The 141912-nt window shown below is 45.4% G+C and overlaps 1 protein-coding gene across 3 annotated transcripts; it reads right to left on the reverse strand.

The window, feature by feature from the left end:
• Positions 1-47704: 47704 nt before the first annotated feature.
• On the reverse strand, positions 47705-113977 carry LOC145358447 (gelsolin-like). Of its 3 annotated transcripts, XM_080212541.1 has the most exons (19): positions 113845-113969; positions 105213-105337; positions 90336-90537; positions 86084-86238; positions 84433-84594; positions 81005-81154; positions 79237-79326; positions 78470-78605; positions 76897-76985; positions 75131-75346; positions 74358-74491; positions 71168-71258; positions 66985-67014; positions 57507-57677; positions 54065-54239; positions 53014-53135; positions 50962-51039; positions 49432-49492; positions 47705-48086 (listed from the first exon to the last, which is right to left on the reverse strand). In XM_080212541.1, the coding sequence occupies exons 3-19, from the start codon at positions 90526-90528 to the stop codon at positions 47914-47916; spliced, it is 2226 nt and encodes a 741-aa protein (XP_080068667.1). In that variant the 5' UTR covers positions 90529-90537; positions 105213-105337; positions 113845-113969; the 3' UTR covers positions 47705-47913. The 3 variants fall into 3 exon arrangements, with proteins under 3 accessions (XP_080068667.1, XP_080068666.1, XP_080068668.1); XM_080212540.1 differs by lacking the exon at positions 105213-105337 and having other exon boundaries at positions 113845-113977; XM_080212542.1 differs by lacking the exons at positions 66985-67014; positions 105213-105337 and having other exon boundaries at positions 113845-113977.
• Positions 113978-141912: the final 27935 nt, after the last annotated feature.

Raw genomic sequence — 141912 nt, forward strand, 5'->3', positions numbered from 1 at the left:
GGCGGAGGTAGAACCAAAACATAAACTAGGCTTGTACTCGTTAGAGTTTAGAAGAATGAGGGGGGATCTCATTGAGACGTATAAGATGATGAATGGGATGGATAGGATAGAGGTGGAGAGACTCTTCCCGCTCAAAAAGGATAGTAGGACTAGGGGGCACAGCCTCAAGATAAAGGGGGGGCGGTTTAGAACGGAGTTGAGGAGGAACTTCTTCACTCAAAAGGTGGCGAATCTCTGGAATTCTCTGCCCGTTGAAGTGGTGGAGGCTGCCTCGCTAAATATTTTTAAGACGCGGGTTGATGGGTTTTTGATAAGAGAGGGGATTAAGGGTTATGGGGAGAGGGCGGGAAAGTGGAACTGAGCCACGACAGATCAGCCATGATCTTATTGAATGGCGGGGCAGGCTCGAAGGGCTGGATGGCCTACTCCTGCTCCTATTTCTTATGTTCTTATGTTATGTTCATATTGAGTTCTGAAAGCTGTTATTGGAAAACCTCTCTTTATGTCCTTAAAGAATGTCTTAAATCCTTTTTTTGTCTTTCACACTCTGCTTAATAATAGCTCACCTGAGAAATAGGAATCATAGAATCCCTACAGTGGAGAAGGAGGCCATTTGGCCCATCGAGTCTGCACCAACCACAATCCTACCCAGACACCGTGACCCCACACATTCACCTTACTAATCTCCCTGATAGTAGGGATAATTTAGCATAGCCAATCAACCTGACGCTCGCATCTTTTGACTGTGAGAGGAAACTGGAGCATCAGAAGGAAGTGCGTGCAGGCATGGGGAAAACGTACAAACTCCACACAGACAGTGACCCGAAGCCGGAATTGAACCTGAGTCCCTGGCGCTGTGAGACCGCAGTGCTAACCACTGTGCCACCATTCCACCACAGGGTGCAAGAATAATGCTGGCTTCATAATGCAAACAATACTGCCGGCTCAGTATTGAATGAATGATTTGCTTCTAGACTGAGTAATAATGACATCTCTGATGTCATTAGAGATTTCATTACTAGAGATGTCATTATCACTCAATCTAGAAGCAAATCATTCATAATTCACTGATATTGCAATGAACAGTTGTAGGTAATAGAATAAAACAGCGTTGCAGATTTGAGCTTAGGAGATGAATACTTCCCGGTGTCAATGTAAAGATTCTGGTAGCTTTGGTACTACAGATAGGAACTGGGCCAGAAACTGATCCACACCAGCCTCCCCCTGGTGGACTTCACTTAACTCAGTGGTGGCCAATCTAAGCAAGTGCATGAGTGACCCTCCCTCATCTCAGTGCACTACAAGATTGAAACCAGGCTTGTTCACTAACCACGAATAAGATTAAATACATTTAATACACGCCGAATATCTCACAACGCGTTGTAGGAAATGATTAATCATTTAATAGCCATGTCAACTTCAAATGGTAAAAACTAAAGCTTTGATTGGACACAGGGGGAGCCCATGGTGCTCACAGTCAATGTTGTGAGCAATCAGCGCGCACCTCACTTCACTCACCCTTGCTTTACATGCATGTCACTTTAGTCACACCGATAGGAAGAAGTCGACACGGATGGAAACCAGCAGAATCTGGCATCGGCAATGATCAAACAATGTCCCGCACGCCACCCCCAGAACCCTGATGAGCCACATGAGGCCCACAGGTGGCAGGTTGTCCATCACTGACTTCCATTCCCCTCCCATTCATGTACTTACCTAACTCCCCCTGCTGCTCACCTCAAAGGCTGTATATCGTAGTGAGTTCCACATTCTCAGCACCTGCTGGGTACAAAATGTTTCTCCTGAATGTGCATTTTGATACTATAGCCAACACCAGAAACGTACTTTTAAAATTGGCAAGGATGCACTGTACCATTTAGGTCAGAGAGACGGGCAAAGCTGTTCCTGAATGAGTGAACAGACAGCTGGAATAGGTGTTTATCCATCTGTCTAGCCTCCTCCAATTTTTACCTATATTCCTGAGAGACAGCATGGGTGTTTCTTATTTCAAACAGAATATAAAGTTAAAGTTTATTTATAAGTAGGTTTACATTAACATTGCAATGGAGTTACTGTGAAAATCCCCTTAGTTGCCACATTCTGGCACCTGTTCGGGTACACTGAGAGAAATTTAGCATCGCCTGTACATCTAACCAACACGTTTTTGGACCGTGGGAGGAAACCGGAGCGCCTGGAGGAAACCCACACAGACATGGGGAGAACATGCAGACTCCACATAGACAGTGACCCAAGCAAGGAATCGAACCTGGGTACCTGGTGCTGTGAGGTAACAGTGCTAACCACTGTACAGTAAACAAGGTTCTTTCAGTTTTCACTGCTGACACTGGGCATTATTTGACTCTTGAAGAGTCACACTGGACTCAAAGTGTTAACTGGGGGTGCATGGCCATTCAAACCTTCTATTCTCTCTGTGGACTGCCATTAGCTGCATTTCTCTTTGTTTTTGTGGCTATGACTCATCATTCATTCCTTCACCCTACAGTATAAATATTTCTAGTGAGAAAGACTGTCAAAGCTTTGACAAAGGGTCACCTAGACTCAAAACATCAGGTCTTTTCTCTCCTTACAGATGCTTCCAGACCTGCTAAGATTTTCCAGCATTTTCTCATTTGGTTTCAGATTCCAGCATCCACAATAATTTGCTTTTGTCCCACTTTCCACGCCTTTTAGCTTTTGACAAAGGGTCATCTGGGCTGGAAACATCAGCTCTTTTCTCTCCTTACAGATGCTGCTGGACCTGCTGAGATTTTCCAGCGTTTTCTCTTTTGGGTTCGAAATGTTAACTGTTTCTTTCTCCACGGATAGAATCATAGTGATCTACAGCACCCACACAGGCCCTTCGGCCCAACTCATCTGTGCCGACCAGGTTTCCTAAACTGAACTGGTTTCATCTGCCTGTGTTTGGCCCATATCTAAACCTTTCCCATCCATGTACCTGTCCGAATGTCTTTTAGATGTTGTTACTGTCACAGTTGTTGAGTTTTTTCCCCCCCCCCATCACTTCCTGTTTATATTTCAGATCTCCAGCATCCGCGGTGTTCTGTGTTGGTTTTAATGTTCTGCACCCTGCCATTTCATTGCACGTATCACCAGCAGTTCCTACGGTATTTACATTCTAATTATGTTAACCACAGGGACTGCATTGTCAACTCATAGCGGGCACAACAGTCTAGCCACAAGCTTAGCCGCACTTGCTGCTGATCCTCATTACATGAGGTTTTTCTCTCTCTCCCAGTCTGATTTTGTATGCAGTAAGGCGTTTGAATATGACTCAGTGTGGGATGACAGAACTGTGACTATTTTTACTTCGCAGGCCTGTTCCCTCAGCTCTTCATTAGTGAAGTTGCGATTTGCCAGTAGCTGGATCGCAGGAAGCCAATTGTGGGGGGTGTTTTTATTCGCTATTATTCAGCAGGTGCCTTTTGTCCTTAAGAGTTTTACAGAGTTCCCGTCATGTCAGAGCAACACCAACTTGCAGAGAAGCTTGAAAACTTCTCATTTTAACCACTTTCTGCCCCCCACCGACACAAGCAGTGTGATAAATACTCAGTCTGCCTTCCTGTAATTAACCTAATCCGATAATACGCTTTCCCCCCACCAATTTTGTTGTGTTTTTTCTTAACCCTGTCCTCCAAGCTCCTCCCTTTACCACAAACTACTTCCAGGCTGTGAGCAACCTGGAAGATTTCACCATGTGATTTGTCAAGTAGGATCTTTCAAAAACAGTTCCGTGTAACAAAGTGTTTCGGATTCCTTGAGCCTATTTTTAGTGCCCACTATTTAATATATTCACGCCACATTCATGCGTCCGACGCTTCAGCGGTGTTTTCAAGTTGTTTAAAAATAACTGTGCTCCAAGGAAGAATTTAAACTCGCTGACCTCCCGCCTTCCCTGCCTCCCCTCCCTAATAAGTCGCCTCTGTCTCTCAGCTCCTGCGCTGGGTCTGGTTGGGATAATGGATTCTCCATGTGGGGGACTGAAACTGCACTGTTTCCATACAGCAGCCCCACACTGTGGCAAAGGATTGGAGTGTGTGTTTCCTCCTTTCCGGATAATCTAGAACTAGGGGAGGTCACTGTTTAAAGACAAGGGTTCACTCATTTAAGGTCATTCGCTTGCAGAAGGAGCAGCACTCCAAAAGTTTCAAATAAACCTGTTGGACTTTAACCTAGTGTTGTGAGACTTCTTACTGTGCCCACCCCAGTCCAACGCTGGCATCTCCACATTAATTTAAAACAGAAACTCTTTCTCTCAGAAGTCTCTCGGGACTTCAAAAGGCAGTGGAAACAGAGTCCTGGAATATTTTTAACTGAGCTAGATAGGTTCTTGATTAACAAGGGGATGAAAGGGTGGCACCTCGGCACAATGGTTAGCGCTGCCTCACAGTGCCAGGGACCCGGGTTCAATTCCAGCCTTGGGTCACTGTCTGTGTGGAGTCGGCACATTCTCCCTGTGTCTGCTTCCTCCGGGTGCTCCAGTTTCCTCCCACAATCCAAAGATGTGCAGGTTAGGCGGATTGGCCGTGTTAAATTGCCTTAAAAGCAGTGGGTCCAGATGGGATAAATGCATGGAGGTGTGGGAATAGGGCCTGGATAGCATTGTGATCGGTGCAGACTCGATGGGCTGAGTGGCCTCCTTCTGCACTGTATGATTCTATGAAAGGTAGTTGGGATGAGGCAGGAATCATCGAAACCCTGTAGTGCAAAAGGAGGCCATTCGGCCCACCAACCCTGCGCCGACAACAATCTTTTGTTCGAATCTCCAATGTTGGATGCCCTTTTTTGTCCTCAGTGTAGCCATGAGTGATACAGCTGTGCAACACTGGGGTCGAAGAGGCTTCATCTTCTCAGAACTTCCCCCAGTGTGCTGATGGTGGGGGGTGGGGTGGTGTCGGGGGCGTGCAGAAGATGCCTGAGTGAGTGTGAGTCTGTCCTGTTCGAGAGAGTGCGATGGTTTATATCCTGGAGTTTTCTCTCTGGGATGAGTTTTTATTTCTCAACCTTTACAGTCCACGGCCCCGTTAGCAGCAGGTCTGGAAAGGTCGGCGATATTGTTGTCCTGTCTAGGGAAGAGGAACATCTGGATGGACCCACAATAACCTCCCAGAGACTCAAGAACTGAATCCTTTATTGTAGGAGTGGGATAGATACTGTGACACTGAAGCAGGTTATAAAAGTCTGAACCGTAGAGTAAATAGTTGAAGGAAAGACCTTGACATCATTGTTAAAATGTTGACATTATACCTGGGGGAGGGGTGTAGAGAAATGAGTGCATAGATATGAGGCACGGTGGCACAAGTGGTTAGCACTGCTATCTCATAGCGCCAGGGACTTGGCTTCAATTTCCGGCTCGGGTCACTGACTGTGTGGAAGTTGCACCACAATGGTGTCTGCACATTCTCCCCATGTCTGCATGGGTTTCCTCTGGGTGCTCTGGTTTCCTCCCACAGTGTAAACATGTGTGGGTCAGGTGGTTTGCCCCTTAGTGTCAGGGAGACTAGCTAGGATAAATGCATGGGGCTATGGGGAAAGGCCTGGGTGGGATTGTGGTCAGTGCTGATTCGATGGGCTGAATGGCCTCCTTCTGCATTGTATGATTTTAGAGAGGCTGGAGTTCTCCCGAGTTTCCTGCCAGCGTGGGATAATGTCAGTGGGAATTCCCATTGACAGTGGCGGGATCAGAGAATCCCACTGTAGCAAACAATGTGCCACCTTCCACCCACCAGGAAACACGCAGCTGGGAGGCCGGAGAATCTCACCCACGGTAGTGAGATGGTGACATTATCACGATGGCACAGTAACAGCAGCAGCCGTGTGCTAAAATGGAATAGTCTGCACGCAGGAGAGACGTACTTACCGAGTGGCTTATCATCCACATAGTGCAAATAAAGCAGTTTTGAAGGAACCTCCCTGAGTCTGACCCAAGGCTCTCACGTTCCCGGTGTAGATCAGGCCACAAGATGAACTGCAAAGTAGCACTCAGTGTCGAGATCACCGGGTGTTAGAGTCTGGTAGGTGTGGACCCTCCAGATCATGTGTGGGTGTGTGCACAATGCCAGTCACTGACACACAAGGTTACAGCTGAGGCTGAATGAGTGAGCAGATCAGAACCCTTAGCTTCCACCCACACAACTTGCGTGAAGTCACATAGCTGGCTCTCATGTGTACAGCACTGGTGTTCATCAATAACAACGGTGTTTTATGAGCAAGATTTTGTTTAATTAATAATTGCTTAAATAATGTCTGCTTGTGTTTTCCCCAGATGCTCCAATTTCCTCCCACAGGCCAAAGATGTGTGGGTTAGCTTAATTGGCCATGTTAAATTGCCCCTTAATGTCAGAGGGGCTAGCAGGATAAATGCGTGGGATTATGGGGATTGTGGTCGGTGCAGACTCGATGGACCGAATGGCCTCCTTCTGCACTGTAGGATTCTATGAAATGTAGAGGCTGTGACATTTCCCATCTCAGCTGCAGTCTGCTCTTGTCTCTGGAGAGGCTCTTCTGACCTGGAACCAAGAGTGCAATAGGGTAAGTATGAACCTCTCGAATTATTGTGATGATTTTAGCATTTCCCAATCAGTTTCGAATAAACGAGTTCTTTACGAATATTAACGTTTATAATATGAAAATGTCACCAGGTTTTTAGAACATCACAAGGAATAGGAGGAGGCCATTCAGCCCATTGAGTCTGTCCCACCATTCCATAAGATCATGGCTGATGGGATCTCAGCTCCGTTCTCCTGGCTGTCCCGAACTCTCTTTCTGATCGAGTATATCCCGAAATCAGCCTTGAATCTATTCCACGACCCAGCTTTCTGTTGTAGAGAGTTTCAAAATCCAAAGCCCCTCTGAGGGAAGAAATTCCTCCTCCTCTCAGACTCAGATGGGTGAGCTCTTATTTTTAAATGGTGCCGCCTACTTCCAGATCCCTCCACTTGTCATCAATTAATCACTTAGTTACGATACTGATTCACAATATCAATATATAGTGATGATTACGCTTTGCAGGGAAAAGCAGCCATGTTTTTACAGTCTCCATCAGTTTCCTTTAATCCTGATGAGTTTTTTTTTGCAGCGGCAAGTGAGAGTCACTCTGTGGGCTACGAACGGTAGGGAGATGGTCCATGGGGTCTTTAGTCCCTCAGTGAGTCACAGACAAAAGGGTTTGACAATCACTGTTCTGGATTATTCTGCATAAGATCAGCCCCTCGCACAATCTACCAGAGGCACGTTGCCCCAAAGTGAGTCCCTGCCTTTCACAATGAGGGAACAGGAGGAACAGCACGCCAATATACAAACTAGGAGAGGAATAGGCCACACGGAGCCCCCGCCATTCAATAAGATCATGCCTGATCTGATTCAACCCCACATTTGAAATCTGAGACTTTGGTTCCTAATGCAGCACACGGTGGCACAGTGGTTAGCACTGCTGTCTCACAGCACCAGGGACCCGGGTTCGATTCCCGGCTTGGGTCACTGTCTGTGCAGAGTTTGCACATTCTCCCCATGTCTGTATGGGTTTCCTTCGGATGGTCCGGTTTCCTCCCACTGTCCAAAGATGTGTGGGTTAGGTTGATTGGCTATGCTAAATTGCCCCTTAGTGTCAGGGGGGCTAGCAGGGTAAATGCGTAGGGTTATGGGGATAAGGTCTGGGTGGGATTGCTGTCAGTACTGGCTTGATGGGCTGAATGGCCTCTTTCTGCACTGAAGGGATCCGATGATTCTATGAAATACGGAGGCTGTGACATTTCCCATCTCTGCTCCTGTCATTGGAGCGCCACTTTGAACTCACAAACTTCTAACTCGGAGCTAAGAGTGCTACCAGCTGGTTAAAGCTGACACAACATCGAGAAGTTAATTAAGAAAGGGGAATGTCTCAGTTATAATGGCCCCCACCTCCCTCCTTTCTGTGGTTGGTAGATGTTGACAGAGCAGCAGGAAATTGAACCGAGCTCAGTAGATTAGCAGCGCCTATGGAATTCTTTCCTTTTGTGTCACCGCTTTTAGAACAAGTGAATGGAAACTCGTTATTGCTCCACTGAGAGTCAGCATGGCTTCCTAAATATTTTGAAGAATGCAGTTTCACCAAACATTGGAAAATGGTCATTGATACAGGTTCAGTTGTCACATTCATTCATAGCAGCATGGTAGCACTGTGGTTAGCACTGCTGCCTCACAGCGCCAGGGGCCAGAGCTTGATTCCCAGCCTTAGGTCACTGTCTGTGTGGAGTCTGCACATTCTCGCCATATCTGCGTGGGTTTACTCCAGGCGTTCCAGTTTCCTCCCACAGTCTGAAAGACGTGCTGGTTAGACGGATTGGTTATGCTAGATTCTCCCTCATGTACCCAAACAGGTGCTGGAGTGTGGCAACTAGGGGATTTCACAGTAACTTCATTGCAGTGTCAATATAAGCTTACTTGTGACACTAATAAATAAACTTTAAAACAGCTCACGATTGCGGATGTTGATTGTGCTCCATTGAAAGTTCCAGATGATTCAGAAAAAGTTGCATTTGAATTTTAAGTAGGAAATTTCCACTGTACAATTATCTCACCTCAAGATAAGTTTGCTGCTAAAAAAGGGAACTGAATTATTCGGCCAATATCGGACAATTATTGACTACAACAAACAGTCTGTGGTTAGGTGCTGAAAATCTGAAAATAGTGGGTACCTTCAGACCTTTAGACCAGAATTTTATTGGTGGGGCAGAACGGCATTCTCCATTGGCCTGGGCAGGATTGTATGAAACGCGAGCGGATGTACTGGTAACATTTCCACCCTCAGTCTGTACTTGCGGTTAGAAAGGTTTGTTTGGATGATGCGTCCAGGATGTGGTGCAGCAGTTCACTCAGAAACAGTCCACTGAGTTTGTCACGAACAAACAGGATGGTGGGTGCTTGGTGGGGGAAGAGTTTATCAGCGGAGCTTCTCGCTCGTTTACTACACAATCTCCCATTCCTAAAAGAAGCTATCCCTAAATCAGGAAAACAATTGCAGTTACTGTCAGTCAGGGACAAGGCACGTTTACAACAATTTCACCCATTTAGATTGTGAAGAATCCAGATGATTGTTAGAGGGCAACTATCGATGATCAGAAATTGAATTCTAAATCACCACCCTGCCTTTCCGATGTGTGAGGAATGCCCGCATGTCTGGGTGGCACAGTAGCACAGTGGTTGGCACTGCTGCTTCACAGCTCCAGGGACCCGGCTTTGATTCCCAGCTCAGGTCACTGTCTGTGTGGAGTTTGCATGTTCTCCTCGTGTCTGCGTGGGTTTCCTCCGGGTGCTCCAGTTTCCTCCCACAGTCCAAAGATGTGCGATTTAGGTTGATTGGCCATGCTAAAATTGCCCCTTAGAGTCCTGGGATATGTAGGTTAGAGGGATTAGCGGGTAAATGTGTAGGGATATGGGGATAGGGCCTGGATGGGATTGTGGTCAGTACAGACTCGATGGGCCGAAGGGCCTGTTTCTGTACTGTAGGGTTTCTATGTTCTATTACAGGGTTCTATGTTCTATGTCTCTCACAAATTCCAGTCGGTTCCAAGTATTTCTCTACCAGAAGCATTTCTAATGGATGTTGAAGTATTCTCATTAAAAAGCAAAATCAATACAAATTTGCTTTGACATTTGTAGACCAGAATAACAGTCTACCGCAGGGATTTCCCAATGTCCCTATAATGTTTCACAATATTTCTGGTCACCCTATTATAGAAAGGATATTATTAAACTGGAAAGATTTACTAGGATGCAAGCAGGACTTGATGGTTTGAGTTATAAGGAGAGGCTGGATAGACTGGGACCTTTTTCTCTGGAGCTTAGAAGGCTTAGGGGTGATCTTATAGAAGTCTACTAAATAATGAGGGATATAGATGAGATAGAAAGTCAACATCTTTTCCCAAAGGTGGGGAAGTCTAAAACTAGAGGGCATAGGTTTAAGGGGAGAGGGGAGAGATACAAAAAGGTCCAGAGGGGCAATTTTTTCACACAAAGGGTGGCAAGTGCCTGGAACAAGCTGCCAGAAGTAGTAGTAAAAGCGGGTACAATTTTGTCTTTTAAAAGTAGTTACATTGGGAGGATGGGTATAGAGGGATATGGGCCAAATGCGGGTAATTGGGACAAGCTTAGAGGTAAAAACTGAGCAGCATGGAGAAGTTGGGCCTGTTTCCCTGCTGCCAACCTCTATGATTCTACAACAAGCAGATAGCAACAGTTTGAAAAGACTCCTCTATATCTTTGCAATGAGATGCTTTTAGCTACCAAAATGGAGAAGGAATATTTATTCCTATTGGATGAACTGGTAACGATCCTTACGCAAGCAGGTTTAAAGATTAATCCACGAAAGCCTCAACTTATGACGATAGGTTGGGTAGGCTTGGGTTGTTTTCGTTGGAGCAGAGAAGACTGAGGGGGCAACCTGATAAAGATTATGAGGGATACGGGCAGAATGAATAAAGAGAAGCTTTTCCCCTTAGTTGAAGGATCAGTCAGGAAGGGATATAGGTTCAAAGTAAGGGGCAAAAAATTTAGGGAAGACGTGAGGATAAACCTTTTTATCCAAAGGGTGGTGATGGCCTGGAATGCACTGCCTGAGAGGGTGGTGGAGGAAGGTTGCCCGGATGGGTACTTGGCACGCCGTAACATTCAGGGCTATGCGCCAAGTGCTGGCAAATGGGATTACGTGGGCAGGTCAGGTGTTTCTAATGTGTCGGGGGTGCCGATTGAAGAGCCTCTTCTGTACTGTATGATTTTATGATTCTATGCTTAAAGAACAAGTGACCTAGTTGTAATCACTTCACAATGTATAAGATCTGCCTCTCATAACGTAGAGGACATTCAGAGACTGCCTCTTAGAGAAAAGAGAAAAATAGGAGCTGGAGTGGGCCATTGGGTCCTTCCAACCTGCCCCACCATTCAATATGATCATGGCTGATCCTCCATCTCAACACCAGCACTCTCCCCAAACCCCTTGATAGCTTTAGAGTCTAGAAATTATCTATTTCCTTCTTAAATATATTCAGAGATTATAACCGCCACAGCCTTCTGTGGTAGAGAATCTCACAAGTTCACCACCTTCTGAGTGAAGAAACTCTTCCTTATCTCAGTCCTAAACGGACCGTGACCTCTTGTTCTAGACTCCCAGCCGGAGGAAACACCATCCCTGCACTCAGCCAGTCCAGCCCTGTCAGAATTTTACAAGTTCAGTGAGATCCCCTCTCATTCTTCTAAACTCCTGTGAATAAAGGCCTAGTCCAGCCAACCTCTCCTCATGTGACAATTCTGCCCTCCCAAATGTCAGACTGGTGAACCTTTTCTGCATTCCCTACATGGCAAGTCTATCCTTTCTTAGATATAGAGGCCAAAACTGTACATCATACTCCGGGTGTGGTCTCACCAAGACCCTGTATTGTTGCAGTGAGACATCCTCGCTCCTACACTCAGGTCCTCTCGCATTGAAGGCTGACATACCATTTGCCTTCCCAGATCCTTGCTGTACCTGTGTGTTCGTTCATCAACATCATCCCTGAACTAAAACTGCTCTCTGAATATTGTAGGATCTGGTGAGTTACCAGAGAAACTTTTATTCCAAATATTGCTAAGATGGCAACGCTTTTAAAAATCTCAAGTGAAAGTATTCGGCCTGATTGGAGAGAATGTCGCACTGAAACTGTGAGAAACTTTCAAGCAACAGGAGGATTTTTCTTTATCTTTTCATTTAGAGCTTTGCTTCAACAGAGCAACATCTAACTGCTTTGCCAGGAACACGGAGAACACAGCAATGTTTAACAGGTATCGTGACAGATACAAGGGATCTGTCAGGGAATGGATGGATACAAACCATGCAAAGGTCTTTAGTTTAGAAAGACATCATGTTTGGGTGCAGGCTTGCTGGACTGAAGGGCCTATTCTGTGCGGTACTGCTCCTCATTCTTTGTTCTGATACCTATTCGACAAGTAAGTGATCTACTGACTACGTTTTGGATGTACAAGATTTTACACACGTGATAGGCCTACAACGTGTCCTCTTACACTCAGCACACACACGGATGTGCATTCACACACACACACACACATGCACGTGCACACAGATGTGGGCATGCACATATGCAGACACACGCATGTACACACATGCATGCACACACGCATATACACACACAAACATGCAAACACACACACGCACACACACTTGGGCATTCACACATGCACACACACACGAACAGACATACGCATGCACACACAGACATGCACACACACACATGCACACCGCTGAATTTACTAATAATATCTGGAGATTCTGTAATCTCATCACAATGCTTAAGCAAGTGGACTTCAGAATTATTACACAGAGATTTCATATTACAGCACAAAATACAACATTACTGCCTAATTCTCTGTGTTATGAGGGAGACGCTTATGAAGCAACATAACAAGGACGTGCCAGATATGTTTGTCGATATTTCCTGTTATTAAATCCAGAGAAAGAACAATTTCCTATCACAGACAAATTCAATCTAGCTGTTTACTTTGTGCAGATTGCAAAAGTAAAGCAGGAAATGGTAGTGCATTAATCAGTTTAAAACTGTAGATGAGTAAGTACTGCACTGCACTTTTTACAGATGTACATCATGATCCTCTGCCTAAACTTCTCCCCAAGGATCAACATCTTACAAACAAGGATGAAAACTCCGCAGTGGGAAAAGTCAATAAAAACTGGGAAACCAGAGTACTGCTCCAAACTGGTCTTGTTTACCTTCAACTGGAACAGCAGTTCAGGCCAGTACTCTTGTTTCCCAATCTTTAGTGTTATTTCCAGTTTGTTACTGTCTAAGGGACAATGTGACCAGAACAATTTTGATAAATTTCACTGGCCGTTCTGCTGATACATATAACAAGTGGAATTGGGTCACCAGTGTTGTCATCAGAATAGTTACAGTCAAAATAGATGAAGCACTGACAATTGAATGCGACTGCAAGAGTTTTGGAGATTGGTTTCTCGTCCAGTCACAGTGGGGTGATGGAAAATGGGAATTCCTTATGACATAAATCACTAAACTGCCCCAAGCTAAATAAAATACACCAAGCAACAGTATAACCCTGCCCAAACATCATGAAAACACCACATCTACACTCAAGGTTTATAATCCTTTCTTTTACAAATAAGAACTGTGTTCAGAGTGGATGGGGAGAATGGTCAGATAAAGGAAGATTTGAGCATGACTAGAGAAACTTTGAACTTAGGCAGCACCTCCCAAATCCACAACCTTTACCATCTAGAAGGACAAGGGCAGCAGATACCTGGGAACACCAATGTCTGGAGATTCCCCTCCAAACCAGTCACCGTCCTGATGGAAGTTTTAAGTTTATTTATTATTACATTAACACTGCAATGAAGTTACTGTGAAATTCCCCTAGTCGCCACAGCCTGGCGTTCGGGTCAATGCAGCTAACCAGCACATCTTTCAGAATGTGGGAGGAAACCGGAGCACCCGGAGGAAGCCCACACAGACACAGGGAGAATGTGCAAACTCCACACAGACAGCAACGCAAGGAGGGAATCGGACCCGGGTCTCTGGCACTGTGGGCAGTAGTGCTAACCACTTAGCTACCATGCCGCCCATGGATTTGGATCTATATCGCCATTCCTTCACTGTCACCGGGTCAAAATCCTGGAAATCTCTTCCTAACAGCACTATGGGTGTACCTGCCCCTCAGGGAGTGCAGGGATTCATGAAGGTAGCTCACCACCCCATTCTCAAGGACAACCAGGGATGGGCAACAAATGCTGGCCTAGCCAGTGACACTCACATCCCATTAATGATGTTTTTAAAAACTTAATCATTTTGGGAAAAGTCAGTATTTGGTAATGATTCAGTTTGATGGCTTAGCAAGTTCATAGAATCATTACAATGCAGAAGGAGGCCATTCAGCCCATTGAGTCTGCACTGATCCTGCCCAAGCCCAATCCCTGTTACCCCACGCATTTACCGTGCTATTCTGCCTGACACTAAAGGGCCATTTCGCATGGCCAATCAACCTAACCCACATATCCTTGGACCGTGGGAGGAAGCCGGAGCACCGGGAGGAAACCCGTACAGAGATGGGGAGAACATGCACACACAGTCATCCAAGGCTGGAATTGAACTCAGATCCCTGGCGTTGTGAGGCAGCAGTGCTAATCACTGTGCCACCGTGCCGCCCCAAAAACTGTACTCTTAATACTTCATGCATCTAGTGAAGAAATAATGTAGATGAATGTGTATCTAGCAGCAGGATAACATACTTACGTATGTGCCAGAAGAAACAGATTAATTGACAGCAATTTACTTTGGTCACAAACTGAATAATTTAAGCTAATCAGGAGAATTAACACTGATCATACACAGTTTTAAGTTTATAAGTATTATCTTTTTCTTTTTAAGTTCTACACTCAAGATAGAATAATTTCCTAAAGATCTATAGAAGCTGTAACAAAAAGCTAACATGTTCCTTCTTCCATTTTGTGCTAACATTGAAATTAGAAGACATTTTGGGTGGCATTTTCTCACTTTTTTTGCAGAGTGACAGAGCGGGTGGGAACTATGGTGCGGAAATTCGTGTCTGACAAATTTACTGGAGTTCTATGAGGATGTGTCTAGGGCAGTGGATAGAGGAGAGCCGGTGGATGTGGTCTTTCTGGATTTTCAGAAGGCGTTTGACAAGGTGCCTCACAAGAGGTTATTGCAGAAGGTCAGGGGACATGGAGTTGGGGGTAGGGTGTTAGCATGGATAGAGGATTGGTTGTCAAATAGGAGGCAGAGAGTGGGGGTCAATGGGTGCTATTCGGATTGGCGGTTGGTGACTAGTGGGGTGCCCCAGGGGTCGGTGCTGGGGCCTCAGCTATTTACCATTTATATAGATGATCTGGAGGAGGGAACCGAGTGCAGGGTGTCGAAATTTGCTGATGACACCAAGATTGGGGGAAAGGCAAATTGTGCGGAGGGTGTGGAGAGTCTGCAGAAGGATCTAGATAGGCTGGGCGAATGGGCCAGGAAATGGCAAATGGAATTTAATGTTGGCAAGTGTGAGGTGGTCCACTTTGGTAGGAAGAATGGTAGGAAGGACTATTACTTACGTGGCGAAAAACTGCAGCAGGCGACGGTGCAGAGGGACCTCGGGGTCCTTGTGCATGAGTCGCAAAAACCCAGCTTGCAGGTGCAGCAGGTGGTCAGGAAGGCGAATGGGATGCTGGCCTTCATAGCGAGGGGGATTGAATATAAAAGTAGGGAGGTCTTGCTGCAGCTGTATAGGGCATTGGTGAGGCCGCAGCTGGAGTACTGTGTGCAGTTTTGGGCGCCGCACCTGCGCAAGGATATTTTGGCCCTGGAGGGAGTGCAGAGGAGGTTTACTAGGCTGATACCGGAGTTGAGGGGGTTGAGCTATGAGGAGAGGCTGGATAAACTAGGCTTGTACTCGTTAGAGTTTAGAAGAATGAGGGGAGATCTCATTGAGACGTATAAGATGATGAATGGGATGGATAGGATAGAGGTGGAGAGACTCTTCCCGCTCAAAAAAGACAGTAGGACTAGGGGGCACAGCCTCAAGATAAAGGGGGGGGCGGTTTAGAACGAAGTTGAGGAGGAACTTCTTCACTCAAAGGGTGGTGAATCTCTGGAATTCTCTGCCCGTTGAAGTGGTGGAGGCTGCCTCGCTAAATATTTTTAAGAAGCGGGTTGATGGGTTCTTGATAAGAGAGGGGATTAAGGGTTATGGGGAGAGGGCGGGAAAGTGGAACTGAGCCACAACAGATCAGCCATGATCTTATTGAATGGCGGGGCAGGCTCGAAGGGCTGGATGGCCTACTCCTGCTCCTATTTCTTATGTTCTTATGTTATGTAAATTGCTGGTCCCTAGGGTGGCATCCGCTGCTATATTGATAGAGACTTTGATTTAAAAAAAGGGAAGGGTTGAGTCCCACAACATCACGGAATCTGATTCAGCCTGTTCTCACAATCTGATTTCCTTCACTAAAGGGCGACAACCAATGGTAGTTTCATGGTCCCCACATTACATTATTATTTACTTTTTGGTCACAAGTAGGCTTGTATTAACACTGCAATGAAGTTATTGTGAAAATCCCCTAGTTGCCACACTCCGGCACCTGTTCGGGTACACTGAGGGAGAATTTAGCACTGCCAATCTATCTAACCAGCATGTCTTTTGGACTGTGGGAGGGAACTGGAGCGCCCGGAGGAAACCCATGCGGACATGGGGAGAAGGTACAGACACCACACAGACAGTGACCCAAGCTGGGAATCGAACCCATGTGCCTGGCACTGTGAGGCAGCAGTGCCGACCACTGCGCCACCGTGCCAACCCCAACTTTCAATTGCAGATTTATTCTAAACTGGTGAATGAGGACAGATCCTAAATGTAAAAGAAAAGGTTTTGTTGTCCTGGTCTGTTTAACCACTCAGATGCAGTAACTATTTCTAGTTGCCAGGGCTTTAAACAGCTCTGACTCTGTCCCACTATGACTGAAAGAATTTATTATGAAATTTTACAACAGTCTTTCTCCTGTCTTTCTCAAGAGGGAAAGTGTTTCTCAAATCAGAGGTCAAGTTCCACTATTTGCCTTTTTCCATAATTTATCTCGTGACCGTGATTACCAAAGAAGGTGTGAAATGTAATTTTAAAAGGAACATGCGTTTGCATAATGCTTTTTATGGACTTACTTTGATCCCAAGGTATGTCACAACGATTTCAGTATTTTTGAAATGTGGCCACTTGTAGGAAAAGACAAGCATTGAGATAAATACTCAAAAGATCATTGCTTATCTTGGTGGGGAGACAACTCTTAGCTGAGACACCAAGCAGAATTCCCATATTTTTCTTCTATTTTATATCCACTTCATAGAATTATAGAATCCTGGAGGCGATGGCCTGGTGGTATTATCGCTAGACTATTCATCCAGCTAATGTTCTGGGAATCTGGGTTCAAATCCTGCCATGGCAATGATAGAATTTGAAATATCTGGAATTATGAATCTACTGATGACCATGAAACCAATGTCAGTTGTCGGAAAAACCCATCTAGTTCACTAATGTCCTTTAGGAAAGGAAATCTGCCATCCTTACCTGGTCTGGCCTACATGTGAGACCAGAGCCACAGCAATGTGGTTGACTAGGGATGGTCAATAAGTGCTGACCAGCCAGCGACGCATGAATGATTAAATAAAAATCCCTACAGTGCAAAAGGAGGCTATTTGGCCCATTGAGCCTGCACTGATAACAATCCCACCCAGGCCTATCTCCACAATCTCACATGTTTACCCTGCTAATCCCCCTGACACTAAGGGGCAATTTAGCATGTACAATCCATCTAACCCACACATCTTTGGAGTGTGAATGACACACTCCAAAGATGACGTAAAAATGACACAAAGACATTTCTCATTTTTACGACCAGAACTCCCAGCCACCTGACGAAGGGACAGGCTGTCCCGAAAGCTTGCGGCGTTTGCTGCAAATAAACCTGTTTGGACTTTAAACTGGTGTTGTGGGATTTCTTTGTGTTTTACCTCAGTCCAACGCCGGCATCTCCACATCGTGTGGGAGGAAACCAGAGCACGAGGAGGAAACTCACGCAGACATGGGAAAAACATGCAAACTTCACACAGACGTTCATCCAAGGCTGGAATCGAACCTGGGCCCCTGGTGCTGTGAGGTAGGAACCCCTGCCACCCCAATGTACACAACATTTCAGTCACACAGGGATCTTTCCTAAGGCCTCCATATTATGGCCTACCTACCTATGAGACAGAATGAGTTGTGCTACAAATAAGGATTCAGGATAGGAGAAGTTAACCACTACCATTGACTGGGACACAGGAATTGTCCCGAGGGACTGTTTAATCACTGTCACTGTGCCCGGTGATTCTCTGAATCCTTCTTCCTGGATTGCCAACAGTTCTCAGATTACTCTCTCGGAATGGGAGAATATCCCAGGCACTGCTGTTCACCGTCTGTGGGCAAAACATAAGATAGAATCAGGGAGGTTGTTTCCACTAGCAGGTGAAACCAGAACTAGGGGACATGGCCTCAAAGTAAAGGGGAGTGGATTTAGGACTGAGTTGAGGAGGAACTTCTTCACACAAAGGGCAGTGAATCTGTGGAATTCCCTGTCCAGTGAAACAGTTGAGGCTACCTCATTGAATGTTTTTTAAGGCAAGGATAGATAAATTATTGAGCAGTAAAGGAATTGAGGGTTATGGTGAACGAGTGGGTAAGTGGAGCTGAGTCCATGGAGAGATCAGCCATGATCTTATTGAATGGCAGAGCAGGCTCGAGGGGCCAGATGACCTACTCCTGCTCCGTGTTCTTATGCTCTTATTAAAATAGAGCCTGAAGTCTCACAACACCCGCCTAAAATCCCACAGGTTTATTCGGTAGCATGAGCTTTCAGAGTGTTCGATGGGCCGAATGGCCTCCTTCTGTCCCAGAGGGATTCTATGAGGTTGGGGGAAGGTCTGGAGGGAAAGTGGGGGAGGCTCAGCAGGGTGAGTGAGGGAGGGTCAAAGGGAGAATGAGGCAGGGTCTGAGGGAGAGTGGGGGAGGGTCTGAGGGAGAGTGCAGGAGGTCTGAGGATGAGTGAGGGATGGTCTGAGGGAGAGTGAGGGAGGGTGTGAGAGTGAGTGGGGAGCGTCTGGGTGGATAACTAAATTCCATAACTAGCTGAGAGAATAAGCGAGCAATGTTTCACTGAATACTGTGAATAGTTTCTGTTTATTGATATGATGGACATATAAGAGTGTAAGACCATAAGACATAAGAGCAGAATTAGGCCACTCAGCCCATTAGGTCTGCTCTGCCATTCAATCATGACTGATATTTTTCTCATCCCCATTCTCCTGCCTTTTTCCCATAACCCCTGATCCCCTTATTAATCAAGAACCTATCTCTGTCTCAAATACACTCAATGACCTGGTCTCCACAGCCCTCTGTGGCAAAGAGTTCCACAGATTCGCCACTCTCTGGCTGAAGGAATTCCTTCTCATCTCTGTTTTAAAGTATCATCCCTTTAGCTTGAGGTTGTGCCCTCTGGTTCTAGTTTTTCCTACTAATGGAAACATCTTCTCCACGTCCACTCTATTCAGGCCATGCAGTGTCCTGTAAGTTTCAATAAGATCTCCCCTCATCCTTCTAACCTCCAACGAGTACTGACCCAGAGTCCGCAACTGTCCCTCACACAAGAAGCTCTTCATCCCAGGGATCATTCTTGTGAACTTCCTCTGGACCCTTTCCAAGGCCAGCACATCCTTCCTTAGATATGGGGCCCAAAACTGTTCGCAATACTCCAAATGGAGTTTGACCAGAGCCTGATACAGCCTCAGAAGTACATCCCTGCCCTTGTATTCTAACCCTCTCTACATGAATGCTAACATTGCATTTGAATCATAGAAGAATAGAATCATAGAAACCCTACAGTACAGAGAGAGGCCATTCGGCCCATTGAGTCTGCAGTGACCACAATCTACCCAGGCTCTACCCCATATCCCTACATATTTTATCCACTAATTCTTCTGACCTACACATCTTAGGACATTAAGGGATAAATAAGCATGGCCAATCAACCTAACCCGCACATCTTTGGGCTGTGGGAGGAAACCGGAGCACCCGGAGGAAACCCACGCCTACCTAACTGCTAACTGAACCTGCACGTTAACCTTAAAAGAATCTTGAACAATGATTCCCAAGTCCCTTTGTGTTTCTGACTTGCTAAGCATTTTCCCATTTAGAAAATAGTCTATACCTCCATTCCTCCTTCTAAAGTGTATAACCTCACACTTTTTCACACTGTATTCCATCTGCATTTCTTTGCCCACTCTTCTAATCTGTCCAAATCCTTCTGTAGCCCCCCTGCTTCCTCAATACCAACTGTCCCTCTACATATCTTTGTATCATCTGCAAACTTAGCAACAGTGCCTTCAGTTCCTTCCTCCAAATAGTTAATGTATATTGTGTATACACTGACCCCTGAGGACACCACTACTCACCGGCTGCCATTCTGAGAAAGACCCCTTTATCCCCACTCTCTGCCAGTTGACCAATCCTCTGTCCATGCCAGGATCTTACCCTTAACCCTGGGCACTTAACTTATTTAACAGTATACCGGTATTGTGTAGAAGGGATTTGCTACAAAAATGAGGTGGATGCTGTTGTTAGTCAGTGATTTTTATCACTTTCCATTACATCACGAGAGTGGTATAGAAAGGGTAATACAAAATCATTAAGATTGACTTCATGTTAAAGTTTAGCCAGGCTGTGATAAGCTCAGTACATGATTTAACGCACCCTGTCTCTACAGTGAGATATCTCTACAGACACCAGGGGAATTTATCAATCAACCTTGAAAATCCTAACAGTTAAACACAAGTTATAAATTCTGAGCAAATGTCTCCCTCTCAGAGTGTTTGAATAAGCTGTCATAAAGCTAAATGTATTCTTTAGGTTATGATTCATGGACACTCCAGCTCCAGGGGAAATAAATAGTAATGGGGACTGATACGTAATCTAACGATATGTGAGTGTGAGTCACATTTAATTATATGGATCAATGAAGCTCGAATCTCACTCGATATTGAGTTTGCTCATCTGAGTCAAATTAATGCAACAACAGTTGGCCTCTCTGACTGAATTAGTGGTGACAATCAGGTTGGATTGTCCCATCTTGATTCCTATCCTGCGACGTTAAGGAGGTGCCTCGGTTTGAATGTTGGTTGAGGGAGGGTTGAGTTCAAGCTGGCCTCCCTCAGTGTTATCATAAAATCCCTACAGTGCAGAAGGAGGCCATTCGGCCCATCGACAATCCCACCCAGGCCCCACCCCAACAACCCCATGCATTTACCCTGCTAGCCCCCCGTAAAATAAAGGGGCAATTTAGCATGGCCAATCCACCCATCTTTGGAGTGTGGGAGGAAACAGGAGCACCCGAGGAAATCCACGCAGACACGGCGAGAATGTGCAGACTCCACCCAGGCAGTGACCCAAGCCAGGAATCGAACCCGGGTGCTGTGAGGCAGCAGTACTAACCACTGCGCCACCGTGCCACCCTGAACAGAGGAGATGAGCAGCCGCAGAGATGGGAAAGCCTTGACTGGTCATTGGCTTGCTGATGTTGTGTGGGGTGACAGTGTCAGTTTCTCAATATCTACCACACCCTGAACACCATGTTGGCAGAAGCACATGACTTAAACCTGCATCAGTTCCCTTTGTAACATTATTAAAAGCTGCTTCTCATTCTGGAGTTGTCCTTGTGAGGTTACGTTCTGTACAGGTGAGAGAGGTGATCGGATTCCAAGCCTTTCCAGGATGTAAGATTCAGTTGCTCACTATCGTGATAGTCGTGCTATTGCAAGAGGTCTTGTCCACCCTGGACCACAAAAATGCAGTAAACGAAACTACTGCCATGCCCTCTTCACCCTAAATTGCTTCGAATTATAATTTCAGAGCAAGGGATTGCTCATTTATGTCCAAAGATGTGTGGGTTTATGTTGATTGGCCATGCTAAATTACCCCTTTGTGTTAGAAGGATTAGGAGATCATGGGGATAGGGCCTGGGAAGGATTGTTATCACTGCAGACTTGATGGGCTGAATGGCCTCCTTCTGCAGTGTAGTGTTTCTATGAGTCATAAGAACATAAGAACATAAGAAATAGGAGCAGGAGTAGGCCATCCAGCCCTTCGAGCCTGCCCCGCCATTCAATAAGATCATGGCTGATCTGTCGCTGCTCAGTTCCACTTTCCCGCCCTCTCCCCATAACCCTTAATCCCCTCTCCTGTCAAAAACCCATCAACCCGCGTCTTAAAAATATTTAGCGAGGCAGCCTCCACCACTTCAACGGGCAGAGAATTCCAGAGATTCACCACCCTTTGAGTGAAGAAGTTCCTCCTCAACTCCGTTCTAAACCGCCCCCCCTTTATCTTGAGGCTGTGTCCCCTAGTCCTAATGTCTTTTTTGAGCGGGAAGAGTCTTTCCACCTCTATCCTATCCATCCCATTCATCATCTTATACGTCTCAATGAGATCTCCCCTCATTCTTCTAAACTCCAACGAGTACAAGCCTAGTTTATTCAGCCTCTCCTCATAGCTCAACCCCCTCAACTCCGGTATCAGCCTAGTAAACCTCCTCTGCACTCCCTCCAAGGCCAAAATATCTTTGCGCAGGTGCGGCGCCCAAAAATGCACACAGTAATCCAGTTGCGGCCTCACCAAAGCCCTATACAGCTGCAGCAAGACCTCCCTACTTTTATATTCAATCCCCCTCGCTATGAAGGCCAGCATCCCATTCGCCTTCCTGACCACCTGTTGCACCTGCAAGCTGGGTTTTTGCGACTCATGCACAAGGACCCCGAGTCTATGGTTTAAAACAGAGACGAGGAGGAATTTCTTGTCAGAGGTAATGAATCTGTGGAATTCTTTACCGGGGCAGGGTCGTTAAGTGTGTCCAAGGCTGAGACGGAGAGATTTTTTAATCAGTAAGGGAATCGAGAGTTATGGAGATAAGACAGGAAAGTGGAGTTGAGGATTATCATATCAAAACAGTCACGATGTCATTAAATGGCGGAACAGATTTGATGGGCCGAATGGCCTAGTATTGCTCCTATGGCTCACGGACACCGTGAAAGACACTTCCATTTACAATGTGGCTTTAGGCTTCAGCTTGGCAGTGCAGGTACAGGTGTATGTATGGCACATTGACATTACGCGACAGATCAGCCATGATCTTATTGAATGGCGGGGCAGGCTCGAAGGGCTGGATGGCCTACTCCTGCTCCTATTTCTTATGTTCTTATGTTCTTATACTTACGTATAGATGAGATGTTTAGATATCAGAAACGGGGATGTTAAGTCATGTTCCCAAAGGCACTGCCAAGACAGGAAAACAAATTATCTTGTTTTCAGTAAGTGAATTTATTCATTCAGTTCTTCCATTGTTTGATATGTCAGTGCTTTATATTTCCCTCAATATCCCCTATTGCACATGTGCCCTAGGGATCTGTCCAATTTCTTATCGATATCAATCATTTTTTGGGACAAAATTTCTGGAAAAGTGCCTACTGATATGTGGTTAACATTCATTCTTCTTTTGCCATTTCATTGCCCTGGTGGCCTCATGTATATTTGGCTGTGTCACCTGATCTCCCTGGTGGATTAGTTATAACGTGTTTGTGTCATGTAATCTCCCTGGTGATTCTTTATACATGTCATCTGATTTCTTTGATGAACTAATAGATTACCTGAACCATCCAAGTTGAATGGGAGGTGAGTTATAATATGTCCACGTTGCCTAACTAACATGCAAACAAACCATCCTTAGCAAACTGTGAATTCAGATGATCCACGTACATCAAAATTTATAATCTGATATCAGTATTGGATGACCAAATCCAAGGTTAAGTGAAGAGATGCTCACGTAATTGTTGGATTTATTTGGCATCTGCAGGCTTTTATGAAAAAAGCACTTTAATGTTGGGACTTCAGTCTAGAGTCATAGAATTATAGACTAATAGAGGTTTACAGCATGGAAACAGGCCCTTTGGCCCAACTTGTCCATGCCGCCTTTTTAAACCCCTAAGCTAGTCCCGATTGCCCGCATTTGGCCCATATCCTTCTATACCCATCCACCTTCTGCTGTGACAACTATTACTGAACCACAGTGTGAGAGGCAGACAGAACATTCTGGAAATACCTTCGGTATCAGGAAGGAAGAAAGCATAGGTCTAACATTTCAGATATTCATTGTAAGAAGTCTCATAACACCAGGTTAAAGTCCAACAGGTTTATGTGGAATCACGAGCTTTCGGAGTGCTGCTCCGTCACTCACTTGATGAAGGAACAGTGCTCTGAAAGCTTGTGATTCCAAATAAACCTGTTTGACTTTAACCTGGTGCTGTGAGACTTCTTACTGTGCCTACCCCAGTCCAACACCGGCATCTTGACCCCACAGATATTCTTCAAAACAGGCTTAATGAAGTTATATCGACCCCCATTCATTAACCTGCTCTTTCTACTTTTGGAACTTGCGGATCAGCTGTGTTTCCCTTTTCTTTATTTTCCAATGTCTTCATTTTCCATCTTGAAGAATATCAGGGCAAACTTGATGAAATAATGGCAGATATTGTGGCTTTCCCACATAAAGGCACTGGGATAAGGAAGGACACTGTTTTTAATTCCCTCTTCCCAGATAAACACACACATCAATGTCCCCCCTTCCCAGGTAAACGCCTTCCTTAATACCCCCTCCCCCCAGATAAACACCCACCTCACTATCCCCCCTCCCCAGATAAACACCCTCCTTAATACCCCCTCCCCCCAGATAAACACCCTCCTTAATACCCCCTCCCCCCAGACAAACACCCACCTCACTATCCCCCCTCCCCAGATAAACACTTCCCTTAATACCCCCTCCCCCCAGATAAACACCCTCCTTAATAACCCCTCCCCCCAGATAAACACCCTCCTTAATACCCCCTCCCCCCAGATAAACACCCTCCTTAATATCCCCTCCCCCCAGATAAACACCCACCTCACTATCCCCCCTCCCCAGACAAACACTTCCCTTAATACCCCCTCCCCCCAGACAAACACCCACCTCACTATCCCCCCTCCCCAGATAAACACTTCCCTTAATACCCCCTCCCCCCAGAAAAACACCCTCCTTAACACCCCCTCCCTCCAGACAAACACCCACCTCACTATCCCCCCTCCCTCCAGACAAACACCCACCTCACTATCCCCCCTCCCCAGATAAACACCCTCCTTAATACCCCCTCCCTCCAGACAAACACCCACCTCACTATCCCCCCTCCCCAGATAAACACCCTCCTTAATACCCCCTCCCTCCAGACAAACACCCACCTCACTATCCCCCCTCCCTCCAGACAAACACCCACCTCACTATCCCCCCTCCCCAGATAAACACCCTCCTTAATACCCCCTCCCTCCAGACAAACACCCACCTCACTATCCCCCCTCCCCCCAGACAAACACCCACCTCACTATCCCCCCTCCCCAGATAAACACCCTCCTTAATACCCCCTCCCTCCAGACAAACACCCACCTCACTATCCCCCCTCCCCCCAGACAAACACCCACCTCACTATCCCCCCTCCCCCAGATAAACACCCTCCCCAAAACCCTTCCTGTGATGACTTCAATCAGGCCTTTGAGGTTGGCCCGTTGGAGTATGAACTTCCTGATTAAGGAACCCACTGATGGACCAATTAGGGAGTCTTTTCCTTGTATTTAACCGGGAATGCCGATTCCTCTGTTACCCCAGGAGGTAGACTGCTAGCACTCTGTGTACTGCCAGTGGAATTGGAAAGAAAGGGATTTTGGTGAAGGGACTTATTCCACACACACACACCCCCCCCCGGGATAAACGCCCTCCTCAATATTCCCCCCACCCCGACTGTCCAGATAAACACCTCTCCTGGATTATTTCCCTGCATTACGAAAATAAAACAGGAGGAGATAAATCGACCTTCCAACAGCTGGTTACAGATGTTAACCTTGTGCTCCCACCTCTCCACAGGAAACAAACCGTCCCTTTCCAAAGATGCGGAAACAATCTTCCAGGCTCTCAGCCGGACTCCATTGTGATTCAGGCAGGTCAGATCACACTGTGAACCCAGCGTTATCTCCTTATCCAATTCACTGTAACTCACAACAGAATCATCATGTGGGCCCTGATTTATGGTGCCTCTGATAAACTCGAGCTGCTGGTCTCGAATGACTCTGGGAATTTATTTGAACACCGATGTGAGGACTGATCACAGTTGTGGCATTTAGCTGGGCTCTTGCACTGAGGGCCACAATCCCGTGCTCCTTCTGGGGAAGCTGACCCATTCCGCTTTGAGGATTCAGCTTAGAGGCAAGATCCAACAATGGAGAGAAAGAATTTGCATTTATATAGCACCTTTCCTGACCTCACCACATTCCGAAGAACTTCACCGCCATTGAAGTATTTTCGGAAGTGTGATCGCCGTTCTAAGATGGGGACTTGCTGCAGCTAATTTGTGCACAGCAAGATCCCACAAACAGCAATCAGATAGTGACCAGATAATCTGCTGACGGAGGGATTTTTTACAGAATCGCCATTGAAAAGCAGCCTTTCCAGATGTATCACAGCTTGGTATGGCTCCTGCTGTGACCAAGATTGCAAGAAACTACAAAGGGTCGTGAACAAAGCCCAGACCATCATGCAAACCAATCTTCCACCCATTGGCTCTGTTAACACTTCTCATTGCCTCGGAAAAGCAGCCAGCATAACCAAGGACCCCACGCAGCCCAGGCACCCTCTCTTCCACCTTCTTCTGTCAGGAAAAAGATACAAAAGTCTGAGATCACGTACCAACTAACTCAAGAATAGTTTCTTCCCAGCTGCCATCAGGCTTTTGAATGGACCTACTTCATATTAAGCTGATCTTTCTCTACACCCTAGCTATGATTGTAACACTATATTCTGCACCCTCTCCTTTCCCTCTCCCCTAGGTACTCTATAAACAGTATGCTTTGTTAGGCACACAAGAAACAATACTTTTCACTATATTCCAATACATGTGGCCATAATAAATCGAATCAAATCAGTATTGAGCACACTATTAGAAGGAGGTGAAGCTTTGGAGGGAGTGCAAAAAAGATTCACCAGGATGTTGCCTGGTCTCGAGGGTGCTGGCTATGAGGAGAGGTTGAATAAACTAGGATTGTTTTCACTGGAAAGACCGAGGCTGAGGGGACACCTGATAGAGATCTACAAAATAATGAGAGGCACAGACAGGGTGGATAGTCAGAGGCTTTTTCCCAGAGTGGAAGTGTCAATCACAAGGGGGCACAAGTCCAAGGTGAAACGGGAGGGGAAAGTTTAAGGGAAATGTACGGGGGAAGTTTTTCATGCAGAGAATGGTGAGTGCCTGGAACTCGCTGTCAGAGGAGGTGGTGGAAGCAGGCACATTAGCAACTTTTAAGAGGCATCTGAATGGGTGCATGAATAGAGAGGGAATAGAGGGAGATGGACTGAGTAAGGGCAGGAGGCTTTTTTTAGTTTAGTTTAGTTGGGGCATCATGATCGGCACAGCCTTGAAGGGCTGAAGGGCCTGTTCCTATGCTGTACTTTCCTTTGTTCTCTGTTCAAGTCAAACGAGTATTGCCTAGGACTCTGGCCTCTTCTTTGAAATAACCTCACGGTATCTTACACGTACACCTGAGGGAGAAGACTTGACCCCGAATTAATATCGCAACAGCATGATTATCATAGCTGGTAGGCGATATGAAATGATCAGAGCAGAATTCTACAAACTCCCGCAAAATACCTTGAATAACTCATGGACCTATTTCCATTCTGAGTCACTGCCGCGTGCTCAATTCATTCGTGAAAATGTATCAATTATTTCAGTGGGTCGGGGTTCATAACCTCTGCCCACGATGCGTGTATGCTGCTGCTCCACTTCCTGCCCCCAGCCCAGGTGCCAGCCAAAGCTTAGCACAAACATCACCAAACACAGTGTTGTGGACAGTACAAAACGTCCACCAGAGACTGAAAACAGCCCCAGCAGCTGGGGGCAGCACAGTGGTTAGCATTACTGCCTCACAGCTCTGGTTTCCTCCAAAGATGTGACGGTTAGGTGGATTGGCCATGCTAAATTGACCCTTAGTGTCAGAGGGATTAGCAGGGTCACGGGAATAGGACCTGGCTGGGATTGTGGTCGGTGCAGACTCGATGGGCCGAATGGCGTCCTTCTGTACTGTAGGAATTCTATGAGATGATTGTCTGAAATTTAACAGGCAGGATGTGAGCCCAGCCTGAAACCTCAGAGTGGATCAAATCCCTGTTGATGGATGAGGAGGAACACACAGCACGGGGTGACTGAAGGCAGAGCATTTCAAGCAGCTTGTGGTAGCCTGACTGAAACCCATTTTAATTAAGTGACTATCTGTTGCTGGCGTCGCAACCTCATTCATCAGATTCACACATTAGCAGCATGAAGATACTTGGAGCACAAATAAAACACCATCTGACCTGCACAGATAAAGATGCTTCTCCACAACTTGTTACAAAGGACTGAGAGACCTTAAAACTATCGTCAACCTGAGAGTGAAAAAAAACCCACACTGATAAAGAAGCCTTTAATAAAGATACACACTGAACTCCCAGCTGGATCTTGAACTCCCAGCTTGAATAAATTTCAGTAAAGTGACTGCTTGGGACTCTGTTTAAAATGTGGAGAAATAAAAGTTTATAGAAATATAATTATACACTTGAAAAATTGTGGAGTTTTAGTTGCCAATTTTTTATCTGCTTTCATGGATAGCCTGGACTATCCGTCAGCTAAGAATGAAAGTAAAAATAAAGTTTATTTATTTGTAGGCTTACACTGCAATGAAGTTACTGTGAAAATCCCCTAGTCTCCACACTCTGAAGCCTGATGAGGTACACTGAGAGAGAATTTAGCATGGCCAATGCATCTAACCAGCACAGCTTAGGAGGAAACCAGAGCACCCGCAGGAAACCCACGCAGACACGGGGAGAATGTGCAGACTCTACACAGTCACCCAAGCTGGGAATTGAACCTGGGTCCCCGGGGCTGGGAGGCAGCAGTGCTGCCCCTGATTGTGAGTGGTTCATTCTACGCAGGATTCCAGCAGAACTGGTCTTGGTCAGTGACTGAAGGGTGCACAGAAAAGATCATTCCTTTCTCTTCAAAATCTATTCCATTTTGATTTGATTTGATTTATTATTGTCACATGTATTAGTAAACAGTGTATATTGTTTCTTGCGCGCTATATAGACAAAGCATACCGTTCACAGGGAAGGAAAGGAGAGAGTGCAGAATGTGGTGTTACAGTCATAGCTGGGGTGTAAAGAAAGATCAACTTAGTGCGAGGTAGGTCCATTCAAAGGTCTGATGGCAGCAGGAATATTTTTGGGGAGGTGGTGATCTAACGGTAATGTCACTGCACTAGCAATCCAGAGACCCACGTTAACGGTCTGCAGACATGGGTTCAAATCCCACCGCACTGAGAATTCAAATGAAAATTACCATCGACAGCAGTAAAAACCCATCTGCTTATCCCCACCTAGCCTGACCCAGTATGGTTGGCTCTGAAATGGCCTAGCAAGCCACTCAGTTATATCAAAAAGTTTAAAAGGAATGAACCTGGCATTGACCTAGGAACCAGAAATGATAGCGGCAAACTCAACCCCTTTGACCCAGCAACACCCACCTTATTGATATCTGAGGGCTTGCGTCACAATTGGGAGAGCTGTCTCACAGATTAGACAAGCAACAGCCTGATAGAGTGATACTCAGGGAATCATACCTTACAGATAATGTCCTCAGCACCATCATAGAATCCCTACAGTACAGAAGGAGGACATTTGACCCATTGAGTCTGTACTGACCGTGATTCCACGCAGGCCCCATTTCCTTAACCCTCATCTACCCTGCCAATCTCCCTGATGCTAGGGGCAATTTAGCACAGCCAACCAACCTAACCTGTACACCTTTGGGCTGTGGGAGGAAACCGGAACATCTGGAGGAAACCCACAGAGACATGGGGAGAATGTGCAAATTCCACGCAGACAGTGACCTGAAACTGGAATTGAACCCGAGTCCCTGGCACTGTGAGGCAGCAGTCCTAACCACTGTGCCACTGTGCTGCCCACATTCCTGGGTGTGCCCTGCCCCATTGATAGAACAGACCCAGCCGTGGTGGCGAAAGGCACAGTGGTATACAGTTGGGAGGGAGTTGTCCTGGGAGTCTCAACATCAACCCTGGAGCTCTTGAAGCCTCATGGCACCAGGTCAAATGTGGGCAAGGAAACCTCCTGCTGATTACTATGTATCGTCCCCCCCATCAGCCGATGTATCAATGTTTCTCCATGTTGAACACTACTTGGAGGGAGCACTGAGGATGGGAAGGGCACAGAATATATCCCGGTTAGAGGACTTCGACATCCATCACCAAGAGTGGCTTGGTAGCACCATTACTGACTGAGCTGGCTGACTGGTCCCTAAAGAACATGGCTGCTGGACAGGGTCTGCAGCAGGTGGTGAGAGGACCAAGAGGAGGGAAAAACCTACTTGACCTCATCCTCACCAACCTGCCTGCCGCAGATGCATCGGTAAGAGTGACCACTGCACGGTCCTTGTGGAGACAGTTCTGCTTTCATGTCTGGGATACCCTCCAATGTGCCGTGTGGCACTACCGCCATGTTAAATGGGATAGACTTTGAACAGATCTCAAGACTGGGCATCCATCCATGCATATCTGTGGGCCATCAGCAGCAGTGGAATTGTACCCAGCCACAATCTGTAACCTCATGGCCCAGCATATCCCCCAGTCTACCATTACCAACAAACCAACTTCAAAAAAACTTCAAGTTTTTAGGTGTCCAGATCACCAACAACCTGTCCTGGCCCCCCCATGCTGACACTATAGTTAAGAAAGCCCACCAACGCCTCTACTTTCTCAGAAGACTAAAGAAATTTGGCATGTCAGCTACGACTCTCACCAACTTTTACAGATACACCAAAGAAAGCATTCTTTCTGGTTGTATCACAGCTTGGTATGGGCTCCTGCTCTGCCCAAGACCGCAAGGAACTACAAAATGTTGTGAATGTAGCTCAATTCATCACGCAAACCAGCCTCCCATCCATTGACTCTGCCTACACTCAGCAATAACCGGCTCACTGACATTCCATTTGGATTCCACACGGGTCAATCAGCTCCTGACCACATTACAGCCTTGTGTTCAAACATGGATAAAAGAGCTGGACTCCAGAGGTAAGGTGACAGTGTCTGCCCTTGACATCATTTGGCCCAGTGCGGCATCGAGAACCCCGAGCAAGACTGAAGGCAATGGAAATTGGGGGCAGACTCTTCACAGGTTGCAGTCATTCCCAGCACAAAGGAAGTTGGCCGTGGTGGTTGGAGGTCAAATATCTCAATCCCACAACATGGCTGCAGGAGTTCCTCAGGGTAATGTTCAAGGTCTAACCATCTTCAGCTGCTTCATTAGTGATCTTCCCTTCAATACAAGGTCAAAAATGGAGATTTTCACAGATGATTGCTCAGTGTTAAGCACCTTTCAAGACTCTTCAGATACTGAAGCAGTCTGTGTCCAAATACAGCAAGATTTGGACAAAACTCGGGCTGACAAGTGGCAAGTAAGTAACATTTGCTCCAATCAAGTGCCAGGCAAAGACCATCTCCAGCAAGAGAGAATCTAACCATCTCCCCTTGGTCTTCAGTGGTAACACCATCGCTGCAAACCCCACTACCAACATCCTGGGGGTTACCATCAACCATAAACTGAACTGGACTAGCCATATAGATTCTGTGGCTAAAAGAATAGGTCAGAGGTTGAGAGTTCTGCAGAGAGTAACTCACCTTCTGATTCCCCAAAGCTTGTCCATCATTTACAAGGCACAAGTCAGTAGTTCAGTGGAATACTCTTCGATTGCCTGGACGAGTAAAGTTTCTACAACACAAAAAGCTCAACACCAAGCGAGACAAAGCAGCCCGCTTGACTTGTACCCTATTCACTACCTTCGACATTCACTCCCTCCAGCACCTATGCACAGCGGCAGCAGTGTGCACCAACTGCAAGATGCATTGTAGCAACTCACCAAGGTCCTTTCCACAGCACCTTCCAAACCCACATCCTCTACCAGCTACAGGGTTAAGGGCAGCAGATGCATGCAAACACCAGCACCCTCCAAATTGCACACCATTCTGTCTTGGAACTATATCGTTGTTCCTTCACTGGCACTGGGTGAGAGTCCTAGAACTCCTTATTTTGATTAATTTTGGTTTGATTTGATTTATTACTGTCATGTGTATTGGTATACAGTGCAAAGTATTGTTTCTTGTGCTATACAGATAAAACATGCTGTTCATAGAGTATATAGGGGAGAAGGAAAGGAGAGGGTGCAGACTGCAGTGTTACAGTCATAACTTACACCCTAGCAGCACTGAGGATATACCGACAGCACCTGGACTGCAGCAGTTCAAGAAGGTAGCAAACTACCGCCTTCTTATGGGCAATTAAAGATGGATAATAAACACTGGCCTATCCAGCGATGCCCGTATAATGTTCATTGCCACCTTGTGAGGCATTAGTTTGTCAAGGTGATGTTTGCCAGCAGTCTCCACCCTTAGAACTGTGTTCAAGGCCCACTCCAGAATTTAACACAGAATTCCAGCGTGGCACTCCAGTACAGTACTGAGGGAATGCTGCAATCTTAGGGGTGCTGTGCTTTGGAGGAAGTGTAAAACTGTCTGCTTGCTCGAATGGACGTCCACGGCACTAACTGAGAAAGGAGAACAGGGGAGTCTTGGCCAATATTTACCCTTCAATCAACATCACAAAAACAGATTGTCGATCATCCCATTGCTGTTTGCGGGATCTTATCTTGCACAAATTGGCCATTATGTTTCCTATGTTACAAGTGACCATTCTTCAAAAGTGTTTAATTGGCAGTAGAGTGCTTCAGGGCATCCTGAGGTCACATGTGTATCCGTGTACACATGTTTACATGTATACATGTGAGTGTCTTATCTCATTGTGCCTCACAGTACAACATTGTACACACATGTTGAACAATACCATCCCACACAGACTCCGAGGAAATGGGAGACAAATCGAGAAGCACACAATTTGCAGCTCTCCCTTTATGAAACCTTTTTGAAGGTTTGGTTAAACTCAGTAAAAAGGAAATCTTCGTACGTTATGTAATGGGCAGGATTCTCCGATCTCGCCCATGCCAATCCCAGTGGGGACGGGGAATGTGGCGCTGAGCCAGAACTCCATTCATTGAATCCCTACAATACAGAAGGAGGCCATTCAGCCCATCGAGTCCGCACTGACCACAATCCCACCCAGCTCAATCCCCCTAACCCTATGCATTTATCCTTGTGAGTCCCCCTGACACTCAGGGGCAATTTAGCACGGCCAATCCACCTAAACCGCACATCTTTGGAATGTGAGAGGAAACTGGAGCACCCAGGGGAGAACACAGACATGGGAGAACATGCAGACTCCACACAGACAGTGACCTGAGCTGGGAATCGAACCAGGGTCCCTGGTGCTGTGAGGCAGCAGTGCTAACCACTGTGCCACCGTGCTGCCCCATTCACTGACAACCCAGCCGCGGGTGAGATCAGACATTTTCGGCGAGTGTCTTTACAACTTCAAGATGTTCCAAAACACTTTCCACCCAATGAAATAATTCTGATATATGGTCACTGCTACGAGGACAAAATGTATCCTTGATTTGACAAACATTGACTCAGTGTGAGGTTTGACTGGAACATTATCAGGACACACATGTCATGCTGGAGTTGATAAGGGTTGGATTTGGCAGACAGATTAATTTCCATTTATTTAGTGCCATTCAGGGACATCGGGTGGTCCACAGCCAACGAAGCACTTTTTATTTGGAATGTTGTCAGTGTTGTAATCCAGGAAATGGGCAGCCAATATATGCACAGCAAGATCCCACAAACAGCATCGTGACAATGACCAGATAATCCCTGCTGTTGATTGAGGGATACATATGGACCAAGACACTGGGGTTAACACTCTTATTCTTCTTCAAGAGGGACCGTGGGATCTTTACGAACCACCCGAAAGCCTCATGTCTTATTTAAAAGATGACACCTCTGGCAGTGCAGCACTCCCTCAGTACTGCGCTGGAGTGTCAGCCTTTATCTTTTTTTATGCTTAAATCTTGGAGTGGGACTTGAACCCAGAACCTTCTGACACAGATGTGGGAATACTGTCAACTCAACCACGATCGACACTGAGCAAATATGGGCAGCATGGTGGCACAGTGATTAGCACTGCTGCCTCACAGGACCAGGGACCTGGGTTCAATTCCGGCTTGGGTCACTTTCTATGCAGAGTCTGCACGTTCTCCCTGTGTCTGCATGGGTTTCCTCCTACAGTCTGAAAGACACGTGCTGGTTAGGTATATTGGCCATGCTAAATTCTCCCTCAGTGTACCCAAACAGGCACCAGAGTGTGGCAATTAGGGGATTTTCACAGTAACTTCATTGCAGTGTTAAAGAGGCACCTGGATAGATACATGAATAGACAGAGGGTAGAGGGATATGGACCACATAGGGTCAAGAAAATATTAGATTAGAGAGGCATCTGTGTCAGCACAGAGTTGATGGGCTGAAGGGCTTATTCTTTGTTCTTAATGTGAGCCTACTTGTGACACTAATGAATAGATACTCATCACTAGAGCATGAACATACAGATTAAAGCTTTAGCTTCAGGGTAGATTTTTAACCACATCTTTTCAGTTTTATTTATCGTCCCTTTCATCTACAATCTGTCAAGTTGCTGCATCGCTCTCCGTTCAGCTTAGCTGTCCATTCTGACTAGGGTTCATTAAAAAAAAGGTTTATTTATTAGTCACAAGTAGGCTTACATTAACTGCAATGAAGTTACTGTGAAATTCCTCTAGTCGCCACACTCCTGTTCGGGTACGCTGAGGGAGAATTTAGCATGGCCAATGCATCTAACCAGCACGTCTTTCAGACTGTGGGGGGAAACCGGAGCACCCAGAGGAAACCCACTCAGACACAGGGAGAATGTGCAAACTCCACACAGGCAGTGAGCCAAACCAGGAATTGAACTCAAGTCCCTGGAGCTGTGAGACAGCAGTGCTAACCACTGTGCTACCCTGATCGTACACTAATACAGCAAAAGAGATCATTCAGCCCATCTTGTCTCCCTGTGGGAAACCAACCAGTTCCTCCCACTCCCCATTTCTCTGTAAATTCTATCTCTCCAAGTATTTATCCAATTGATTCCCCTTTCAAAAGTTATCATGGAATCTGCGCCCATTACCCTGTCAGTCCGTGCATTGCGGATCATCAGAACTTGCTGCGTAAAAGTATTTATGTTTCTAGGTTCTTATTCCAATCAGCTTCAATCCACTTCTAAGGTCTTTTCCCCTGCAAACACTTTCACCCCATTAACAAAACGCCTCATGATTCTGACCACCTCCAAAACAAAAATAACTGCTGAACTTCCCGGTTCACAGACAATCAGCTCCTCTTGTCTCTTCTCATCATCTGAAGTTTTCATTCCTCGTGCCTTCCTGCGGACATTCGCAAATGCTTTAAAATCCTTTCTGAAGTCTGGTCCATTGTCCACAGTACTGCAACTGGTATTTAACCTGTATTTTCTACAGGTTGAGAATTTTTCGCACACGATGCCTCTATTTAAAAAGTCAAGGATCCCGAATGCCTTTCTACAGGCTTCTCAACTTACTCTGCCATCTTCAAAAGATCTGGGTACATCCCTCTCCCCACCCCCCCTCCCCACCATGGTCTCTCCATCCCTCTGACTGCCCATTACATCGGTCTGTCTGTATCGCCACTGTTTAGTGCATTTCTGAGCTTCACGTTATCCACAAACTGTGAAATTAGGCCCAAGGAACCCAAGTCAAAGTCATAGAATCCCTACAGTGCAGAACGAGGCCATTCGGCCCATTGAGTCCGCACCGATTTTCTATCAGAACATCCCACTATCCCAGTAATCCCACACATTTACCCCACTAATTCTCCTAAATTGTACAGCTCTGGACACTAAGGGGCAATTTAGCATGGCCAATTCACCTAACCTGCATATCTTTGAAGCGTGGGAGGGAACTGGGGCAGCCAGAGGAAACCCACGCAGATATGGGGAGAATGTGCTAACTCCACACAGACAGTGACCCAAGGCTGGAGTAGAACTGGGGTCCCTGGTGCTATAAGGCAGCAGTGCTAACCACTGTGCCCATTAATGTGTAAGGAAAAGAATGATTCCAAAACCCATTCCCTGTGACACCACGTGCACACTCCCCTTCATCCAAAAGAACAAGAATTTACGCTCTACTCTCTGCTTTCTGTCCCTTACTGATTTTGCATTCATGCATCCACTGTTCCTTCAGTGCAAGTCATTTGAATTTTTCTAACACCAAATTCCCCTTCACCCCAATCATCGCACCCCCTCCATCGTAACCCCTCCATCGTACCCCCTCCATCGCACCCCCTCCATCGCACCCCTTCCATTGTAACCCCTCCATCGTAACCCCTCCATCGTAACCCCTCCATCGTAACCCCTCCATCGCAACCCCTCCATCGTAACTCCTCCATCGCACCCCTTCCATTGTAACCCCTTCCATTGTAACCCCTCCATCGTAACCCCTCCATCGTAACCCCTTCCATTGTAACCCCTCCATCGTACCCCCTCCATCGTAACTCCTCCATCGCACTCCCTCCATCGTAACCCCTCCATCGTAACCCCTCCATCGCACCCCCTCCATCGCACCCCCTCCATCGTAACCCCTCCATCGCACCCCCTCCATCATAACCCCTCCATCGTAACTCCTCCATCGCACCCCCTCCATCGTAACCCCTCCATCGCACCCCTTCCATTGTAACCCCTCCATTGTAACCCCTCCATCGCACCCCCTCCATCGTAACCCCTCCATCGCACCCCCTCCATCGTAACCCTTCCATTGTAACCCCTCCATCGCACCCCCTCCATCGTAACTCCTCCATCGCACCCCCTCCATCGTAACCCCACCATCGCACCCCTTCCATCGTAACCCCTCCATCGCACCCCTTCCATCGTAACCCCTCCATCGTAACCCCTCCATCGCAACCCCTCCATCGTAACCCCTCCATCGCACCCCTTCCATCGTAACCCCTCCATCGCACCCCCTCCATCGTAACCCCTCCATCGCACCCCCTCCATTGCACCCCCTCCATCGTAACCCCTCCATCGTAACCCCTCCATCGCACCCCCTCCATCGTAACCCCTCCATCGTAACCCCTCCATCGTAACCCCTCCATCGCACCCCCTCCATCGTAACCCCTCCATCGCACCCCCTCCATCGTAACCCCTCCATCGTAACCCCTCCATCGCACCCCCTCCATCGTAACCCCTCCATCGTAACCCCTCCATCGCACCCCCTCCATCGCACCCCCTCCATCGTAACCCCTCCATCGTAACCCCTCCATCGCACCCCCTCCATCGTAACCCCTCCATCGTAACCCCTCCATCGCACCCCCTCCATCGCACCCCCTCCATCGCACCCCCTCCATCGTAACCCCTCCATCGCACCCCCTCCATCGTAACCCCTCCATCTCACCCCCTCCATCGTAACCCCTCCATCGTAACCCCTCCATCGTAACCCCTCCATCGCACCCCTTCCATCGTAACTCCTCCATCGTAACCCCTCCATCGTAACCCCTCCATCGCACCCCTTCCATCGTAACCCCTCCATCGTAACCCCTCCATCGCACCCCCTCCATCGTAACCCCTCCATCGTAACCCCTCCATCGCACCCCCTCCATCTCACCACCTCCATCGTAACCCCTCCATCGTAACCCCTCCATCGCACCCCCTCCATCGCACCCCCTCCATCGTAACCCCTCCATCGTAACCCCTCCATCGCACCCCTTCCATCGTAACTCCTCCATCGTAACCCCTCCATCATAACCCCTCCATCGCACCCCTTCCATCGTAACCCCTCCATCGTAACCCCTCCATCGCACCCCCTCCATCATAACCCCTCCATCGTAACCCCTCCATCGCACCCCCTCCATCGTAACTCTTCCATCGCACCCCCTCCATCGTAACCCCTCCATCATAACCCCTCCATCGTAACCCCTCCATCGCACCCCCTCCATCGTAACCCCTCCATCGTAACCCCTCCATCGCACCCCCTCCATCGTAACCCCTCCATCGTAACCCCTCCATCGCACCCCCTCCATCGTAACCCCTCCATCGCACCCCCTCCATCGTAACCCCTCCATCGTAACCCCTCCATCGCACCCCCTCCATCGTAACCCCTCCATCGTAACCCCTCCATCGTAACCCCTCCATCGCACCCCTTCCATCGTAACCCCTCCATCGTAACCCCTCCATCGCACCCCCTCCATCGCACCCCCTCCATCGTAACCCCTCCATCGTAACCCCTCCATCGCACCCCTTCCATCGTAACCCCTCCATCGTAACCCCTCCATCGCACCCCCTCCATCGCACCCCCTCCATCGTAACCCCTCCATCGCACCCCCTCCATCGTAACCCCTCCATCGTAACCCCTCCATCGCACCCCCTCCATCGTAACTCCTCCATCGCACCCCCTCCATCGTAACCCCTCCATCGTAACCCCTCCATCGTAACCCCTCCATCGTAACCCCTCCATCGCACCCCCTCCATCGCACCCCCTCCATCGCACCCCCTCCATCGCACCCCCTCCATCGTAACCCCTCCATCGTAACCCCTCCATCGTAACCCCTCCATCGTAACCCCTCCATCGTAACCCCTCCATCGCACCCCTTCCATCGTAACCCCTCCATCGTAACCCCTCCATCGCACCCCCTCCATCGCACCCCCTCCATCGTAACCCCTCCATCGTAACCCCTCCATCGCACCCCTTCCATCGTAACCCCTCCATCGTAACCCCTCCATCGCACCCCCTCCATCGTAACCCCTCCATCGCACCCCCTCCATCGCACCCCCTCCATCGTAACCCCTCCATCGCACCCCCTCCATCGTAACCCCTCCATCGTAACCCCTCCATCGCACCCCCTCCATCGTAACTCCTCCATCGCACCCCCTCCATCGTAACCCCTCCATCGTAACCCCTCCATCGTAACCCCTCCATCGTAACCCCTCCATCGCACCCCCCCATCGTAACCCCTCCATCGTAACCCCTCCATCGCACCCCCTCCATCGTAACTCCTCCATCGCACCCCCTCCATCGTAACCCCTCCATCGTAACCCCTCCATCGTAACCCCTCCATCGCACCCCCTCCATCGTAACCCCTCCATCGCACCCCCTCCATTGTAACCCCTCCATCGCACCCCCTCCATCGTAACCCCTCCATCGCACCCCCTCCATCGCACCCCCTCCACTGCACCCCCTCCATCGTAACCCCTCCATCATAACCCCTCCATCGTAACCCCTCCACCGCACCCCCTCCATTGTAACCCCTTCATCGCACCCCCTCCATTGTAACCCCTCCATCGCACCCCCTCCATCGTAACCCCTCCATCGCACCCCCTCCATTGTAACCCCTCCACTGCACCCCCTCCATCGTAACCCCTCCATCATAACCCCTCCACCGCACCCCCTCCATCATAACCCCTCCACTGCACCCCCTCCATCGTAACCCCTCCATCGTAACCCCTCCACCGCACCCCCTCCATCATAACCCCTCCACTGCACCCCCTCCATCGCACCCCCTCCATCATAACCCCTCCACCGCACCCCCTCCATTGTAACCCCTTCATCGCACCCCCTCCATTGTAACCCCTCCATCGCACCCCCTCCATCGTAACCCCTCCATCGCACCCCCTCCATTGTAACCCCTCCACTGCACCCCCTCCATCGTAACCCCTCCATCATAACCCCTCCACCGCACCCCCTCCATCATAACCCCTCCACTGCACCCCCTCCATCGTAACCCCTCCATCGTAACCCCTCCACCGCACCCCCTCCATCGTAACCCCTCCATCGCAGATTGTGGAGCTTTGGAAATATTTTACAATGCGTTTTAGCCAGGGTTAACCCTGAGAAATATCATAAAGAAAGCACAGTAGAATAAATAAGTTCAATGTACAAGCACAGAATTGATTTGCTGAAGATTAGATTACACGAGGTTTATATTTGGGCAGGGAAGCACTTTTGGTAATGGAATAAGAAAATCCATAATCCAGCTTCAGTGATGGGTCTCCCCCCAACCGGCAACTCCCGCCCACTGCTGGTCATTTATAATCCCCCAGACATCAAGATTTCAAGTGGGGTAACATGGAATTTTACCCGAAATTTAAACTGCGAAAGATGAGTCCAGGGAAGTTTGAATTTTAAAGGAGAGTAATTCTCCAATTTACAGCAATGAATCAATAACAATGATTTACCTTTTTGTTTTGTACAGAATGTCAGTGTCAGGGAGATTAGCAGGTAAATATGTGGGGTTATGGGGATAGAGGCTGGGTGGGATTGTTGTCAGTGTAGGCAGAGGGGGAGGCGATGGCCTAGTGCCATTACTGCTAGTCTATTAATCCAGAAACTCAGCTAATATTCCAGGACCTGGGTTCAAATCCCGCTACAGCAGATGGTGGAATTTGAATCCAATTAAAAATAAATCTGGAATTAAGAATCTACTGATGAGCGTGAAACCATTGTTGGAAAAATCCATCTGGGTCACTAATATTCTTTAGGAAAGGAAATCTGCCGTCCTTTACCTGGCCTGGTCTACACATGTCTCCAGAGCCACAGCAATGTGGTTGACTCTCAATTGTCCTCTTAAATGGCCTAGCAAATCATTCAGTTCAAGGGATGGGCCAAATAGCCTCCTTTTGCACTATAGGGATTCCATAATTCTATCATATTGTCAAATGTGGGCCGAAGCAAAATAGTTCTGATATTTGATAGCAAATAAATAGACTATGAGTCTGTAAAGTGGGGTCAACCTCGTTCTGTGAATATGGGTTATCATATAGTTACTCAATCAGTTGCTGGCTACACTGCACATATTACAACCTGTGAGTGTATCACACCCAGGCTGTACGCAGCAGTGAATGTTACAGTCTATATAACCTGTCACTGTAAGTTGAAAAGTTTATTTGTGTCACAAGTAGGCTGACGTTAACACTGCAATGAAGCTACTGTGAAAATCCCCTGGTTGCCACGCTCAGGTGCCTGTTCGGGTACAATGAGGGAGAATTTAGCATGGCCAATGCAGCGAACCGGCACGTCTTTCGGACTGTGGGAGGAAACCGGAGCACCCGGAGAAAACCGGAGCACTCAGAGGAAAGCCACGCTGACACGGGGAGAACACGCAGACTCTGCATAGACAGTGACCCAGGCCAGGATCTCTGGTGCTGTGAGGCAGCAGTGCTAACCACTGTTAGGCAGCAAAAGTGAAGTGTATCGCATTGAAAGAAATTGAACTGTATTATGTTTTATCTGGTCAAATTTGCTCCCTTACCTAATGTCATTTAATGTATATTTCCTGAAGAAACATTAATGCTTAGAGCCGCCCACTGACCTTGAGCTTATTAAGCAAGATTGGCACGTTCAGATTGCATTACAACGCAATACAATTATTTTCCGTAATGAAAGAGTTTAGCTCCAACATTGTAAAACTATTTGAACGTGGCTAACACATTACCAGTGCCACACTGCCGGCTGGACCAGTAGGCACTCAGTATTTTTCCATCATCTGCGATAGATGTTGACAAGACTGGAAACATGATAATATTTCGCAATCTGAAACCCATGGCCAGGTACCAACAAGTTACATCATGACCACAATTGCCCCTGGCTTCACACCACACCCATTGCTACAATTTTAACACCTGCTTTCCACTCATTTGTTTTCTCTTCCGAAGGCAATCGGGCCAGTTGTAACCCCCTCTCCCATTCATAAAAAACAGACCTGGGCACTTAACCCTTTGTTTATGCAGCCAGTCTGACCCATGCCATCTTCTGTAAGCTCCTGAGATGGACAGTCCAGTAGCCCCCTGCTGGGCTCAGGCTGGCAACATGCAAGATCACAGTACAAACACACAGTGTTTTTGCTGTTTAATTCACTTAGGGGACAAGGGCATCACTAGTTAGCCAGTGTTTATTGCCCCTGAGGTAGTCCAGGTGAGCCACTTGCCGGAACTGCCGCAGTCCACTTGGAATAGGTACACCTGCATCCCTGCTGAGGGAGGGAGTGATGTGGAGGTGCCGGCGTTGGACTGGGGTAAACACAGTAAGAAGTCTCACAACACCAGGTTAAAGTCCAACAGGTTTATTTGATAGTAAACCCACTAGCTTTCGGGGTCTGCCCCTTCGTCAAGTGAGTGGACCTGACCTCCACTCCCAGAGTGGACCTCCACTCACCTGACGAAGGGGCAAACCCCGAAAGCTAGTGGGTTTACTATCAAATAAACCTGTTGGACTTTAACCCGGTGTTGTGAGACTTCTTACTGAGGGAGGGAGTGCCAGGATTGGGTGGCACAGTGGTTCGCACTGCTGCCTCACAGCTCCGGGGACCCAGATTCAATTCCAGCCTCGGGTAACTGACTGTGTGGAGATTGCACATTCTCCCCGTGTCTGCATGGGTTTCCTCCAGGTGCTCTGGCTTCCTCCCACACTGCAAAGACGTGCAGGTTAACTGACTGGGCCATGCCCCTTTGCATCCCAAGATGTGTAGGTTAGGGAGGATCAGCCATGCTAAATGTGCAGGGTTTGGGGATAGGGCAGTGGGGGGGGGGGAGGATATTTCACACAGTGATCGGATTAGTCTGGAATACACTGCCTGGAAACGTGGTGGAGGCAGATTCAATTGAGAAATTCAGGAGGGCAGTAGAAGATTACTTGAATAGAAACAAATGTGCAGGGGTATGGGGAAAAAGACAGGGGACTGGCATCCAGTCACAATACTTATTTGGAGAGGCAGTGCAGACATGAAGGGCCAGATGGCCACCTTCTGCACCTGTCAATTCTGTGATAGCGTGACACTTGGAGGAGAGCTCGCAGGTGGTAGCACCTTCATGCCCCCATTGGTCTCTTATTCTTCTGGGTGGCAGTCATCATGGGTTTTTGCGATGCTTTGGAAGATGCCTTGTTGTGTCCAGCTGCATTGGATGGTGAGCAGACGATTACTTGCTCTTAGAGTGATTCCCAAAGCTTGCTGTCAAAATGAGGCAGGGAAAGGTCATTATTTATGTTATTTAGCACCAGGCTTGGGAAACCCAACACTAGAAGCCCCAAAATTCCCTCATGGGCCTTCACAGCTGGGCCCGTGAGGAAATTTTGGACCCTCTTGTGGTCACTAGGATCACTTTATTCATGTACCTGGTACTTCCCACACGTACGCCCACCCCCCCTCCCCCAAATAACTAAAACCTCCTCCATCTGTTAGCTGAGAGTCAAATTCTTAGAATCCCTACAGTGCAGAAGAGACCATTTGACCCATCGAGTCTGCAGCGATTCTCTGACAGAATACCTTACCCAGGCCCTCTCCCCCACCCTATTCCTGTAACATTTCCCATGACTAATCCCCCTAATTTCCACATCTTTGGACACTAAGGGTCAACTTAGCACGGCCAATCCCCCTAACCTGCACCTCTTTTGGAGTGTGGAAGGAATCCCATGCAGACGTAGGGAGAATAACAGACTCACCGAGTCCCTGGTGCTACGAGGCAGCAGTGTTAACCATTGTGCTACATTCATAGATCTAAAGAGCTGCAGTGCAATAACGTACTTGGCACTGAGCTGCTGAAACACAATTAACAAGCTGTGGCTCAATGGTTTTGAGCTGCTCACCAGCCAGAAATAGGGAGGGGCTTCTGGTGGGAGGGTCTCTCCCATTTCACATCAATTAAAAATTGACCCTATTCACTCTGAGTCCAGATACCCCAACCCTGCTTCCCCCTTTAGTGGGTATTCTTTGTGCCAGTATTAACAAGCAATTTAAACACTGGAGCCAAAATATATCTTGCCCTGACTGGTATGGCTGTCAACGTGGAGGCCAAGTGTAAGGTAATCCTGGCTCACATCAGCTAACTCAGCACAGGCTGGAGAGAGACAGGCTCTTCCCAAACTGAAACAGGCTGGTGTCCATTTATCTTGCTGAGCCAACGGGGGGGGGGGGGAAAGCTCAGGTGGTTTAATTGGCACTTTTTGACCAATCTCCCCACACAATGAATCCACAAGAGGGAAGATTCAACACAATTCGTTGGCAGAATTTCAGAGACTGCAGCTGTCATGACGGAGATCTGTAACTTCATTATTATTCAGCTAGATATTGCTCCTTTTTGACTTGGTCACTGTTGGCTCAGCAAGATAAATCGACACCAGTCTGAGTTTGGGAAGAACCTGTCTCTCCAGCCTGTGTTGAGACAGCTGATGTGAGCCAGGATTGCCTGGGTAAGATGCTCTTTGAGGGTCAGTGGGCTGAGTGGCTTCCTTCTCCAAGAAAGGCCAAGAAAAATAATAGGTCTGAGGATTTGGAGCAGTTTAGAATTCAGCAAAGAAAGACCAAGGGATTGATTAAGTAGGGGAGAATACAGTATGAAAGTAAGCTTGCGGAGAACTGACACTAAGAGTTTCTATCGGCTATGAGAAGAGAAACAGAGGTCCCCTTTTGACAGAAGCAGGGTAATGTATAATAGAGGACAAAGAAATGGCCGAGCAACTGAATACATACTGTGTCTCTGTCTTCACAAAACAGGACAAATCAGATGCCAGAAATGTTGGAAATGCAAGATTTAGTGGGGGAAATCACTATTAGTCAAGAAATAGTGCTGGGAATGTTGATGGGATTGAAGGCAAATAAACCCCCAGAACCTGATAATCTACATCCCAGAGTACTTAATGAAGTGGCTCCAGAAATAGTGGGTGCATTGTTGGTCATCTTCCAGGATTCTATAAACTCTGGAAGTCACTGCAGATTGGAGGGTAGCTAATTAAATAATCTTATTTCAAACACTACTCTCCCCAGCTAGCATTCACTTACAGTCAGAAGTATACAGCATGGAAACAGGCCCTTTGGCCCAACTTGTCTATGCCACCTTCTTTTTAAAACCCCTAAGCTAGTCCTAATTGCCCACATTTGGCCCATATCCCTCTATACCCACCTTACCCATGTAACTAAATGAAGACAAAATTGTACCCACCTCTGGCAGCTTGTTCCAGACACTCACCACCTTCTGAAAAAATTGCCTCTCTGGACACTTTTGTATCTCTCCCCTCTCACTTTAAACCTATGCCCTCTAGTTTTAGAATCTCCTACCTTTGGGAAAAGATATTGACTATCGAGCTGATCTGTAGCCCCCATTTCATATATAGATCTCTATAAGATCACCCCTCTGCCTCCAACGCTTCAGAGAAAAAAGTCCCAGTCTATCCAACCTCTCCTTATAACTCAATCCATCAAGTCCCAGTAGCATCCTAGTAAATCTTTCCTGCATTCTTTCTAGTTTAATAATATCCTTCCTATAATAGGGTGACCAGAATTGCACACAGTATTCCAAGTGTGGCCTTACCAATGTCTTATACAACTTCAAGAAGACATTCCAACTCCTGTATTCAATGTTCTGACAAATGAAACCAAGCATGCCAAATGCCTTCTTCACCACTCTGTCCACCTGTGACTCCACTTTCAAGGAGCTATGAACATGTACCCCTAAATCTCTGTTCTGTAACTCTCCCCAACGCCCTACTGTTAACCAAGCAAGTCCTGCCCTGGTTCAATCTACCAGAATGCATCACCTCACATTTGTCCAAATTTAACTCCATCTGCCATTCATCAGCCCACTGGCCCAATTGATCAAGATCCCGTTGCAATTGGAGATAACTTTCTTCACTGTCCACTGTGCCACAAATCTTAGTATCATCTGCAAACTTACTAACCATGCCTCCTAGATTCTCATCCAAATCATTAATATAAATGACAAATAAGTGGGCCCAGCACTGATCCCTGAAGCACACCGCTGGTCACAGGCCTCCAGTTTGAAAACAGAGGGTTGTGTCACTGCACCTGGAATTGAACCTGGTAATTAACTGCCAAACGAAGGCTAATGCATGAGATACAGGGTGATCTGACAAGGTGGATATGTAATTGGTTTAGCAGCAGGAGACAGAGGGTGGTAACAGACAGCTGCTTTAGTGACAGGGGACCAGGGATCTGTGCGGAGTCCCCTATTGTTCGTCATTTGTATAAATGACATTGACAACTACGTGGGGGAAGGGTCAGTAAATTTGCCGATGACACGAAGATCGGCCGGGTGGCTAACAGTGAGGTTAAGTGTCTCGGGTTAGCAAGATATAGACGAGATGGTCCAATAGGTAGATAAGTGACAGATGGAATTTAACCCTGAAAAAAAAGAGGTGATGCACTTTGGAAGGAGCAATTTGACAGGGAAGTATATTATGAAAGATCTGACACTGGGAGATTCTATAGAAGGGACCTTGGTGTGTTTGTCCATAGATCTCTGAAGGCAGAAAGGCCAGTTAATAGGGTGGTGAAAAAGGCATATAGGACACTTGCCTTTATCAATCGGGGTATAGATTACAAAAGCAGAGAGTCATGATGGTGTTGTATAGAACTTTGGAAAGGCCACACCTGGAGTACTGTGTACAGTTCTGGTCGCCTCATTATAGGAAGGATGTAAACTTACTGGAGGGGGTGCAGTGGAGATTCACCAGCATGCTGCCTGGGATAGAACATTTAAATGATAAAGAGAAGCTTGTGTTGTTTTTGTTGGAACAGAGAAGACTGAAGGGTGACCTGATTGAGGTGTTCAGGATGATGAGGAGCATGGACAGGGTGGGTAAGGAGCAGTTATTACCTTTAGCTGAAGGGTCAGTTACAAAGGGACACAAGTTATAACTGAGGGGTGAGAGGTTTGGGGGGCAGGATTTGAGGAAAAACCTTTTTACTCAGGGTGGTGACAGTCTGGAATGCACTGTCTGGGAGAGTGGTGGAGGTAGGGTGTCTCTCATCCTTTAAAGTAGTACCTGGATGAGTACTTGACACCCCATAACATGTAGGGCTATTGGCCAAGTGGGATTAGGTGGGCAGGTCAGGGAATTTCACGTGTCGGTGCAGACTCGATGGGCTGAAGGGCCTCTTTTACACTAATATTCTGTGGAACTGTGTACTTCCTGAGGCACTGAATATGACACCATCACAGCTGCCATATTTCCAAATGGGAGGTGGCAGAGGTTAGCATTGCTGCCTCAGTGCCAGGGATTCAGGTTCAATTCCAGCATTGGGTGATTGGAGTTTGCACGTTCTCCATGTATTGTGTGGGTTTCCTCCAGGTGCTCTAGTTTTCTCCCATAGTCCAAAGATACGCAGGTTAGATGAATTAGCCATGCCATATTGTCCTTTAGTGTCCAAAAGGTGTAGGTTAGGGGGATTAGTGGGCTAAATGCATGGAGTTATGAGGACAGGGTGGGCCTAGAACAATTGATGCAGACTCGATGGGCCGAATGGCTTCTTTCTGCACTGTAGGGATTGTGGTTCTCTGATTATAGATCAATCATACAGCACAGAAAGTGGCCATTTGGTCCATCGAGTCTGTACTGACCACAATCCCATCCAGGCCCTATCCCTATAACCCATACATTTACCCTACCTAATCTCCCTGACACTGAGGGGCATTTCAGCATGGCCAATCCACACAGATAGTGACCCGGGGCTGGAATCGAACCCGAATCCGAATCCCTGGCACTGAGGCAGCAGTGCTAACCAGTGTGCCACCCTAAATTCTGAGACATGAAACCAATGTTCCATCTGCTCTCGATAACAACAATGCCAGGGCAGTGTTTAAAGATCTAGGGAGGTCTCCCCAGTATCCTGGCCACTGTTTATCCTTCAACTGACATCAGAGACAGAGCGAGGTGGCCAAACCATGATCGGATTAGATTGTGGGATCGGACTGTGCCTATTTTGCAGCTGCATTTCCGACGCAAACTTTAGAATGTCCCAAAGCAATTTTTAAAGAAAGGTACCTCCCCAAAAAGAAAAGGCAAGTTCTTTCCTTTTGCGAAATGAAAAGCGATGTGACAGGATGCGTGCGAGTCAAAATTGGGCATTAAATTCAACTTCCTAAAGCGAAACAAGATGCTGTCAAAATGTCAATCTTTATTATAGAAAGCTTCAGAAAGCACAGGGTATCATAGGCTGTGCGCTGGCACCTGCACTAAATATTGCACAGAAATATTGCAGGGGGCGAAGTGTCGGTGCCCATAGCTGGCAGGACTTTAACATCTTCAAAAGCTCCTTGAAGTGAGACCAAGCGTGCAGACATCAGCGGGAACCACACCCAGGGATTTAAGAGACTGAAAGTTCATCCATGGCCCTCTGGAAGGGGTCAACACTCCAGTAATCGTAATCCCATCCCAGGAACCAGCCAGTGAATGAGGGCGGCTCGAAGCCTTGCTTGACGATCACTATTGGAGTCCTCTTATCCCTGTTGGAAGGGTCAGTCGCAATGTACTCTTTAGCTAGATTGAAGACAAAAAGAAAATTAATATTTAAAGTTTATTAGTGTCACAAAGAGACTTAAATTAACACTGAAATGAAGTCACTGTCAAAATCCCCTAGTCGCCCGTTTGGGTACATGGAGGGAGAATTTAGCAAGGCCAATGCACATCTTTCAGACTGTGGGAGGAGACCTACGCAGACACTGGGACAATGTGCGGAGTCTGCACAGTCACCCAAGGCTGGAATCGAACCCGTGTACACGGCACTGAGACAGTGTTTATCACTGTGCCGCTTTATGAGCCTGCGTGTTACTGGCGAGTTCTCACATTAAAGCTGATGAATGATAGCTGTTGCTCTAAAGAGATTTAGGGGAAATGTGGCAATTGTTAACAGATCTTCACTTCTGATATGTGCATCATCCTACATATCAGCTTGAATGGGAAGTGTAGGCAGCAATGCCCATTCCACACGATGTGTACACACGCATGTGTGCCGACACTTCCGGCAAGGGTCGGCCTGGTCTGTAAGCAGGATTGGAAATCCCCTCACTTCCCCTTTGTGAGGAACACAACTCCCAGCACAGCTACTTGTTGTGGCCAGATATGGCCCCGGGGACTTTCCAAACTGTGAGACTCCATATCACAGCACACGCTGGATTGAGTCAGAGGGAGGAGTTAGAATATTATTTTTGAACGTGGACACATTCCTTCCAGGGTGACAGAGTGGTGCACACAGTTCTCTTTGTCCGTGGCTCCTGAATCTTACCTTGTGTGATAATGTTCTCTCAGGAGAACTCGGATTAGAAAAAAATTCAAGAACTACAAAACTTTCAACAATAGGCATCACTTGGACCTCATTGCTATCCTTGCCAAGTTAATTTACACAAGATTCATTCCAATATCAGATGATTAGTTTATAATTACACAGAGACCTATAATTATCTATTCAAATATCTGGATTCACCGCAGGAAAACACAAGAAATTTCTGTAATTAAACACCCGCTTTGAATTCCCTCCTTCACCGCTTATACCACTCTTCCCCAACCCACACCTTCACAATCCCGTCAACTCTGCACCCACCCACCCCACTGCCAATTCACAAGAGGGAAAATTAGGTGATAATTCCTCAGAGAAACACAATTTGCCATTGCCTGATCACCTCAGCAGTTGAAAGGAAAGCCGACAGCAAGCTGTAGGCACCCGGCTTGATCTCCAAAATCGATGGGCCAAATGGCCACCTCCTGCATGGTAATGATTCTGTGAATGGCCCCCTCTCGCCACCATCCCAAAATCATTGGCAAAGGGTAAAAGCTGCGGGAGAATTAATTAGATACGAGATGAACCAGTCTAGTGTCTCGCTCTTACCAGACTTGCAGACCTCTGCTTTTTCCTCCTCTTGTGCTTCATTCCCGATCCAGACAAACACCTAGAGAACAAAGACCAAAATCCGTCAGCTGGAGTCAAAGGACACACAGCAGCTTGGAACTCTGCAACCCTTCTGGGCTAATGACACATTCTGGAGACAGAACATACAAACCCCAAATAAAATTGCAAGTTGAAGATTTGGTGCAGAGAGAAGCACATTCATTTGATCTTCTCAAACTGCTCTTCACGAGACAAGGAATAAACTGACCTATAGTATTTTACAGCACTCCCTCATTTCTCAGTACTGACAATAACTTGCTAATCTCCAGCCTTGATACAATATTGCCCCACCATTGGTTAAGAACCCCTCGACTGCAACAGGAACATGATTGCTCGACCATGGGTGTGTGTGTGTGTGTGTGTGTGTGCGCGTGTGCGTGCGGTAACACTGACTGTAGGCCATTGCAAAACAGGGGAGATTGGATAACCTGTGATACATCTTACCAAGCTCTCTCTGATCAATGGAAATATAACTATTTCAATCAGGAAATTGAGGTTGGCCTGCATGAATATGAACTCCCTGATTAAGAGCCTTCAAAATAAAAGGAGTACTAAAAACTCAACTTCCTGATTAAGGGCCAAATTGATGGTCCAATCAGGAAACCCTATGCTTACACAGGTGTGTCAGTTCCTCTGGCACTCCAGATGTAGACTGTGTTGACAGCACTCTATAGTGTAGCTGGATCTTGTAAATAAAGGGATTTTGGTGAAGGGACTTGTGCCGAGGACTTATTACAAGAATCTACAACAGAAATGGATGAACACCAGAGAGATCTGATATCCCTCATTTCATTCTATACCCAAAGTCAAAATTAGACTCAACATGTATTTGCTTTGCTATATTAATGAAAAAGATGTGTTTGAGTGTGTCGAATGATGCGACTGCTCCATAAATACACTGTCAACCAGCTAGTGACGCCCATATCCCACAAATGAATACAAAAAGTCAATGAAATTTAATAGACAATGTTGTGGATCCCCACCAGGGGCAGGTCACATGTTGGGCGTCTGATTCTCTCCACATGTTGAGTGCAAATCTCTATACCACCCAGGATGAAACAGCCCATGTGACTGACACCCTATCCACCACCATCAGCACACAGTGGTAGCAGTGTGTACTATCTACTAGATGCACTCACCAAGGTTCCTCTGACAGCATCTTCCAAACCCATAGCCTCAACCACTATAGAGGAAAAGAGCAGCAGATACTCAAGAAACCCAATACCTGCAAGTTCCCCTCCAAGCCACACGTGATCAAAAATTGGATAACCGTTCCTTCATTGTCACTGGATCAAAAGCTTACTCTTCAGGGGCTGCAAGGCAGCAGCTCACAGCTACCTTGAGGGCAATGATGGGTGGGTAATAAATGCTGGTCTTGCCAGCTGCTACCCACAATCTAATTTAAAGCTGATGGAGTTACAGCCTCCTTGTAGTATGAGCAGATATTATTCAACAAGTTGGCAACCTCACCTGGTCCCAGGTATCAAGAATCATAACATCATCAGTGGCGAGATCATCCTGGGTCTGTTCACCTGGCACTTCTTCAATCTGTTGAGGGAACCCAGTTCAGTCAGTTTACAGGCAAGGAACATGTCAGGATCTTTCACACTCAGTGGAAAGGTGCACGATACTGGAATATTTTGGAATTTCCTTTGGACGTATAACCTGGGGGTTTAGTCAGCGAGCGTTCAACATAAAGCTCCAATCCTGCCTCACTGACTCAGTATCCCTTGGCTGAAGCAATTATATTTTTCCCCAAACAGGCCAAGGAGGGAGGTTAAGTTTATTTATTAGTGTCACTAGTAAGCTTACATTAACACTGCAATTAAGTTACTGTGAAGATCCCCAAGCTGCCACACTTGGCACCTGTTCAGGTACACTGTGGGAGAAATTAGCATGGCCCATGCGCCTAACCAGCATGTTTTTCAGACTGTGGGAGAAAACAGAGAACCCGGAGGAAACCCACAGGGAGAACATGTACACCCCACACAGACAGTGACCCAAGCCAGGAATCAAACTCAGGGCCCTGGCGCTGTGAGGCAGCAGTGCCAATTAATCTGGCACAGATTTGTCAGCGTTCAAAGTCACTTCCCTTCAGACACAGAAGATCCAGTCACTCCAAGCTGAACCACGGAGTATCTTACACAAGGAAAGGGGAGAGGTAGAGGAGAAACTCAAGAGTCTAGCCGTGCCACCGATGGGGGAGTAAAATTGAGGTCGATGAAGAGGGCTGACTGGGGGAGAGCTATAGGCTCATCTAAAGGGGCACTGAGCCCAAGCTTGGGGGAGGTTAACTGAGCCCAGACTGGTAGTTCCACAAGATGGGAGATCTTTGTGATATTGCAACAAGGTTAAAGACATAATCCAAATCGTTATGCTAGGTTGAGGTGTGCTTGTGTCTTTGAGCAGACGGTCTTGATGTGTTCTGCCCATTATATTACTGATGTAGAACAATAATTTCACACTGTTTCATATAGCACCAACAGTTTCAGGGCAGTCACAACACGACGACAAAAGGATCGTCTGGACTCAAAACATCAGCTCTTTTCTCCTTATAGATGCTGCCAGACCTGCTGAGATTTTCCAGCATTTTCTCTTTTGGAGTCACTACACTACCTGGATGATGAGGGATTCTCATATTGTGGAAAGAATGTACCTGAGAATTAAATTGCTTCACACAGTTCCTTTCCCCCACGTTGGTATTTTAAAATTTTAGCACAGCACGTTCTTGACTGGTTGGACAGGTTTCACTCATCACAATTTCAGATCAGGGTGATTTGGCAACACGCAAACCGAGTGTCATGTGGCTGTAACCTTGTGCCAGTCAACCAAACCAAGCCAGGCACGTTCTTGCTCCACCCCCACATCCATTGAGTCTTCTTCCTTTAATAGCTTAGGAATTTATTTTTTTTAAAAACAACTTCCTCCCCTTCTCTCTCACATTAGGCAGCACGGTAGCACAGTGGTTAGCACTGCCGCTTCACAGCTCCAGGGACCTGGGTTCGAGTCCCGGCTCGGGTCACTGTCTGTGTGGAGTTTGCACATTCTCCCAGTGTCTGTGTGGGTTTCCTCTGGGTGCTCCGGTTTCCTCCCACAGTCCAAAGATGTGCGGGTTAGGTTGATTGGCCGTGGTAAAATTACCCCTTAGTGTCCTGAGGTGCACAGGTTAGAGGGATTAGCGGGTAAATACGTAGGAGTATGGGGGTAGGGCCTGGGTGGGATTGTGTTCGGAACAGACTCAATGGGCCAAATGGCCTCTTTCTGCATTGTAGGCTATGATTCTCCCTCCCTTGACTCCCGAAACTCAATCCTGGTCAGGAGAATGGCTTGTGACCACACAGACACACGACCACACTTGCTCCATCTTCAGTTCTACATCTGGAAATCAGAGACATCCAAACAAGACTGAACCCTGATGACATCCAAAATGTCCGTGTTATTGTACAGAAATATTTACCATTGCAGCACACAGCCAGCAATTCCTGCAAATCTGAAAGGTGCAGTAACTGATGATAAACTCACAATGAAGTTTCCAGTCTTGTTAGAGCATGCAAAGAGGCGAGGTGGATGCACATCCATTTTGTCCTTCAATCTTGGCGATGTGCGATAATCTGTCTTTCCGCCCAAAATATCCCAGAATTCATCTGTCATCAAAACAGTAAGAGTGGGAGATAAATAATCAGACACTCAGACGCACACACTGATAACACTATGAAAGGTTCGTGTAACATATTCAAAGTGGAATATGCACAAAGTGGAAAGTGCAAAAAGAAAAAAGTGGAACTGATCAGGCTCGAAGGGCTAGATGGCCTACTCCTGCTCCTATTTCTTATGTTCTTACATTCATTCATGGCTGCCCCAGTGGTTAGCACTGCTGCCTCTCAGCGCCAGAGTTCAGTTCTGTCCTCGGGTGAGTTTGTCTGTGAGGGTTTCCTCCGGGTGCTCTGGTTTCCACTCAGTCCAGTGATGTGTGGGTTGGGTTGATTGGCCATGATAAATTGCCCCTTATTGCCAGGGGGACTAGTAGGGCAAAATATGTGGGGTTACAGGAACAGGGCCTGGGAGTGACTGTTGTCAGTGCAGGCTCGATGGGCCGAATGGTTTATTTCTGCACTGCAGGGATTCGGTGAATCACATGAAGACTATAATAAGCCAGAAGAAAAGGTTGGGAAGATTAGGTTTGTATCCACTTGAGTTTGAGTGTTAAAAGCAATTTGATCAAAATCTTTAAGATTTTTTTGACAGGGTGGATGTGGTGAGAATGTTTCTTCTTGAACAATCTAGTACTTGGAGTTTTTTTTTTAAAAAAAAGAGTAATTCATTTAATGCAGTGAGGAGGAAATCTCAAGAGGGTTGAGTGTCTTTGGAACACTCTTGCTCAGAAGGCAATGGAAGCAAAGTGGTTGAATATTTTTAAGGCAGAGCGAGATAGATTCTTGATGAACAAGGTGGGGCGGGGGGGTGAAAGGTTATTGGGGGTCAGGGGTCGAGTTCCAGTCAGCCCAGCCATGATCTTATTGAAATGGTGAAGGAGGCTCGAGTGGCCTGCTCCATAGTCACTCATGGTTCTTACCTGGTTCACCACCCTCAGCTATTTCAGAGGCATCGACTCCCAGAATGCTGAGGAGTTGCTGGGCCCCGTGCTTCTCAGTGTCACTCGCTCCTTGGCCAATCCAGACAAAGGAAGACCCGGGAGTCTTCAGAACAAAGACATCGTTTGAATTCAGGTTGGAAGCGACGGCTTCGACCTGCAGGGAGGAGGAGGGCGAGAGAGAGTGTTAACGGCATCAACAGGTCCAGCAGAAAGTCGCTCCCCCCGCCCCTCACACACCCAGGGGCTCCAGCACATTCCATAATATCAGACACATGATGTCACCCTCTCCAAACAAATTCATAAGTTATTTAACATCCCCATTTCATATTTTAACACTCGTAAACTTCAGGCTGAACACGAATTGGTTTAGAAAGAAAGATTCACGTTTATATAGCACTCTGCACAACCAGCGGACATCTCAACAAGCACTTTACAGCCAATTCCAGTGCGGTGACTGCTGTAACACAGGAAATGAGGCAATGTACACAGCAAGCTCCCACAAGCAGCAATGAGATAATGACCAGGTCTCTCAAACAGGATAACCACAGGCTCATTCCATACAGTCACACCAACAGGATAATGTAGAAATAGAAACCCTACAGTACAGAGAGAGGCCTTTCAGCCCATCGAGTCTGCACTGACCACAATCCCACCCAGGTCCTAGCCCCAATCTGTAAATATTTTGCCCACTAATCCCCTCTAACCTATGCATCTACAGTCAATTTAGCATGGCCAAATCAGCCTAACCCGCACATCTTTGGACTGTGGGAAGAAACCAGAGCACCCGAGGAGACCCATGCAGACATGAGGAGAATGTGCAAACTCCACACAGACAGTGACCCAAGCTGGGAATCGAACCTAGGTCCCTGGAGCTGTGAAGCAGCAGTGCTAACCACTGTGCTACCCAATGTGATGCTTGTGTGCCTTTAAGAAATGTATTTTTTTTAAATCATGTTCTCTGCAGTTATAAGCAGCTTTGGTTTACTTTGAGCTATATGCTTACAGGTCCTTTTATTGCTGCTTTAATGGTTTAAATGGGGTTTTGTTTATTTTTACTCTGGGCTTCATGCAGTGTCTGGGATTTCACAATTGTTAGGGGGAAGAACGATTGACAGAGGTAATGGGAGTTCTTGCCAGTTTTGGGCTGCTGTTATAGTTTAGGTGGTGTTTGGACAACAGACTGAGGAGCAGTGTTTTTCCCCCTCCCTGGGTTTGTAAATTTGACTGCCTAGCTGGAAGCAAGTCTTCCTGGAGTGAGAATTGTCTCTTGCAGTGGTTCACAGGCTGAAAGCTAGAGGCCGATTGTGATACTATCTCTAGCTCGAGGGCTGATGGAAGTTACAAGCTAGGTCAGAGTTTCAATTCTCCAAAGGACTAAGTTCCAGCATCATGTGAACATTTGTATTTTCTGTGCCAAACCTATGGCAAGGGAATGTTTTAAGGTTTGCTTCGTTGGAACATTTCATATAGTTATGGTCTATACAATATCATGGTTTTCTTTCTTGCTTGTAATTGGCAAAAGTTAGAATGTGTAAACTGTATTTTTAAATAAATTTGGTTTGGTAAAAGCTCCCCAGTGGGTCATGTGAATCATACCCAAAGTGAAACATCTCATGTTTACCCTGGTCAAATTCATGATCCAGCCAGACTTCATAAAACACTTGGAATTTTTGACTTGAATTATAACAGTGACCACAGGCCCGTTCTGGCCATTGTCACACTAAGCAACAGCTACAGGCCTGCTCTGGTTCCAGGGACGAGGGGAGATCAGCGGTTCTCCTTTCACCCAAGTTGCTCACAATGTAGCCGGGATTCTCCTTTGATCCACTCCCGCTGTGCAGGACTTTAATCGGAATGGCAGTGAAAAGCCCATTTGGGCTTCATATGTTTGACAAATTAATACAGCAAAGTGGGAAGTAATGGACAAATTTCCCAGTGTACATGACTGAACTTTGTAAGGCGGCCCAAAGAGTGGGAGGGATTAATATTACTGGCGCAGCTTTCTGGGAGGAAATTCCAGCTATTTGTGCAACATTAATTTATACAAAAGAGGGGGAGGAATGTGGCTGTGTGTTTGGGACAGGAATCAGGAGCGTGAGGGGCCACACTCTCAGCGACATTCATCAGAACCTGGAGGTGCTTGGCTACAAGAGACGGGGTTGGTGGGGGTGGGGGTGGCACTGGGACTCGAACCCCCATCAGGAGTTGCTGTTTTCAGGGTCACTGCCTCCAACCTGCTTTGTAAAAATGAGTGCAGCAGCGACATCTGCTGGCAGCACACCCTTCCTGCAGGCAGTCAAGGATCATTGAGAGAGAAAAAAAAGGAGTTTACATGCTGAATCTGCATAATCTTCACAATTCTGGTTTTATGATGCAGTCAACAATCTCCCCAGGCAATAACCTAGTGGTATTAAATCGCTGGATCATTAGTCCAGAAACTCAGCGAACATTCTGGGCAAACAGGTTTGGATCCCACCACAGCACATCTTCAAAAAACCACCTCTGGAATTAAGAATCTGACCATGAAACTATTATCGATTGTTGGGCAAACCCATCTGGGTTCGTCCTTTAGGGAAGGAAATCTGCCATCCTTATCTGGTCTGGCTTACATGCCATCTACAGCATCATGGTGACTCTGAACTGCCCTCCAAGGGCAAATAGGGATGGGCAATAAATGCTGGCCAACCAGTGACAGCCATGTCTCACGAATGAAAAAAAGTCTTTGGAAACCACCCCCAAGTCTCCAATAAAAAAAAAAATAAGGATCTTCCTTCTGGTCTTTTAATGGGATTTACTCATTTTTCATAAAAAGATGTTAGGCCACACTTGGAATATAATAGTTCAATTCTGGTCACCACACTATCAGAAGGATGTGAAGCTTTGGAGAGGGTACAGAAAAGATTTACTGGGATGTTGCCTGATATGGAGGATATTAGCTGTAAGGAGAGGTTGGAGAAACTTGGTTTGTTCTCACTGGAGTGAGAGGTTGAAGGGAGACCTGATAGAAGTCTACAAGATTACAAGAGGCATGGACAGAGTGGATAGTTAGAAGCTTTTTCCCAGGGTGGAAATACTGGGGTGGCGCAGATTTAAGGTGCGAGGGGCAAGGCTTAAAGGAGATGTACGAGGCAGATTTTTTTTAACCACAGAGACTAGTGGATGCCTGGAACTCGTTGCCAGGAGAGGTAGTGGAAGTGGATATGGTAGGTGACTTTTAAGAGGTGTCTTGACAAGTCCATGAATAGGATGGGAATAGAGGGATACGATCCCCGGAAGGCTAGGAAGTTTTAGTTACATCAGGTAGCATGATTGGTGCAGGCTTGGAGGGCCTGTTCCTGTGCTGTAATTTTCCTTGTTCTTTGATTCAAGATGGCTCTTGGTGAAGGAGGCAAAGGGGAAAGCTCGCATCAGCCCAACTCACCTCCACTGCTCGGGTGGATCCGGAGGTACTGGCCCGCACTTGGAACAAGCGGTTGTCTGCAGGTGCAGTCTGGCCACCTTCCCTGGAGGTCCCTCCTCTATAAACAACCATTGGCTGTCCTCCAAACATGCTCATCAAATGGGCCGGCTCCTTCCCCTGCATCACACGCACCTGGGCAGGTGAGAAAAAAAAAAGCAGTTACTGTTAGTGACACACACGCCTTGTACACACTTTATCCAGTGTGAATCCAGCCTCGCTGACAAAGTGACCAAATACACACCAGCAAATCCAATTTGTGCTAACTGCTCCCCACAAGCATACTGTAATACCAAGCATCACATCTACACACACACTGACACGCAGCAGAATGCAGGGCTCATTATAACCTGCAGAAGTGGCCAGAGTTGGAGGTGAAGACATCACCTCAATGTCCCCTCTCTCTGTGTCTCCTCATTCTGGACAACAAGGTGGGATGGAGTCTGATCTAACTTCACTGTCACTAATCCCTTTTCCTCAGGCATGGTGGCGGTGGTTGGCACTGCTGCCTCACAGCACCAGGGACCCGGGTTCAATTCCAGCCTTGGGCGACTCTCTGTGCAAAGTCTACACTTTCTCCATGGGCTTCCTCCCACACTTCCCAAAGAGGTGTGGGTTCAGTGGATTGGCCATGCTAAATTGACCTTAGTGTCAGGGCATTTCAGGTAGGGAGTAGAGGTGGGATGTTCTGTCAGAGAATCAGTGCAGACTTGGATGGGCCAAATGGCCACCTCCTCCACTGTAACGGGCTGGGCTCGAGAGCAGTTAGGATCTGTTCTCTTGCAAAGCGAAGAGCGTGACCCCTTAAAAACTGCTCATTTTAGCAGGAGTGACTTACACATGGTGTCCAGGCCACAGCTGGCTTCCTGCTTGAAGCTGCAAGTGTAAAGTAGCATGTGACTACTGGCTCCCTCTTATGGAACAATCTCAAACAAGGCGGGGGGGGTCATTATTTTCTTAAGAGACCACCCACTTAAGAGAAAACTTTTTTGCTTTCAAGTGGGGTTTGGGCGTCTTGCCCTCTTCCTCAAAGTCTTGCAATATTTTTGAGGCAGAGCTGGATAGATCGTTGATAGGCCAGAGGGTGAAAGGTTGAAATCAGGGGGAGGTTTGAGGGGACAAATCAGATCAGCCATGAACCGACTGAATGGTGGAGCAGGTTTGAGGGACCTCTGTTCCTAATTCATACATTGCACAAGGAGGGTCTGCCCCCCTCAGGCCTGGCGACAATGAGCATTGAGAGGAAGGGTAAGTTGAGGCCAAAATGTCTGATTTCAAGAAGAAATCAGATATCGCTCTTGGGGTGAAAGGGACGAAGGAATATGAGGGAAGAGGCGGGGGTGATGGAAGATAGATCAGAATATTGAATTCAATGATCAAGTTCGAGTGCCCGAATGGCCTACTCCTGCTTCGAGTTTCTATGTTTAAAACATTGATGCACCAATTAAAGCTTTCCACTGGCTCTTCCTCCTAAACAACTGCAAGTGGATTAGAGTTGGATTTGCTAATGGATTGTGCCCAGGTCACAGCAGTGATGCTGCCAGAGGAATAAGCTGGAGCCTAGCCATTTGCTAATCAGTGCTAAGCCACCCAAGGGGACTGGAAGTAGGAGGCTCTCCCGATGTGGGGGAAGGGAGGGAGGGTGGGTGGTGGTGGAGGAGTTTACCACACAACCTCTCCCTACACTTCTGTCAACTGCCTACGAAGGAGGCATGTTACCAAGACAACCCACTGGCGGCCAACCAGGGGAGAAGGGTCACAGATCAATAGGCCGACTGTTCACAGATCCCTTCAGAATTCCCAGAGAGGGTGTGTAACTGAGAAAGGGCAAAAATAAGATCAGGCACGTGGGGCAGTGCAGGAGTAAAGTGGTAGAGATACAACTAATGGGAAGAATTCAATTAAAAAGTCAAATAAAAGTGGAATCTCAACATAGTGACTAGGAGGCAGCTGTGTGGGGTTAGGACTGAACACCACAAAGTGAAAAAGCAGCACAGACGGTGATGTTAAAGCTCACACACTTGTTCACATGCTTCACCGAAAGCAGGTGTGGGATTCAACTATGGTTCGCCCAGTTAAGATGCTTCATTTTAAAAGGTATCTCTGCCTAATGTAATGAATCGTGCTATGCTTTAAGCTAACTTGGCCACATCAGCTTGGAATTCTGGGTCCAGCCTTAGAAACTTGGCCACATTCTCTGAAGGTATAAATGGAAGATCAACAGAAACTTTCACAGGCCACAGATACCAATTGTTAAATGCAGCTAGAGACTGCTTGTAATCTGCTCTTTAATAACACAATATATTCAGTTACACTGCAGACACAGAACAATGTTTAGTTAGTGCAATTCAGACTATGTTTTTTTTTGACCAGCACAATGCTGGCTGACTTTTGCTGCTTTCTCTCTCTCCAAGTAATCCTTATTATTTCATTATCTGTAAATTCTTAATTATAAAAGGACACAAAGAAGTTTCCACTGCAAACCAGCCTTGCTCAAGTTTATTCTGAAGAAGAAAGTAGATCCTACACCAGGCACTTTTCCACTGACAGAATGGAGTGGGCCTCCATCACCCCTCATTACAGTAGACGTCCATCATTGCCGGGGTTTTTCTGGCATTGACAGGTACCAGGCAGAGTGTGGCTCTGATATCGCTGATGAAGCCCCCCCCCCCACCACCCAAATAGAGGGGGAGAATGGGACAGCGAACATGGAGTGGCATTGCGATAGAGTTAGAGACACCTCGAAACATCAGCCCCTTCTCACTCTCTCTCTCTCCGCCTCCACTGCCAGGCCAGCTGAGCATTTCCAGAATTTTGTGTCATGTTTGCTGCATATGCAGTATTTTGCTTTTACGCGAGATGCCATGTTTGGAACAGTGCTACAGTCACAGTCAGTCAATATTAAAGCACCCAAATAGCAGTACAATGAGGGGGCACAGGCAGGGGTCCCAGACAGATTGTGTCCCAGCCAAGTACGCAAGGACCTTTGGTGACACCACTCGAGGCCTGTTCACATCGGGGATGCACATGTCGTGCAATTCAAGGTCTAATAGGAAGCCCCTGAAAAGCGTTAGCACCGAGGAATCACAGGGTGAATGTTAACAATGGTACACTGCTGGCATGGTGCTGCCTACTGTCACTCATGCTACAGGGAGAAGCCAGCATAGACCACATCTTTGACCAAATATCACATATACGCAGCAAGAGGATACCAAAACCCCTTGGGGCAAGAGAACAGGCACCAAGAGGGTACCCAGACTGCTTTTACTGTTACAGTGGCACAGTGGTTAGCACTGCTGCCTCAACACCAGGGACACAGGTTCGATTCCCAGCTTGGGTCACTGCCTGTGCGGAGTCTGCACATTTTCTCCACATCTGTGCGGGTTTCCTCCAATTTCCTCCCACAGTCCGAAAGACGTGCTGGTTAGGTGCACTGACTATGCTAAATTCCCCCTCAGTGTACCCACTCATGGATTTTTCACAGTAACTTCATTGTAGTGTTAACGTAACCATACTTGTGGCTAATAAATAAACTTTAGCATTGCGCTTTGGGAAGGGTATTCTAAGAGTTTAATTTACTGACAATTTATTCCCCCCCTCCCAATACAAGTTGACAGACTCAGAACACTTGGTCTCACATTTGATTTGAAAAGGCACCAATTTGCAAACAGCTCAGTTCATCTTCCTTACTCTACTTCAGAGAAAAGCATGCAAAATTAAAAAGTTCTTAAGCTTTTCAAATCTGTGGCTGAAAATAGGATTTCCTGGACTATGTGAAGTGCTTCCCTTTAATCCACATCAGATCAGAGTCAGGCCCTGATGAAGCCAACAACACGTTCACTCTTACATTCAGAGAAATCAGTTTCTATTTCCCCACCTGTCAGTGAGAAAGTTGTTGCTATCGCCGTTTCTGTTCATCCTTCTTCTTGGATTAAAGTTCAATTCCTGTCTCACAGTTTGGACCCAAAAAGGTACAGATCGGCCGTGCTATCTCAGCGAATGGCTGAGCAGGCTACAGGGGCTGAATGGCCCCTTCCTCTCCCATCACACTAAATAGCTACTTATTTCTCCCTTATCCTATTACACAACTGGCCTGAGCAGATTGAAATCGTCACCGTCCATTACATCCCTCACGATCCAATTATTATTATTGGGGGTTTTATTCCACTGTTCCTGCCTGAGTGTAAACAACTATTTTTTTTAGTCCATTTTGGATGTCAGCCAATCCAGCTGAAACCAAGAAAGCTCGACTCCCACACTGAACCACCGATGGAAATGGGCGCTGACCTGTTTCCCCCGTTAGAAAGTAAACATCCTGAAATGGTGTTTTTATTAATTATCTCTGCCTGGAAAACAAGTAGAAGCTAATTTAAAATCAGCAGATTGGTGAGGGAGAGACACAGAGACAGCTTTGAAGTGCCATCTAGTGGAAAGATCATGTGATTACCAGTGTGCCTGCAGCAATGGCGGTGCCCAAATAAGGACTGCTCGACATACAAGGCAGATTTAAATATAAATATAATACAGCAGCTAAATAATGGCATGGGCTGGCAATCTCCCTCAGCCATGGGAAGGAAATACTCAGAACCCTACAGTGCAGAAAGAGGCCCTTCAGCCCATCAAGTCTGCACCCAACACAATCCCATCCAGGCCCTGCCCCCATATCCCTACATATTATACCCACTAATCCCTCTAACCTACACATCCTTGGACACTAAGGGACAATTTCTTAGCATGGCCAATCAACCTAACCCACACATCTTTGGACTATGGGAGGAAACCCACACAGACACGAGGAGAATGTACAAACTCCACACAGTGATCCGAGCTGGGAATTGAACCCAGCCTTGATGAAATGCAACATATCCTGACTTTGTTGGCTATTGACCAATTGAAATGCTAGTCTTCCATCCCACCCCCTAGGAACTCAGGGAAAAGTAGGCCATTCAGCCCCTCAAGCCTGTTTTGCTGTTCCCTTAGACTCTGGCTGACCTTCTAGTTTGGAGATCAATCTCCACAGCGACCCTGGAGAAAAATCACCGCAACATTGAAGAAGATTCTTCCATTCTCTTGGAACGTTCTGTCTTCGCCAGGTATTAAAATATTGGAAATTGGGCAGGCATTGTTTGATTGACAACACTGTCCAATCGAACAGAGTCTTCTTGCTTTCCAATTGGTGTAGGAAGGCAGTGGGTCATAAAGATGAATGTGTGACTGAAATGGATGGAGAGAGTGGCAGCAAGTCACATAATGAAAACTCAAAAAAAATATAAATCGCTGTCGGCAACTTTCTCACCACAGCCCTTTGAGGCAGAGAATTCTAAACTTACACCACCCTCCGAGTGAAGAAACTGGTCCTGATCTCAGCCCTAAATGGCCTCTTATTTGGAGACCTTGTCCTCGTTCTAGACCCCACCCCCAGCTGGGGGGGGCAGGGGAGGGAGGGAGGGAGGGAGGGATGGTGAAAAACATGCTTCCTACATCTATCCTGTTGAACCCTGCAAGAACTTCTGTATATTTCAACATCACCATCTCCGATTCTTCTAACCCCTAGAAAATACAGACCTAATCTCCTCAATCTCTCAAGGTACGGTCCTGCCATCCCAGGAATCAGTCTGGTGACCCTTCTGTGCTTCCCCTCTGTGGCAAATACATCCTTACTTAGGTTAGGAGACCAAAACTGTACACAATACTCCTGATGTGGGTATGCCGGCGTTGGACTGGTGTAAACACAGTAAAAAGTCTGACACCAGGTTTTAGTCCAACCTATTTATTTGATAATATACTCACTAGCTTTCGGGGTTACCCCCTTCGTCAGGTGAATGGAGAGTTCTGGCCTCTGTCTGAGGCCAGAACTCTCCATTCACCTGACGAAGGGGGTAACCCCGAAAGCTAGTGAGTATATTATCAAATAAATAGGTTGGACTAAAACCTGGTGTTGTCAGACTTTTTACTGTGCTCACAATACTCCTGACAGGACTCTGTACAAATCACAGCAAGACATCTTTACTCCAATCCCCTTGTGACAAAGGCCAACATAATCTTTTACCTTCTTTATTGCTTGCTGCACCTGCCTTTTTGTTTTCAGTGACTGTGAACAAGGACACCCAGGTTCATTTGGACATCAACACTTAACATAGAATCTCTACAGGACACATTTGGCCCATCGAGTCTGCACTGATCACAATCCCACATCAAGGAAATACTCTGCCTTTCTGTTTTTCCTATCAAAGTGGATAACTCCACACTTGCTTTCACATTATATTTCACTTGCCATGTTCTTGCCCACACACTGCCTGTTTGCATCCTCCTCACAACTCATTCCCATCTCATTTTGTCTCATCAGTTTTAGTCCCCACATCCAAATTGAAGCAGTTTGTGAATAACTGAGTGCCAAGCACTGATCTTTGCAGTATCCCACTTCTAACAATCTGCCAACCCAAGAATGACGGGCCCATTCCTACTGTCTGCCTGTTGTTAACCAATTCTCAATTCATACTAGTAGATTACCACCCATTCCCATGCATGCTCATTTCCCAACCATTCCTCTACAGGGCCTTCTCAAAAACTTAGAAGATCCTAATGTATCACATCCACTTGCTCCCTCATCTGTTCTACTAGTTACACCTTCAAGATGAATAGATTGGTCAAATATTTTTCTTTCATAAATCCACATTGGTCAAACTGAACAAGGTCATTATTTTCTAAGTGTGCTGCTATCACATCCTTTACAGATTCTAGCATTCTTCCTACTGCTGGTGCCAGATTAACAGGTCTGTAGCTTCCAATTCTCTATCTCCCTCCTTTCTTAAACAGTGGGATTACATTTGCCACTTTTCAATCTACAGGAACCATTCCAGAGGCCCCTCAATTTTGGAAAATGACCATATTTGCATCTACTATCTCTGCAGCCACTCTCTAGAGTGTAGATAATCAGCTCCAGTGGATCATCAATGCACAGGTACAACAGGCAGTAAAGGAGGAAAATGCTATGTTGGTCTTTATAGCGAGGGGATTTGAAAACAGGGATAGGGATGCTTTGTTGCAATTGTATAGGGTGTTGGTGAAGCCACGCCTGAAGTATTGTGTGCATTTTGTCAGAGGAATAAGTCTGGTAAACCTTTGCTGTGCTATAGAAAGAGCACAAAGATTTACCAGGCTGACTCCTGGCATAGCAGATCTGTCATATGAGGAGAGATTAAGTTGGTTAGGATTATATAGTCACTGGAGCTTAGAAGAGTGAGGGTGGGGGAATCTCCTAGAAACCTCTAAATTTGTACCAGGATTAGATGGGGTAGCTTCAGAAAGAATGTTCCAGATTGGAAGAAGGGTGGGGGAGAAAAAAATGGAGTCCAGAACTAGGGGTTATTGGGTCGAGGATAAGAAGGGGTCAACCTTTTAGAACCGAGGTGTGGAGAAATGTAGAATATACCATCACAGAAGAAAAAAAATTGAGGCGAAAACATTGAGAAGAAATTCAATGTGGGGGGGGCGCGGGAATGGGAGGCAGGATCAGGATATTGAATTTGATGACAAACTATGATCAAAGCGAACAGCAGAGCAGGCTCAATGGGCTGAATAGCCTACTCCTGCTTCTAGTTTCCAGTCCCTGTCTCATTAATTTCACCAGCAATGTTTTACTGATACTAATTTTTTTTGCAGTTTCTCACTTCTGCTAGTTCTCTGGGGAGGGTTTTTTTAAAAAAAAAAACCATCTTCCTCCATGGAGAGACAATTTTGAGATTAGTTTCTGTACCATTATTCTAATTATAAATTCTCCTGCCTGCCTGTAATGGTCCCACATTTGTCTTTACTAATCTTTTCCTTTTTAGATATCTCTAGAAGGTTCACTTCTGTTTCCTGCTAGCTTGCACTCATGGCAACTTGTAGACAATGTGGGAAAATGGAAAACTGCCCATTTTTTGCAGGAAGAATTTGAAAAGCACATCATCCAAATGGAGAGGTTACAGAGTTCTGAGATTCAGAATAATAAATCAAATTAAAACCCTGTGACTGCAAGTCTATATTCTGCACCCTCTCCTTTCCTTCTCCCTTATATACTCTATGCTTTGTCTCTGTAGCACACAAGAAACAATATTTTTCATTGTATACTAATACATATGACAAGAAATTAAATCAAATGATCGTTTATTGTTGGGATTTTGTTCATCAAATTAACGTACGTTCATTGTAAGTCATCTATTAAATCTTTCAAAGCTAACCACTGTGTCTGCCTTCATAGAAGTGTAGCTTCCCAATCTGCCAGCTTAGATTTAAGACCCTAGTTATGGATGGATGGGCAGAGACTGGCATTAAACCTCAAAGCACAAATGCTAGATTTAAGCCAGTGAGTGGATTGGCATTTAAACACATTCTTACAAAATTCCTCTGGCATCGCAACAGATGTGGGGTTAACATTTATAACAAATGGGATAGTGTTCCTGAGTTAGCACAGAAACAGTTAATGAGCAATGTGGCTCATTACCAACAACCCAGTCAATAAAAGTCTAGCCCTCGGTGAACAAGACCTGGGAATCGTTAAGTGTCCCTTCTCTGGCTGGGAGGCGAATTCAGGACAGCTTCACATTGTACTGAACCACTGCTGGATTTTAACCAGAAGCTCCCAGTGCCAAAAACTGAATGCCAAAATTAGAAAGTGCTTTAAATTCTCCAACAGTGATATCATGTTCCTTTTCTGTATCCCAAAGCATGTTAATATTCAAGGAGAACTGTGTACAGACACAAATAAACACGATAGGTACATGGGTATGAGGGGGATCAGCGACATGTCCCGTTTGAGAGTTATGAATGTAGCACAGTGCATCACGCAAACCAACCTCCCATCCACTGACTCAGTCTACACTTCCCGCTGCCTTGGAAAAGCAGCCAACATAAATCAAGGACCCTACACACTCTTCCACCTTCTTCCATCAGGAAAAAGATGCAAAAGTCTGAGGTTATGTACCAACCAACTCAAGAACAGCTTCTTCCCTGTTGCCAGACTTTTGAACAGACTTACCTCGCATTAAGTTGATCTTTCTCTACCCCCCAGCTATGACTGTAACATTACATTCTGCACCCCCTCCTTCCCTTCTCTATGAACAGTATGTTTTATGAGTAGCATGCATGAAACAATATTTTTCACTGTATCCCAATACGTGACAATAATAAAACCAAATCTTGAGGACAGTCAGATGTTAATAAATGTAAAGGAGAAGCATTCCATCTGCAGCTGTTAAGTTTACACGTTTCTACTTTCTGGTGAACACAAGTTCATACCAAGAGCAGCAGGCCAGTCTCAACACAAAACTACACAAAAAAAAGGCAGCAACGTTAGGAAAACTCGACATGCATAACATCTCATGCTTCCATGGCTATGAACACATTCCAGTTTACTCCAAGTTCTGGGGCACTAACAGCCACAGTCAGCAGGTGTCGATACCTGGTTAATGATTCGGGAACCATCAGCTCCCTGCGGAGAATTAAGGAATTTAGAGGCAGTCAGCAATTAAATCCTGCTTCCGGAACACAATTAAACTGTTGTCATTGGTCTGAGCATAAACCTGCAATACTGAACAGTGCGCTGTAAAAAAAATCCTACATCTGCTTTCATCACCACCGCTGACATGATCACCTTCGATACAAGTTCTGCCCAGTCCAGCTGAGAGTGAGGAACTGGGAATTTAGCCACTGCTTAGAAGGTGCAAGAATTCACCTGTTCACCATATCCCTGTCAAACTGCTAGGCCTTTATTCTGTGTATGAAGAATGAGCGTGTGTTTGTTCAGCTCTAAACTTAATGATTTCAGTGCTCAAGAGTCTAAACCATTTACCAGGAGTAAAATCCTGGAAGTTCCCATCCAACAGCACTGCCAACGCAACAGATCATCTTCGAGCGCAACTAGAGATGTGTAACTAAACACTGGCCTTGCCAGTAAGAGCAATATCCCAAAATAACCTTAGCTTGTTTTTTTTTTGCTAGACTTCAGATGCTGACCAGTCTGCTATTTCACGCCAAGCTTTTTAAACTAATATTTCCATTTGATTATTTTATTTTTTTAAAAACAGGGGCTGTGTGACACGAGCCTGCAATAGAAGGAAAGCAAAACTTTGGGGATCCAATCAGGAAATTATTCTTCATTTCAAATTGTTTGTGATCAGGATGACCCAGCTATTCAACAAGCAAGTGATACCCCCAGCAGTTTGGAGAACTATCCGTTTGTATAATGGATGGTGCAAAACATTTTGCACAACAGTCAGATGACAAATCTTGAGATGTTGTTTGTGTGAAGTCTCTGGTTGCCGAATGAAAGGACTGATTTAAACCTCCCCCTGAACAGGACAAAGGCTGGAGGCATCAGCAAAAGTTTAACACGCCCCACAGCACATTGGCACAATGGTTAAAGCTGCTGCCTCACAGCGCCAGGGACCTGAGTTCAATTCCAGCCTCGGGTCACACTGTGCAAACTCCACACATTCTCCCAGTGTCTGTGTGGGTTTCCTCCCACAACTCCAAAGATATGCAGGACAGGTGGACTGGCCACACTAAATTGTCCCAAGATTAGGGGGATGGTAAATTGCTCCTTCACGTCCCAAGATGTGCAGGTCGGGGGGGGGGGGGGGGGGGGGGGAGGTGGATTAGCAGGATAAATAAGTGGGGTTACAGGGATAGGGCCTGGGGAAGATGCTCTGATGGAGAGTCAGTGCAGGCTTGATGGGCCAAATTGCCTCTTTAGATAAATTTAATAGTCAGGGAATCACCCTTCAATAAAAAGCATCAACAAGTGACACACTCTCCTTACTCCCTCATATTGAACTCTCTCCGTGTTTTTCTGAAACAGACTTTAAATGGGGAATTGGTCATGCTTGAAAGGTGATGCGACAGTGTGGAGGGAAGATGTGGCACTGCTACGCTCAGGCTGAGTGTGATGTAGAGATCCACAGACTACAAGAGGAGCCACAGTAAAATCTTGGTAGAACTCACTGCAGCTGGGGAGATGTGCAAAGTGGATCTGTTCACCTGCAGGAATGGATGGAAACCTGCTTCAATTACTACTCTTATTCTATCAAGGTGTCTTTTTACATGTTTGATTCCCAGTCTGCAGAACCTGAGTTTCTGGTAGCACGCAGACCAGAGAGAATTATATTCCAAATTATGGAAAACGCACGGAATTTAATAGCTGAAGTCCGCCGTACTTACATGTATACACACACACACGTGGAGCTGGCTGGCAAAGAGACAAATTTAATTCAGTTTATAGATAGGCTGGAAAATGGCAATGGAATTTAATCCAGATAAATGCCAAGTGATGCATTTTGATAGATCTGATGCAGGAGGGAGCTATACAATAAATGGCAGAACCATCAGGAGTATAGGGGGACCTGGGTGCGCAAGTCTACAGATCCTTAAGGTAGGAACACAGGTGGAAAAGGTGAAGGCAGCATATGGCTTGCTTGCCTTTCTTGGACAGGGCATAGAGTATAAAAGTTGGCATATGATGTTCTGTATAAGTGCAACATTGGTTAGGCCACATTTGGAATACTGCATCAATTCTGGTCGCCACACTACCAGAAGGGCGGGGAGGCTTTGGAGAGAGTGCGGAAAAGGTTTACTAGGATGTTGCCTGGTACGGACGGTATTAGGTATTAGTGTCCTGGTATTGAGGTGAGATTGAGTAAACTCGGGTTGTTCTTTCTGGAAAGACGGAAGTTGAGGGGCAACCAAATAGAAGCTTATAAAATTATGAAGGGCACTGATAGGGTGAACAGTTGGAAGCTTTTTCCCCAGGTCAGAAATGACAAACACAAGGGGTCACAAGTTCAAGGTAAGGGGGGGGTGGGGGGGCATGCGCGGAGATGGTGGGGCAAGATTCAATACAGATACGCAGGGACGTATTTTACACAGAGAGTGGTGGGGGCCTGGAATGCACCACTGAGCAAGGTGGTTGAGGCAGACACACTAGGATCATGTAAGACTTATTTAGATAGCCACATGAACAGACTGGGAATAGAGGGATACAGATGGATGGTCTAGTTAGGGACACATGATCAGTGCAGGCTTGGAGGGCCGAAGGGCCTGTTCCTGTGCTGTATTGTTCTTTGTTAATTAAAGCAGTATCACTGAGTGACCTGTTACACTCGCCTACTGGGCCCGATCATGGGACTACAATACTCTGCATAAACAGGCTGCCAGCACACAGCTATACCGTTGTTTCAGTTGGATTCGAGGATGTTTGATACTTCCACGTGCACCAGAAATTTAAATTAATTATAGAATCCCTACAGTCCAGGAGGAGGCCATCCAGTCCATCAAACCTGCACCCTAATCCCACCCAGGTCCTATCCCTTTAACCCCATGTATTTCCCCTGCTAATTCCCCCGACACTTGAGTCAATTTAGCACAGCCTGTCAACCTAATGCACACATCTTTGGAGTGTGGGAGGAGAACCACACAGATACGGGGAGAATGTCTGTGCAGTTTGCACAGTCAGCCAAGGCCGGATTCGAACTCTGGTCCTGGGTGCTGTGAGGTAATAACGCTAACCATGGAGCCACCCCAGACACTTACTTTTGTCATTCTTTTATATAAACTGATGACAGCTGTTTTTAGGTTTCCAGACCATCAATAACCTGTCCTGGCACCCCCCCCCCCCCCCCCATGCCATCACTATAGTTAAGAAAGCCCATCAATGCCTCTACTTTCTCAGAAGACTGAAAAAATTTGGCATGTCAGCTATGACTCTCATCAACCTTTACAGATGCACCATAGAAAGCATCCTTTCTGGTTGTGTCATAGCCTGGTATGGATCCTGCTCGGCCCAAAACTGCAAGAAACTATAAAAGGTCATGAATGTAGCCCAATCCATCTCATAAACCAGCCTCCCATCCACTGGCTGTCTACAGTTCATAGAAGCATAGAAACCCTACAATGCAGAAAGAGGCCATTTGGCCCATTGAGTCTGCACCGACCACAATCCCACCCAGACCCTCCCCCCATATCCCTACATTTACCCGCTAATCCCTCTAACCTACGCGTCTCAGGACACTAAGGGGCAACTTTAGCATGGCCAATCAACCTAACCCACATATCTTTGTATTGTGGGAGGAAACCCATGCAAACACAAGGAGAATGTGCAAATGCCACACAGACAGAGTGACCCAAGCCAGGAATCGAACCCAGGTCCCTGACGCCGAGAAGCAGCAGTGCTAACCACTGTGCTATCATGCCGCCCATGGTTCCCACTGCCTGAGCAAAGCAGCCAGCATAATTAAGAACTCCACACATCCTGGACATTCTTTCACTTTCTTCCGTCAGGGAAGAGATACAAAAGCCTGAGGTCACGTACGATCCAACTCATCAACAGCTTCTTCCCTGGTGTCAGACTTTTGAATGGACCAACCTCACATTAAGTTGATCTTTCTCTACACCCCTCGCTAACACTACATTCTGCACTCTCTCCTTTCCTTCCCTATGAACGGTATGCTTTGTACAGCGCGCAAGAAACAATACTTATCACCGTAGGTTAATACGTGACGGTGATAAAACAAATCAAACTTATTCATTCTCTGATATCAGTTACGGCGATTTGCTGACTGCACTTTGCTTTGGAAAGGTGTTGTTTTTACCTGGACGGGGCCACCTCCCAGTTCCTCGTCCAGCTGGGCAGTCAGGATGGCAGCAGCACCCATTTCATCCTGGGATGAATCAGCTCCTAACCTGTAATACAGCCAACCAACACACATTAACTAGTAGATCAGACTCAAACTAGCACTACTGACACTGCAGCGATTAAATGCGTCATCTTGTTTATTACTGAAGACAATTCTTTTTTTAAAAAGGATGACATTGAGCCAATCTTTACTCAAAAATTTGCAGAGTGAAACATTACAAGCATAAACCTCCAAACTCAAATTGTACTGCAGTTCCAGCAAGTCTCCATAAGCTCAAATAGAACCCCAATTCATGTCCATCAATTGAATGTAATTAAGGTGTTAATATTCTATTAACACTAATAATACAGCACCAAGTCACAATCCTGGAAGCCCAAGTTAGTTTGACTGGCCATACTAAATTGACCCTAGTGTCAGGGATTATCAGGGTAAGTCTGTGGGGTTACTGGAATAGGGTTGGGTGAGATCATGGTTGGTGGAGGCTCGATGGGCCAAATGGCCTCCTTCTGCACCGTAGGGACTCGATGTTCCCTCCCTAATGGCATTGGAGATCAACTCACGGAACATGGACTGCAGCGATTCAAAACAGCGCTCACCACCACCACCTTCTTGAGGGCAATTGCGGATGGACAACAAACACTAGCCAGCCAGTGACACCCATGTCCCAAGATTAAATAGAAAATGACTAAAGGCAGCATCCCACCCTCCCACCCCCCAAATTCCTGGTTTGGTCTCAGTTTGAATGCAGGTGATGCTCGCTGGGGTGGGGGAGGGAAGAGTCAGGACCACACACAGGGCTGGTACTGATGCATGTTTCCAGGGAGGCAAAAGACAGCAAAAAGGCTCTTTAGATTACAAATTTTAAAAAAAGGTGGCACAGTGGTTGGCACTGCCACCTTTCAGCACCAGGGATCTGGATTTGATTCCCAGCTTGGGTCACTGTCTGTGTAGGGTTTGCATGTTCTCCCCATGTCTGCGTGGGTTTCCTCCCACAGTCCAAAGACACACTGGTTAGGTGGACTGGCCATGCTAAATTGCCCTTTAGTTTCAGGGGGAGTAGCTAGGGTAAATATATGGGGATAGGGCCTGGATGGGATTGTGGTCAGTGCAGACTCGATGGGCTGAATGGCCTACTTCTGCACTGTAGGATTCTATAATTCTACAAAGTTCGGTTTTTCAAATCAGCAACCAGTTACTGTGGTAGGTGGCAGGGTGGTGTGACACTCTCCATCGGGAACACGCCTAAGTGCAAGGAACCTGCTTAGGCTGGTGATCAAAATGCTCTTTCCTCAAGAACTGAATAGATGCAGATGCCACACGTACCACTGGGTGGCAATGCTGAGTAAAGCTTGAGGAGACCAAGTGTGAAAACTGTCCCTTCATAGAAACAAAATGAGCTCCATTCGGAATCTGAAGAAAATACATCCCTTCTCCCCCCATATCCAAATGGAGGGCAACTTCATTTAAAAAGCATCTTCTCAGTTGACAAGAGGCAGCAGCAAGTAGGTTCAAAAGTTCCAGAGAATTCTCCAATTTAACATATTCATTATAAAAGGGAACAAGCTAAGAAAAATAATGACTGCAGTTTTGTGATATTTAGGCCCCAGCACTCCATGTCCCAGTCAGAGGAGATGCAGTAGTTAGTTAAAGAATCATAGAATCCTACAGTGCAGGAGGCCCTTCAGCCCATCGAGTCTACACCGACCACAATCCCTCCCAGGCCCCATCTCCATAACCTCATGCATTTACCCTAGCTACTCCCCCTGACACTGAGGGGAATTTAGCATGGCCAATCCACCTAATCAGCACATCTTTTAGACTATGGGAGGAAACCCAAACAGACACAGGGAGAACGTGCAAACTCCGCACAGTCACCCAGGAATCAAACCCAGGCCCCTGGCACTGTGAAGCAGCAATTCTAACCACTGTACCACCCTAACGATAAGGCATTTTCTATAGCTCATTGTAGAATACGGCATTAAATGTATTTAATCTTATTCATAGTACCCTGTTTAGTGAACAAACTTGATTTCAATTATGCAGCCCACTCACCAGCCTAGATTACCCATCAGGTTTTAAAAGAACCTGCATTTCTAACGTTGCAATGTTCTGCTCTCATGAATAATATTGATTCCAAATAAGGATGGATTCTTCCTTTGACATCCTCAAGCACACTGACAATTCTAGCTACTAAATCACTTTTAGAAACGGTTTCATGGTTAGTTTTATGTTGACAGTAAGATTGCACAAATAGTGTGACGAGAATGGTCAGTAAATTTTTTTTTGGTAATGGTTGATGAATTAGTTTTCCATTCCTTCTCACACAATAAAGGCAGAAGAATCTTATAACCAGCTGAACTCACGCAGGGCTGAACTGTTTAAAACTCCCTGGGTGTACGCTTGACTGAGCATGTACCCATTGATGCACAAGGGATGCCTCAGAGGTTTCCTTTCAAAACAATTAACTGTGATGATACTGCGCTGTTAATATATTTTATACTTAAGGAGAATTGCATTAAGATGCAGTGTTTTGTTACAGGGACATCAGATGCTGAGAAAGCAGAATAATTACATTCCTAGCTAAAATTAGTTGAGTCGATACATTTGGTTTACTTAAGTTATCCAGGGATTTCAGATTGGAGTGGCTGACAGTCATGTGGTTAAAGGTTAATGGGAGGAGTAGGCTTGTAGCAAGAAAAACTGCTCCATTTTCATTTTTAGAGTTACTGACTGGAGCTGTTAAAAAGAGGCTCTGTGTCTCTCAAAACTCTAAAGTTGTTACCCAAGTCAGGGCAAGTATATCTGTATTTTGCTAACTATTAAGGAATATTGCTTAATTGGAAAGGAAATAGTGAGAAGTTAAGATTTGATTCTTGTCAAGTTTAAAGATTGTTGAACATTTAAGAGTTACACTGTTTCATTTTATTAGCGTTATTCCTAAACTGTGATAAAAATGAAGCTTGTTTTGATAAAAGATCCCTAGTTTTATCACTGGAGTTACTTTGAGGGGAGGCATCCTATCTGCACATTTATGTCGACAGTAACAAAATTGTGGAGGTCTAGTCTAACTTGATATTATACCTTAGGGATTGGGTCCAGCATCCTAACAAATGCAAAAATATCTAAAGACTTTTCAGCAGCTTACCAGTAATAGATGATGTGACCCTGCCGTCCAGAAAAGGTGTAATTGTACAGGATAATGTAGCAGTCTCCCCCATAGAACTGGCCGTGAGTGCTCGGGTCGACAAGTACTTTGTCACTGCCTTCAATGCGCCAGATCTGAAAGTTTCAATTCAATTTGTTAGTACTGGTAAGCTCGCATTTTTCTCCCTTGCCAAGGGCAGGGACACCCTCCTCTCCACCTTGCCAGGGGCAGGGACACCCTCCTCTCCACCTTGCCAGGGGCAGGGACACCCATTTACACCCCCACCCCATCAGGGGCAGGAACACATTGGGAGCAATCAAGACCTCAGCTTCTTTCCAGTGTGTTGACCAACTAGCCATTTTTCATATTACTAGCAAACAGTGAGTAACTCCACGAGCTACATTAATCTTCACCCAGCAGATACACAGAGTGCTGAACAGGGGGTCGGCACTAAAATTGCAGCCGTTTTCCTCCCCGGACTAGGAGCACATTATCAACCCTACCCCCCAGTGCCATCATTCCTGGCTCAGATCAGCACGGAACAAGTGCTGGAGACCCTTAACTTGTAGGCCCAGTCCTGCCCCAGGTCAACAGCATTGGTCTGATACTATTCCCAGTCCCACTTGTCTATCAGATTTCATTTCCACAGTGTAGCAATCCACTCCAAAATCTTACTGCTGCCCATGGATCACAGTATAGCTTTACTCTGAACAGGCTCTCGCTGAGAATAATCTTGGCAACGTTGCTGTTAGCAACATGCGTTGTGTTTTTACCGTTTTGTCTCCGGACCCATCATCCACCATTCCGTGCTGGGCAGCCATGGCAGGAGAATCATGCAAAGTCGAAACGTCAAAAGGCACTTTTTCAATTTTGGCAATCTGTCCAGAGATGTAGCAGGTTCCCATTCCCTCAGTCTGGTACAGGTCAACCCAATTCTTAAAGAACTGCTTGAACAGTGGGGTTTCCCCAGTCTCTGGCAGAATCTGAACCTAAGAAACAGAACATTGGGAGCTTTATTACAATGCTTTAGTTTGAAATGTTAATTTTAACCACACACTGAAAACCACACACTGATTCTTAATTCCAGATTTTTATTGAATTCAAATTCCACCATCTGCTGCGCTGGGATTCGAACCTGGATCCCCAGAACATTTGCTGATTTTCTCTATTAAAACCAGAAAACTAGCCATCGCCTGTTCGAGATACATGGGATTATGGGTTGTTAGAGGACTTCAAAATACTCTGTTTTAATAGTCTTTATTAGTGTTTTAAATCCCAGAGTGGATTAGCTTAGGGTAAGAATCACAGACGATATAAATAAAATATCTTATACATATGGTACTGTCAGCATAAAAGCACAACCGCAGTTGAAGAATTTAAACATATTTCTGAAAAGGGTGTTACAGTTTGGCTAATGGCAGAGTTCTAAGGCTTCATGGGAAAAGGTCAGAAAAACGAACCACATTCTTTATAACAATACACCCAAAGAAACTCGTACTGCTATGAATTCTAGACAGTCCTTATCAATAAAAAATTCATTAGACCATCTGAGTTTGCTAGCTTTGCCCTTGTTTAATGAATAGACAAAACCTTCATCTGGGTAAGAGAGTCATGGCCTAAAGAGAAAATGCTGGAAAATCTCAGCAGGTCTGGCAACATCTGCAAGGAGAGAAGAGAGCTGGCATTTCCAGTCCAGATGACCCTTTTGACAAAGCTTTGTTAGAGGGGCACGTGGACTCAAAACGTCAGCTCTTTTCTTTCCTTCTAGATACTGCCAGACCTGCTGAGATTTTCCAGCACTTTTTCTTTTGGTTTTAGATTCCAGCATCTGCAGTAATTTGCTTTAAGAGCATCACAGCAACAGGCAGCCATGAGAAAGTCAGGCAGAAACCGTGAGCACTTATTATTCCCACGGTGCCAGAGAATCTCCGTAATTGGCCAAGATATATGACATTTATTAATAATAATTGACCTGTAGTAATGATGATTGGTTCATTTCCGATTGGGATGAGTCAGAGGGTTAAATGTCTTTTGGAAATTGTACAATTGTATTACTATGGTGATGCAAGTTTAGAGAAGCCCAACCCTTTCTCTCCCAGCCTACGTTGGTCAATAAAGAATGACTTTCACCAGGATACTGTGGCTGCGAGTCTTTGTATTAGCTGAAGCTGAGCTCAATCCCTAGCCTCTGAAAAAAGCCCCCTACACAGGGGTATGGCAGGTGGGAGACCTGAGCAAGATGCTTTATCAGAGAGTTGGTGCAGAATCGATGGGTCGAATGGCCACCTCTTGCACTGCAATGATTTTATCTCAGATTCCCTAAACGGACGAACGATACAAAGTACCCTGTGGTGAACCCTTCGAAATGAAGCGCAAACAGGTTAATCTTGGGGTTTCTTGCATAAATTCCAAGTCATTCCTCAGCAGTGAGCACCATCATTCTTAACATTTTCCCAGCCCACTCCAACCATTCGCCAAGGTGGCCTCACTACCATGCTGAAGGGATCGCTGCGTTCATTCGACACAAAGCACTCCTCACCTGAGTGTGTTTGGGGTATTCCATTTTGGTAATGAAGTCCTCAGCAGCTTTCAGGGCAGCTTTCCGTTCCTCTGGGTTTGCATTCTTACCTTGGAATTTCACAGGGAAAAAAAAGGAAATTAGGGAACGCCCATCTATCCCACTCTCAGAACTTCAGCAATAATTGAACAACAGATTACAGTTACACAACTGGAGCTGAAGAGCAAAATGCCTTCGGTTAAAGATATTTTAGTCTTGGGCAAGATGATTGGTTAGGCAGCTGCACTGCTAATCCAGAAACCTAGACCAATGATCCAAAGATCGTGTACAAATCCCACACAGAAAAAACTGGAATGAAGCTGATATCATTAAAAAAAATTAAATAAATGGTGACTACACACCTTGGATTATTGCCAAAATCTATTTGGTTCTCAACTATCCTTTTTAGGGAAGGAAGCTGCCCTCACTTGGCTATGGGTCCTGTCTCTGTGACTTCACACCCAAACTAAGTTAATCAGTTGTATTAAATACTTAAGGACTGTCATAGTTCCCAAGCTCATAACTATCCTCACAGAGCAGTGCCAGTTAGAATATAAATGCGCACACACATCATAAGAGAATGATGCATCATCGTTAACCAGATTCAAACAGGTCTCAAAAATATGAAAACTTCTGCCACCAACTCATCTACTGCTCTCCCCATTTCTCCCTCTCCAAACTACACAGCCGCCAATATGGACTGGATTCAACTCCTGCTGCACGTGCACTGACCGTACATCTCAGAACTTGATAGCTTCTGAACAGCCTCCACAATTCCTCCAAATCCAGACATCAATGACTTGTTGTCCCTCCCAAAAACTGCTTGATAGAGCTGCAATAAGTGTTTTCCCATTTTCACACCATTGTAAGGTCTCAGGATCCACATCCCTATCATTTGACTTGAAGCCAAAATAATCCAAGTGATATTGGGCATGCGAGTTTGCGGACAGACTACACACAACTCAAGATGATTTTTGATGCAACGTTTGTGAGCAGCACTGCACAAAATTTTAAATCTTCATTTCCTGTCTGCCCAAGACTGGTGACCCTCTACCCCCACCTTTCCACGGTTTCTTTCCGCATTTTCAAAACACCCTTTCATATCTCACTGGTTCAGGTAACTCCACAGAACGGGAGCCCCTTGCAGTCAATGGCACAACCAAAATCAGTCCAACTGACCACACTGAGCCAGTAGCTTTGAATGTGGAAGTTTAACCAGAATTCTCAAACCTGCGCCAACAGTGATTCCCAGCCACGGTCTTGTAAATCCACGGAGCAGATGCAAAAGATGTTTGCCCACTCATGTTCCAGATACACATGGTCCACTGACCCCTCTGACAGGTCTTGGGACACATTCCAATAGATATCGAAAAGATGGAGTTTTCACTCACTGGGGGTGAGGGGGGTGACAGGGAAGTGAGGAACAATGGGACACAAAGGCAAATTTGATACTATTCTCCAAATATTCTCCTAGGTAAACAGAGGAAAAGCGAACATGTACCTTCAACCCATCCTCAATCCCTCCCAACAACTGGGCAGCTTGCCCCTGTCTAACCTTTCCACACAAAGATCTGCCCATTGGATCCATTGTCCAGGATGAAGCTGTCTTCAGAGTCCAGCATGCTCTGTTTAAATGGATTCTCTGCAGACACCAGGGTGATCTGAACATTACCACCAGCAGCATTCGAAACCTGGAGGGGGTGGAAGAGACAGACAAGGAGAACATTTTAAAATCAGCTTGTTCCATCCCAGAGGGGAAACAATGGAATTTGGCCTTTTTTGGAAACTTGTCCTCACTGACTATATTCAAAATGGATTCCACACAGCTCTCCAAAATTGCACATTCTTATCAACAGTTTACACATTCCTGGCATTGTGTGGGGATAGAACCAAAGGCTTTTTACAGTGAAACTAATTTCCATAGAAGAGCTCCTTTGTTATGAGTGCTGCAACAGCCTATGACACACCCATCTTTATTACTCGCAGGACGTGGGCGTTGGTGGCTGGTTTAGCATTTATTGCCCATATCCAAATTACCCTTCGACAGATTTTCATGGCTGTTGCAGAGGATTTTGTTTTAAAAAGAGTCAGCCACATTGTTGTGGATCTGGGAGGCCAGAACAGATAAGGGCAACAGATTCCCTTAAAAGGGCACAAATGAAACATGAGATGGGTTTTACGACCATGGACAATTGATCTTAATGCTCATCATTAGACTTTTAATTCCAGATTTTTATTCAATTTAAATTCCATCACCTGCCACTTGATCAAAATCTACTTCCCATCTCTAAAACCGCCTATTGTTGGAATGGTTAGCAGCACCTTGTATAGCTTAGCCAGTTTCCTGTTGGACACATCAGCTACTAAATCGTCAGCAGTTCCTTCTGGCAGATCCGGTTTTGGTCCAAGAACCTAAAGAGGTGAAGCAGCAATATTGTTATTAACCAGCCAGTAACCCCACAAAACACACAGCTAGTAATAGGTAGCACAGTTGTTAGCACCACTGCCTCACAGCACCAGGCAGCCTGGTTCAATTCCAGCATTGGGGTCACTGTCTGTGTGCATATTCCCCCCATGTCTGTATGGGTTTCCTCCAGGTGCTCCAGCTTCCTCCCAGCGTCCAAAGATGTGTCAGTGGATTGGCCATGCTAAATTGCCCATGATTATCCCAGTGTGCGCAGGTTGGGTAAATTGGCCATGCTAAATTGTCTCTGAAGGGTCCAAAGATGTGTAGGTTAGCTGGATTAGCCATGGTAGGTGCGCAGAGTTACAGGAATAGGGTCTGTGCAAGAGGTCCTTTTTGGTGAGTTGGTACAGACTTGATGGGCCGGATGGCCTCTTTTTCCACTGTAGGAATTCTATGGTACTAAATAGCCACTAACACCTTTACAACACATCAATGTAGAGAAACACTATAGAAACGGATAAGTTGAAGGATTCTTCCCTCATCCCTCCAAAACAAGCTCCTTCAGTCAGTCATTACAGCATGGAAACAGGCCCTTCAGCCCAACTTGTCCATGCTGCCCTTTTTTTTTAAGAAAGCACCTAAGCTAGTCCCAGTTGCCTGCATTTGGTCCATATCCCTCTATACCCATCTTACCCATTTCTCTGTCCAAGTGCTTTTTAAAAGGCAAAATTGTACCCACCTCTACCCTACAACCTCTGGCAGCTTGTTCCAGTCACTCACCACCCTCTGGGCTCTTTTGTATCTCTCCCCTCACCTTAAAAGTCGTCAGAGAAAAAGCTCCGAAGGTCCAATTCTGTATAGTTGTACCCTTGGGTGGTGAAAGTTCTTGGTCTTTAGGGCATTGTGTGGGGTCACCAAATAACCACTAACATAACCAAGATGGCACTAAGCATCGTGCAGCAAATACCATTTGTTACTGCTCTCAGCTAACTAGCTACCTTGTCCAATAGGCCTCAACCACCGTAGAGTTGAAAGGCAGCCGGGGATAGAGGGAGAGAGACAGGGCCAGTAGTAATTGGCATCAGTATCTGATTTCTACCCAGTGACAGCTGCTGGGAATGAATTGCCTACCGATACTCAGGCTTGTCTGCGATGCCCCAGTGTCAGATGGGTCACTGACACCCTGGGCTCCTCCCCCACAATGACTAGGGACTGGAAGTGGTGTCTAAGTAACTAGTGCTCAACACCCAGGAAAGGAGACCCAACGGACTGCGCTCTCTCCGAAGGAGGCCGTGACCCTTCAGCGACAAGTCTTGGCACTCCCTCAGGACACAAGAGGGACTTTATGGTCAAGTCCAGCTATAGTCAAACACAACAGACTGACTTGCATTGAGCTGACTAAATGCTGCTAATGTTACAAATGCCTCTTGCACTGGAGTTGCCAGTCCCTGTAATGAGGAGAGTTGCACAAATGGACAATTTGCCGCTTGGCTTCCATCAAATCAGAATGAAAACAAAATGATTAGACCCCACCCCACACACCCTCACTTTCCCCACCGTGGGGTAACAAAAGCTCACCATTGGACACTGGATCAAACATCCAATCTCCCAATTCCTGCAAATGGCTTGAGGAAATACAAGTTCATCTTTTCCAATGGTTAATTTGTGGAAATGTCACCTCACCTCCAGCAGTTTTTCCGACTCCCTCCCTTCCTCCATCACACGCACGGTGGCACGGCCACTCCTCTCGTTGTCACGGATACCCTTGGCCATGTAGGTGGCCTTTAGCCGCTCGTATCGATTGCACTTGGAGCCACACCACTGAAAGATTTCCTGAAAGAGAAGATGGCGAGGGAGAGCTCACATGACCACAGGCACAGCTGAAGCTCAGCCATTAAATAAATAATCTACACGTTCTCAATACAGGACACACCTCACTGTCAATCTCATTACACCTGCTATTGGCTGAAACACACTTCTGGGAGCTCCTGAAGCAGGAATAGCAATCAAGAAAATTTCAGGTTTGTGATTGTGTAGAATCTATAGCACGGAGACAGGCCCTTCAGCCCAAACTAGTCCACGGTGACCAAAACACCTAAGTTTATTCCATTTACCTACATTTGGCCCATATCTCTCTAGACCTTTCCCATCCACGTATCTGACAACAGTTGAAAGGCATTTGGACAGTGTCCCTGCCTCAGACACTTCCTTTGGAGCCCATTCCACTTGTTTAAGGTCCCTTCCTAACGAGAGCATGTCAGAGACGACAAAAGTGAAATTTATCCAGGACACAATAATCCCATCATAGAATCCTGCCATATTTTACGTAGGAAATAGGAACAGGCCATTTGGCCCTTCAAGCTAGTACCACCATTCAATGTGATCACAGCTGATCTTCTATCTCTCAGCCATATTCCCACACTCTCAAGGGCAATTAGGGATGGGCACTAAACACTGCTCTGGTCAGTGATGCCCACATTCTACACATGAATAAAAACAATATATAATCTTAAGTGTGTCATAGGCATCTGCAAGCAGTGTGGGCGTGGGTCAAATGGCATGGTACTAATTTATGAAATAATGCAGTTGGATCAGCTATCTAACTACCCCACTGCACACAAACCCAGGTCTACAGCATGGTGGTACAATGGGTAGCACTGCTGCCTCTCAGTGCCAGGGACCTAGGTTCAATTCCCAACTTGGGTGACTGTAGAGTTTGCATATTCTCCCTGTGTCGTGTGGATTTCTTCTGGGTGCTCCAATTTCCTCCCACAGTGCAAAAACATGCGGGTTAGGTGAATTGGCCACGCTAAATTGCCCTTTAGTGTCAGAGGGACTAGCTCAGGTAAATGCATGGGGTTGTGGGGATAGAGCTCGGGTGGGGTTGTGCCAATGGCCTCCTTCTACACTGTAGGGATTCTATGATAAAGTACAACAGGAATGCCACTTGGGAGAATGTTAACGGTTGTTAGGGGTGTGCTGGGCAACGACAGAGGCAATAACTGCATAGAGTGAAACAGAACAGACAACTTGGGTCTGTGGTCACTGCAGGGGAGGATGGTATCCAGGTGTAAGTAGAGCTGGAATGCTGTGTGTTTAAGGTGTGTCCGGAGCTTTTGTGACAAAGCAGTTTGATATCAATGCATTGGAAGAAAGTCAATGCGAAATGTAGAGTGACCCTTGACCTGCTTCATCTGACGAAGGGGATGGAGTCTGCCTCTAAACACAACACTGCTGAATGTTAGCATCATCGGTAACGTGATGGCTGGTATCTCACATTCTGGGTTTGGGACCGAATTATCCTTTTTCCCCTATTAGGTCAGTTTGCAAGTGGAGAGGATGGAGGGTAATATTAACAGGCCTGGGGTCTCATTCCATTGAAGAATGAAAATTGCCACAATGACTGGGTCAGAATACTCAATGGCACGGCTGACTTTTCAATGGTATTGTGAGTGGTGACAAATATACAAAGAAAAACTTCCTGCTTCCACATTGCAAGCCCAACCAGCTGTTTAACAACATAGGAACAGAAGCAAGTCCACAAATTCCCTAACTGAACCAAATTTGATGTTTGCTTCTGTGGGCATTGCAGGCAGGACCAGTATTTGTTACCCATCCCTAAATGCCCCTCTGAGCACAGTTAAGAGTCAACCACATTGCTGCAGGCCAGACAGGGTCTGGAAAGCAGATTTCCTTCCAGAAAGGACATGAGTGAAACAGGTGGGTTTTTAAACAACATTTACATTTATGTGGGCATGATTACAGTCACAGCAGGTTTTAATTAAATGAATTTAAACTCAACCAACTGCTCTGGTGGGATTTGAACTCATTTCCCCAGACATTATCTTGGGCCTCTGGATTACTAGTCCCATGATATTATCACCAGCCCACCTTCTCTCCCTAGAATTCTATTTATTGACTACAGCTCACCCTTCAAAGCTCATCTCCAAACTCTGTGGCCATGGGCTTGGTCCCTCCCTCTGCAACTGGATTCTAGACTTCTGGACCCAGAGACTAATCAGTAAGGATAGGCAACAACACCACCTCCACAATCATCTTTAACACCAGTGCCCCACAAGGCGGTGTCCTCTGCCCCTTACTGTACTTCTCAAATACTGATGACCGTGCGGCCAAATTCCTCTCCAACGCGATTTTCAAGTTTGCTGATGACATCACCGTAATGGGTCAGATCTCAAACAATGATGAGAGTATATACAGGAATGAGAGAGAATCTGGTGAAGCAACAATAGTCTCTCCCCCAATGTCAACAAAACAAAGGAGAGTCATTGACTTCAGGAAGCATAGTGGAGATCATGCCTGTCTACGTTAACAGGGATAAAGTGGAAAAGATCGAGAGCTTGAGGTTTTTAAGTGCCCACATCACCACAAGTTGTCCTGGTCCCCCCATGCCAACACTATAGTTAGAGGAAGTCCACCAAAACCTCTACTTCAGAGAGTTAAGGAAAGTTGGCATGTCTGCTATGACCCATGCCAACCTTTCACAGATGCACCATAGGAAGCATCCTTCCTGCTTGTATCACAGCTTAGTATGGCTCCTGCTCTGCCCAAAACCGCAAGGATCTACAAAAGGGTCATGAATAAAGCCCAGGCCAACCTCCCATCCATTGGCTCTGTCTACATTTCCTGCTGCCTCAGAAAAGCATAATCATGGACCCCACACACACCAAAAACATTCTTCCATTGGGAAAAAGATATTGAGTGACTCAAGAACAGCTTCTTTCCTGCTGCCAGACTTTTGAATGGACCTATCTTATATTAAGCTGATCTTTCTCTACACCCTAGTTGTGACTGTAACACTACATTCTGCACCATATCCTTTCCTTCTCTATGCACAGTATACTTTGTATAGCACACAAGAAACAATACTTTTTGCAGTATACTAATATGTGCGACAATAATCAAATAGATAGTATCACAAACGTTCCTTTGAAGGTAACATTGTTAAACACCACAATATGGTCAGTATTCAACACTTGGTGATTTGTAACAGTCCTGCCACCTTGCCACCAACAAAATATGCACCTTGATATCAAAGAATGCAAGGTCTGGCTACATTGGTGATTTAAAGTGAAACCTATTAAATGACTCACATTTCCCAGGTCAACGATGAAACAGTCCCCCGAGTTGAAACTGTCCCAAGACAAGGGGACTTCCAATGCTCGCACCGCTCTGCGACCCTTTAGATGAAGCAAGCGTTGAACGGTGACCTCGTTGGGCACCACATGGGAGAAACCTGATGCCACCCCACCAGCCTGCAGTGAAACATTCAGAATAAAACACGCTCGATCATTCAGACAAGCTATCAGATCAAAACACTTAAAGTCGTCCCTTTTAATATCTGAAAACCTCTTGCCTTCTCTTCATTCCAGTCGTGGTTGACTGGATTCTAGTTAGTGCGTACAAACTTTTCATTTCTGAACTAGCGCATCCTCACCGGGCAAGTTCTGCTCATCACGTACAGCAAAGTGGTCTTTTGTTCCAGTGACGAGAATAAATGGGTGAGACCAATGCTGTTCCTAATGGACACTGAAAGCTGATACAAGAACACTATTTTCCAACACACAAACTATCCCAAGAGTTTAGGAAGAGTTTTGGAGGGGAGGTATGTCCATTGGAGGTGGAGGAGGGGGATCCACTTCAGAAAGGGGCTTCTGATGGAGTTTGTCCCCTCCGCTGCGACCCGAGATTGAATTGTGTTGATTTTCAGGTGTCCCACACACAGGCTCAATCCTCTCCCTCCCATCAGCCTAAAGATGGAAGCTGGGTTAAGAGCCTCAAGTGGGGTTTCCCATCCAGGGCCTTTACCATCCCAGCATAAAAGGACAGCAGAGTGGTTAGCACCATTGCCTCACAGCACCAGGGACCCAGGTTACTGACTGTGTGGAGTCTGCATGTTCTCCCCGTGTCTGCATGGGTTTCCTCCCACAGTGGATTGGGTTGACTGGCTGTGCTAAATTGACCCTTAGTGTCCGGGGATTAGCAGGATGAATAAGTACTAGGGCCTGGTGGGATTGTGGCTGGTGCAGACTCAATGGGCTGAATGGCCTCCTTCTGCACTGTAGGGATTCTATAATTCTATTCTGTGAAAATCATTGCAGGGTTGGGGCAGGCAGGAACCAGAAGGAGACTCATTCATTCAATCCTGCAATTCCCCCACCACACTAAAAACCCACTGATCCGGGAGAGTGAATTTACAGCCTACGCTAACAGAAAATCAGAGGGCCTCAGGTCACACACTTGCTCCTCCTTAGCCTTCCTCCTCTTTAAAATGGACTTGGTGCCATTCATTTAGTAGCTGGTCCCAGCAGCTCAGAATCCAACAATCACTGGACTGCGTAAACTCGATCTCTCCAGTGTGGAACAAAGACTCTCCAGAACTTGATCATCTGGGGGACAGCCTTCATTCTCAACAGCCCCAGTCTGGGGGAAATCTCAGCCCACACTGCGAATGGAGTTTAACATTTGGCTCCTACTGTCTAGTGTCGAACTGTTTGGGACTCAGCTCATGGACCCAGGCTTGTTGCTTCTTACATTATGAACTTAGGAAATTTTCAAACAAGCTGCTTTTATAAAAAGGACAAACACGATCAACAGTTTCAGGGATTTATCAAGATGGCATTTGAAGTCTTGTGTTGATTAAGGAAATACGCAAAGCCAAAATACAGAACCTTGGCCTCACTGACTGGCAAGTGTTGAATTAAGTTACTGTTTCTTAAATCACTGGCAATTTTTTTTTTTAACCTTGTACTTGATGCCAGACTTGAAGTTGCCAAGAAAGACGTTCGACTCGTAGCCCTGCACCTCCCTGTACTGGACCGGCTTGCCGCCAAGATAGTCATCCATCTGCACGGTGAACACAGCAGCCGCTCCCTTCTCATCCTGTGAACATGCATCACCTGCACATCAGGAGGGAAACAAAAATGATCAGGTTTGTAAATACACACCAGCAGAGAATGTTCCCCTAAGTGACAGGAACTCCCACCTTTCACACACCAAAGTTTCAGGACTTCTGTCAAATATCTCAGATTGCAGCTTTGTGAAACAGAATGAAAAACAACTAATGACAACGATAATGTTCCTTTCCAGCTCCTCAACAAGATATTCCTTCTTGCACCTTCCAAATCTACCAGCACTACCATCTAGAAGGACAAGGGAACACCAATTGGAAGTTCTCCCCAACCCTCTTCAAGCTACTCACCACCCTGACATGGAACTATATCATGGTTCCTTCAATGTCATTGGGTCAAATCCCAGAACACCCTCCCTAACAGCATTATGGGTGTACCTACACAGCACAGACTGCAGGGATTCAAGGCAGCAGCTCACCTTCACCAGGTGAATTAGGGAAGGGCAATAAATGCTGGCTGAGCCAGTGACACCCACATCCCTTGAATGAATAACAAAATTGAGTTTGAGTCACAATGTGCTGCCTGGAAAGCAAATGCCATTGGAACTTTCAAAAGGATACATTTCTCTCAGGGGCAAGCAGGGGTGGGGGAAATGGGACCAAAGGGATTGTACTGCTTAATTGGATTGCACTTTCAAAGGGCTAGCACAGACAGTGGGTCGAATGGCTTCTTTTGGTGCCGTACAATGCCATTACTGTAAGTCCTGGGACACTGGGAAGGTTTGTTAGGGCTGAATGGTCTCAAATATGCAACTGAGATTGGTAACATTGGAGCAAATTACTAAAACCGTGAGCACCATCAACCAATCAGCATGTAAAATAAAATGGGATATAGGCAAAAACATTGTAATGGCATGAAAAAGTCACGTACATACATTACTGTCAAATAGCAGCTGTAAAACAAAACTGTCAAGAATGTAGCAAGATATTAGGAATGAAAATAGCACAATTAAAGGAAGTTTAAATACACATTCCACATTTGAAGAGACGCAGACTGAACGTATTGCTGGAAACAATTTCCATGGATCTAATCACCAGGTTTTTAAAACCACAAAAACTGGGACATACTTGGAATAGTTTTGAATCCCAGCTTGCAAAATAAAAGCAGGACTGGGTGGATGGGAGAGGTTGGAAAGCATTTTATCCCTAAAGACCGACATGTGACAGAGACAGCACCTTAAAGGGCAGGAGGAAAATTAAGCCCAGGAAACAAGAAGAGTTCGCATCCACTTGCTTCAAAAGAGGATGGGCCTCTTCATTTAGTCAATGTCCCACACTGTTCAATATCTTACACTGGTTTTTATTCTTTTGTGGGATGTGGGTATCACTGGCAAGACTGCATTTGCTGCCCAAGTCTCATCAACGCAATGGGTTGTCATTTGAGAGCAGTTACAAGTCACCATGTGACCCAGCCCATGGTAACATGTAGACCAGACCAGGTAAGGGTGGCAGATTTCCTTCCCTAAAAAAGGATGTTAGAGAGCCAGGTCACAATTTACAATGGTCATCATCTGACTTGTAACTCCAGATTTTTAAAATTGAGTAACCACTATCTGCTGCGGTGGGATTGGGACCTGGATCCTCAGGATATTATCCTGGGTTACCAGCCTAGTGAATGCCACTAAACCACCACTGCCCTGCTTGGCACAATGTCAGATCAGTGTGTCTGCATGCAATAGTTACACTCAACCATGACAACGTGTAAAGACATGAATTCCCCAAGAGCGAGGGTGCTTATTCACAAACTACCATCCGCTCTCTTCACTGAGAATACAATCATCTTTCACCCACATCACCACCTACTGAAGTACCTGTAATCCCCAGTACACAGAGATATACATTGTAGGAAGGGGGAGAAATCACAGCCCATGATAAGAATCACAGGGTGAGGAAGTGCAAGCAGTGATGGATGAAGTCTGACATTGGTTGGAGGTCTATCATTTGGAGGAGCTCCATTCAGAGTGGGGTTGCTAATCTTAAGCCTGCTTCTAAATAGGGGCCAGTATGAAAATAGATCATACTGCTCAAGTCCTTGTACAGGGCAATGGAAGGTGGCCATAAACTGGGCCCTCAGGACCTCTGAAAGCCAAGGACACTGAATACTCCCACTCATGTAACAGTGGAGATGCCAACAAGCATTGGACTGGGGTGGGCATGGTCAGAAGTCTTACAACACCAGGTTAAAGTTCAACAGGTTTATTTGGAATCACAAGCTTCATCAGGTAACTCACCTATGAAGGAGCAGTGCTCCAAAAGCTCATGATACCAAATCAACCTTTTGGACTTTAATCTGATATTGAGAGACTTCTTACAGATGCAAGAGCACCCTGGAAAAAGGACAATACAGTCGCATGGTAGTTAGTACTGCTACCTCACGGCATCTGGGACCCAGGTTCAATTCCAGCCTCAGGTCACCGACTATGTGGCATTTGCATGTTCTCCCTGTATCTGCATGGGTTTCTTCCAGGTTTCCTCCCACAGTCCAAAGATGCGCAGTTTGATTGGCCAAGCTAAATTGCCCTCTAGTGTTCCAAGATGTGTAGGTTAGGGGGACTAGCAGGATAAGTACATGGGGACAGGATCTGGGTAAGATTCAAAAAGAGATGGGTCAGTGCAGACATGACAAGCCGAATGGCCTTCTTTCTGCATGATAGGGATTCTATGATATCCAAGATGCAGTTGGCCACAATTTACTTGGAGAATGATAATAGAAAAAGATTCAAGCCTTAAATGCTCATGTATCTACGTGGGAACAGAGGACAGACTGGAGATACACTCTGTACAGGGGCAGCTGGTTTTACATTCATAGCAGTTGCTTTTCTAGGTCATTACATTAGGTGGGGAAGAGTGATCCCTCTCAAAAGCATTGAAACCACAGCAAGTTCCAGACAGGAAAACCTTGAATACTGTCCTGCCCCACAGCAATCAGCTCAGAATCTCTCGAGACAAAAACACAAACAAAATGCTAATATGTACATGTGGCAAAAATATTCCCTCCTATTGTTTCCTCTGGTGTCTGTGATTCATTACGTTTTTATTTTTGCACAAATTTCCAAAAGACAACAGAGAAGTAGTGTCCAACTCTCAGGACCTGGCTCGTTGCCTCTGCGACACCCAGGACAGTGGCAGCCTTCATTAAACAAGCAGTGCACTGCATCTGGCCAGCTGCTCCTGCGCACTTCAATGGTCAGGTTCTAGATGAAAACACAAATACTGGAAATAGACACCAGTCAACATCTGGAAGAGGGAATCACTTCTCAGGTGGGATCTTTCATCAAGTTATTTGCTCCGAGCTTTTCCTCCACTTCCAAATGTTGATTGCTCATTTCCAGAGTGTTACATTTTTGTACAATAGCTTGTGGTCTTTGTAGAAATATAGAAGGAGAAGGAGCAGGCCATTTAACCCTTAAAACCTGCTCCACTGTTCATTATGATCGTGGCCGATCATCCAACTCATGACCCTAATCCTGCTTTGTCCCCCATAACCTTAGATCCCATTCACCCAAAATGCTATCCAGCTGCCTCTTGAACATTCAATGTTTTGGTTTTAATGACAGAGACAATGGAGAGGATGATGAGCTCTGGAAAACACAAGTCAGCAGCCCCTTGAGGAGCACACATCTTTGAAAAGATTTTTGTATTCTGAAATTGAAGCATGAGACAGACAAGCTATTAACATGTTGAAATCACCATACTTCACTTAAATGTGAAATATCACATTCAGGTGCCGATTTATACACTGAATTCCGTGCACGTTAAAAAGATGCATTTGACTTTCTTAAATCAGAATTTGATACAATGCATTAACCAGTGGGATTGGATCCACAAATTACTCCCAACTCACATCGTTGACGCAGTTATTTCAGAGTTGACTTCAGACGTGTGTGAAAGTCCTGCAACTGGTTTAATTCCTTGGCTAGTCTCAACTGGAATTCCACCAGCTGCGTTGTTATCGAAAATACATTCTACACAGCAGCCTTTCAATCAGTCGCAGTTGGCAACTTCACCGGAGTGACATTTCTAAAGAGTGAAGTGTTGACTGTAATATAAATATAGCAGCAGAAGGCTTCAAAAGCAAGCACTCACCCAGCCAGAAATGCAGATCGTACTGCAAGCCTCCAGACCGCTGTTTAATGGTGCGCATTACGAGATAGGCATCGCCGGTGAAGAAGTCGCCATAAAGGTTTTTGGGCACTGCGACAAGATCCAACTTTTCCACTCTCCAGATCTGCAGACCCGGCTCTTTTCCAGCTTTTTCAAACTCGGGATGGTAAACCATGGTGGGAACCTAAACAAAAAAAAGGGAATCGATCAAATCAGCAAGTGCAAAAACAGACCTTCCCTTATCATAGGATTCCTACAGTGCAGAAGACCATTTGGCCCATCGAGCCTGCACCAACAACAATCCCACCCAGGCCCTATCCCCGTAACCCCATGTATTTACCCTGCTAATCTCCCTGACGCTAAGGGGCAGTTTAGCACGGCCTGTCCACCTAACCCACACATCTTTAGACTTGTGGGAGGAAATCAGAGCACCCAAAAGAAACCCACGCAGACACGGGGAGAAGGTGCAAACTCCACACAAAGTCAGCCAAGCCGGGAAGCGGACCTGGGTCCCTGGCGCTGTTAGGCAGCCGTGCTAACCACTGTGCGCCTTCTTTGTAGCTCTCCCTGGTACAAGATTTTTAAATAGACAAGACCAATATTTGAACAATAAGAGCCCTTGTTCTTGGCAAAAAACATGTTCAAGTGCAATCCAAATAGGAAAGAAAAACAGTTTGGAGCAGTACGCTTACATCCCAGTTTTTACTAGTGGTCCATTTTAAAAGGTATACAAGCCTAGTTTGGACCAGTATTCTTACCTTCCCGATTTTCTGGCTTATACTTTTGTACCAGGATGTTCAGGGGACCAGCTTGTCCTGTTCAGAGATTCACTCCACAGAATAATTCCTGTTATTAGAGACAGTGGGGGTCTAATCCTATTCAAACATCCCAGGCATCCAAAAATATTCCAAATCTCTGGCTCAAGGGAAGCCTTTTCCATGCGAGTCGATAATAAACAGCAAGGGCTGAAGAATGAAGCATTGGCTTAGTGGAAAACATTAGATACGCACCCTTTATGCGTGTGCAAGAGTGTAAAAGGCAAACTCGAGGAACATAAAGTACAGGCTAAGCAAAACCAAATGCCTTTGTTTAACCCACCAGTCAAATAAAAAGTGCACATCATTGCATTTTAGTGGTATTAAACCCACTTAGTATGTGGGGCAGCGATAGCCTAGTGGTATTATCACTAGACTATTAATCCAGAAAACTCAGCTAATGTTCTGGGGAGCCAGGTTCAAATCCCACCACGGCAGGTGGTGGAATTTGAATTAAGAACATAAGAACATAAGAAATAGGAGCAGGAGTAGGCCATCTGGCCCTTCGAGCCTGCCCCGCCATTCAATAAGATCATGGCTGATCTGTCGTGGCTCAGTTCCATTTTCCCGCCCTCTCCCCATAACCCTTAATCCCCTCTCTTATCAAAAACCCATCAACCCGCTTCTTAAAAATATTTAGCGAGGCAGCCTCCACCACTTCAACGGGCAGAGAATTCCAGAGATTCACCACCCTTTGAGTGAAGAAGTTCCTCCTCAACTCCGTTCTAAACCGCCCCCCCTTTATCTTGAGGCTGTGCCCCCTAGTCCTACTGTCTTTTTTGAGCGGGAAGAGTCTCTCCACCTCTATCCTATCCATCCCATTCATCATCTTATATGTCTCAATGAGATCTCCCCTCATTCTTCTAAACTCTAACGAGTACAAGCCTAGTTTATTCAGCCTCTCCTCATAGCTCAACCCCCTCAACTCCGGTATCAGCCTAGTAAACCTCCTCTGCACTCCCTCCAAGGCCAAAATATCCTTGCGCAGGTGCGGCACCCAAAACTGCACACAGTACTCCAGCTGCGGCCTCACCAATGCCCTATACAGCTGCAGCAAGACCTCCCTACTTTTATATTCAATCCCCCTCGCTATGAAGGCCAGCATCCCATTCGCCTTCCTGACCACCTGCTGCACCTGCAGGCTGGGTTTTTGCGACTCATGCACAAGGACCCCGAGGTCCCTCTGCACCGTCGCCTGCTGCAGTTTTTCGCCACGTAAGTAATAGTCCTTCCTACCATTCTTCCTACCAAAGTGGACCACCTCACACTTGCCAACATTAAATTCCATTTGCCATTTCCTGGCCCATTCGCCCAGCCTATCTAGATCCTTCTGCAGACTCTCCACACCCTCCGCACAATCTGCCTTTCCACCAATCTTGGTGTCATCAGCAAATTTCGACACCCTACACTCGGTTCCCTCCTCCAGATCATCTATATAAATGGTAAATAGCTGAGGCCCCAGCACCGACCCCTGGGGCACTCCACTAGTCACCAACCGCCAATCCGAATAGCACCCATTGACCCCCACTCTCTGCCTCCTATTTGACAACCAATCCTCTATCCACACTAACACCCTACCCCCAACTCCATGTCCCTCGACCTTCTGCAATAACCTCTTGTGTTCAGTAATTCTTGAATTCAGTAATCTTCAGTAATCAGTAATCTGAATTCTTGAATTCAGTAATCAACGTCTGGAATTACGAATCTATCGATGACCGTTTTGTCAGAAAAACCCATCTGGTTCCGCAATGTCCTTTAGGGAAAGGGAATCTGCCATCCTTACCTGGCCTGACCCACTCCAGAACCACAGCAATGTGGTTGGCTCTCAACTGCCCTTGGGCAATGGTGGATGGGCAATAAATATTGGCCAACCAGCGATGCCCACGTCCCACAAACAAATAAAATTAACACAAATATCATGCATTTATATAGCGCCTTTCAAGATCCAAGTACATACAGAGGGAGTACATTATTCTGCCCATGGATTTCTGTGGAACATTCCGTTAAGGAGCCAAAATTGCCAATATTCCCAAATTCCTCCTTGTCACTGGGTAGCACTTTGGCAAACAAAGGCACAGCAATTTAATGCTCAACAACATGGATGTTTTTTTTGCTCAAACAAGTGCCTGCCCTACCCAAAATGTCAGATATCAACAATACCAGCGGAAGGATATAAAGAAAGATTTGAATTTCAACACCAGACTTCCTATTTCAATTTGCCACATTCCTTGGAGTGGGAGACTATCTTCTTTCCATCTGGCTTGGAGCCGATTAGCAATGCAGACAGCACACGGGCGTGTCCTACACTTTATAATTTCAAACAAAAGCTATGTCTCATCTCCCTTCAGAGAGATTACTTTTCCCACACCTTCCCTGCCCACAGGACACAGATATGGGAGCTTGGGGACCAGTTAGTTTCTGCTTTCAAAAAAAAGGACAAAACTTCATTGTCAAATAATATTTCCAAGGTGTTGAATACCTTTAACACCATAAATACAGATTGGAAAAAGAGAGAGAATTATAGAATCCCCACAGGGGGGGGGTGGCCATTCGGCCTATCAAGTCTGTACCGACCACAACCTCACCTAGGCCCTATTCTCGTAACCTGACATATTTAACCTGTTAATCCCTGACACTAGGATCAATTTAGCATGGCCAATTAACCTAACCCACACTTTGGGCTGTGGGTGGAAACCCACACAGACAAGGGGAGAACGCGCAGGCTCCATATAGCCAGAGATCGGAATTGAACTCAGGTCCTTGGCTCTGGTGAGGCAGCAGTGCTAACCACTGTGCCACACCTCAGTTTAAAAAAAGTCAGTAAAATAAACCAAGTACAATTTGCTGCATTATTGGGTTGCCTCAGTTACGAGGATTGCTTCTCAAGATGGAGCTCAGGCATGTATGGTTGCAATGAGAATTATATTTGCAGTTACACTTCCAATGTTTTGGAAAGACTCCAGTTTCAGAGTGGTAGAGAAAGCTGTAAACCCCTGTGCCTTCTATTGGGAGGTGGCTGCACTGTGCTCTCATCGTTCAGCTGAGAGCTCAAAACCCGTGGTCAGCAGTCAGAGCTGCAGATATCCCAGAGTGCAAATATCATCATGTTCAGGTTAAGACAAAACTATCTCTGAGATGAAATTAAATGAGTTTATTAGCTAATCAAGCTGAAAGTAATGGTTAACTAGGGGGCTCAGCCTCAAAAGTAAGGGGGAAGCAGATTTAGGACTGAGTTGAGGAGGAACTTCTTCACATAAAAGAACTGTGAATCTGTGGAATTCCCCGCCCAGTGAAGCAGTTGAGGCTACCTCATTGAAATGTTTAAGGCAAGGATAGATAAATTTTTGAACAGCGAGGGTTATGGCAAGTGGGTGGGTAAGTGGAGCTGAGTCCACAAAAAGATCAGTCATGATCTTGAGTGGCAGAACAAGCTTAAGGGGCCAAATGGCCTACTCCTGCTCCTAGTTCTTATGTTCTGATTTATTATTGTCACGTGTACTGGGATGCAGCAAAAAAAAAAAAAATTTTGTGCGCACTCGACAAAGCATACTGCTCATAAAGTACGTGGAGAAGGAAAGGAGATGGTACAGAATATACTCTTACAATCATAGCTAGGGTAAGAAAGAAAGAAAGAAAGAAAGAAAAGAAAGAAAGAAAGAAAGAAAGAAAGAAAGAAAGAAAGAAAGAAAGAAAGAAAGAAAGAAAGAAAGAAAGAAAGAAAGAAAGAAAGAAAGAAAGAAAGAAAGAAAGAAAGAAAGAAAGAAAGAAAGAAAGAAAGAAAGAAAGAAAGAAAGAAAGAAAGAAAGAAAGAAAGAAAGAAAGAAAGAAAGAAAGAAAGAAAGAAGAAAGAAAGAAAGAAAGAAAGAAAGAAAGAAAGAAAGAAAGAAAGAAAGAAAGAAAGAAAGAAAGAAAGAAAGAAAGAAAGAAAGAAAGAAAGAAAGAAAGAAAGAAAGAAAGAAAGAAAGAAAGAAAGAAAGAAAGAAAGAAAGAAAGAAAGAAAGAAAGAAAGAAAGAAAGAAAGAAAGAAAGAAAGAAAGAAAGAAAGAAAGAAAGAAAGAAAGAAAGAAAGAAAGAAAGAAAGAAAGAAAGAAAGAAAGAAAGAAAGAAAGAAAGAAAGATCGACTTAATACAAAAAAGGCCCATTCAAAAGTCTGATGGCAACAGGGAAGGAGCTACTGAGTCAGTTGGTACGTGACCTCAGATTTGTTTCCAAAAGGAAGAGGATTCCAGGGTGTGTGGGGTCCTCAATTATGTTGGCAGCCTTTCTAAGGCAGCGGCAAGTATAGACTGAGTCAATGGATGGAAGCTAGATTGGGATTCATTCACAACACTTTGTAGTTTATTTTGCAATCTTGGACAAAGCAGGAGCCGCACTAAGCTGAGATACATCTGGAAAGGATGCTCTCTATGGTGCATCTGTAAAAGTTGGTGAGAATCGTAGCTGATATGCCAAATTTCCTTAGCATTCTAAGAAAGTAGAGGCATGGGGGTGGTGGTGGTGGTGGGAGGGGGGTGGCCAGGACAAGTTGGTGGTAACCTGGACATCAGAAAATTGAAGGTCTCGTTTCTATTTAAATTTACCCTGGTTGAAAAGTACAGACTGTGTAGAGGCGCACGAACACAGTGTTCTGGTGCATAAATTCCACAGCCTCTCTATGCTGTCATCTCTCAGCCAACTCCCTACATTATTGACTTACCATTAAAGATTATTTAAACACACCTATTGAAATTTTAACATAGTTCCAGGGATAGTTTAATATAGGCTGTTTAATTGAAAGCAGCTACTTTTCTCACTCACGGTTCATGTTAGTTCAGCTGTGATAAAGTCCCATTTAATCTTTGGGTGTTTTCCCCCCTTCAGATGGCTTCTATTTAGAATCCCTACGGTGGGGAAGGAGGCCATTTGGCCCATCATGCCCATACTGACCACAGGGCCTATGTAACCCCACATATTTACCTGCTAATCCCCCTGACACTGATGGGCAATTGAGCATGGCCAATCCACCCAACCCACACATCTTTGGACTGTGGGAGGAAACTTGAGCACTCAGAAAACTCATGCAGACATGGGGAGAATGTGCAAACTCCACACAGAGTGATCCAAGCTGGAAATCAAACCCAGGGCCCTGGCACTGAGAGACAGCAGTGCTAAACACTGTGCCACTATACATGTCAAATACATTAAATTACATTTCCCCACCCACCCCATCAATTTTAAACATTACTTATTCTAATACTTCTCCTTTGGCTCTTGGAGCATTTTGGCAAAAACATCTCAAAACTTCACCCCTCAAACATTCCCAAGGCCACTCCAACATTCTTCCCATCATCAACTGCTGCTTTGAGACTATCTTCATCCTTCCTAACCTTCATGAAGTCAGTTCGAAACTCAAACACATTGATGTAAAGCCTAAGGCAGACAGCAGCTTCTGCTTCTAAAGGCTGCAGACCTGTGAATAGGCCAGAGCTAACTTTGGAAATGGATTAGGGGCAGTGGGTAGGGGTGGTGTTTATACTGTACCCTGCCAGGCAATCCACCAAGTCAGCTGTTAGCTTGCATATCTCGACAGAAAGTAAAACTTGCACACATGCTCTTTGACTGGGAAAACACCTGTGGCTACACCGTTGGCTCCTAATTTGGAAAATTGCCTGTTCAAATGGACAGTTTACTACACCTGTTTTCCATTAAGTGGAATATTATGGAGCACACACACCAGCCTTCAGCTGAGAGACAAAGAGTCTCAGTAACACATGCGCCACAGCATTAAAGGGAGAGTCCAAACTATAAATGCAAAGTGCGATTGTATAAAGTCACAATTACGAGGATTAATATTTTGACTAGCAAATGGTACAGATTAGGTACCCTTTAGATCCCAGCAACTGCACATGCAAGAGATCGAGTGTCACCCACACATGTTAAAAAGCCTTTTGCCGCTGAAAGGGATTAATACTTTATCTCAGATTTCCATTTCCTCTCGTCTGGCTGTAGGCAGCATAACATTCTCAACCAGCACGAGGTGGGAAACTCGACCAACATGATTGCCTTTTGAGAGATTCTACTATATAGCCAAGTTTAAACAGTTAAAAATATCAGATTTGTAAAAAGATTCTTACTGTTGCTGGTTCAGCTATGCAAAAATATGCTTCATGAAGATACAATTTAAGTCTTTTTCAGCCGGATTTAAAAATCTATGGAAAACCACTGAGGTTGCTGCATTCCACTGCATGAGATAAAGACAGACATACAACCCCACTCCCAAGAGCATTTAAACATTTCAATTCCTATCAATTCACATCAAGGCATTTCAATGTTTGAGACAAGAAATCAGAATTAGCTGTTCTGAAACAATAACTGCAGCACTGAACTGATTATTTCTCTGGAATATACAACCAGTGACATATTCTTACCATGAGAAGGGGGATGGTGGGAGGTGGTTGGGGGAGAAGAAAAAGCCAACACTGCACTAAACACAGGCTGATTGATGTGCTGTCTCAGATGTTGTACCTCGTTTGCAAAGTAACCATCTTGAGGGGAAGAACCTGCACAACCACACAAGGACAACTGTAGGGTCCATTCATTTCTCAGAATAGACAGCACTGGACACGAAGTTTATTGAGCAGCATTTAAAATTGCCACATTACAGAAGCAAAAAGCACTTAGTTATTGGGAAGAAGAGAACGAGAGCAGCCAAAGCTAGTTCTGACAGACTCTTTCCAAACCTTACACTACCCACGTACAGCTTATATAGAGAGCATTCTAACCTTTTGGTTATCTGTGTTATGAAATTACTTGGTACAAGCATTGTCTAACTTTCAAAAACAAGTTTCAGCTGTGGCCATGAAGGCATGTTTTGCCTTTGAAAAAGTCTTACCTGCATTGTACTTTCAAAGAATGAAGTCATTTTCTAAGCTAATCCCAACATCCCGGCTAAGTTTTAAAACGTGGCCAAGTTGGCTTTAGAGCTTAGCATACATAGAAATATCTACTTTCTCAGAAGACTAAGGATATTTGGCATGTCTGCAATGACTCTAACCAACTTTTACTGATGCAGAGAAAGCATTCTTTCTCATTGTATCACAGCTTGGTGTGGCTCCTGCTCTGCCCAAGACTGCAAGAAACCACAAAAAGATCACGAATGTAGCCTAATCCACCACACAAACCAGCCTCCCATCCATTAACTGTCTACACTTCCCACTGCCTCAGCAAAGCAGCCAGCATAACCAAGGACCCCATGCACCCCAGACATTCTCTCTTCCACCTTCTTCTGTTGAGGGAAAAAAATACAAAAGAGTCTGAAAACCTGAACTAGCCGACTCAAGAACAGCTTCTTCCCTGCTGCTATCAGACTTTTGAATGGACCTACCTCACACTAAATTGATCTTTCTCTACACCCTAGCATTGACTGTAACACTAAATTCTGTGCACTCTCCTTTCCTTTTCTATGAACAGTATGCAAGAAACAATACTTGTCACTGTATGCTAATACACATGACAATAATACATCAAATGAAGTCTTTTGCATAAATGAAGCAAGCCACACAGGCTCAACAGTGACCGAACAGAAACAACCACACCAAGAATCTGCTGAAGTTATACTCCTGTTTTATCATTTGTGAATTGTAAAAAAGAAACCCTATAAGGCTATCTTATTCTTCTTTTTCTACTGGTGCGAGTGTGTGGGCCCCAGGCCAATGTGTGAGATTGCATGCATGGTGGTTGCCTTTGAAAATGGAGAAATAGTTTCAATGGACTTTTGCATCTTATTTAACTTCAAAAACCTGAATAAATCTTTTCAAAGTGTGAACAGTGAGAGACACAGACACACACACACACACACACACACACACACACACACACACACACACACCCCCCCCCTTGGCATAATTAACCAATTCCCCTAGTTTATGTTTCCATTTCAGAAGGTAGACAACTGGCAATTGTTTTGTCCCAACAGCTCTTCTGTGCATTAGATGCTGTCTAATCATTCAGATAAGCAATCAGCTTTACTCACTGATTTCAAATGCCTAAAAGAGTCCAAAAGGCGTGCTGGTTAGGTGCACCGGCCATGCTAAATTCTCCCTCAGGTGTACCGGAATAGTGCCAGAGCGTGGCGACTAGCAGATTTTCACAGTATCTTCATTGCAGTGTTGATGTAAGCCTTACTTGTGACACTGGTAAATTAAATTTTAAAAACTTTAAAACTGTAGATACTGCACTGATAGGGTTAGGGATAACTGCACTGAACAGGACAGGGAGAGTTGAGGCTTATCCACTCAGTCAGCTTGATCCACGATCCCCTATGGAGGATGTTTGTTTAATCTTCTTAACAGCCACAAGAAGTAATGCAAAAGCCCACAGAAAGTCTGTAGGAGTAGTGTCAGGAATAGCTGACCACAAAACCCACAACAACCAGGACAATTAAAAACTGTGTCAATTACATTTCACACTGAAATTTGTTACTGTACACTTGGAGGATATCAAGTGTTCAGGTTGTGGGTTAATGGGAAAAAATAGTTTCATTGGTCCAAACACACTGTAAAGCATTGCTTTGCTAGTGTGCATCTAGAATGAGCAGGGGAACTAGGTAAAAGTGACCTTAAGCCATCCATTAAAATATATTATTATTCAAAGTATGTCAATGAATTTTAAAGTGCTCATGACCTTGAGAAGAGACTAGTATAGACCGGGATGAGGGACTTGTGACTAAACAAGCTTGGACTGTTCAGTTTAAAAACAGATAAAGACTTGCATTTACATAGCACCATTCATGACATGATGCCTTAAAGTGCTTTGCAGCCAATTAAGTGCTTGCGAGGTATAGTCACTGAAGTAGAAAATGTCATCTTTGTTGTGGGCCATCCAATTATCAATGCTACTGGAGACAAGGTAGCCAAACACAACCCTGTGCTGAACGTTCGACCAACCATGTACAGTGCAGGTTTAGCATGAAGCTCTACATAAAACTCTCTGCATGCCCCAAGTTTACATCGCTGATCATGTAGATGATTCACATTTCTAACAGTATCTGTTTAGACATAATAGTCACAAGTAGGCTTACATTAACACCACAATGAAGTTACTGTGAAAATCCCCTAGTCGCCACACTCCGGCACCTGTTCAGGTACACGGAGGGAGAATTTAGCATGGCCAATCCACCTAACTAGCATGTCTTTGGACCGTGGGAGGAAACCCATGCAGACACAGGAAAAACGTGCAGACTTCACACATAGACAGTGACCCAAGTGGGGATCGAACCCAGGTCCCTGGTGCTGTGAGGCAGCAGTGCAAACCACCGTGCTGTCATAAGTCTCTTAAATGTTATCTTATCCAAAAGAAACAGCAGCCAATTTGCCATGACCACTTTTTTTTTTGCAATGCTAATTGAGCCAAGACAGAGTGCCATGATATCTTTACATCAATCTTAAGGAGAGCTTGGGTTTAAACACACTCAAAAATACTACACCCTCAATATTGCAGCATTCCTCGCAATACTGCAATGGAACATTAGCTTTGTACCCAGAACTTTGAGAGTTAGGGATAAGAGTGCTCCCAATTGTGCCTCAAGTAACAAAACCTGCTGCCATCTGAGAGGAAGGGACAGCCAACCTACAGATTGGGACCGACATTTTGGAGATCAATAAGAGGTTCATTTATTCTGCATTTGCAGCATGCAAGGCTGACATTTATTGCCCATCCACAATTGTCCTTGGAGAAAAAAGGTGTCCCAAATCAAGGTCTGATGCAACAAATGTGGGAAAACTGCTTCCATGTATAGGGCATTGGTGAGGCCGCAGCTGGAGTACTGTGTGCAGTTTTGGGCGCCGCACCTGCGCAAGGATATTTTGGCCCTGGAGGGAGTGCAGAGGAGGTTTACTAGGCTGATACCGGAGTTGAGGGGATTGAGCTATGAGGAGAGGCTGAATAAACTAGGCTTGTACTCGTTAGAGTTTAGAAGAATGAGGGGAGATCTCATTGAGACGTATATGATGATGAATGGGATGGATAGGATAGAGGTGGAGAGACTCTTCCTGCTCAAAAAAAGACAGTAGGACTAGGGGGCACAGCCTCAAGATAAAGGGGAGGCGGTTTAGAACGGAGTTGAGGAGGAACTTCTTCACTCAAAGGGTGGTGAATCTCTGGAATTCTCTGCCCGTTGAAGTGGTGGAGGCTGCCTCGCTAAATATTTTTAAGAAGCGGGTTGATGGGTTCTTGATAAGAGAGGGGATTAAGGGTTATGGGGAGAGGGCGGGAAAGTGGAACTGAGCCACAACAGATCAGCCATGATCTTATTGAATGGCGGGGCAGGCTCAAAGGGCTAGATGGCCTACTCCTGCTCCTATTTCTTATGTTCTTATGTTCTAAAATTGACAATCAGACAACAGATGTACGAAGAGGTTTTACTCCCCCCCCAACCTTATCCCCTGAAGTTAAGGAGTGAAATGCAGTATTTTAACAGCTGCTGGAAGGCAATCCGATAAAATTAAGTACTCGAGAAGGGGAAAAATTGCAAGACAAAGGGAAAGAACAGGAATGTGGAATTGAATGGATACCTCCACCTAGGAATAAGCACAAATAGGTCAAATGGCCTCCTCCCCAGCTGTGCAGTTCCATATAATTTTACTCAGCTCTTTAAATCCCCTCCCAGCCCTCAGGATGCCTGGAGCTTGGTTCAGAGATCAATAGGTATCACTTAGAAGTCCAAAACAATGACATGTCTTTAGTTCTGTCCTGCAGAAAAACAATTACATCACCAGAAAAAACAAAGTTACATTTCAGATGTTACTATCTACACTTCATTATAGTGACTTAGTGTAATGAATGTGTCACCAATATCACAAAAGGTTAACATAGGGATATCCAACTTCTTAAATCTTTTATGAATCACATGGAGTATTTAAAACTATAGCTAAACAATTCTGTTCATTAATCTCATTAGTAACACATTTTCAAGTCTCAGTTTAGGATTTGCAATAAAACCACATCAAAGCCTTTGGTCCAACCCCACTCCCCTCAATAAACCAGTAACACTCAGCAAAAGCCACAGCATGTTACCCAGGCTTTTTGGGCTTGTGTCCAGGGACACAACATAATGCATTGTTTGCAGTTTGAGTACCCGGAGTCCTCAACAACACCAATTTAAACATTACAAATGGCATCTCTTTTCATTGTGTCCTTGTCCAAACACAGGATACAAATTAAGTGCCCCGTGTGACTGACACACCCCTCTCGAGTTGCTGACATGCACTGTCCTACTACACATTGACCTGGATAGGAACGTGGAGATTGACCGACATGCTACCGTGTAATTCAACATTTCTAATTTGATTCTCAACCCAATAAAAGCAACTCTTGAGGCAGTGGATTTTGAGCTCCCGTTCATCAGAATGACTAAGTATGACTTAGCAGATGAGTAACTGAAGCAGCTGCTCCAGTCCTGTCTCCAAAGACTGATGTAATCTGAAACAGCAGGAAAGCAGCAGCAGACACCACCACAAACAGGAAAACTATTGTAACATTTCCCAATCTATCAGACGTCCCCTTACTGCCACTGTTAACCAAGTTCCACAGCTATTCAGCTGCAACAGGAGTCCTGCGCTCAAGATAAGCCACAGGATGAGGGCAGTGAAATTTTTCCCCTTATTAATGTACAGGATGTGGGCTGTCACTGGCTAGGCTGACATCTCCTATCCTTAGCTGCCTGTGAGGTGGTGGTGGTGGTGAGCTGCCTTCTTGAACCGCTGCAATCCAAGGTGTAGGTACAAGCATTGTGCTGTTGAAAGGATTCTAGGGTTTTGACCCAGTGACAGTGAGGAAACATACATATCCAAGTCAGGGTGCTGAGTGATGCAAGGAACTTCCAGATGATGGCATTCCCAGGCTTCCCTACTCCTTCTGGATGGGTTTGGAAAGTGCCGTCTAAGGAACCTTGGTGAATTCCTCCAGTGCATCTTGAATGTCTGTAGCGTGGCAGCCAAGTGAGCTGCTTTGACCCAATGGTGTTGACTGAATGTTGGAGCTGCACTCGTCCAGGCAAACAGACTATTCCATCATACTCCTGACTTGTGCCTTGTAGATGGAGGACAGGCTCTGGGGAGTCAGGTTAGTTATTTGCTGCAGGATTCCTAGCTTCTGACTTGCTCTTGATTAACCAGATAAATACTGTGGCTACAAGTTCAAGTAAAGTTTCTTTTTAGTTATAAGTAAGGCTTACATTAACACCACAACAAAGTTACTGTGAAATTTCCCTAGTCGCCAACTCCGGCACCTGTTTGGGTCAATGCACCTAATCAGCACATCTATCAGAATGTGGGAGGAAACCCATGGAGACATGGGGAGAACATACAAACTCCACTCAGACAGTGACCAAAGTCCCTGGCACTGAGGCAGCAGCGCTAACCACTGTGCCAGTTCCTTGTTTATGGTAAATTCCAGGATGTTGACAGTGGAGGGATTCAACAATGGCAATGCCATTCAATATCAAGGGACAATGGTTAACTTCTTTCTTGGAAATGGTCATTGCCTAACACTCAAGTGGCACACTTAGTTGCCAGCTCAAGCCTTGATATTGTATAGATCTTGCTGCATTTGGACATGGACTACTTCAGTATCCGAGGAAATGCGAATTGTACTGAACATTGTTCAGTTATCAGCAAATATCCCACTTCATCTTATGAAGAAAGGAAGATCACTGATGAAGCAAGTAAAGATGGTCAGGCCTAGGACACTACCCTGAGGAACTCTTGCTGTGATGTCTTGGGAATTGAGATGATTGACCGCCAACTAACCACCATCCTTCCTGCCACATATGACTCCAGCTGAAGGCTTTCCCCAGCCTCCTTGATGCCACACTTGGACAAAGCTGCCCTGATGTAAAGGGACTCACCACTGAAGTTCAATTCTTGTCCATGTTTGAACCAAGGCTGTAATAAGACCAATAACAGAGTGACCCTGGCAGAACCTAAACTGAGCATCCATGAGCAGGTTATTGCTAAGCAAGTGCAGCTATCGCACTGTTAATGATCCCTTCCATCACTTGACTGATGATCAACAATAGACTGACGGGGTGTTAATAGTCCGGGTTGGATTTGTCCTGCTGAGTGCGTACAGGACATGCCTGGGTAATATTCCAGAATGCTGGATAGGTGTTAGTGTTATAGCTGAACTGGAGCAGATTGGCTAGTAGCACAAGGCTTCAGTACAATTGCAGAATATCGTGAGGTTCCATGGGCTTTGCAATATCCAGTGAATTGATTTGACTCAAGATTGATATTTGTGACGCTGGGGGTCTCTGTAGGCGGCCGGTGTGGATCATCCACTCGGCACTTCTGGCTAAAGAACGTTGCAAGTGTTTCAGCCTTATCTTTTGCACAGATGTGCGGGGCTCTGCCATCATTTTAAATGGGGATACCTGTGGAGCCTCCTCCAGCGAGTTGTTTAATTGTTCACCACCATTCAGAACAGGATGTGGAGCTTAGATCTGATCCACTGGTTCTGGATTGCTTAGCTGTCTATTACTTGCTGCTTATGCTGTCTGGTGTTGCTCCTGACATGCCCTCCTGCACTCTTGATTGATCCCCTGGTTCGGTGGGAATAAATGGGGGATATGCCAGGCCATGAGGTTACAGATTGTATTTAAGTACAATTCTGCTGCTGATGGCCCACAGCACCTCATAGATAACCACTTCCAAGTTGCTTGATCTGCTTAAAGTCTATCCCATTTAGCACACACAATGAGGGTATCCTCAATATGAAGACGGGACTTTGTCCCTTGAGAATTTCCTATGTTTCACTGAGATCACTTTCTAAATTCTAGAAAATGCAAGCCTCGTTTACTCCCGACCCCTCTTTCAGAGGACAGTCCCCTCATCTGGTTAAGCTTTGTTGCATCCTCTGAGGGAAGGATGCATGTTCTTATAAGAAGGGGAGATTAAAACTGTGCACCTTCTCCAGGTGTGGTCTCACCAATGCTCTACAAAACAGCTGCAATGTTTCTATACTCCAAACCTTTGTTGTAAAGGCCAAAAAGGTTATACAGATACCTACACAAGTGTGTAGTCTCCATTTAAAGAATGTCTTGATTCAGTCTGCAAGGAATGACGTGTGTCACATTCTGCGTTCAGTAACAAGTGTCGAGTTCAGTAATACTTGTTGCGAGTCTTCAAGTCTTTCTATTTAAAACAGGTACAGATAAAGCACAAGTACAGAAAGGCTGAGAGAATTATAAGGAGAACTATATTTCCATCATTTTAAGACCAGGTGGAAACTCAGATAAACATACTTCCCTGTTCAGGAAACGACAGCCAGATTCCCCTTTTCTAAAAAAAACCGCTGGTTCTTTACTTTGAGCTGATTTTCCTCCCTACTTATTCCATATACCACTAATAATTTAAAAAGAATTTTATTTTATTGGAAAGTCGCAGATTGCAGTCATTATGTTTGCAAGATCTATCCACACCCACTCCACGAGTGCACTATAAGCAGACTCTTGTAATGTTAAACCTTATGGATTTAAATCATGATGAATGTAAACTGCAAGTTTTACAATAAACATAAAAAGATGACAGATTCCAGCATTGATGACTAAATACTAATTAATCCTGCAATAAGCCTTGAAAATTAAAATAGAACTCACCCACTGAGGTTTTAGTACAGTAAATAACAGCTGTGAGCGGGAACAAAATTATTTCGAGTTTTTGTTTTGAAAAGAGCATATTTACTTTAACACAAACCTGCTTTAAAACGACTCAATATTAAGCCGTGCATCATATTCAAGAAAAAAATTCTCAGATCAACTGGGTTTAAGTCATTGAAGAAATATAGTTACGTGCTTTGAAATCACCTTGCGGATTATATTCCAACCGCACCACATTGCTTTTTGTGGGTTTAGTTTATGTTTCCTTAGCATGGACCAGATGGCCACAGCCGAAGTAACAATTCAGCTTCCTCAGTATTCCATCAATTTCCCTTTTAACTTCCTCTTGTGTGTGTTATGTTCAGGATCCGATATACCACACAAGGACAAACAGTTAATGATGTGGCCACGTCACTATGCATAGTCTCAACAGCAGATTAAAGTCCAACCGGTTTATTTGATAGTACAAGCTTTCAGAATGTTGCTCCTTCATCAGGTGAGTGAAGGAGCAGCCCTCCAAAAGCTTACACTACCAAATAAACCTGTTGGACTTTAACCTGGTATTGAGAGACTTCTTACTGTGCCTATCCCAGTCCAACGCCAGCAACTCCACATCACAGCACAATATACTGTTTTGCTATCGCCAAATGCACTTGCCGTAACAGTCTTGGCCAAGATAGATGTTGAAATTATTACTTGCAGGAAGGGATGACTGACTGCCCAATGATTTTGGAATTTTCTTCCAAAAGAAGATACAACATCAACAGTGTTTGAGCCTATTACTTTATCAGATTGTTCAATCTTAACTGATTCGTCTGTGTTTAATATGAAAAAAAGGACTAAAACACTGCAGTTGTCTATCTTGGAATGCTTTTTATAAAGCAATTTTTATAATCTATTGAGAATGGCTTTAAACAACATTATGTTTTTAAAAAATTGAAACATTAATGCACTTATTGCATTGAAGGAAGTTACAGACTTACAACTTTGAAACATTATACAACATCATGACCATTCTTTTAAGAAAAGCTGAGTGAAAGCAGAAGTGAAGAAAGGAACTAATGGATACTGAGGAAGCAATGATTACTTTGGAAAAAATTGCCACAGCTAAATGTGCAGCTGAACAGTGAAAAGTCTGACAACACCAGGTTTTAGTCTTACGCCAGTCCAACACCGGCATACCCACAGCTGAACAGTAACAGGAACTTATAGAATTTACACAATAGAAATTCAAATGAGTTTAAATGTTAAATCGCAAAGCTTTTGGAAGTGTGCAAGATATCATCTTTGCCCACACCTAGCTCCTCATTCTGCAATGTGGATCACTGATCCAAAATAATTATACACAGCTGAAGGAAAGGAAAAATATCAGTGTTTACAAAATATTTAAGCGATTTCCCTCAGTGATCCAGCAAGCTTATCCAGGGAATACCTGCCGTGCACAAATGAAAGCAGACCAGCCTGACTGCTGATCTGAAAGGTATAATTCAGAAATGCAAGAGGCCTCGATGGCTCAAGTATAGGGAGGCAGAGAAGAATTGGACATTCAAGTCTTTCTGGAATTGAGAATACCCTCACTGTAGTGAATACATGGACATCAGTGATATCATAAATTTTACAGCACAGAACAAGGCCATTGGGCCCATCATGTCTGTGCTGGCCAAGAAACAAGCCACTGAGCCGAATCCCAGCATTTGGTCTATAGCACTGGAAGTTCACACCCACACACCTGAGTGGAGGTTTGCTGCCTCTATCCTTTCATGACGTGGGAATGCTGGTGTTGTCAGACTTTTTACTGTTCTATCCTTTCAGGCAGCAAGTTCCAGACTCCGAGTGAAAAGAATTTTCCTCACCCTTCCTAATCATTCTACCAAGATCTTTGAAAATCTGTGTTCTCCAGTCACTGAGCTCTCTGCTAAGGTAAATAGCACTTTCCTATCCACTCATCCAGCCCCCTGACAATTTTGTGCATTGCAATCACTCGACAGACTGGAGGGGCTGATTGTGGACAAGTCCCCAGGACCGGATGGAATGCATCCGAGGGTTCTGAAAGAAATGGCGGAGGTGATAGTGGATGCCTTGGTGGTTATTTTCCAGACGTCGCTGGATTCCGGGGAAGTGCCGGAAGATTGGAAAACGGCTAATGTTACGCCGTTGTTTAAGAAGGGTGCCAGGCAAAAGGCAGGGAATTATAGGCCGGTTAGTTTAACGTCTGTGGTAGGTAAAATGTTAGAATCCGTCATTAAGGAGGAAATTGCGAGGCATCTTGAAGGGAATTGCTTGATAGGGCAGACGCAACACGGTTTCATTAAAGGGAAGTCGTGTCTGACAAATTTACTGGAGTTCTATGAGGATGTGTCTAGGGCAGTGGATAGAGGAGAGCTGGTGGATGTGGTCTTTCTGGATTTTCAGAAGGCGTTTGACAAGGTACCTCACAAGAGGTTATTGCAGAAGGTCAGGGGACATGGAGTTGGGGGTAGGGTGTTAGCGTGGATAGAGGATTGGTTGTCAAATAGGAGGCAGAGAGTGGGGGTCAGTGGGTGCTATTCGGATTGGTGGTTGGTGACTAGTGGGGTGCCCCAGGGGTCGGTGCTGGGGCCTCAGCTATTTACCATTTATATAGATGATCTGGAGGAGGGAACCGAGTGCAGGGTGTCGAAATTTGCTGATGACACCAAGATTGGGGGAAAGGCAAATTGTGCGGAGGGTGTGGAGAGTCTGCAGAAGGATCTAGATAGGCTGGGCGAATGGGCCAGGAAATGGCAAATGGAATTTAATGTTGGCAAGTGTGAGGTGGTCCACTTTGGTAGGAAGGACTATTACTTACGTGGCGAAAAACTGCAGCAGGCGACGGTGCAGAGGGACCTCGGGGTCCTTGTGCATGAGTCGCAAAAACCCAGCTTGCAGGTGCAGCAGGTGGTCAGGAAGGCGAATGGGATGCTGGCCTTCATAGCGAGGGGGATTGAATATAAAAGTAGGGAGGTCTTGCTGCAGCTGTATAGGGCATTGGTGAGGCCGCAGCTGGAGTACTGTGTGCAGTTTTGGGCACCGCATCTGCGCAAGGATATTTTGGCCCTGGAGGGAGTGCAGAGGAGGTTTACTAGGCTGATACCGGAGTTGAGGGGATTGAGCTATGAGGAGAGGCTGAATAAACTAGGCTTGTACTCGTTACAGTTTAGAAGAATGAGGGGAGATCTCATTGAGACGTATAAGATGATGAATGGGATGGATAGGATAGAGGTGGAGAGACTCTTCCCGCTCAAAAAAGACAGTAGGACTAGGGGACACAGCCTCAAGATAAAGGGGAGGCGGTTTAGAACGGAGTTGAGGAGGAACTTCTTCACTCAAAGGGTGGTGAATCTCTGGAATTCTCTGCCCGTTGAAGTGGTGGAGGCTGCCTCGCTAAATATTTTTAAGAAGCGGGTTGATGGGTTCTTGATAAGAGAGGGGATTAAGGGTTATGGGGAGAGGGCGGGAAAGTGGAACTGAGCCACGACAGATCAGCCATGATCTTATTGAATGGCGGGGCAGGCTCGAAGGGCTAGATGGCCTACTCCTGCTCCTATTTCTTATGTTCTTATGTTCTCTCTTCAGCCTCCTCTGAAGAGGATGAGCCCAATCTATCCAATCCTTCCTTACTGCTGCACTTTTCCAATTCTGGCAACATTTGCATACATCTCCTCTGAACCCTCTAGAGCAATTACATCCTTTCTGTAATATGAGGTAACCAGGGCTGTAAAAAGTTGTGATCCCATAAATATTTTATACAGTTCCAGCATAACCTCCCTGCTCTTACATTCTATACCTTGGCCAATGGGTTCCATCTGTCTTAACCATTACCTTCTGGAATCTGTGGGTATTAACTCCCAAGGTTCCTCACTTCCTCTACACCTCTGTATTCTCCCTAGTAATTGGGCATCCATTGCCCTTGTTTGACCTCCCCAAACACATCACCTCATACTTTTCCATTGAATTCCATTTGCCACTTTGTTTACCTGAGCAGACCATTGATATTTCTGCAAATCCTCCTCAACAACTACATGGCCAATTTTTGCATGGTCTGCAAACTTCAATTGTTACTATTAACCACAAAATGCAAGAGACCTAGTACCGAGCCCTGCAAAACCCCACTGGAAACAGCCTTCCATTCACAAAAACTCCCATGAACCATTCTCCCATTCTTTGTGCACTGCCAAAGTCCCAATTTTGTATGCAGCTTTCATACCCCCAGATCCCAAAACCAGTCTGCCCTGTGGAACCTTGTCAAAATTCTTGCTAAAGCCCACATCAACTATCCTCTTCAATGCTCATGTTCGAATTTCAGAAACCTTGTATGCGGTTACAGCAGGTAATTAGGAAGCAAATTAATCCTTGGCATTTATTGCTAAAAGAATAGAATACAATACAAAAGTAGTGACGTGTTGCTGCTACTGAACAAAGCATTACTGAGACCACACTTAGATTATTGCGTACAATTTTGGCCCCCTTACTCAAGGAGAAATGTTGTTGTATTGGAGGTAGTTCCATCTGGAGATGAGGGATTTGACTTATGGAGAAAGAATGGGCAGTTCAGATGATACTCCCCAGAGTAAAGAAGAATGAGAGAAGATCTAATTCGAGGTGTACAAGATGATAAGGGGATTTAACAAAGTAGGCGTGGCAAGGGTAATTTAGAACAAGAGGTCATAGCTTTAAGATGATGGGTAGCAGATTTGCATCTGAAAGGATCAGGAGTCTGGGAAACTTACTACCCCAGAGCATGGTGGATGCCAGAACATTGAGTAAATTTAAGGATGAAGTAATTAGTAAGGGTTTGAAGGGTTACGAAGAACAGGCAGGAAAGTGGAGTTGAGGCAGAGATGAGAGCCATGATCATACTCAATGGCAGAGCAGACTCATGGGGCTGAACTGCCGACTCCCGCTCCTAATTCTTATCATTCCTCTCACACTAAAACAGTCCCAGTTAATATTGGGATAATCAGAATGTCAACAGTGTAAGGAGGTCATGTGGTCCATCAAGCATGAACTGACTCAGCATCTTACCCAGGTCCACCTGCCCAATCCCTGTAACCTCTAATCCGCCTTATCTGCACAACTTGGGACACTGAGGGGCAATGTAACATCACCAATCTACCTAACCCGCACCGGGACTGAGAGAGGAAAGACGAGCACCCAGAGGAAACCCACACAGACACAGATTACACAAGGCCAGAATTGAACCCAGCTTCTTGGCACTGAGAGGCAGCAGCAGCATTAACCAATGTGCCATCCCTAAAGGACCAGTGAACCAGATCGGTTTTTATAACAATCAATGGCTTCATTTTTGAATTCAAATTTCATTATGTGCCGGGGTGAGATTCCAACTTGGGTTTCCATAGCACTCATGGATCATTAGTCCAGTGACATTAACACTACTCCAGTGCCTTCCCTTCATCCGTGGTGATGGACCCTTTAAAAAAAAAAGGGGAAACATAGCTGAGGAAGGGTAACCTTGGCCAGGATGGCCGATGGGTAATCAGCCCAAGGACTGGCACCCTCTCAGGCAGGAGATTTACAGGGGACTTGGTGCAGCTACTACTGTACAATTCTGTACTCACTTGCCCGTGACACTGGCAAAAATCCACAGATAGCTACTTTTTGAAGTTCTGCTTGCTAATTTTCAGCCAACTTCCCTGAACCTTTGGACTGCAGGATTGCATCAGTCTATCCGTCTCATTGGTCAGCATTGACAGTCCACATCAGAGCCATTCATCCCCCCCACCCATCAGTTTGCCCTGCTGCCCCTCAGTGACAGTCTGGATGCTGGGGTCAACAGGCAAGCACAGCAGCCTGGATTCATGTCTGTGGGAATGCCTATCTGCTCCCTCAATGGTCAAATCATGCATTATGGCTCTTCCCCCCCCACCCACCCTGTCCCAATGAGCCACCTGCCTTGCTATGGAGTTGGCTCTGGCTGCAACCTCACCAGAACAGAATACTGGTGGAGAGAGGGTTTCACTTGGGGATCTCTGTACTACCCGCCTGGACCTTTCTGACTGCATGGTGGACTTCCATTCCTCTCTCTCCCCGTATCCTCTTCATTGGCAATGACCATAACACCCCCAGCTCCCCCCTCCAGCCCCAAGCACACCCTGCGCCCCAGCTCCCCCCATTTCTGAGGCACCATATGATGCCAGTTTGCAAGTGGCTGTAACTGTCAGCACTGCCCACTCAAACAGTTATAGTGGGGGAGGGGAAGTTATCATGATGGGTGTCCAACTCTGATTTTTCCTCCTCCCAGCTTCATGGTCAACATTTGCCAAGGACTAAACAATGCCACCCCCTAACAATACGACAGGAACATTTCTTCCATATCTGATCTATGGTCTGCCCTGGACCTTTTATTCTGGGGTGGGCACTGCAGCCTCATTGATTCCAAATCAGTGATTTTACACAACAAAGAGTAACAAAAACCAAGCTATAACTTCTAAAAATCTGAATGTGATTAGTTTTAAATAATTAAGCTGATCTCTCTCCTCACCCTGTATTAACTGCAAATCTCACATCCTATCCTTTACTCCCCACTCACCCCATGCACTCTATGAGCGAGTATGTTTTATCTGTATAGTGCACAGGAAACAATATTTTCACTGTATCCCAATACAGGTGGCAATAAATAAAGCAAATCAATAATCTCACACACGGGATCAGGGAAACTTTGACAGGTTTCAATGTGAAGTTCCTATGGTTGAATAGCCAAACAGATACATAGGAAAGAATGACCAATTGGACAAGAACTACAGCCCAGCTACTTTTTCCAAAATAAAGGGGCAAACTTGGGGAAATATTTAATGCAAAATAATTTCATCACCAACCCATTTACATCTGTGGCTGTTGTTGCTCTAACGCTGCAGGCAAAGGATTAACAGAACTGCTACTGAAAAAGGGTTCTCTCATTGAGATCAATTCATAAACTGTCTGGAAAACCACTGGTGAAATCCAATCCACCTCAAGACGTGGCAACAATTTTATTTCCACGCATTACTTGGGCTACTGCACCTACAAATATTATACTGTTACCCTCTTCAAAAGTCCAATTAATCTCGTTTATTAACTTATGGAAGATTACTCATTCCACAAAATTCTAAACTCAGTCCAAAGGTCGCTCTTTAAAAATGGCGAGGAAAGTGCCACACAGCGAGGCACACCTCAGAAACTAAATGGGCAAAAATCCTGCGATTTAGCACAAAAAGACAAACCAAAAGTTACCCCCCGCCCCGCCCCGAGCAATGGAAAAAATGTCCTTGTATAATCAGCGCGTTAGTCATTAACAATTCTTTCTAATGACTCATTCTCCCTGCAGACCATCAATAGCTCCAGCAACCCTGTAAACTTCCTAAAGTTTGCACGTAATCAGGACTTCTACATTTCGTAAAACTCGGTGTTTAAAAGAAAAATGAAATTTCCACTTTGTAAAAAGGCCGGTGAGAACAAATTTGGAATTGGATGAGTAGTGAGCCCAGGTTAACGCCCCATGCATTTCAGAGGCAACACCCAGGAGCTGGGGGCGGGGGGTGGTGAAGAAAGAAATTAACGCAAATTTAAATCGACACTAGTAATAGAGATACTGAAATTAAAAATCATCTCCAGGCAACTCCGAATATTGACGCTGTGTTTAATTTTTTTTGGATTCTGATAGCTAGACATGTCCATATTTGGTTAAACATTCCAGTTTTCCAATGGAAAGCAAAGCGAGCAAATCTGTAAGCGATTCCTAACTCTGTCCTGCATACTTTAGAGGGATTCACAATTACTCTGCCCAAAGCAGAGAGCGGGACCAGTAACTGATCACTAAAAGACTCGCCCTCATTGTTGGCAACTGATCCCTTAAGTTCAAGGGGAGGCGGTGGGGTGGGGGGGGGGGGGTTGGTGTTTAAAAGAAGATTAAAGTGCGTTCTGGGATCATAACTCCCCCATTCATTGCGGCCCCAGCTCACTCAGCGTATTGTTCAGAGCAGTCAGCGAGGGGGAAGCAAAAACTGAATCCAAGCTAATATTCCTTACCTCAGTGTCTCACACAAGCAACTGGCTCAAGGATACCCAACACCCCCGCTGATCAGAGGTCTGAATGAGCTGATGCACCGGGAGAAATTAAGCAGAACAAGGGAGGGTCCGCCCTCTAATTCCACATGCACACAACCCAATATCGACAGAGATCCACCCCAGAGGCGGCGCTGGGGAGCGAATTGAAATGACAGATGTAGCCTAGTCAGATCTCAGGCATAACCTTCTCGTATCATTCTCCATCAAAACACGTCCATCCTTTAATGTGACTTTATTGTAACGAATTAATGCCTATCAAATTGCAATTGTGGACAAAATATCTAAGATCGAGAACTGGCGAAGCAATGGGGCATTTACACTAATTTGTGAAAAATGTTGCAATTTTCTTACCCAGTATTAGTTGAGTAAATATTGATATTGAATATTAATATAACGCGACATAAAGCTGAAATACTCAGGAACAATAGATGGTATTTGGTACTACTGTTTCTCAGGCACCCCTATTTTAAGTGCAATTTAGTACAGTCTCGAAGCTGAATGTCAATCAGTTTAAGTGACCGTCCATACATTATTAGGATTTAAGCGGAATCAATGTCGGATGTTCGCCCCCCCCCCCCCCAGAACAAATTCAATGTCAATTTTACAGAACTTCCATCCTCTGTCAATCAGGACATCTCTCAGTTGGCAGCCAATCGGTTTGGGATGCTGCTCATTTAGGGAGTTCTTGTGAGCTAAACGAGTAAAAACAAACTCAAATTAACTTAGGGACAAATTAAGAGGGGCAGCCCCCCAAAAAGGAAGCAGGGGGGGGGAACGGCCCAAACAGAAACCAAAGTCCAAAGGAAACTTAAAACATTAAATCAAAATGTGATTGTCAGGGTCTATAATGCACCCCTGCCCCTGTGATGTCCAATGGGTGCAGAAGGTATCAACTGTGCCCAGGGACACTGCACGCTCCCTCTCCAGGGACACCTGGCCATGAACGTAGCCATGGTAGAGGGGCAGACAGTCAGGATGGACGGCTCCCTCGATCGCCCGCTGCCTGGACCTATTGATGGTGTGTCTTGCCAGGCCCAGGAGCAGGTCCATGAGGAGATGCTGCTCATTTACGGATAGCTGCTGATGTCACGATAAACTGAACAGCCTGGCAAAGAGAAATGGCTCCAATTGTAGCTGGACTTTTTCCTGAATGAGAAGCCAGTGATTGGGTTGCTAGAAGGGATCAGTGCACTTGGCGATGTGGCCAATCTTACCACTGCGCCAGGCATCTGATCAGCAAATAGACCGAGTTTTAATGATGCCAGTCTCTTTAATGAAGATTATTGGCTCTTAATTCTATTGGCTATCGCCACCTTCTCAATGGCAATAAATGCTGGTTTAAGTAGTGATGCCCATAGGGTGGAGGGTAGTGCACGAGGCAGTCCAACATAGGTTGCACTGAATCACAGAATAATAGTGTAGAAGAGGCCCTTTGGCCCATCGAGTCTGCACCTGACCTGCCCGCCTAATCCCACTTTCCAGCACTTGGCGCACAGCCCTGAATGTTATGATGTGCCAAGTACTCATCCAGGTATTTTGTAAAGGATGTGAGGCATCCCAAACTCCACCATCCTCCCAGGCAGTGCACTTCAGACCGTCACCACCCTCTGGGTAAAAAGGTTTTTCCTGAAATCCCCCAAACCTCCCACTCCTCATGTTTAACTTGTGTCCCCTCATACCTGACCTTTCAACTAAAAGGAACAGCTGCTCATATCCACTCTGTCCATGCCCCTCATAACCCTGTACACCTCGATCAGGTCGCCCCTCAGTCTTCCCTGCTCCATCTCCTCACACATTTCAGGGCTAAATTCCACCTGCCACTATCTGTCCATTTGGCCATCTCATCTATATCTTCCTGTAACCCAAGACATTCAACCTCACTGCTAACCACTCAGCCTATCTTTGTGTCATCTGCACACTTACTGATCCTACCCGCCCCCCTGCCACATAGTCATCTATGTCATTTATATAAATGACAAGCAATAGGGGGCCCAGCACGGATCCCAGTGGTACCCCACTAGTCACTGGCTTCCAGTCACTAAAGCCATCTGTCACCACCCTCTGTCTCCTGCCGCTAAGCCAATTATGTATCCACCTTGTCAGATCACCCTGTATCCCATGTGCATTAGCCTTCTTAATAAATCTCCCAGGTGGGACATTGTCAAAGGCTTTGCTGAAATCCATGTAAACTATATCAACTACACTAACCTTTGTTACACGCTCAAAAAATTCAATCAAATTTGTTAGGTATGACCTCCCTCTGACAAAACCATGCTGACTATCCCTGACCAAAGCTTGCCTCTCCTTCAGAATCTTCTCCAGTAGTTTCCCAACCACAGAGGTGAGATTCACTGGTCTGTAGTTCCCTGGCTTGTCTCTACAACCTTTCTTGAGTAGTGGGACCACATTAGCTGTTCTCCAGTCATCTGGCATTTCCCCGGTGGCCAGGTTTCTTTTAGGTCAAACCAAGTAAACAAACTCAAATTAAGTTAGGACAAAGTCAAAGGGAGCAGCTCCCCAAAAGGAGGGGGAACGGCCCGAACAAAAATAAAAGTACAAAGGAAACTTAAGACACGTCAACCCGGTGGCCAGGGAGGAATTAAAAATTTTGGTCAGAGTCCCTGCAATTTCCTTCCTTGCCTCCCATATCAGCCTGGGACACAAATCTGGACCTGGAGACTTGTCCACTTTTAAGCCCACCAATATCTCCAATACCTTGTCACTCCCTATGATGTGACTGGTTCCCAAAAAAATCTGTGTAGAGTCTGGATAATCTCAATGCTAATTGTTTTAGGTTGCAATCCCTTTTTTGTTACCTCAAAAACCTTTTATTAATGTTTTGTTTGCGCTTCAAAGAACAAAGAACAGTACAGCACAGGAACAGACCCTTCAACCCATCACGTCTGTGCCGACACAGACGCCTCTCTAATCTAATATTTTCTTGCCTCTATGTGGTCCATATCCCTCTATTCCCTGCCTACTCATTTATCTATTCAGATGCCTGATGCATGTTATTATAGAATCTGCACCACCACCTCCTCTGGCAGTGAGTCCCTGGCATTTACCACCCTCTGGGTGGGTGCCTGGGATGTGGTGGCAGAGGAGGTGGTGGAAGTAGGCACATTAGCAACATTTAAGAGGCCTGTGGATGGCTACATGGATGGGCGGGGGTGAAATGTAGGGATATGATCTGAGTAAGGGCAGCAGGTTTACTTTTAGTTTAGTTAGGGCATCATGATCGGCAGAGACTTGGAGGGTTGAAGGGCCTATTCCTGCACTGTACTGTTCTTTGTTCTTTGTATTAGAGAATGTTATTGCAGTTTGTGTGACGGCCACTTTGAAATATTTGTAATGTTCTTTCAGATATTTTACAAAATAAAGTATAATTTGGCAAAAAAAAATCTCCTGGGACGTATTCAAGCCTGTGGCAGCCACACTGAGACGTAATGGGGAAAGGCCACTGTGTAAGACCTTTCAGCCAATATACACTGAGGGGATAGTAACAGTGTAAAACCCCTCAGACTATAAGCTTAATCCTGACTGTATATCGTAATGTAAGTGTGTTGAAGCACTCAGTGTGATATGACTGATTTAATTACAATTTAAACAGCAATTGTACTCTGTAACGAAAATATTGGAATGTTTGTAATGCTCTCATTACTGATTGAAACACCTCCGAGTGCAGCTTGATCTCTGTAGAGAATGTGAATATCATTGCACTTTCCTGTAATGCCAATTTGAAATATTTTGTAATGTTTCTTTCAGATATTTTATGAATGAACTGCATTCTTGCAAACAAAATCCTAGATACATCTGGTCAAATGACTCATCTGTGAGGCAACACCTCCAATGTCGTAGTATTCCCTCGGTAATGCTCCCAACTCTCAGCATCCATCTTATTGTGCTGAAGTCCTGGAGTTGGACTTGAACCAACAACCATTTGACTGAGAATCAAGTGCTGCCAGCACTGAGCCACGACTGACCTCTTGTGCCAGACCCAGTCAATTGGCTTTTTTTCAAAGGCTGACAAGATACGTGCTTGGTTCATGCACTCACTTTCTGTCCAATCGCCTGCAAATGGCCACTTTCCAAATATGATCCTTATCCTCAGACGTTTTTCCTGTAAAATACTGAGCTGATTGTAGACATACAGACACCGGTTATCTCCAGTAAAGGAATACTTCAGAGTAAATATGTTCTTAAGATGTAAGATGGATGATATATAATATTTTTTGCAACTAAAACGCTGGAGAGTCCAGCTAATTGGCATTCAGGTTTTGCAAAAGGAAGTCACATTCTAGGCCCAAAGCTTGAAAATATATAACAACATTGCAGCTCCCTTTGGGAGGTTTCCCTCCATTCCCTAACCATGCCCAAATTCATAAATGCCTGAATAAAGTTTGTATTTATTATTTTGTGATAAATAACAGGCAAGAGGATTCTACAAAATAAATATACACTTCAGCCAGTAGACCATCTCCTGGCTATTTTTTATTTTTATTATAAATCACTACACATTTTGGTACTCTCAAAGGGCAAATACTGAAAGATCAAGCCAATGTACAGGCTGATTTTGAAAGGATTTCCTTTATTTAATGCTCTCTCAGGGCTTGGTCTCTGACTGAGGAAGATGTTCAAACGTTACATCCTATTCTAGCGCCATCTAGGGGCTATGCATATTTATCCATAAGGGAGACAGGAACAGGAACTCTGTTTGAACCAGAACAATAACATACATTTAGAATAGAATCCCTATAATGCAGAGAGAAGCCATTCAGCCCATCGACCTGCAACAACACCAACAATCTCACTCAGACCTTATCTCCATAATCCCACATATTTATCCTGCTAATCTCCCTGACACTAAGGGGCAATTTAGCACAGCCAATTCACCTAACCCGCACATCTTTGGATTTTGTGCGAGGAAACTGGAGCACGCAGAGGAAACCCACGCAGAGACAAGGAGAATGTGCAAGCTCCACACAGACAGCGACCCGAGGCTGGAAACAAATCCTGGACGCTGGAGCTGTGAGGCAGCAGCACAAAACACCATGCCACCTGACAGAATGTTGCAAAAATGTCCCAAGGTGCTTCACAGAAATGTTAACAAACATAATTTGAAACTGAGTCATATAACGAGGATTGGGACAGGTGACCAAGGGCTTGGTCAAAGAAGTAGGCTTTAAAAAGCACCTAAAGGTGGGAATCAGTGGCACAGATTCGATTCCAGGCTTGGATCACTGTCTATGCAGAGTCTGCGTCTTCTCCCCATGTCTGCATGGGTTTCCTCCAGGTGCTCCAGTTTCCTCCCAGGGTCGGAGAGACGTGCTGGTTAGGTATAATGGCCGTGCTAAATTCTACCTCAGTGCAGCGAACAAGTGCTGGAGTGCGGTGACTAGGGGATTTTTCACAGTAACTTCAGTGCATTGTTAATGTAAGCCTACTTGTGACACCCATAAATAAACTTTAAAAAATCGAAAGGAGAGGCAGAGAAAACATTTAGGGAGGGAATTTCAAAGCTAAGAGCCAAGGTACTTGAAGGGACAGCAGCCAGTGTTGAGGGATTACAAACAGGGGTGTACAGGAACACAGATATCCCAGAGGGTTGTGGGGAGATTACAGAAGTAGGGAGGGGTGACACCATGGGAAGATTTCAAGACAAGGGCGGGAACGTTAAAACTGAGGTGTTGCCGGGACCGGAGACATTGTAGGATCAGCGAGCACAGGCGTGAAAGGTGAACTGGACATTTTGAAAGTTTATTTATTAGTGTCACAAGTAGGTTTACATTAACACTGCAATGAAGTTACTGTAATCATAGAATCCCTACAGTGCAGGAGGCCATTCAACTCATCAAGTCTGCACCAATCACAATCCCATCCAACCCCTATCCCTGTAGCCCCATGCTACCCTGCTAGTCCCCCTGACATAAGGGATAATTTAACATGGCTAATCAACCTGACCTACACGTCTTTCAGGCTGTGGGAGGAAATCCGGGCACCCAGAGGAAACTCACACAGACCCGGGAGAACATGCAGACTCCATACAACAGACAATGATCCAAGTTGGGAATCGAACCTGGGTCCCTGGCGCTATGAAGCAGCAGTGCCACCGTGCTGCCAGGCATTGATCTGAGTTGGAATTTGGGCAACAGTGTTTTGGATGATCTTAGCCTTGGATAAGGTGGAAAACGGGAGGCTGGCCAAGAGGGAATTGGAATAGCAAATTAGGGAGGTGACAATGGCACGGATAAGGTGCCAGCAGCAGATGAGCTGAGGAAGGGGTAGAGTCAGGCGATACTATCAAGATGGAAATAGCTGCGGTTGGTGTTGGGGAGATACATGTTTTGAAACTTACTTTGGGAGTCAAATGTGACACCAGTGTTGGAATCAGTCTGGCTCGGCTCCAGAAGGCTTTCAGGAAGGATGGAGTTGGCAGCATTATGGTCACAGGTTTTATCAACAGTTCAGCTCTGGAGGATGGTTATGGCTTTACTAGAAAGTTCCAATGTGATGATTGGCACAGAACAGATGGAATGACACTTGCAGAGAAATAGCCATATTTCAGGAGGAAGTATTTTCTCTGAAATACCATGAGCCGGATTCTCGGATCTCGCCCACAGCTACGGTTCTCTGGCCACACAGCAGTGAATGGAGATTTGGCTAAGTGACGAATTGTCCCATCTCACTGGCAGTGGAAGAAGCGAGGCATGAACTTACGGAGAATTCCGGCCCATAATTGTTTCTGAAACTTCTAACTTTTAAAGGGGACGTGGTTGTGGTATTGTCACTGGACTAATAATCCTGAGACTCTGAGGACCTGGGTTCAAAACCTGTCATGGCAGATGGGGAAATCCGACAAAAGATCTGAATTGGAAAGTCTAATGAATCAGTTGTTGCAAAAACCCATCTGTAATCTCCTTTAGGGAAGGAAATTTGCCATCATTACCCACGTGCCAATACAGTTCTCTCTTAACTGCCTTCTGAAGTGGCTTAGTTCAAGGACAATTAGAGATTGGCAACAAATGCTGGCCTTGCCAACAATACCCACATCCCAACAGTGAATAGAAGATAAATGAATGAGGCTCTTGCTCCTTCCATACTAATGTATTTCTAAATCCCCTCTTCCTCACTGTGCTCACCAGTCTTATCTTGGAGTCAAATTTTGTTTGGGAATGGCTTCTGTGAAACCACCCTGAGGTGTTAGACAAGAGGTGGTGCTATCTGATATAAGGAGGTGCTATATAATTGCAAATCGTTTTTATTGACTCTCTCAGTCAACATCTGAAAAATACTCAGACAAACGGCACAGTAGCGCAGTGGTTAGCACTGCTGCTTCACAGCTCCAGGGATCTGGGTTCGATTCCCAGCTTGGGTCAGTGTCTGTGTGGAGTTTGCACATACTCCTCGTGTCTGCGTGGGTTTCCTCCCACAGTCCAAAGATACGCAGGTTAGGTTGATTGGCCATGCTAAAATTGCTCCTTAGAGTCCTGAGATGTGTAAGTTGGAGGGATTAGTGGGTAAATGTGTAGGAATATGGGGGGTAGAGCCTGGTTGGGATTGTGGTTGGTGCAGACTTGATGGGCTGAATGGCCTCTTTCTGCACTGTAGGGTTTCTATGATTCTATGAAATGTACCATTCATCTCCAACATCATTTGTGTGCAAAGTAGCTGCTTGATTTTACCCCAAATATTCACTTCTCAAAAATACTCCATGGGATGTGAAGAGCTTTGGGGATTCAAGAGTTTGACGGGCGCGTCATATTTCGGGATTTCTGACTGTTTTGCCATGGAAATTCCTTAATATGATTGAGAAGAAAAAGAAAGACGTACTTTAACACAGGGTTTCTCACAACCTCAGGTCATCATCCAAAGCACTCGATAGCCAAGGGGATATTTCAGAAATCAGCAGACAAATGAGTGGGTGCTCGAGAAGGTTGGTGTTAGGAGGAACTTGTTTGAGGCAGTGATATCAAGGAACTCTCAGAGTCTGGACATGTGAGGCAAACAGGAAGGGAATGTTTAGAAAAAGAGGCAAAACACTGCGGAAACCTGCTCAAGGAAGAGGATCGTATGATTCAGAACAAGGACTGGCCTCTCTCATGGAAAAAACAATGAGACAGTGGAGAATAGAAATTAAAAGTTTAAAGTTGGCAGCATCAAGAGAACAGTTTTAACAATACCCTTCATCCAGAGCTCACTCCAAACCTCAAAGAACAACTGGCAAATGGGACCCATTCCGTCTGCCCATCCGCACTCCCAATCCCCCCAATTAAAATGGCACATCACATTCAATACAAAATGAAATATTAAAATAAATGACTGGAGAGAGAAAAAGCGGGAGAAGCAGGGACAGGAAAATAGCTGCACCCTGAGTGTCCGCCTGCTGTGGGACCCGGGAAGCATGGAATTATTTGAAATTTCAGACTAGCCATTTAATTAGTTCAGAAGGATGTTCCATCTGGTTGTGGTTTTTTTTTAGTATAAATCACTTACGAGACGTATTGGCAATGAAATAAGATTCATTATTGGAAGTTTGAAGATAGCCTAAAAGGAATTGTCACAGTTATGAAGGTGGATTTGTCCCTCCAAATAACATAATTGGATTCCGTGGGCCTGATTTTACCATCACGTTTGCCCATTTTCAGATACAAAAGTTTGGTAAAGTCGGGTGTGAGACAAGTAGCGCAATCCACGCCCAGCTCGGCGCTGGTTCCCCTTTTACCAAGGCCCAAGAAAGGCTACAATCAGAGCCACCCCCGAAACAGGAGCGAACGCCTTTTAAATGCACTCACATACATTTAAATTGACTCAATGGGCTGCACGCACAACCTTACCAGCATTTGCCCCTTTACCACCACGTTCGCCCACCCAGAATCGGCGTGGTACAGACATCCTCCACAAAAGTCCAATTTGGGCGCTCCATCAGCGAGGAGATAAGTGCCTCGCGTCTCTTTGCTTGAGATCGGTGGGTGGAAGGGGGGAGGGTGAGTCCACTGCCACTCTGTCTGAGATCAGTGGGGGTAAATGGGTGGAGGATGGATCACTCTGCCTGACATCAGTGGGGGAGAGAGGCCTACGATGGATCTAGGTGACAGAGGGGGTGGGAGGATAAGGGAATCAGTAATGCTGTGGGTTAGTGCAATTTCTGTGGGGGCCAGGGGGAGGCAGTATCTGGCCCGGGAGGGGTGTGACAGGGGAGTAGTATTCTATCATTTTTATTCTGCACGTGTGTAGTTAGAGGCACCGATCGGAACTGTAGGATTTCAGGCGTGTTATGCCCTGCCCACAGGCTTGTACTGCACGATTCGGAATCACTGATATTTTTTCAGGCAGAGTGCATATGGGTGCGCCTGAGAACAGGTCTAAAGTCAGATCTGAAACACTCCCAGTTTCAAGCTCACCCAGCACTTAGAATGAAAATGGTAAAATAGAGCCCAGTGTGTATGTATATATACATATATATATATACATATTTATATATATACAAGGGTATCTGCACATATCTTGCTCAGCTGTCTTACATTGTCAGGAGATACAGTGCTTGCCATTCAATCATTCCTCTCTTCCATCTTTTCAAAGGCCTTCCCTCTTGTCCTTTCCTTCCTTTCCCCATTTCCCTGCCTCTGTACTTTTAATTTATTCTTTCATAGGGTGTGATTAAGCATCGCTGGCAAGGCCAATTTCTGCCAGTCCCGAGTCGCCCTTGGGAAGGTGATGGGTGAGGCAGCTTCATGTACTGCTGCAGTCCATCTGCTGTCGGTGCACCCACAGTGGTGTTAGGAAGGGAGTTCCAGGTTTTAGACCCTGTGAAAGAACGGCAATGAAACTCCAAGTCAGGATGGTGAGTGGCTTGGAGGTGGTGTTGGCCTGCTGGCCTTTTCCTTTGAGCTGGTAGAGATTATGGTTTGGAACCTGCCATTGAAGGAGACTTGCAGCTGTGTGGAGCTTGTCGATGGTTCACACTATTATCACTGTGCACCAAAGGTGGAGAGAGAGAGAATGTTTATTGTAGTGGATGGGATGCCAATCAAAGTGGGTTTTGTCCTTGATGGTATTGAGCTTCCTGGCCGTTACTGAAGCTGCCATCCAGGTATGTGGAGAGTATTCCCACACACTCCTGATTTGTGCCTTGTGAATGGTGGATTGGCTTTGGGGATTCCCAGCCTCTAACCCCACTGTGAGCAGAGTATGGCTGATCCAATCCCACGCTCCCGCCATGCCCCTAACCCTGACCCCTCGTGATCAGAGTATTTATATGGCTGTATGACTGATCCAATCCCACCCTTTCGCAAACCGCACTACCCCCCCCCCCCCCCACCCCACCCCAGTACTTGTGTGGTGGCGAATGTTACTTTGTTTAAATCCTATTGTATCTGTAACTTTATGCATTTCCGATAAAGGTTATCATTGTGAAATGTTAACTTGGTTTTTCCTCTCCACAGATGCTGGCAGACTGGCTGAGTATTTCCAGCAATTTCTGGTTTTATTTCAGATTTCCAGCATCCACAGAATTTTTTTTGCACTATTTTGCACTATTCTCTCCAAATTGAAATTTGGATGGCTGCAGTTTCCATTTTACAGGAAATGGGATTCTCAGATTAACTATCTTTAAAGTTTATTTATTAGTGTGACAAGTAGTCTTACATTAACACTGCAATGAAATTACTGTGAAAATCCCCTAGTTGTCACACTTTGGTGCCTGTTTGGGTACCCTGAGGGCAAATTTAGCATGACCAATGCACCTAACCGCATTCTTTCAGACTGTGGGAAGAAGCCGGAACACCTGGAGGAAACCCTTGCAGACACAGGGAGAAGGTGCAGACCTCAGATAGACAGTGACCCAAGCCGGGAATTGAACCAGGCGCTGTGTGTTTGGTGAAAGTTAAATTCCCTCTTCTTTCATTTTCTTCTCTGTTCCACATTAGTTATTCTGATTTATTGCAATGTTGGTTGAGGAACAACTATTGTACAGGCACCATGGTGACTCACTGCTGTTTTCTCCATAGTGTCACTGGCTTTCCAGCACCAATCCAGCCAAAGCCTTGGTTTAATATTTCATCTGAAGAGTAGCATTACCTGCAGAGTGCTGGCCAACAGGCTGAAGGGATGGAGCTTTAGCCGGCAACATTCACATAAAGAGGCGAGGGCACTGTGAACTGAATCAAGCTGACACAATATTTGACTTCCAAAATTTCACTGTATGTGTATTCAAATCTTTTGGGGTGTGAACATTGCTGGCAATTTATTGCCCATTCTCAACTTCCCTTGAGAAGGTGGGATTGAGCTGCTTCTTGAACCATTGCAGTCCATGTGGTGTAGGTCCATCCACAGTGCTGTTAGGAAGGGAGTTCCAGAATTTTCACCCAGTCACAGTGAAGGGACGGCTAGATAGTTCCAAGTCAATATGGTGCATGGTTTGGAGGGGAGCTTGTTCCCCTGTATTCTCCTGTCCTTCTACATGGTGTATGTTTGGAAGAGGCTGTCAAAAGAGCCTTGGTTGCGTTGGTGCAATACAGCTCGTACATGGTACACACTGCTCCCACTGTGAATCGGTGGTGGAGGGAATGAATGTTTAAGGCTGATCATATGGGCTGCATTGTCTCAGATAGTGTCAAGCTTTTTAAATAAATATAATTATTTGATTGAATTTTATGTACATTTCTTGCTTGATAGTGCATTTCAGGCCCCCACCACCCTCTGTGTAAAATACGTCCCCGCATATCTGTATTGAGCCTTGTCCCCCTTATCTTGAACTTGTGATCCCTTGTGTTCGTCATTTCTGACCTGGGAAAAAGCTTCCAACTGTTCACCCTATCAATGCCCTTCATAATTTTATAAGCTTCTATTCAGTTGCACCTCAACCTCCGTCTTTCCAGGGAGAACAACCCCAGTTTACTCAATCTCACCTCATAGCTAATACCCTCCACACCCAGCAACATTCTGGTAAACGTTTTCTGCACTCTCTCCAAAGCCTCCATATCCTTCTGGTAGTGTGGCGAGCAGAATTGGACGCTGTATTCCAAATATGGCCTAACCAACGTTCTAAATAACTGCAACATCATATGCCAACCTTTATACTCTACGCCCCATCCAATAAAGGCAAGCATGCCATATGCCTTCTTCACCACCATTTCCACCTGTGCTGCCACCTTTAAGGATCTGTGGACTTACACACCCAGATCCCCCTCTGCGTCAATACTCCTGATGGTTCTGCCGTTTATTGTATAGCTCCCTCCTGCATTAGGTCAACCAAAATGAATCACTTTGCATTTATCTGGATTAAATTCCATCTGCCATTTCTCTGCCCAATTTTCCAGCCTGTCCATATCCTGCTGTAAACTCTGACAATGTTCATCACGATGTGCAACCCCAACGATCTTTGTGTCGTCCACAAACTTATTAATCTGGCCAGCTACATCTTCTTCCAAATCATTTATATATATCACAAACAGCAGAGGTCCCAGTACAGAGCCCTGTGGAACACCACTAGTCGTGAAGTAGAGATGCTGGTGTTGGACTGGGGTAAACACAGTAAGAAGTCTCACAACACCAGGTTAAAGTCCAACCAGTTTATTTGGTAGTTTATTTGATAGTCAAATAAACTGGTTGGACTCTAACCTGGTGTTGTGAGACTTCTTACTGTGAACACCATGAGTCACAGGCCTCTAATCAGAAAAAGCCTCCTCCACTTCTACCCTCTGTCTTCTATGGCCAAGCCAGTTCTGTACCCATCTAGCTGGTTCACCTTTATCCCATGAGATTTAACCTTTTGCACCAGCCTGCCATGAGGGACCTTGTCAAACGCTTTACTAAAATCCATGTAGACAACATCCACGGCCCTTCCCTTGTCAATCACTTCCGTCACCTCCTCAAAAAACACAACCAAATTTGTGAGGCATGATCTCCCTCGTACAAAACCATGTTGTCTATCACTAATGAGACTAGTCAGTCTCTAAGAATATTCTCCAACAATTTCCCTACCATGGACGTCAAGCTCACTGGCCTATAATTATCTGAGTTATATTTGCTACCCTTCTTAAATAATGGGACCACATTTTCTATCCTCCAATCCTCCAGGACCTCACCTGTGTCCAATGAAGAAGCAAAGATTTCTGTTAGAGGCCCAACAATTTCATCTCTTGCCTCTCTCAGTAATCTAGGACAGATACCGTCTGGCCCAGGGGCAATTTCAGCAATGGTTTGTTTCTAGGGATTTATGTTTCTCATGAGCCATTGCAGGGACTATTTTTATGAGGATTGCTGACTCAGTCTTGGTCATTGGGCAGTGCACAGTATATTCCCTGGCACCAGCAGTGAAACCACTAGTGCAGAGAGTCATAATTCTCCGACAGGGAGTGCAAGAGAAAGGAATACAGCTGTGCAACAAACAGAATTGCTGACACAGACGTATTTCCTAGTGGAATATCTTAGGGGGTGCTTTGCATCCACAGTTCACAGTATGGTTTTCATAACATGAATTTACTCTTTAATTTGTTAATCTTCCAGAAAAAATTAAATTTCGGCTTTCAGGATAGACCCAATTTTACATTTTATGTTTATGATAGAAGGATGAATTGCAAAACCCGTACGTATTTATACATATATTTAATTCTTTCATGGGATATAGGCATCCATGGAAAGGCCAACATATATTGCCAACACTGATTACCCTGGAACTGAATGGCTTGCTAGGCTATTCCAGAGGGCAGTTAAGGGCGTGAGGAAGCAGTAGTGAGCACAGCTTCCTCACAGTGCCAGGGATCCAGGTTCAATTCCAGCCTTGGGTCTCTGTCTCTGTGGAGTTCTCCCCATGCCTGTGTGGGTTTTCTCAGGGTGCTCCGGTTTCCCCCCACAGTACAAAGATGTACGAGTTAGGGTGATTGGTCATGCTAAATTGACCTGAGTGTCAGGGGGATTAGCAGGGTTGATGCATGGGGTTATGGGATAGGGCCTGGTTGGGATTGTGGTTGGTGCAGACTTGATGGGCTGAATGTCCTCCTTCTGCACCGTAGGGATTCTACAGTCAACACATTGCTGTGGATCCGGAGTCATGTGTAGGCCAAACCAGGTAACTACAGCAGATTTTCTTCCCTAAAGGGCCATTAGTGAACCAGATGGGTTTTATGACAATCGATGATAGTTTAATGGTCACCATGATTCAGACTAACTTTCAGTTCAGGTTTAGTAATTGAATTTAAGTTCCACCAGCTGCAGTTGTGGGATTTGAACCTATGTCCCAGAACATTGTGATGACAAGAGGACGAGTCAGTGACATTACCAATACGCCACCATTGAGCCTATCAACATAACCTTCTATTCCTTTCTCCCTTATGTATTGATCTAGCTTCCTCTTGGATGCATCCATTAAGCATCTATGAAGAAAGCATTATTACTTTGTCATGTAATGCAGTCAAGCTAATGGGAAATGTTGGGCGGTGCCTTGAGCCTGTGTTCGCCGTCTGCGAGGTTCCTGGCGAGGCCTCAAGATCTAGAAGTTGCTGTAATTGCATCATCAATGTTTGTTCCATTCCCACGTCATTAATGTTTGTCATCTCCCTGAGTAAGATGACCAATTTTCTATCAAGTTGGAGGCGGTTTTATAAATAAGGTCTTTGCCCACTTGAAGCTAGATGTAGACATGCCTCTTGTCAGTCCAAGCCTGAGTATAGTCCAGGTCTTGCTGCATTTGGATCTGGACTGCTTCAGTATTTGAGGAGGTATGAATGGTGCTGAACATTGTGCAATCATCAGTGAACATCCCTACTTCTGACTCTATAATGGAAGGAAGATCATTGATGAAGTAGCTAAAGAGGTTTCTGGCCTAAGGAATCCCTGGAATGATGTCCTGGAGCTGAGATGACTGACCAACTATCTCCCTTTGTACCAGATCTGGGAATTTTCCCTCTGATTTCAATTGACTTCAATTCATATATATATTATAAATGAAAATAAGGTTGCATTCTTTGTAAAGCGAAAAGCATGTAGGCAGTAAGCACTGAATGGAGCAACTACACTTCTGGGTGGTGGTGATTCAGCAGTGCAGTGCAAGAATTTGTTTTCACTTTAGAAGGTTCTATTGTTTGCTAAACTTTGTCTTTATCTGCATTCCGTAAAGTGCATCATGATTTTTTTTAAAAAGATATTTAATATAATGTTAAGCCCATTAAACATAGGAGCCAAAGCTGTCCGTTCAGTCCATCAAGACTGCCCCACCATTCAATGTGATCGTGACTGATATGGGTTAATCCTCAACTCCTTTTGGCTCCGTATCTAAGGAAAGCTCTTGGAAAGGCTCCAGAGGAGGTTCACAAGAGTGATCCCTGGTACGAGGAACGGTTGAGCACTCTGGGTCTGTACTCTTTGGCATTTAGAAGGATGACGGAGGATCTTATTGAAACTTACAGGATACTGTGAGGCCTGGATAGAGTGGATGTGGAGAGGATGTTTCCAATAGTAGGAGAAACTAGAACCAGACGGCACAACCTCAGGCTGAAGGGACGATCCTTAACACAGCAATGAGGAGGAATTTCTTCAGCCAGAGAGTGGTGAATCTGTGGAACTCTTTGCTGCAGAAAGCTGTGGAGGCCAGATTATTGAGTGTCTTTGAGACAGAGATAGATAGATTCTTGATTGATAAAGAGGTCAGGGATTTTGGGGAAAAGGCAGGGGAATGAGAAAAATATCAGCCATGTTTGAGTGGCGGAACAGACTCAATGGGCTGACAGGCCTAATTCTGCTCTTATGTTTTATGGTCTTACTGTCTAACTCTACTTTCTGCCTTATCCCCATAACCCTTAATTCCTTTATTGATTGAGAATCTGTCTATCTCAGCCTTGAACATACTTAACGACCAGTCTCTACAGCCCTCTGCAGAAACAAATTCCACAGATTCACTATCCTCTGGGGGAAGAAATTCTTCTTCATCTTTATCTTAAATGAGTGACCCCTTACTCCAAGAATAGAAGCAGGAGTAGGCCATTGGGCCTTTTGAGCCTGCTCCACCATTCATTTTGATCATGGCTGATCATCGAATTCAATGTCCGGATCCCCCTTAGCCCCCCATTTCCCTTGATCCCTTCAGCCCCTAGAGCAATATCTAATTTTTTCTTGAAATCGGACAAAGGTAGGGGAGTATAAAACAAGAGGGCATAGGTTTAAGTGAGAGGGAGAGATACAAATATGGTACAGAGGGGCAATTTTTTCGTACAAAGGGCAGTGAGTGTCTGGGACGAGATGTCAGAGTTAGTAGTAGAGGCAGGCATAATTTTGTCTTTTAAGAAACATTTAGACAGTTATATGGGTAAGATTGATGTGGAGATGTTGGCATTGGACTGGGGTAGGCACAGCAAGAAGTCTCACAACACCAGGTTAAAGTCCAACAGGTTTATTTGGAATCACGAGCTTTTGGAGTGTTGCTCCTTCATCGGGTGAATCACCTGAAGAAGCAGTGACACTCCGAAAGCTCGTGCTACCAAATAAACCTGTTGGATTTTAACCTGGTGTTGTGAGACTTCTTACTATGGGTAAGATGGGTATAGAGGGATATGGGCCAAACGTGGGCAATTGAGACTAGCTTAATGGTAAAAATTGGTGAGAATGGACAAGTTGGGCCAAAGGGCTTGTTTCCCTGCTGTAAACCTCTATGACTCTAGACAAACTAAAAAATAAACTACAGGGTATTTTTGAAAGCAACAGGAAAAAATGAACATTTTTTCAACCCCCGAATATTCCTGGTTGGATTTGAACCAAACTCCTTGAGGTGAAAATATTCACCCTACAACCTGATCTCCCCTGCATGAACCCCCAGCACCCTCACTCCAGCCCAAATACACAATGCATGCAATATTAAGAGTTCTGGTTGTTTATATGGAATCTTCCTGCTTTTATTGACTGTAAACCATTCAAAAAGACACTCCTAAAAGTGCCCGAACCTTACATAGACAAACTGTTTTCACAATAAGTATGTTTTAAAAGAAGAAGATGATAAGAATGTTTTGTATCTTTCCATGATTTACAAACTGTGCAATTTTGTTTTTTTAACAAAAGATTACAGTATCAAGAATACGTATTAAACTCTTCCATCTCTTTTGGAAGGGGGAAGTGATTGTGAGTAATGGTCCCCATAATCTCCTTGCTTTTATTATTCAATAACCTTACTCAAAGAGAGCTTTAATACACCCCCCCTCTCTGTAATTCTTGCAATTGAGGAAAATAGAACAAATAGGTCTAAGTTTGACATTTGCAATAGTCACACTAGATAGAAAATGTGAAACTGCTTCAGTTATTTGCTCAGGGAGATTGGTAATCCCTTACTTAGGGCTGTCTAACTAAAACCAATCTCATGAACATAATGGCTCAGTGAATGTCTAAAGTTTATTTATTAGTCATATGTAGGCTTACATTAATACTGCAGTGAAGTTAGCGTGAAAATCCCCTAGTTGCCACACTCTGGCACTTGTTTGGGCACACTGAGGGAGAATTTAGCATGGCAGCAATGCTAACCACTGTGTCACAGTGCCGCCTCATCTACAATATAGCAACTAGGAAGATCCCAGTTGTATTTGACTCTGTGGGTCTGGATTGGCCCAGATCTGTATGAGACTTCGGGCTGGCAACATGTTGGAATCCATAAGGAAAGGCATTACCACCCTCAATGACAAGCGATAGTCCAAAGAGGTGCAGGTTAGCTGGATTGGCGAAGTTAAATTGCCCCTTAGTGTCCCAAGACGTGAAGGTTAGGGGGATTAGCGAGGAATATATGTAGGTTTACGAGAAAGGGCCTGCGTGGGATAATCTGTCACAGGCTCAATGGGCCAAATGGCCTCCTTTTGCACTGTAGGGGTTCTATGATAGGGGAAGAGGCAGGAGATCAGAAATTGGTGTCTGATTTCACTTCTTCATGCGAATTACAAAATTGTGTCCAAAGTCAGAGTCAATCGAGTTAAATCTGTCCTGGAGTTGGTAATTCATCCTGACCAGACCTTTGTTACAGCCAGATCTCTGAGAACACTGCACAGCTCAGGGTTACAATCATCTATGTGCCAGATCGGGAATGGATAATCTGCCACATCAGCCTGGACCAGGAGGAGGAAATGTACTCCCCTACTTGATGGACGAGCTCTCCAAAATGGAGTTTGGGGATGGAATCTGCAAGTGAATCCAGTGATTCTACACAAACCTCAGTAGTGCGGTTTCAGTCAACAGATGGGAATTGGAAAGTTTTCTGATCAATTATGGGGTCAGGCAGGGCTGTCCACTCTCCCCTGCCCTGTTTGTGTGTAATATCGCACCATCTGCTGAATCCATCATAAGATGGGTGAGAATCCCAGGTAGTAGAGGCATGCAGGTCAAAGTCTCCTGGTCTTCACTGTCTTCTGCTCGGATCCACTGTCGGTGCACAGACTGACAAGACCTGGGACTCATGTTCGATTCCCAGCTTGGGTCACTGTCTGTGTGGAGTTTGCATGTTCTCCCCACGTCTGCGAGGGTTTCCTCCGGGTGTTCCGGTTTCCTCCCACAGTATGAAAGTCATGCTGATTAGGTGCATTGGCCATGCTAAATTCTTCCTCAGGTTTCCCAGAGAGTGGCGACTTGGAGATTTTCACACTAACTTCATTGTAGTGTTAATGTAAAGCCGACTTGTGGCACTAAATAAATAAACTTTAAACTGAATTAGCCTCTGGAGACAAGTCAACTGGGGCAAAAGCGAGATGGGGCTGTAACCTCCGTGATGTTGCCGTCATAGTCTCATTGCCACTCTGCTCTGAGTCACTGAAATCCAGCTGCACCTCTCTTGCCTGACCTTCTGACTCAGACTGGGTGAGAACAGTACAAACAGTCAAACGTGAGGAAGCCGGCCCCCCTTGTTTACATCACCAGCTGCTGTAAAGCAGGTAAGTTGAAAGATAAGGCGCATTGAGAAGCCAGGGAGAAGGTGTAGGTGTAAAATAAGTGGGTGTGTTGGGGGAGGGAGGTCTGTATAGGCAGGGTTGGTCAGGAGTGATTGGGGGAGGGCAGGGCTGGGTCAAGGAGGGGCCAGGTGGTCGTGAGTTGATCAAAGGGGGTGATTGGGTGGACAGTGGGGGGGCTGTGGCCATGAGATAGTGGTCACTATGAAGGGTTGGCTGATTGGGGGGGTTACGGAGGGTACTTCGGGGGTGCGGGTATAGTCAGGGGGTCTTGAGGGAGGTTTGGAGGAATCTGATGCGATTTGGTGCATTGACTGGTGCCGTGGGTAGTCAGGACGGTGGGGGATAATCATTGGGTTCCGCAGAAGGTCCATGGGGTGGATGGAGCCCTGGGGGTTAGACAGGGTCAGTGCTATCATTCACCATAATTTAGAAGCGGTTTTAATTCTTCAAACATTTTCTGGTAACTATTACTGTAAGTCAAAACCATCTAAAGTTTGTGATTTAAGTTGGTGTTTTGGATGATTCCCAGGGCAGGGCAATGGCTGAATGATTGCTATGCACGAGGACCTCTGGGGTGGTTTGGAGAGATGGGATGGGTGGGAGAGCCCATCTCTGGGGTACATCATGGCTACGATGTTTGGGCCCGTGTTCTTGGGAACTGGGCTAGCCAATCCTTCACTGTCAGGTCGGGCTACCTGAAGATACTTGGGATGTGGTTCAGAGGAGTCAACGCATGCACCATAAACCGGGAGGAACAGGTAATCATGGTGACAAAAGTTGGGTGACCCTCCCTCTCCTCTTGTCAAAGCAGTCAATGGTTATTGCTGGGGGGAAGTGTGGTTGTGGGGGGAGGCAGAAGGAGGCAGACAGCAAGTGGAGATCACCACAAGAACATTTTCTTAATGAATGAGGCCAAAATGTTGTGTGATTCCAAAAAGAAATTAGCTATAGCTCTTGGGGCCAAAGGGATCGAAGAATATTGGGAGGATCAGGATATTGAACTTGTCGATCAGCCATGACCATAATGAATGGTAGAGCAGACTCGAAGGGCTGAATGGCCTTGTCCCGGCACGGTGGCACAGTGATTAGCATTGCTGCCTCACAGTGCAAGGGACCCAAGCTTGATTCAGCTTGTGGGCCTCTGTCTGTGTGGAGTTTAATGTTCTCCCCATGTCTGCGTTGGTTTCCTCCGGGAGCTCCGGTTTCCTCCCACAGTCCAAAGCTGTGCAGGTTAGGTTGATTGGCCAAGCTAAAATTGCCCCTTAGCGTCAGGGGGATTAGCAGGGGTAAATAGGGATTATGAGATTAGGGCCTGGGTGGGTTTATGGTCGGTGCAGGCTTGATGGGCCAAATGGCCTCCTGCTGGGGGAAAAAGGTGGAAGAATGTGGCCGGGATTTTATGACCTTGCTCGGGCAAGGATGGTAAAATCCCACCAAGGCCAACAGAGAATTCCATTCTGTGAGCTTTGGAATCAGGGCAGGCATGCTGGTAAAATTCTGGTCGTATGTCTGAGGTGCGTCAGGTCCTTGATTATGCTGGCTACTTTTCTGAGACAGTGGGAAGTGTAGACAGAGTCAACGGTTGGGAGGCTGGTTTGCACGAAGGACTGGGCTTCATGTATGACTCTTTGTAGTTTCTTAATTCTCTATTTGCTATAGTTAGCTCCTCATAACTGCCCAATATATGCATATGTGAAGCACACAGTGCCCCTTCATTCTCTATGTCTTGTTGCAAACCTATAAAAGTATAATCAGCGCCAATTAACCTCGATGAATGAACTCTAACTGTTTGATTCCCGTGTTGTGCAATTTCTATTTTTCCTCACTACCTTGTCCACTTTTCCCGCCCTTCTGTATTGCAGTATACCGGGTCTCCCTGTCTAAATTATATTCCCATCGAGCTAATGAAGTGCTATAAATCTCAGTGAATTGTCCCTGAATCCTCAGCTTTAATGAAATCCTTTCTGCTTCATGCAAAGCATCCAGATGAGAAGAAAAAGTAGAGTTAATGCTTGTTCCTTCTAGAGCAGGAGGAGTATCTGACAGCAATGAAGGCAACCTTAGATTCCTTCTGTACACCAACTAGTATGGACTGTAACCCCCAACCATTTTCCAAGAGTTATTTGCACGTACAGCCCATGCCAGCACTGTTTGCAATTTACAATCTTGATGATCAGCCAATAATTTATGTAACATATCTATCACTGCATGGTTTCTCTCGCACAGACTATTACTGGATGGCCCTCAGCCACAGTGTGCATAACTATGATAATTGAATTTTCACGCACGTCTCAAAACTCCTCACTGGCAACTTTCCCATCATCATCTGTCAGGAGTTTAATTGGTGTTCCTAATCCTGTTCCCACCCATTTCTTCACGTCCTTATCGATAACATTGTCCTGACCGTGTATTACAATGGGAAGGCTAAGTCAGGTCATCACATTGAGAAAGCAATGAGTGAAAATTGATCCTCTGCCCATGGGCCCCATGCAGCTCATCGGGGTTCTGGGTGTGGCCTATGAAACATTTTCTTGATTTTTGCCTGTGCTTCATAGAATCATAGATTCCCTACAGTGCAGAAGGAGGCCATTCTGTCCATTAAGTTTGCATCAATTCCCTGTCAGAGTATTTTTAAGGTTCTGTATCTGAATGAATGCATCATTAGAAACAAAACAGATGAACTGAGCACACATAGAAACTAATGAATATTATTCTATGATGTTGTACTCTATGATGTATTATTGTCGAGTTGTATTATGGCTATCAGATCATGGCGACAGGATGACATAGATTGCGATGTGAATACTGAAGGATATGTGACATTTAGGAAGTATAGGAAGTTAGAACAAATGGAGGGGTTGCTCTATTAGTTAATGATGGTATTACCACATTAGACAGCGATGACCTAATTTCAGGAAACAAGGGTGTGTAAACAGTTTGGGTTGAGATGAGAAATGATAAAGGCAAAAAGTCACTTGTGAGAATGATGTAACTGTAATTACATAATAGAACAGAGTATAAGGAAAGAGATAATGGGAGCTTGTCAGAAATATGCTGTAATAATTATGGGGCATTTTAATCTACATATAGATTGGAAAAATCAGTTAGATAGAATCGTACAGTGCCAAAGGAGGCCATTTGGCCCATCAAATCTGCACCGATCACCCAGACCCTATTCCCATGACACCATATATTTACTCTGCTAATGCCCCGAACACTAGGGTCAATTTGGCATGGCTAATCAACCTACTGGCACATTTTTAGACTATGGGAGGAAATTGGAGCACTCAGAGGAAACCCATGCAGATACAGGGAGAATGTGCAAACTCCACAAAGATAGTGACACGAGGCTGGAATTGAACTCGGGTCCCTGTGAGGCAGCAGTGCCACTGTTCCACCCACAGGCAAAGGTAATGCAGAATAGGAGTTGATCAAATGTTTTTGCGACTGTGTCTTAGAACAGCACATTCTGGAACCAACCAGCGGGCAGGCTGTACTAGACTGGTATTGTACAATGAGACAGGATTAATTGATAACCTCATGGTGCGTACACCCCTAGGTAGCAGAGATCATGATATCATTGGATTTTACATTGAGTTTGGGGGAGAAAAGAGTGAATCCAGGACTAGTATTTTAAACTTAAAATAAGGGCAATTATGAGGGCACAAAAGTGGAACTAGCTAAAGTGAACTAGTAAGTATATTTAAGATAGGAAATCCCAAACTGGGTTCTGCGGGACCCCAAGAGAATTCACGATAGGTCAAACTCTGAGGTGGGGGGATATGGGGGTATGAGAGGAGCCAGGGCCACAAGGGCCCTGAGAGGAGAGTGAGTGGGTGAAAGAGGTGAGTAAGAATGTGAATGAGTGAGAGTGGGGGGTGAGGGTGGCTATGGATAAGGCAATGTATGTGAGTATGTGCTTGCATTAAAAATAACAATAAGGTAAAACTTGGAAGTATTTATCAAAATAAATGTATACATACATCTTTTACGTTTGGTTTTATGTTTGTACCTGTTACACAATAATAATAGCTTTTTGTGGTCTAATTTTTTGACATAAATAAAATTTGTTCTCAGGCAAACATTTAAAGGTATATTTCAGAAGACACAAAAGAGATACATTCCAATGAGAAACAAAAATTTCAAAGGGAGGACCCATCAGCCACAGTTAGCTGAAAATGTTAAAGACAATATTAAACTTAATGAGAAAGCATATTTATGTGCAAGGACAAGTGGCAGGTAAGAAGATTGGAAAGAATGGGATGGCATGGTGGCACAGTGGGGGCGGGGAGGCACGGTGGCAAAGTGGTTAGCACTACTGCCTCACAGTGCCAGGGTCCCAGGTTCAATTCCGGCCTTGGGTCACTGTCTACGTGGGTTTCCTCCGGGTGCTCCAGTTTCCTTCCATAGCTCAAAGATGTGTGGGTTAGGTTGATTGGCTATGATAAATTGACCTTAGTATCAGGGGGATTAGAGGGTAAATGTGTGGGGTTACAGGAATAGGTAGGATTGTGATTGGTACAGGCTTGATGAGCTGAGTGACCTTCTTCTGTACTGTAGGGGTTCTATGAATATTAAGCATATCAAAGATTAACAAGAAGATTGATAAAGAGGGAAAGATGAGAGTACAAGAGAAAACTAGCCAGGAATATAAAGTCATCTGACAAAGGAGTGCTCCAAAAGCTTGTGATTCCAAATAAACCTGTTGGATTTTAACCTGGTGTTGTGAGATTTCTTTCTGTGCCCACCCTAGCCCAATGCCAGCATTTCCACATCATAGTAATATATAGATGGACACTAAGAGTTTCTATGGATATTTAAATAAGGAAAGTGTTGACAAAGTTTGCATTGGTCCTATAGGAAGTGTTTCTGGGGAATTAGTAATGAAAATTAGGATCATGGCGGATGAACTAAATGGGTATTTTGCATTTGTGTTCACCATAGAGGACACAAGTTTAAAGTTTATTTATTAGTGTCTCAAGTAGGCTTACATTAACACTGCAATGAAGTTACTGTGAAAATCCCTTCATCACCACACTCCGGCACCTGTTCAGGTACTCTGAGGGAGAATTTAGCATGGCCATTGCACCTAACCAGCCCTGGGGAGGAAACTGGAGCACCCGAAGGAAACCCATGCAGACACAGAGAGAATGTGCAAACTCCACCCAGACAGCGACCCAAGCCGGGAATCGAACCCATGCCCCTGGCGCTGTGAGGCAACACCGATAACCATTGTGCCCTCAAAATTTGTTCCTTCCCCGCGGGGAATTGAACCCCGGCCCTCCGCATGACAGGCGGAGATACTAATCACTATGCCAGTAACATCCCAGAAATATCTGTTATCTGAAAATGAAACAGAAGGAGGAACTTGGGAAAATTATAATCACCAGGGAAGTGGTATTGAGCAAATTGTTGAGTCTTTGAGCTGAACAATCCCCTGGTTTGGATGGACTTGACTCTAAGGTCTTGAAAAAAGTGACTAATGAGATAGGTGATGCTTTGGTTAAAACTTTCCAAAATGCCCTATATTCAGGGAAGGTTAGATTGGGGCAGCACAGTGGTTAGCACTGCTTCCTCACAGCAACAGGGACCTGGGTTCAATTCTGATCTGGGGTGACTGTGTGGAGTTTGCATGTTCAATCACATATCTGTGTGGATTTCCTTTGGATATTCCGGTTTCATCCCACATTCCAAATATGTGTGGGTTAGATTGATTGGCCATGCTAAATTGCCCCTTAGTGTGAGAAGGATTAGCAGGATTATGGGAATAAGGTCTGGGTGGGATTGTCATCGGTGCAATCTCGATTGGCCAAATGGTCGCCTTCTGCGCTGTAGGGGTTCTATTACTGGAATTTGACTGGCACGCCCACCCCAAATCCAGGGCAGGCAAGGCTCGCAGAATGGCATTCTCCATTGGCATCAGGTGGGATCTTATGAGCCTTGAGTGGGTAAGGTGGTAAAATTCTGGTGCATGATTCTATAAAAACAAATGTAACTCCTTTACTCAAAAAGGGAGGAAGACAGAAAGCAGGAAGCTATCGGTCAGTTAACCTAACATATGTCATGGGGAAAATGTTAGAAACTACTCAAAGATGTAGGACTATGGTGGATGGATTATATATAACAGGGTACTGGAAAAATTCAGCGTAATCAGGCAGGGTTAACATGGTTTTGTGAAAGGAAAATCCTGTTGAACCAATTTTTTGGCGTTCTTTGAAGGAGTCACATGTGCAATGGTTAAAGGGGAACTGGTGGATGTACTGCATGGGGATTTCCAGAAGGCATTCGATATGGTTCCATATCAATGGTTATTGCAAAAAATAAAAGCTCATGGTGTAGAGGGTGACATATTGGCATGGATTGAAGATGGACAAGCTCACAGGAAACAGAGTTGGCAAAATTGGGTATTTTTCTGGTTGACGGGATGTGAACCTCAACCTTTTACAATTTATATCAATGGCTTGGATGAAATGACTGAAGGTATGGTTACTAAATTTACTGATAGTTAGGAAAGCAAATTGTGAAGTGGACACAAGAGGCTACAAAGAGAAATTAACTGAGTGGGCAAAAATTTGGCAATTGGAATATTATGTGGGCATATGTGAAATTGTCCATTTTAGCGGGAATAATAAAAAAGTTTATTATCTAAGTGGTGAGTGATTGAAGAGCTCTGAGATGCAGAGGGATCTGGGTGTCCTAGTGCATAAATCACAAAAGACGAGTACACAGATACAGCAAGCTAATAGAATGCTGTCTGTGAGAGGAATTGATTACAAAAATAGCGCCGTGAGGCAGCAGCATTAACCATTATGCCACCAATTTTGACCCAACAATAGTGAAGAAACAACGATTATAGTTCTGAGTATGTGAGAAATTTCAGCTATTGGAAGATACTAGAACTTTAATACAAACTCCAGTTGGAAAAGTGAATTGAAAATGTGATCCCACAAAGCAACAATTTCTTCAATAAGCCTCGTGATTGGCACAAATGCTGCAAGTTTGAAGGAAATACTGACAATGTCAAAAACATTGGCATCCACATTATGTGGTCTCTTGAGAATTCTGTTTTTATTATTCAGTAGATTATTGTGTGCAAGGCAGTTTTGCACCAAGTTCTCATTATTGAAAAGGTTAATCTTTCAGATATTGCACAGCAGTCAGATGAAAATATAAATCCTCTGCTCGTTAACAGTTCAAGCCAGACTGTGAAGCAAATGATACAAATAAATTAACGTGCTCTAACTATAACATGGTATAAGCTTCTAACATTGATAGTACTTGGCATTTGCAAAACGTTTTAACATTTAAAATCGTAATGTTTTATTTAACATTCAGTAAACTTTTTTATGGAAAAAATACTGGATGGTGGAAATCCAAATTAAAATTGTGAAAGCTGGTCCGGCAGCATCTGTAGAGAGAGAGACAGTTAAATTGTCAGGTCTGATGAAAGGTAAATGACTCGAATCGTACTGTGAAATTTTACTGGCACGTCTGCCCAAGCTTTGTACGATCCCGCCCAAGGCCAACAGGGAATGTGGTTTTCCGAGCCTTGCCCGCCCCTGGAATTGGGAATTGCCAGTAAAATTTTGGCCATGGCCTCCTACCATGCAGAGGAGGTCATTTGGCCCATCAGGTCTGCACCAACTCTCTGGTAGAGTATCTTACCCAGAACCTCTCCCTCCCCCTATCTTGTATCTCCACACATTTCCCATGACTAATCCATCTAACCCGCACATCTTTGGATTGTGGGAGGAAACCGGAGCACCTGGAGGAAACCCATGCCGACAGGGGGAGAATGTACAAACTCTACACAGTGACCCAAAGCCAGAATTGAATCCAGGTCCCCGGCACTATGAAGCAACAGTGCTAACCACTAGATGACCATGCCACCCTTGTTAACTCTGATGCCATTGGGCTTGTGCTGAGTATCTTTACATAAGTCTTTACATAAGTATGTTGCTGCTATTTAAAATTAGCATATGGAAACACCTAACAATGCAGCACCAAGCTTGACTTGCCAACTCTCCAGGAATACCCTGGAGTCGACAAAGGATTAAAGATGAATCCCTAGGATATTGCTTTGAACAACCCAGGAGAAAAAACATTAATTGTCATACAAATCTTGGATATGGGAAAAACAATCCAATCAGATGATAACGGGTCTTTCTAATAAAGGTAATAATTGAGATTAGATTCCAGTGCATGGGGTAAATAGGGATGTGAAAAAAGTGAGTTAAGAGTTTAAAACACTTGGGCGTCATAAAATTATGAATTGGTGTGCAGCAAGAGGTTGCAGGTGGACGACAAAACCTTGCTTGAATATCGGAGAATGGTGACTGATGCTTCACAAGCTGACATACTATTATGTTGTGTCAAGCGTCCTTAAAATGCTTTGTCCAGACCTTATTGAAAAAGGGGCAAATAGGCAATGGTGTAAGGGTGGAACTTGCCACAAATTGTACTACACAGCGGTGCCAACAAACCACAACACATTCAGAACCTAACCACACAGATATTGCTGTGGAGAAAGAACGCAAGTGGGAGGGAAGAGCTCCCTGCCCAGTTGCAATGAGCTGCAATGAAGGGGAGAGCTCCCTACCCAGTTGCAATGGGTTGCAGTGAGGAGGGGGAGAGCTCCCTGCCCAGTTGCAGTGAGGCGAGGGAGAGCTTCCTGCCTGGTTGCAATGGGCTGCAGTGAGGAGGGGGAGCTCCCTGCCCAGTTGCAGTGAGGTGAGGGAGAGCTTCCTGCCTGGTTGCAATGGGCTGCAGTGAGGGAGAGAGCTCCCTGCCCAGTTGCAATGAGCAAGGGGAGAGAGCTTCCTGCCTGGTTGCATTGAGGGGGAAGAGTTCCCTGCCCAGTTGCAGTGAGGCAGGCAGGCAGGCGGGGGAAGTACCCTGCCCAGTTGCAATGAGTGAGGAAGGGGGATGAGCTCCCAGCCCAGCTGCAATGGGTTGCAGTGAGGGGGAGCCCCCCGCCCAGTTGCAGTGAGGAGGGGGAAGAGTTCCCTGCCCAGTTGCAATGAGTGAGGAAGGGGGAGAGCTCCTGGCCCAGTTGCAAAGGGTTGTAGCGAGAAGGGTTAGAGTTGTCTGCCCAGTTGCAATGAGGGGGAGAGCTCTC

This window comes from Carcharhinus amblyrhynchos, chromosome 25 (assembly GCF_965287045.1).
Source record: "Carcharhinus amblyrhynchos chromosome 25, sCarAmb.v2.hapA, whole genome shotgun sequence".
In the NCBI taxonomy this organism is placed as follows: domain Eukaryota; kingdom Metazoa; phylum Chordata; class Chondrichthyes; order Carcharhiniformes; family Carcharhinidae; genus Carcharhinus; species Carcharhinus amblyrhynchos.

Excerpts from the sequence above, each read along its gene's own strand:
- LOC145358447 (XM_080212540.1), bottom strand. The coding sequence starts at position 90,528 with ATGGTTTACCATCCCGAGTTTGAAAAAGCTGGAAAAGAGCCGGGTCTG. Across the intron at positions 84,595-86,083 it reads AGTCTGGCATCAAGTACAAG|GCTGGTGGGGTGGCATCAGG; the intron begins GTTAAAAAAAAA and ends GTTTCACTGCAG. Across the intron at positions 78,606-79,236 it reads AACTGGCTAAGCTATACAAG|GTTTCGAATGCTGCTGGTGG; the intron begins GTGCTGCTAACC and ends CACCCCCTCCAG.